The sequence below is a fragment of the Humulus lupulus genome, chromosome X (assembly GCF_963169125.1).
Source record: "Humulus lupulus chromosome X, drHumLupu1.1, whole genome shotgun sequence".
NCBI lineage: Eukaryota > Viridiplantae > Streptophyta > Magnoliopsida > Rosales > Cannabaceae > Humulus > Humulus lupulus.
Window position 1 is genome coordinate 82,228,254 of NC_084802.1, and position 144,179 is coordinate 82,372,432.

A 144,179-nucleotide genomic window follows, 5' to 3' on the forward strand; every position below is an offset into this window, starting at 1 on the left:
GATGTTGTGAACTAAAATAAAATGATTAAACTGGAATCAAGATTAAAATATTGCTACAAATGCTAGAAAATTAACTGCAAGAAAAAGTATCTATGGAATGATACACTTGAATAGCTAAATCCCCCTATGTTTTATCTGCCCAGTTGTTACAGCATTACTTCAGCAAAACGCACAGAGTTAACTAGAATTCCTTACAAGCCCATGAGATTTTTCCAAAACTCATGAAATAAGTTCTATCATCTAACCCAATATATTCCTATATTAAATCAGATTCAAGAACATAATTTAAGCATCAATTCTCAAAGTTATGCAAGGTAGTAAAATATTCCTATTCTACTTACTAAGAACAACCTAGAAAATGGGTGTTCTCTTGCATCATTCAAGTACCAACTACTAGATTTAACCTTTCCAGTATTAAATCTAGCTTAATAACCTGCCATTAATTTCCAAACAACAACAGTAAATAAACATGAAGCTCACCTGAATGAACAATGACAATTTAGCTTAAGTAATGCATTCAAATTTAAAATACATGACAAAAGGGGTTTTTAACCATTCAAGTCTCAAAAGTTTAGCTCATAACTAAAGTAGCAAACATAAACCAAAACAGAAAATTAATATCCATGAGTGCTAGAATAGCTATGCAAAATAAGAAAATACAAAATAGAGAAGAAAGGAAGAAATGAGAACAAAGCCTAGATTGATGGTGTTGTAGGTTGGATCTTCTTGTCCTTATCTTCCTCATTCAATTCCTTGTGTTTCCTTCTTTTTCTTCTTCTTCTTCATGCTCTTTTTTTCTGCAACTTTTCTCCCCCGTTAATGGCAGCTCCTCTTTTTTTTTTTAATCAATGTGATGGTGGCTAGTACTTAGTTGCCTCCTCTCTAGGGTACAATTTTCATTTTACCCTAATTAAAAAGCCCACTTTCTTCTCTTTGGTCCACTAGTCCAATCCACATCAGCCAGCTGACCTAACTTTTAAGTGACTGCCACATAAGCGCTGAGTTAGATGAAGAAAAGCCTGCTGGTATTTTGTCCACGTCATTTCCCAGTACCCAGAAATGCTATAGCATTTCTCCAGCAATTCAGCAACATTTCCAGCTTAGTGTTCTCTTTAGCCTCGGATTCCTTTCTTTCCCTTAGCGATTCAAAAATTCCTTTCCTAAACAACAAAACAAACAGAATTAATTAATTAATTACATTTAATACTAACAACTTAAAAGACTCCTAAATTAGTACACTAACTAGAAAAGAAAGATAAAAACTAATCAAACTTACAAACAACATCACATTCATTACTCTTTTCACTAAAAATCAAGTTCAAAGTTAATAAAAATAACTCTATACTATAGATATAGAGTTATCAGATGCCCTTTGTGTGCTCCCTCAACTAGGGATCCTCTTCCTGTGCCTCCTTGCTCCTCTCAAGGAGCGTGGACTGAAGAGTGATGTTTGCTAGTTGACCAACTACCAACTCAATACCTGCTCTAGTCATATTTTCAACTAACCTATTTGATATCTGCCTGGAACTGAATAATTATCCTGGGCCCTTCCAAATCAACGCGTCGGTCACCACATTGGCCTTCCCAAGATGGTATAAAATGTCGCAGTTGTAATCCTTTACCAATTCTAGCCAACGCCTCTGGCGCATATTCAGATCCTTCTGAGTAAAATGTACTTCAAATTCTTATGGTCGGTGTATAATTCGCACTTCTCACCATACAAATAGTGCCTCCAAACCTTTACGGCAAATACCATCGCTGCCAATTCCAGATCATGTGTGGGATATCTCTGCACATACTCCTTCAACTATCTCGATGCATAGGCTATCACATTTCCAGTTTGCATCAATACACACCCCAAACCCTATCTGGAAGCATCGCAGTAGCCTACAAACTTTTCATTGTCTGACGGCAAACTCAATACTTGACTAGTGATTAGTCGCCACTTCAACTCCTTGAAACTGCTCTCACACCTATCTGTCCACACATACTTAGTCTTCTTACACGTCAGTTCTGTCAATGGTGTGGCTATTATGGAGAATCCCTCAATGAACCGCTGGTAGTACCCTACTAATCCTAAGAAGCTCCTAACTTCTAGTACACTGCTCAGTCTGGGCTAATCTCTCACTGCCTTAATCTGGCTTAGGTCAACCACAATCCCCTCCATACTAAAAATATGGCCCAGAATGGTTACTTGGGGTAACCAAAACTCACATTTGCTAAACTTAGCATATAACTTATGCTCCCTTAATCGTTGTAGTGCCAAACGAAGATGCTGCTCGTGCTCTGTCTCTGACTGGGAGTATATCAGTATGTCATCAATGAATACAATCACAAACTTGTTCAGATAATCCCTGAAGACCCTACTCATTAAGTCTATAAAGGTTGCTGGGGCATTGGTTAATCCAAAGGACATGACCAGGAATTCATAATGTCCATACCTCGTGTGGAATGCGGTCTTTGGTATGTCCTCCTCTTTAATCCTTAACTGGTGATAGCATGACCAAAGGTCAATCTTGGAGAACTTTGTCTTCCCCTATAATTGATCAAAGAAGTCATCGATCCTAGGTAGTGGGTACTTATTCTTAATGGTCAACTTGTTCAACTCTCTGTAGTCAATACACATCCTTAAGGATCCATCCTTCTTCTTGACGAACAACACTGGAGCAGCCCTCAGTGAAAAACTCGGTCTGATGAATCCCAAATCTGGTAACTCCTACAACTGAATCTTCAATTCCTTCAACTCTGCTAGAGCCATTCTATAAGGTGTCTTAGATACTGGCTCTACCCCTGCCACCAACTCTATGATGAACTCAATCTCTCGGTGTGGTGGCACCCCTGGCAAGTCTACTGGGAACACATTAGGAAATTCATATACTAATCTAGTCTCATCCGGTCCAACCAAAACAACTCTAAAAGTATCCATAATGTTTGCTAGGAATCCTATGCAACCATCTTGCATTAGGTCTCTAGCCTTCAGTGCTGAAATCATAGGTACTTGTGGTTCACTCACTGTCCCCACAAATACAAAGGGTACCTCCCCTTCTGGTTCAAAGGTCACCATCCTGCGCTTGTAGTCAATCGTTGCCCCGTATTTTAATAACCAATCCATCCTCAGGATCATATCAAAGCCATCCATCGCTAACTCAATCAGGTCCACAGATAACTCTCTACTATCTATCTCTACTGGTAATGGTCTAACCCATCTCTAAGAGACTACCATTTCCCTAATCGGCAACAAAGTCCTTAATCCCCTAGCATACAAATCACTAGGTCTACACAACTGATCTATCACCCTAGTAGATACAAATGAATGAGTAGCCCCTAAATCAATCAATGCAATAAATGAAGAACTGGCACTAGAAATCTGACTTGTCACGACCGAGGGGCTAGCCTCAGCCTCAGTCTACGTAAAGGTAAATTCTCTGGTAGGGGTAAGGTTGTCGCTCTGCTTCGGTTCTTCTTTTCTAGCATGTTGGAAATCCTTCTTCATAGGACTAATGCTCCCACAAGTAAATCAGGCCCTGATCTTGTACTCCCTCTGATGTCGTCGTCTAAATCATGGACACACTGGGAAACTCCTCCAGTTGTCTCCCCCGCCCTGACGGCCACTGAAAGCACCCTCTGCCCTCCTATCTGTGCTAGGAGGAACAAAAGAAACTAGGGCCTTCCTCTTCTGCTCATTGGGGCCACTACCCCAGCTGGATCCAGTAAAATGAGGTATCTTCCTCTGAGCATTGCACCTAGCGTTGCCCTCTCTCCATATCTAATCCTCGCCCCCCTCAGTTGTAAGGGCCTTCTCCACTACCTGTGCATAGGTGGTAGTTCCCAGATCCAGAGGTATCTTGATGTCACAAGCGATCATAACATTTAATCCTCACACAATCTGATCCCTTCGTGCCATATACGTAGGCACCAAGTTCGATGCGAACTTCGCTTACCGGTTAAACTTCAAAGCATACTCTATAACCGTCATCCGGTTCTGAGTCAGATTAACATAGTTGTCCACCTTTGCAGCTTGAACCGTAACACTGTAATATTTTTCGTTGAAGATGTTTCTGAATTCTGCCCACGTCATAATTGTCACATCCTTCCTCTAGGACACAACATCCCACCACATGCGGCCATCTTCTCTCAACATATAATTTCCACAGGCCACTCTCTCATTCCTTTCCACCCTCATGAAATCCAGGATGGAAGAAATCATATTCATCCACTACTCTGCCTGTAGTGGGTCTGGGCCACCCTCAAAGGTGGGAGGATGCTACTTCCTGAACCTCTCATACAAAGGTTCCCACCTATTTTCCATTGCAGGCTGGGCTAGCACTGGTGCCACAGCTTGTGGAATCTGTAACCCAATGCTTTGAGGAGGGGCATGTTGCCTCAACTCCCATAGCTCAGCTTCCATTCGATGAAGTCTAGCTTCCATTTCGGCAAACATATGTTGCCAGTTTGGTGGGGCAGGTGGAGGGTCCTGACCGTGGTGGTCATCCTCAGTCCTATTGTCGTAGAGTTTGATTGATCGCTGAGGCATTACTGCAATATTCCTACAATCAATGATGCTGTAGATCAGGAATGATAACAAAATCCAAAACCACCTCCTAATCTCATCAAGCAGCCACAATCAACAAATTCACATATCACACATAAACATACAATAGTCAAGGGGGCCATGCCCTAGCATCATCCATATATCAAAATATTCATCATGCTCTATCCATATATTCAGGCAAACAGGGTAACTTAAACAAGCAGTTAAGCATATAATTCATTAAATACCAACCAACCCTGAGTCGAGCTTGTCACTGGTAGTGAGCGCACATGTTCAGTCGATCTCAAGGAACTATAAACCTTGGCAAGCTCTGATACCAAGTTGTAACACCCTACTTCCTTAGAGTCATTACTATTTGAGTTATAAATGTGCCATTAGCTCGCTAATCAAGGTTTTAGGTTAAAAGTGTGATTAAATTGAAATAAAACTCATTTAACGAAATTAATGAAAAAGTTTTGGACATTCATTGAAATCATAAAAATTATACAAGTGGGATCCCAAAATACTGTTTAGAAAATGTAGTACAACTCAAAAATATAATTACGGTTGACCTAGGCGACAAAGCAGTTAATACAGTACATTTCTCAAAATAATCCATGTCGTGGCAGCCAGGTAGGTCGAACATGTACCTGTCGCTCCACGCTCTCCGTACTCATGGTTGGTCAACCTTTCCTTTGCCCTTACTTGAACCATAGAGCACCTGTGAGCCGAAGCCCAGGAAGATAACCAATGCAAACAAAGCATAATCAAATCCAAAGATAATAACACAAACAGTCAACAGACTAAACACATAGCGGCCTATGCCGACCCAGACACTTTACCAGGCCCTAGGTTCATGGTCTTCACAGAGCGGGTGGATACAACACCCTTGGAGGGTCTCACCCTAGCAGCCTACACTCAACGTGCTCAACGCCGATCCCGTCCCCTTGCCGTACCCGGCTCTTGCTGTTCTCGGTCCTCGCCGTTCCTAGCCTTCGCCGTTCCCGACCCTCCTCGTTCATTCATAAACATACATAACATTCGTAGATATTTACACATATATTAAACATAAACAATATGGTTTTTCCTTGAAACACAAACAATATGGCCATGCCCTACTCTACGGGTACAATAGTTTTCTTACCTGTGTCCTGAGCTGGTTGATTACCGCGATCCCAAGCACAGTCCCCTAATACAAGCTTTGATGTAAACCTAGTCACAACGCATCCATAATAACAATCCATCAAGCTCTAAACCAAATAATAACTTAAGAATATTAATCTAGCCTCTAGGACCTTGAATTCTACTAAATCAGGTAGTAGAATCCTTCCCGAGCCTTAACATTTGAGTTCCCAAGCTTAAAACCTTCATTTCCCCCTTTTTCCCATTTTGAGTCACAGCCCGCTACAAGTCAGAGGGCAAAGCCCCTTGTGCTGAAGGACACGGGCCGCAGCGCGCTAAGCCCTGCGCCATGACGCCTGGGCAATCTTAGGGGCTCCCAAGGCCCTTTCGCACACACGGGTTGCAGCGCCTGTAGAACAGGGCAACGGTGCGAGCCGCAGAAACCAGCCATTTTTCTTATGTTTTCACCGAGCCTAAATCCATAATTCATACTCCAAACACCAGCCAAACTAAGAGTTAAGCCTAGAATCCTCATCCATACAGCTTAAACATCACAACCATCTCATAAACAATTCCATATGCTCATCAAACACTCAAAATCAAACTGAAGTTCAGCTCACATGCAAACCTCCAATTCAAAGCAGAATTAAACAGAAACAATGACTAAAACTCCTTACATCTATGATATCCTCAATCCTTGAGCTAATCCCCAATCACAGCAAGCCGCTAATATTCAATTCCTTAGCCTAGGATCCTAAAAAATTCTTCAACTTCTAAGTGTCCAAGAGAGAGAGAGAAAACCGACAGAGAGAAAGTGAGATAACTATGAGAACTTTGTTTTTTTCTTCTAAGTGATTCTAGAGTCTCAACTACCTAAGTCTATCATAGCTGCCTAATGACCAAAATTCCCCCAAGTCTATCCTTCCTCCTTTAATGCCACCAAGGGCTATTCTGTCAATTTCCACATTCTGATAAATCCTCAAATGTCCCTATAAATCCCCACTTTAATCCCGACATGCCCAAATAATCACAAAATTACTACTCGTTACATGGTGAATCTCGAACACAAATTGTGTTCCCAAAATAACCCTAGGGTTCTCCGAAGCCGGGTATTCGACCCCTTTGTGACTATTTAGCTAATCCGCTCCCTGGGATCAACTCGGATCGCCATCACAAATATATCACCATGCTCTCGTGGTACCAATCACAATACAAAAATATATTGCATTTATGCCCTCAACGGGCCAAAATTACAAATATGCCCCTAATTACAAAATTGGGCCCACATGCACATTTAATTCACCGAAACATGCATTTCTAATCACATATTCATTTAATTCACATATTAGCATAATTAAATGAATTATTGCCCTCCAGGCACGCTAATCAAGGCCCTAAGCTCTATTAGCAAATTTGGGATGCTACAGCTAGGGTGACTCTGATTAAGATACAATGAGATAGGGAGCGAGAGGTACTCGTTCCGAGTAATGAAATGAGAGACAGGAAGTATTGTGGTTCAAAATTGGTCTGGAGGACCAATGAAGCTATTAGGAGTGTTAGGGCAGGAGTGTCTGCTTATTTGAAAGGACATAAGAGTTCGAAAATTTCAATATGGGAACGTGGAGTTCCAAGACTGGAGACGTCGTATTTCTCCGAGTATTGTGGACTAGAAAGAATAAGATATTTTGGGAAGGAAAGAAGAGTTTTGACTCTTGATTTAATAGACTTTTGAGATCCTAACTAGGCCAGGGGCCTACAGATTATCCTTACCCCAGTATGGGTGGTAGCTCATAAGGTGTTACTGGTGCCAACATCAAGGAAAGAAGTGTTACTGCTGATGGGGTGAGAAGACCCTAGAATTTCAATAAAATGTACTATGCAAGGAAAAGCCAACAGAATTTTTGATAAATGAGATGAATTCTTAATTCTAGATATAGTATATGTTTAAACTGAGTTTTGGTGATTTTAGCTATGGGAAAACACAGGAAAAGTTTTGGAATTTTTGAGTTCGCGGGTGTTATCCAAAAAATTGGCATATCTGACATGGCACCAATCTTGAACACATGGAGTAGACTGGGTAGAACCCCCCCCCCCCCCCAACAGGTTGGTCGGCGTATAATTATAAGATATACGACAAGATACTGCTCGACATACTATCACCAGTGGCCCAGCTGGTCGGAGTACACTTGACAAATGGATAACTATCATTGCTTGGTAGGCTTGCCAGGAGAGCAGCTGGTCAGTATGATGAACAAACATACATGCTCGGATGAAAGTAGTTACAGACTTTGTTAGCACTCCACGAGAATTTCCCAACCACCCGCAAAGAAAGCCTAACAGCCATAAACACTTGGTCAAGGCTCCTGAAGAGGAGGACAGCAACTACCTGCGAGAAGAAAAGGATATTTCTTTATCAGTTATGCTCATGCGCAACCCTGGGGCAAGAGGGACAGTATAAATACAAACTCTCCACCATAGTGGAGGGGGTTTAGAAAAATAGCCTATTGACCAGCACCAGGAAAATACTGAGCAGCTTGGCTTGGTACTCAGTAGCAATTCTGTCATACTGTATGGTCTTTTACACGTAGAAATCCACTTGTAATCCCTTGTGATCTTGTGTAAACCTTCAAGATTAATACAAATCTAAGAGAGCCCCAGTATTTTCTAAGCTTATGTCTAGAGAGCATCTGATCCTTTATTTGGCTGTAACAAAAAATGCAGTCAGTGCTACGTTAGTTTGAGAAGAAGATTGTGCTAAAAAACTAATGTATTATATAAGCAAGAGACTTCTCGGAGCTGAATCACGATATCCACTGATAGAAAAGCTAGCATTCTGTCTGATATTAGCTTTCAGGAAGCTCCGACCATATTTCCAGTCCCATTCAATCAACGTCATGACCGACCAACCTTTAAGGCAGTTATTGCAAAAACCTGAAACGTCGGGACGTCTTTTAAATGGGTGGTTGAACTCAGCCAGTTCTAGATATTGTACGTACCATAGACCTCAATCAAAAGTCAAGCCCTTGCTGATTTTGTGGCTGAATGCACCAGATTTCAAGAGGAGCATTTGAATGAACCAGTGCAAGAGTTGTGGAATATATTTGTAGATGGATCATCGAACGAGATTCGGATTCGAAGCATCTAACAACGAAGCCGAATATGAGCCCTTACCAGCTGGACTGAGAGTGGCGAAAGAACCCAAAGCAAAGGTCATCCAGTGTTATAGCGATTCTCAGCTCGCGGTTAACTAGGTGTTGGGGGAGTATCAAGCTCGAGGCACCAAGATGGAGGCTTACCTAGCTAAGGTGAAGGGGGAGCTAGCTGAATTTAAGTGCAATATTGTTGAACAGATACCTCGCGAGCAGAACTCTAATGCTGACGCTTTGGCAAGGCTTGCCACCACCAAGGAAGCTGAGACTTTGAATGTAGTGCCAGTGGAGTTCTTGGAGAGTCCGAGCGTGACAGAACAAATGATAAAGGTCGAGATGATCGACACAAGACCGACCTAGATGACCCCCATAATGGAATACCTCACAACGGGAAGGCTACCTGAGGAAAGAAAGGATGCAAAAAAAGTACTATATCAAGCTCCAAGGTATGTGATAGTGGATGGTACATTATACCGACGTGGTCATTCATTGCCTCTCCAACGGTGTGTTCTTCCTAAGGAGGCTAAAACCATTTTGCAAGAAGTGCATGAAGGCTTTTGTGGAGATCATGTTGGGGGGGCAAAACCTAGCATTGAAAATATTGTGGCAAGGCTATTTTTGGCCCACCTTAACGAAAGACTCTATCTCACACGTTCATAAATGCGACAAATGCCAACGCTTTGCCACAGTTTCCCGAGCTGCTCCAGTCGAGCTAACGATGATCTCACCCCCGTGGCCATTTTCAGTGTGGGGAATCGACCTACTAGGGTCCCTACCAATGGGCAAGGGAGGAGTTCATTACGCGATGGTGGTAATCGACTATTTCACGAAGTGGGTAGACGCCGAACCTTTGGCAACCATCACTTCAAAGAGAGTCCTGGACTTTGCGATGAAGAATATTGTATGTCGGTTTGGGCTTCCTGAAAATATCATGTCTGACAATGGGACACAATTCGACAGTGATCTCTTCACTAACTTCTGTGAAAAATACTGTGTTATTAAGAGTTTCTCCTCAGTAACATATCCACAGGCCAATGGGAAGGTCGAGGTTGTGAACAAAACCCTAAAGGCGAGCCTTAAGAAAAGCTTAGATGAGGCCAGAGTATGGCCCGAACAGTTCCCGCAAGTACTTTGGGCATACCAAACTTCTCACAGAACCTCCACGGGACACACTCCTTTCTCCTTAACTTTTGGAAGCGAGGCCACCCTTCCAGTCGAAGCTATGGTAACCACTCACAGGAAAAAGACATTTAGCTAGGAATGGAATGATGAATTATTTAACGCATCTCTCAACCTGATTGGCGAGAAACGAGAGGATTTGCTGTTACAGCTCGCCCGTTATCAACAAAAAATCACTCGTTACTTTAATTCTAAAGTCAAGAGACGTAGTTTTGGATTAGGCGACCTAGTTCTCCGAAGGGTTTTTCTGGCGAACAAGGATCCCAAAGACGGTGTTTTAGGCCCGACCTGGGAAGGACCATATTAGATCGTGGAAGTTTTGCGTGAAGGAACCTTCAAGATAGCTCGGTTGAATGGGGAGATAGTCCCACGAACCCAGAACACCATGCATTTAAAAAAGTATTATCAATAGTACAGTCATCCATGTAAGGCTTAATTATAAAAGCCATTTATTTAAATAACAGATGGATTTTAAAATAATTTTTCTTGTTAAGGTTGTCTTAGCTCGTGTGTTGATGTTTGTAAAAGCAACCAAGAAAGTCTCTACATTCTGGTTACTTGGGGGCATATAGCCTGAGGTGGATCAGAATTAGATCGTTGGATAAGTTTAAAATACTTAAAACCCTGGACACAACTAGGTATAAAACTACCCTGGATACAACCAGGTATAAAACTACTATAACATCCCAAATTTCCTAATGTGGCTTAGCGCCTAGATTGGGGGGCCGGGAGGCAATAATTGAGTTATTATGCAAATTTTATCATAATATAATTATGCTTGCATGTTAGAAATATTGAGTATGTGTGTGTGGGCCTGTTTCTTATAAGAAGGGTGTTATACCCAAAAATTGGAGAATGCATCCTAGGAGGCTAAGGAGAATGCATTCTAGGAGAGCTAAGGGGAGTGGTCCTAGGAGACCCCAAGGAGGATGTGGTCCTAGGAGACCCCAAGGGAGTGATCCTAGGAGAACCCAAGGATGAGGTCCGAGGAGAACTCAAGAAAGTGGTCTTAGGAGACCCCAAGGGGGATGTGGTCCTAAGAGACCCCAAGGGTGTGTAGGAGGCAAGCCTCCCAAGGTTTCCTAAGTGTTGGCTCGAACGTGTCCAAGGTAAGTAGCTAAGGAGGAGGAGTCTCATGCAAGAGGATGGAGACTTAGATTTTGATAAGGAGAGCCTATACAATGTTCGATCGGACATGTTTGGGAGATGCTAAAGGAGAATGCCTTGAACTTATCCAAGGTGAGATGTCATGGAGGAGGTTGCCTCAATGTTGTCCAAGGTGAGATGACATGGAGGAGGTTGCCTCAATATTGTCCAAGGTGAGGTGCCAAGGAGGTTGCCTAAATGTTGTCCAAGGTGAGGTGCCAAGGAGGTTGCCTCGGACCACCTTGGTCCGAGGAGAAGCCAAGGATATCGATTCAAGGAGGAACATGGCATGCTAGAGGAAAGTGCCATGTTAGAGGAGAGAAGTGCATGTCCTACCACCATGCACGTTCAACCCACGAAAACATGTCCTACCACCATGCACGTCCGACCAACACTTGCATGAGTGGTCAGTAGGAGGTGGATCAACTAGCTAGAGGAGACTAAGTCAAGATTCCCAAGAGACAGCTTCAACAACATACGCGGGAATCTCTCATTCTTCCCACAAATGGGGGGTTTGTTACATTTCGAATTTTGAATGTTTAAATGTAATAAATATAATAAAATATCCCTATCATAAGGGGATATCAGTTGAGGATCCCAGGCCTATAAATAGAGAGCTTATGGGATGAGAGAAGGGCTTTTTTCGACTTCTTCTTTCTAGAGAGAGAAAATTGGGACTGTGTATTCTAGAGAGAGAAAGTTGGGTCTGAGTATTCTAGAGAGAGAATTCTTGTATTTTTGCCATCTGTACTGAAGAAACTTAGTTGGCTTAGTCCATCTGATCTTGAGTACAGATATATAAATCACAACTCTAAGTGGATTAGGCTATTACCGACAATCGGGACTGAACCACTATAAAAATGTCCTGTGTTATTTACTTTTCTTGTTTATACCGTCTGTTGTCATTTATATTCTCTTGAAGGCTTGTCGTATTTGACGTTCTCACGTCATTGGCTAAAAAGACAGTCAACAAAGGGTATTTAAGTAATTTGACTCATTCAGGGTATAAATGCAGATATGTGTTTGTGTGATTGATACCACATTATTATGTGGATATATTTGGGTTACTCAACGCGAGGCGATCCCGATGAGCAAGTTAGCGGAAAAGTCACAACGGGATTTTATATCCAGCTCGGGGTGAGCTTGGGGGTATTTTAGTAATTTAGTACATTACCGAGAATTAGTGGGTAACGGGAAATTAATGGTAATCGTGTGAGAGTATTGGAAATAATGAGAATCGAAGGATGTAAATTGTGGATAGCGGGGTTTGAGACAAAGGACAAAATTGCCCTTGAGAGCATTTGATGAATAGGTTAAGGGCAAGGGGCAATTAAGTCATTTCCATTCAATTTAGGATGTGGTTGGCTGGGAACCCCTTAGACAACTTAGGAAACTAAAGGAAAAAGTGTCTCAGCAGCTCTCATTCTCTCCCACGTTCAATATTTCATCTCTTGGAGCTTTAGGTGGATTGGGTCAATTTGAAGGAGATTGGCTTGGAAGGAAGGCTTGAAACCAGGGAATCGGTGGAAGCAATTAACACTTGAGTCATACAGCTGAGGTAAGGGTTCTGAATTAAAGTTCTTATGTTAGTTCAGTTGAATTATTTAGAGCTATGGTGTTTTGCATGCTTGATAGTTGGGAGGTTGATTTTTGAGAATTTTGATGAGTTTTAATTTGCTAATTAGTTAGGTCTTGTTGCTGGGAGGGGTTGTGTTGATTGTGGGAATTGAGTTGGAAGATTGGGAGAGAATTAGGTGGTTTTTGGTTGGGTTCGGCTAAGGGAAAAACCCATAAAATCTGGGTTCGAAGGGCTGGGTCGCGGGCTTGTTCTTGGTATGCTGCGGCCCTATGATGCAAGAGGGAGCCAGGAGGGATCGGAGGCAGAGGCAGGCCGTGGTGCCTCAGGGGTGCGCCGCGGCGCGTGTTGTTTTTCCAAGGAGGCCAAGCCTCTGACTTAGAAGCGGGCCGCGACATGGGTCTCTAGGGCCGCGGCCCTTAAGGGGATTTTTGGCCTTAATGAGGTTTTTAGATCGGGAACTTCATTGTTGAGTGGAATTTGACGTCCCAGAGGTTAGGATTTGGTTTGGAAACTTTTATTCTCCAATTGTTGATAGAATTATTAATTATGGTTGTGACTAGGGCTACGCTAAGGGCTCGAATCAGGGATTGTACTCAAAGGGCGTCGCTGGTAACTTGCATTCGGATCGAAGGTAAGAAAACTGCACCCATTATGTGAATGCATGGTTAGAGCTCAGTCAATGATGATTATAGATATGATTAAGGCTTTGGCTCTGTTGATGAACATGATTATGATTATGTTTGTGAATGTCTGAATAGGTACACTAGAATGCGCATAATTAGGGTTATGCCTACGACTGCTATTTGAATGTATTATAATGCATTACAATTGTTGATATGAATGCTATATGAGATATGTGGTTGTCTGTTGTGACTGGGAAGCTCGGTTTATAAACTAGAGGGTTGTTAGGTTGTCAAATGGGGATTGACTTATTAGTCAAGGGCATATTAGTAGAGAGTCCTAAAGCTTCAACTTACAAGTCGGAGGCATGTGAGGCTTGACTTATAAGTCAAGGACTTAAAGGACTCAGTTTATAAGCTGAGATTGGCATTGTGCACGTGGAGTGCAAGCCACCATGGCTGGGCCACCCTGGGAGTGCAACATGCACTTGACTGGCTTGAATACCAATAAATTGAAAGGAAGTGCGACACACACTTGCGTGACCCCATGGTTGCCAACTTGTATAATGAATATGCATGTTTCAGTTATTACTGTTTGATAGTTATATTACGATGTGAATTGTTCAATGTGTTTTCTTGCTGAGTCTTTTGGCTCACATGTGCTTTGTGGTGCAGGTAAAGGTAAAGAGAAGCTCAACCAGCCATGAGTCGGAGGGAAATAGCAGTGACATGTACATATGCAGTCCGCTTGACCACCACGGGCGAGACGTTCAAGGAAACTAGGGATGAACTCAACTTTTGCCGCTTAGGTTGGCTTATTTTGTAACTTGAGTGTTGTAATCAACTTTTAAACTGTTGTTTTTGGGATCCCGTGTAAGGAACATGCTTTTAATTTAATGAAAATACTTATGAGTTGACCAAAAGTTTTCATACCTAAACCTTTAGTGGCTTAGTCACACATTTAGTCCAAATGACTTGTTAGGCAAGTCCAGCACTGTTTAAAACACACTTGGTAACGGACCCTAATTAGCAGGGCGTTACAACTACCCTGGATACAACTAGGTCAACAACTTAGAAGCTTGGAAAATTGAATATTCGACGGCCTTTTAAAAGCTCGAGATGTCAATAAATCTAGCACGAACTAAGTTTAAATCACTTAAAGCCATACAACCAGGTCCAAAACTTAGAAGCTTGGAAAATTGAATATTTGATGGCCTTTTAAGGGCTCGAGATGTCGATAAACCTATCATAAACTCAGTTTTATTCATTAAAAACCCTGGATACAACTAGGTACAAAACTTGGAAAGTTGGGAAAATTGTTTAAAATCAAGGGCTTTTTAAGGCTCGAGTTGTCAATAAACCTAACACGAACTAAGTTTAAAAATATTTTAAATCCTGGATATAACCGGGTCCAAGGCCTGATTTTTAACAGGTATGATATAAATCAACACATAAAGTTTGGATATAACCGAGCTCAAAATATCTATCCCGATCTAAAATCTATTCCTAAAATCTTGAATGTACAAGTCTAAGGTGTCATAAACATGAGAGATAATAAAAGAAGGATAAATAGATAAAAATTTAGATATATAAATTAAAAATAAAATTATCCTGAGGAGAAAAACATCGAACTGAGAGCCCAAAGGTAGTTGTTTACAAACCAATATAAAAAAAATAAAAACAAAAAAGATTGTCACTGAGCTCCTCCAGGTTGCTCTGAGGATGTAACCTCCTCGCCTTCCTGCTCACCCGCCGCAGAAGCATCCCCTGTTTTTGACGGTTCTAGCAAGATCCGAGCCTTGAATTTTTCAAGGTACGGATCCCACAGCGTGGGAGCCATGAAAGAAAAGTTCCCATCCTGGTTAAAGGCCTAGCAATGGTACACCATATCTTCCATGAACGACAATGAGGCTGCCTTCTCTTATTTGACTGTAGCCTCGGCCTCAAGCAGTTTTGCTTTGGCTTCATCAACCTTGTCCTGGAGTTGTACAGTTTGAGCCTGGAGGGCAGCCAATGCAATCTTTGCAGCCTGCTCGCTTTCCTGGGACGAGGCGAGGGCAAACTTGGCATCATATTCGCTCTTTTGAGCAGCTGCAAAGGCAGCTTTGGCGACCTACTCGCCTTATTGAGCAGTTGTTAGGGCAGTCTTGGCAGCATTTATTTCGGCCTAGAGCTCATCATTTCTAGCCCTAGCCCCTGCTATACTGCGATATTGAGCCAGGGCAGACTGCAAAATAACAAAGCAAGTCAGATATATCCTTAGACGCGATAAAAGGAAAGATTTCATTAAGGAAGGATAACTTACTGTAAGGTTCATCCCCAGGGCTGACTCCAGCACGTTCTCCGGGCTCCGCTCCTCGATAGTCCTCAAGTCCCTTAAGCTGGCCTTGTAGGCATGCCCCACCATGTGGCTCGCCGTCTCGTAAAGGATTCCCCGAATGGCTTCAGGGATTTTCTCTAGATCCTGGGGATCTACTAGGATTCGGACGGTCGCAGTTGGGGCAGGGGGAGCTGGAGGATCAGCTTGTATTACTTGATCCTGAGAGGGCATGAACCGAGGTGGAGGAGGAGGAGGAAGAGGAGGAGGAATCCTCCTCTCAGTAACGGAGGACACCGGAGCTGTCGAGCTCGTGCCTTTCCCCTTAGCATGGGATTTTGAGACATTTCCCGCTGCCGGAGGGGCCTTCTTCGTAAGTCTGGGCCTCTTCACAACAGGGCCCGAGCTGGTTTTCCCAGCCTGGAAAGTGGTATGGAGGTCAGGAGCTCCGGTTTGTTCACCTGAAAAGAACAAGAGGGGATTAGTTCTCAAATAAAGTAAAAAACATACAGAAAGAAAATAAATAAAGATCCTACCCTCTGGGCTGGGGGAGGAGTCTATTGTCACGACCTTCGACCTTGGAGCTACTGGAGGAGGAGAGTCTACGGCTAGTATTTCTTAGATCCTAGGAGGTTCAGGTTTCGGTTCTATCTCGGGGCTGGACTCATCTACCTACTGCCTAAATCCAGGGGCAAAGGTGCCCTGGAGCAGAGAAGGTCAGGCCCTATGGTTGGTCTCGTACTCCTCAAAGATAACAGACCTAAAATTTAAGGTATTATCGACAACAATGGTGCCCTTAGGGTAACTACTGTCATGATGCACCACCAAGTGGTCTACATGCTAGAGCAGGGTCATATTACGGTCTGGGTTGTTTGGATGACGATGGACGAAATGATTTGGGTTAAATCTAACTAACCTAAAATCGGCAATAGCCCTATCTAGTTCCCTATAAGGATATGGGTTACCTTGGCCGGAGGGGCCGGCTGCTGCCCCTGATCCAGCTCGCACTAAATCGGGTTCCCGAATAGCCTCGGGAACCTGCCTCTTTCACACAAGAGGCACCTCATCCTCTTCCTCGTCCTCGCCGTCGATGGCCGGCAAGGCCTTTTCTTGAGAGGGTGGAAGCTCGTGGATTATCGGGAGGGTAGTCCGGGTCCTTAAGGCCAACGTTTGGCCTTCGCCAATCAACTGGCACGCCAGCATCATGACGTCATTCATGATATGGTGGTAGTCCTTCTCACTGGGGGGCAGCCCAGACAATTTCTCGTACTGACCCCCATGGGTCACGGACTTCGTCGTCCTCGCAAATATGGATGGACGAATAATAAACTTAGTTAATACATGTATAATGGAAATATCTTGGAAAGAATAAAATTTCACGAGCTGAGGTCAAAGAATAAAGAACTTATGAGGACGGTTGAAGTATCTGTGTTCACAGTTTCAGAACCCGTTCGACATAAAAAACAAGTCTTTATAGTCGTTGGGGTGGCTTGGGAGCTCAATGACCGGAGCAGAATTGGGGAACCTGGTGAGGTAGTAGAACCCGTCACCTTGACCTCTTTGTTCCAAGCTATCTTTGAGGTAGAAGAAATATAATATATCTGCCGAAGTGGGGACCTCCCAGTCATGCTTCAAAAACAGGTATTTCAGCCCCACTAAAAGCCTATAAGAATTTGGGGGGAGCTGAAATGGAGCCAACTTCACGAAATTTAGAAAATCCGCGAAGTATTGGTTCAAGGGAAGGAAGGAACCTGCCTTCAAGTGTTCGTCACTCCAGGTCACAAAATCGTCCTAGAGAGGGGAGTAGCTCCTTTCCCATTCGAAAGCAGACGGGGCGATGAGAACTTCAGTCCTGACCTCGATATTGTGGCTCAACATAATCTTGTTCACCCTCCCTTGAGTAGTGATCTTGGATATGATTCTTTCGGTCTCGAAGAAAGCGTTGGGGTCTACCACCACCTCTTTCTCCACCACTAGACCGAAGTGGGGAATAGAAGACTTAGGGGCGACCTCCTTCCCTTTGTTCTTCTGCTGAGCAGACGAGCTAGGTGCGTTCTTCTTGGGAGCCATCAGATCGCCTAATGAACAGAACGACCTAATTAGTGGGCAACCTAAGAGGTTTTAAAGGTTATAGCGCGGAAGTATGGAGGGGAGTGTTTTACTTTTGATGTACGAGTTAAGTTAGCCTCGACCCCATCACGTGATCTCACGCGCTACCCTAAGTTATGCGCCTCGGTTTCCTAACAGACCCTTGATATTTAGGGATCTGTGTGTTAGAATGCCAGGCCACTACTTTCCTTGGGAGGCAGGTTAGTGCAAAACCATCCAAGAAGCGTGACCCCTAAGCAACCTGGTTTGGACCCTAAAAACTTTTCATCTTCTATATATCGAATGGGTATTTTCTAAATTCGCCAAGGATTACCCACCTTTACCCATAAATTACCCAGTTTTATGAATGTTGTAGTTCCAAAGATATTTTAGGACATACTCATTAAATCTAAGTTGAAGCCTTTTTGCTAAAAACATTTGGGGAATAACCTAATATTGACTACGGTGAAGTGTGGGTGAGCATGGTGAAGGGAAAAAAAAGAACAGTAAAAGAAAAGTTTCTTAAAAACCAAAAGATGAGGCACTTACAGTATGTTCTTCGATAAAAAGAAGTAGACTTTGTTGGGGAAAGATCCTGGAAAATCCTGAATAACTGGGTGCAACGAACAATTTTTGGGTTTTTCTGAGAAAGAAGAAGGATTCGGAAATACAGAAGAGAGGGAATATAGAAATATTTCAAATGAAAGGTGGTGAAACCTGAAAATTGCCTACCCTATTTATACGTAAACGACATAAGTTAATTTGAGTCATCCGATTTGGTTAGTACAAGATCCAAAGGCCATGGTTAAAAAGACAAAACGGTGGCAAAAAGGTAACAAGACAATTATTGTAGGTCTCAAAACCCGAACAGACACCAATTGTGGTATACCACGTGTCCAGTACTCGAGTAATGGGTAGGCATAGTTTAATGCAACAGAAGTCTAAAAGTCCCTACTGTGTAGGTTAAAAGGTGACGACATGAACCACAAGCAGGGACTTAGGGGGCAAATGTTGTACCATAATTTCAGCACGAGTCCTTCACTCAGCTTAGGTACAACTGGCAAATAAATATACTGAGAAATAACCAAGGAAATGATCTATGTTTTTTATCCACGTAAGCAACTCCGGTGTTAGGCGTCCTGTGATTAACCCGAGCTACATACATGAAGGTTATGAAGCACGAGCTCATGATATTCAAATGGCTGCCGAAGTACGAGCTCGGAGAGATATCCAGCTCATGGTAATTCAAATATATTGCGTACCTGCAGATCTCCAAATACTCGGGTACTTTTATACACTTATTTATGACCAGCCTATCATATTTAATATCCCAGATATTAGGATACCATTTATTTTATGATCAAATCATATCCCAGTATAAATGAGAATTGTTTGTATTAAATGTAATAAATATGTAAATTTGTGATTGATTCATGCGGTTACCAAAATCTGTCCATGTAATTTCTCTATAAATACTGAGAATATTGGATAGGGAAATGGACGATTATTCTGTAATACTGAAACTCTGCCAAAATAAAGAGAAAAACATCAATAATATAGACTCGTGAACTAGGTGGATTTTAACCACTGGACCACGTAAAAAGATTTGTATTCTTGTGAATTTATTTCATATTTCAGTTTATTCTTAAGCACTAATCAACCTTATTATTTCTTAAATACACTGTTGGCGAAAAATCGCGTCAACAATATTGAAATGTATTGTATCTGTTTAGTTTGGGAAAAGAATTTAAATTTTTTTAGTAAAACAAAGAATCTATCCCATCTTAGAAATTTTGAAATGTATTTAATCACAATATTTGTTCTATATAAAAAAAAATGTGTAGATAGAAATTTTTTGTTTTAATAGTTTGTTGGGTTTATACTTTTTTCGATCCTGTGTTTTTTCTCATTACCTGTTTGGACTTTGTGTTTTGACAAATTATTTTTTGGACCCTATGTTTTGTAAAATAGTTAAAATAGAACCCTAAACTCAATTTTGATGAAGAAAAAATTGAATATAACAACACCGTTTTTAAACAGAATGATTTTATTTTTCTTCTGAATTGTTAGTTTAGTAAATTATTTGTGATTTTAATTGTATTTTAACAATTTTACAAAACATAAAGTCTAAAAAATAATTTGTCAAAAATACAGGGTCCAAACAGATAATCGGAAAAAAAACATAGTTAAGTTTAACAAAATATTCTAAATATTTAAAGAGGAGAGAGAGAGAGAGGGGGAAAAGAAATATAGAGTATCTGTTGACCGAAATTGAGTTTTGGTTGGTATTTTTTTTTGTTGCTGAATCTGTTTTGGTTTGGTTTGAGGTTGTGTCCGTTTAGTTAGTTTATGCGGCGTTAAATGATGTATTTGAATATTCCTGCTCCTGAGAGAGAGAGCAGAGTTACGACGAGATGAATGAGCTCAGCCCAAAATCATATAAAACCAGAAGCCCCAACGAAACTTCTTCTGCCTTCACTAACCCCAAACTTCGAAACTTCGTCCTTCACTAACCACACCACACCACATTCCTTCTCCCTTGGTCAAGTCCTCTGCCCGACACCCACTCACCATCTCCATTCGCCTCCCATGGGTCGACCCTCTTTCATCCTCCTCATCTATTGCTTAATCGAGTCCGGTCTCCTCTACCCATCCTTTGCCTCACCATCCTCCGAGACCTTCCATGGCTCCGATTCTCGTCGCCACCCCATGGTCCTTCCGCTCTATCTCTCGCCTCCTAAATCGTCCTCTCACCGCCGAGAGTTCGAGGGCCGCCGACTTCATAAATCGGACCAGCCTAGGCCTAATGCTCACATGAGGCTCTACGACGACCTTCTCTCCAATGGGTTTCCTTCGATTTCTTTGATTTTATCCTTGATAATGTCGAAATTGGGATTTTCTTTTTTGTTTTATTAGCCTTGCTTATATTTTTCTTATCTCTCTCTTCTTCTTCTTCTTTTTCTATAATTTTGCAGCTATTATACGACGCGGCTACAAATTGGGACTCCTCCTCAGGAATTCGCTCTAATTGTTGATACGGGAAGCACCGTCACTTATGTGCCCTGTTCAGATTGTGAACACTGCGGGGAGCATCAGGTTTGTTTTTGTCTTCGTCTTCGTTTTTAAGTATGTCTGCCTATTTGGTTTTCTGGTTAATTTTGTATTAAGCGATTCTAATTCTTGATATTGGAACTAGGAAAGCTTTTAGGTGAGGCTTCATTTTTCCTTTTATCATTAGCTTTTATAAGACGTCGACTACTTTTTTCTATATCGTGTTAGAACACTTTGTTTGAAATTTTTTTTTTTTTGTGGAAGCGGGACAATCATATTGATGCACATCGTCTTAATATATATATATATATTTTGTATTAAGTCTTTTCTATACTCAAATTTGCTTGTCATTCAGGATCCTAGGTTCCAACCGAATTCATCTAAAACGTACGAACCTGTAAAGTGCAATATGAATTGTAATTGTGACAAGGACGGGGTTCAGTGCACTTATGAGCGTCGGTATGCCGAGATGAGCTCAAGCAGTGGTGTCCTTGGTGAGGATGTCATTTCCTTTGGTAATGAAAGTACACTTGTACCACAGCGTGCAGTTTTTGGCTGTGAAAATGTGGAAACTGGTGATCTATATAGCCAGAGGGCTGATGGAATAATCGGTTTGGGTCGTGGTCGGCTTAGTGTGATGGATCAACTTGTTGACAAGGGTGTTATTGGTGACTCGTTCTCATTATGTTATGGTGGGATGGGTGTAGGTGGGGGTGCCATGATTCTTGGGGGAATCTCTTCTCCCCCTGATATGGTATTTACCCACTCAGATCCTTACCGCAGGTACAATTTCAGACAACCTCAATAATTGTAGATTTATTTAGGTAATATATTTTGTGCATCTCACACATATACTTTAGTTTTTGGATGACTGCAGTCCATACTACAATATTGATTTGAAGGAAATACATGTGGCCGGGAAACCATTGAAATTAAGCCCAAAGGTCTTTGACAGAAAGCATGGAACTGTCTTGGATAGTGGAACTACATATGCTTATCTTCCAGAGGAAGCTTTTTATGCATTTAAGGGGGCTGTAAGACTTTGCGCTCAGTTTCTTTCTCTTGTAGTTTTTGTTTTATTTAAGTCAAAACTTTATGAACATTAAAATAAAAAGGACAATAAAGAAATTCTGTAAAAAGAAATGATTTGTATTAACTTAACAAAGTTTTACCAAAATAAAGGGATTACATATCAAGGCTCTGAGAAGGAAGTATATTTTCACATTTATCAGAGCTAATTAGGCTAATGATGACACGTATAAAGCTTTGTGTTGTGTTAGTCATTTTAAATTTATACATGCATACAGAAAAAATATGCAAATTTTAGGATTTGACTGGTTTTTTGTAAAATTCATCAAGAATACACCCTTTTTAAACTGTATTATTGCCTGTGTCTCTGAGTGACTGAGATCTTTGGCTAACTCGAAAGTTGTCAATACCAGTTTCATCTTGAAATGATAGAATAGTTGGAGCTTAATCCAAAGGCACCTTTTTGCGACTGCAATGATATTTAATGAAATGTTCTGTATAACCTCATATATTGGATGAAAGCATGATACCGAGTTTTTAACTGCAGGAGCTACATCGCTCTCTTTTAAATTCTTAACTAACTATTATAAAGCATTTATCATTTAGTGTTCATTAGTAATGCTTGTGACACTAAAAACTTGATTTAGCTTTTGATCCACTAATATTGTTGAACTATCATATTGAACAATCAAGACATGTTAATTCTATTCAGTAATTGTGCAGATTATGAGGGAACTGGGTTCCCTTAAACAAATTCATGGTCCCGACCCTCATTATAATGATATTTGTTTTTCAGGCGCCGGAAGGTATGTTCTTGTAAATCTGAATAACTGAGTTTTACCATGTTTTGTTATTAATTTCATTTTCAATTCTAAAAGTCATTGTAATTCTGTTACAGGAATGTTACTCAACTATCAACAAAATTTCCACAAGTTGATATGGTATTTAGCAATGGGCAAAAATTGTCTCTTTCTCCAGAAAACTACTTGTTCCGGGTAACTATCCATTACAAACTGTCTTTGTGAATAATATATGGAATTTTTGGTGACAAATTTGACTTGTAATGGTTTTGAATATTTTCCCACCATTATGGAAGTTTTATTCTTGTTACTTGTACGTATTGATGTATTTTATTCTACTTTCTATTGTTTTTTTTTTTTTTGCTTTACTCTTCCTCATTAAAGCATACGAAGGTTAGTGGTGCATATTGCTTGGGAATTTTTAAAAATGCCGATCAAACTACTCTTTTGGGAGGTATGTGACCTTTCCTTTTCTTTCTAGTTGATGAATGGAAACACTAAGTTCTAGGTTGTCTGTCTTGTATACTCGTAACAAGCAGTAGGGCATTTTCACTTTTCTAGCAGCTTGTCTTAAGAGTTTTGCTATTATAGAGAAGGTATGTCACACTTTCGTTGTTGAATTGTTACAGGAATTCTTGTCCGCAATACCCTTGTGACTTATGACCGAGAAAATGATAAGATTGGTTTTTGGAAAACTAATTGTTCTGAACTTTGGAAGAGTTTGAACTATCTCAGTTCTCCTCCTCCTAACACACCCTTGGACTCTGATAACTTGAATGGAAGCACAGAAATTCCTCCTAGTGTAGCTTCTGATGGATTGCCTAAAACTGATTTCCCAGGTAGAGTGAGTCAGGGATGTATTTTTCTGTAGAAGTTTGAGAGGTTTAGCTGCTTCTGTATGGTTCTGCCAACTGTGATTCTGTCAAAGTACAACTGTTAATTTCGAAGTTGTTAAAGCTGGGTGTCATAAGATATTCGATACTGATTCTGTAAAACGTATTTAATGCTTACTGCTGTTTGGCTGTAAAATTATCATTTTCACTATTCACCCATTATCTTATAGACAAATAATCCCCATATGAACTTTTCCCCCCCTTCTGTTGTTACATCCTTACTAGCTTTTAGTTTGAAAATTTTATCATTTAACTCTCTGTTTCTTCCATTAGAAATTTCTTTTCTATTTACCTAGGCAGTTGTTCTTAGTAATTGCTGATGAAATTTTTTCATTTCATATAAATAGGACATATATATCTTGAGATGAAGCTTGGCGTCAACAAATCAGTGAAGCTCAATTTTACAGAGCTTACAGGGTTAATTGCCAAAGGATTGGAGGTTAAAGTTTCACAGGTATAGTTGAGGTTATGGTTTGATTGATAATTCAAGTCGTGCAAGGAAGAGTAAGCCAGTCTTAAACCAGTTTCAAAATTTTTGTTTTGAAAATTACAGAAAATTAATCTGTGTATAACCTCTTTTTTCATTTTTCGTTTGTGCCACTATAATATCTGGTTACCTTACTAGGAAAGTGTTCTTCCACGTCTATGTCCAGATTGCCTAAACGACTGACATGTTTCCATACATTACTTGACTTGAGGTCTTTTCTCTTATGCTGTAAAAAAGTTTCAGAATCAAAGCATAAGTATAGACTTTACTCTTAATGGTGCCAAATTATGTTGAAATGAGAATAACTGAATTTGTTCTTTAAATCATGATGTAGTGAATTTGAATGAAATTAACAGTATTTAGCTATGAAGTTATTTAGCTATGAAGGTAATTCTATTCTAAAGTAGACTGGAGTTGCTAATAGGTCATTACTGTTGCACATTACATTAGCATATACAACCAACCTATTATCTAATACCAAGTTTTGTTCAGGTTCACTTAACGAACTTAAAAGTTGAAGGAAATTCTTCCTTCATTACATGGGCCGTTTTTCCTGTTTCCAATACGACTGCAATGGTAATATCACTTTTAGTGTGGGAGTATATAAACTTGAAAAGCGAATACTGTTTTCATTTTTTGGCTCAATGTTAGATCTAATAATGTTGAGTTTTTCAGAGTATAATTTTGCGCTTGAAGGAACCTCTGCAGCTCCCAGAGAAATTTGGAAGTTGCCAGGTTAAGCTAAAAGTTGAGCCTCAAAAGAAGCAGTATGTTGTCTCTTTAGTCTTTACCTTTTTTTTTCCATCTCTATGGATCTTATACTTGCTAACTATAACATTTGGATTAGCTTATTATCCTAATGAATGAACAGCAAGTTTAAATATACTAACCACAACATTCTTGATAGACTTCTTCTCTTCATGTATTCTCTCTCTCTCTCTCTCCCTCTCTCTCTGCAGCAACAGCTGTTCATGTACTGGGTATTAACAATTTTCGACCTACCACATTGGCCTTCTAGTTGTTTACCATGTTCCTTTTCTCGCCAAGAACTATCAAGCTTCAAACTTGGCGATATGTTGCACTATTTGTTTACTTTCATCTTATTTATTTATTTTCTTATTTTGTGAGCATTGCAGATCATGGTGGAAGCAGCATCATATATGGACGGTGACTATTGGAGTGACAGTTACCTTAGCTTTTGGATTATTAACATTAGGGGTGTGGTTGTTTTGGAGACACACAAGACAAAAGGTTGGTTCATATGAACCTGTTGACGCCATTATTGCTGAACAAGAGCTTCAGCCACTTGAAAAGGCAAAAATGTTAATTGGGTATTGATGATTTTGTATAGTGGCTTCATATATATATATACACTTAGTGAGGAAAGTCTTTCTCTAGGCATCTCGAGAACGTTCTATCCATATTTGAATGATTTGGAGAAGAAATATGTAATCCCTGTCTGTATGACGAATATGACAATAGAAAAAATTACATACAAAGAAGATTTATGAAATGCTCACGATTTTATCAAAAAGTCCCTTTTTTTCTTTTCTTTTTCTTTTGTTTACGCTAAGTTAATGTCTCTAAGACAATAGTAACATAATATTGATTATTATAAATATTACATCTTACAGTACAGACCTAGTTCAGTTGACCTCTGGAGAATTTTACTAATAGCATTATTTTCCTTTATGTTATTGTCTTTTATTTATTTTAATAGTGAAAACATTTTTTTTTCAATAATATGATTGTGCGTAGAGTGGATACCACTCTAGAAAAATCTAATTCACATGAACCATTTAAACCTTCTAGGCTTCTACCAACCCCACTTCTTCTCACACACATAAGCATCCTTTTGCAATTCTAACGAACGAGGAGAGCTGGTAATGTGTTTTTTTCTTTCACAATAATTTATATGTGCACTTCACTAAATTTATGAGTATCATTATTATAAAATTCACATAAATAGAGTGAATTATTTTGGTGAACTATATTCATTAATAAAACGTGATCTGAGAGAGTCGCTATAAAAGTAGAGTTAGTATAACATACAATTCTAAGAGCATTTATGAAAAGGTGCCAAGAAGTTAATGAAATGCTAGCACATCTTATAAAAAGTTTGTATAACTCTTTCAAGAAGTGTGTCAAATTTAACACATTATATTTAGTGTCAAATTTGACACATCAATGAATGTTACTTTTTTTTATTTAACATATTGATATTAATTATTATAATTTAGTAGTTGATAATTAATGATCAACTATATATCATTTTTTATTAATTATTTTAATGACAAATTTTTTGGAATACATAATTTGGATAATAAAAAAATTAATTTTTGTATGTTCTCAATAAATATTATTTGAATTATTGATTTTTTTGTATTAATTTACATCTTGTGTATTGGATCACAATTACAAATTAATGTTAAATTTGATACAAAATTTACCTCTTGGATTGCATTGGAAATGAGCTAATGCACTACAAAACATTCATTTTCAGAAAATAATAATAATAATAATAATAATAATAAGGAACAATATGAAGAGATATAGATACAACTACCCATACAATATGACAAGTAATAATAATAATAATAAAGTTGGATGTGGAGGGAATAGATGATTAGAAGAAGTGAAGAATCATAGATTTACATTAAGGGCACTTGGGATGGCCCTACGAGTTCTTGAGATCCCGGTAGCAAGGGCACTCGTCCTTGTTTCCGTACGTCCCAGAAGGAACGCAGTGACATTTGGCGCAACAGATGTCGTAGTACTTCAAGCACCGATCCTCCACTCTTGCCTTCGAACACCTCACCTTGCACTTCGAGATGTAATTATTAGGACTAGTTCTCACTCGTACGTACTATCACTTTTTTCCATGGCTGGCTCTAGTTTCCCATCCAGCCAACGGACTGTAAAACTTAACTTGGTTTTGGTAACTTTACAAGTTGATACTGCCTCTTCATCCTTTCTTCCAAGGAGTGGCCAATTATTTTGGGGTCGCTCCTTTTCAAATAATCCCAAATGGATATAGAATGCTCTCTGCACTCTATATTCTTTATAGTCATAAGAAGTGACCGGTCCCCACGCCACACGAGGTCAACTACCTGTTCGACCTAAAATCCAACCCCTACCAAGAAAACACGGGGTTCTTCCATTTCTGCCACCAGGAAACGATGCACACTTTCCTGAGTGATACTACTTTCATATCCAACGTGGGGAAGTACCATTTGGAGTACTTTCTGACTACCGATATGGTTGCGAACAACTTAGCCTTCACACAAGGAGGTAATACCTTTTCACCCCTGGTCGTTTATTATTTTCCTTTGATTCTTCCTGCATTTCCCTTAGAGATTTAGTGTATTTCAGGCCTATGGCTACGACTAGCCCCTACCCCAGACATGGAAGTCCGATCAGCCCTCTTGGCCAGCATGACCGACATAGAGAAAAGTGTCAAACAGCTGGTCACAGAGGCCAATCTGAGGCTGGTCGGCCTTCTGGCACCTCACCAGGATGTGAGGGAATCTACCGCGGGGAGTGCCATCGGCACTGAAGACCCCGAGCAACAACAAGATGTGTCACAACCTCCACCGAGGAGGGCAACAGGGGTGACCATTAACGAACCAACCAGCGCCCCGCGACCTGCTGTTGCACCGGCCCCTCCAGTGAAGGGCAAGAAGAAGGCCTCAGAGCCTATTCTTGAGTCGTCGGACGAGAACGGTACTGATTTTTCGCTTTTAGATAGTCTGCCTATTCCCTGTCACCTTTTCGACGGGGATGGAAACTTTAAATACCCTTAAATTCTGACTTCTTCAGGGCAGAGAATGAGTGTAGCACTAGTAAAGTAAATAGTGTAGCGACCAGTAAATATAGCTCAAGTATTATACTTTTAATTTCTCTGCCCTTGTTTCCTAAACTTAGCAAGTTCCTTTTATTATATTGCCTGACTGTTCGCTTGTTTATTCTTTGCATACATGCCTGCCGAATGCGCTTTTGACTTGTACGCCAAATCGACGAGCAAGAAAAAGTCCCACAAGCGCCAGTCTGGGGAGGGCTGTAGCAATCCCCCCTTGAAGAAATCTCGAACAGTCGACTCTCCTGCGTCTACTCCAACAAAGGAGACAACTCCTCCACCAGCTCCTGCTAGAGAGGCAACTCCTCCACCTCCAGTAAACCTAGATCCCCCATCCCCGGTCGGACAGACTCCTCCTCCAGCTCCAGCCAACTTGACGCCTCCAACATCTGCCGTCTAGCAGTCGGCTGGTCGCCGAGAAGAAGCCTCGGGAGACGACCTCACGGGTGTGGTGCTCAACTCAACCAAAGATAGGCTGTCTAGAATAACAAAGCATCGTCGCAGCCGGGAGGCGATTCAGGAGACTAGCTCTATGGCAGTTGACCAAGTCTTCAACTGCGCATTGAACGAAGTGCTTGCTGTAAGTTGCTTTCTTTATTGTACTTTCTGAATTTTCTTTTCAATTTGCTCCTACTAACAACTTTATCTCTTTTTGATCGCATGGGGTTCTTACCATGACTTCTGGCTGGTGATGCTCAAGGACGTTGACTGCCCAATTCGAAAAGAGACTTAGCGATCAGCTTAGTGCTGCTGAGGCTCGATACACTGAGCAACTCAAGGCGTCTGAGGCTACTCATGCCGAACAGCTGGAAGTAGTCAAGGTGAAGCATTCTGAGGTGCTTAAGGAGGCCGAGGTGAAGCACACTGAGGCCCTTAAGGAAGCTGAGGCGAAGCACCTCGAGGCGCTGCAGGTGACCAGGCCAAAATCGTTTCTCTTGAAGAAAAGCTGAAAAAGAAGGAGGCGAGTATTGCCAAGATCACTGCATCTAAGGAGCAGTACAAGGAGACCGTGCTCATAAATTACCGGGAAGCCCACAAGCTTCAGGCTGAGCTGGAGATAAGCCGCAAAGAAGTCACTGCACTGGAGGAAGAGAATGTCCGCAATCTTGAAGACTACAAAGGGGCGGCGTTCAAGTGTTTTTACCTGTTTTGGAAAAACAACCCCAATGCTAACTTCTCCTATCTTCTAGACCATATCAGGGAGGCAGAGCTAGCTAGGTGTGTTTCTTGTCTGGAAGAGGAAACAATTTCACGGTCTCCAGAGATTTCTTTAGCGACCGGTATCGAGGGCGCTCGAGAAGAGGCTGGAGATGCAGTCGATCAGCAGCAACAAAAATCGCCACAGGACTCCCCGGCTACTTCATAATTTTATCTTTTTATTTTTGAATTACATGACCTACGGGTCATGATGTAAAAACAATTTTATGTTTTAACTATTATTGCTGCACGGGCAACTTTTTTCGTTTTATTAAACAATTACATCTGAGCAGTCACTGCTCGCGGTGTAAAAGACTTCATTTTGATATTATAATATTTGCATTTTATTATAATATCTGTTCGCATGACCGAACTTAGCATAGTACTTTGGTTTGATTTAACAAAATACAAAATTTTGAAAAATACTCTAAGTAGCCTAGCATGCTTTCACTTATTTTTCTCATGTGTTCACATACCTTTTGATATGCCTTGCTTACTAGATGCCTTATATGCCCCCCAAGTGTTTGAGGAGCTTTAGGTCCTTAGTCACTTGCCTTGACCAAAACCTGTTCGAACATTATTGCTCGGAGCAAAGGAATTAAAACGATAATACAACAAAACAACACACGTAATGAGCAAATACTTGTAAAAAATGCAATAATTGCCAAGAATGACTGGCTGTGCACAATCCCTTATATTTCTCGTATTAAAAGGACAAAATGTGTCTGTATGAGTGATCAATAAGATCTTACACTTATAAGCGATTAGTCAGATAAAATGACCAACCCTTTTTCATAACTTGTAAAAAGTAAAATTAATACAAGCCAATTCTTTAAGAAGAATTGTTAACTGATAGTACTTGCATAGGTGTTCTCCATTCCTGTAATGCCCTAGATAGCCAAGACCGCTACATTGTGTACTTATAAAGTGCAAGACTTGCTAATCAAGTCATTAATTTAAAAACGTGTCATTAGCGTCAGTGTTCTAGGGTAAAAAGACATTTTGGCCTCAAAAGATACATTTTATAGATTATAAACAGTTTACAGAAGGGATCCCCAAAAGATCAGTGTTTAAAAGTTGGTTTGCAGAACTCAATAGTTAAAAGTAAACATTAGCCATACTAAGGCAAAATACAAGGTTCTGGTCCTCTTGTCCCTGTAATCTCCTCAACCGTGGTGGCTGAGCGGCCTGCCATGTACATTCACCTTGCAGAGCTCTCCAATCAGGTCTGATCGAGCTTACCCTTGCCTTTACCTGCACCACGTAGCGCCCGTGAGCTAAGGCCCAGCAAGAAAACATTATATACAACACAATCAATGATACCAGACAGTTAATTCAACAAGCATGAACTTTCATTAAATAACTCACAATAGACATTCATCACATATACTCAGATTCAGGATGTATTCAATCATCTATATCACTCATTTCACATAATATTCAGGGCCGACGACTTAGGCCGCACCCTCTGTTTAACCCATTGACTCCGGCCCGCTTAAACCGAGCTCAGTGCATAATAAGCTGTCCTCGGCTATCGGTGGCCGAGCCGCGCCCTGTGCGCTAGTGTAACCCTTGGCACCCTTAGGCCGCTGGTTCACTAATTAGCTTTCATGGCATAATACCATCATTTCAAGCAATTACAATAGGGAGCCCTTAGTCCCGTCACATATAATCAACCAGGTGGAGTTTTCTTACCTTTAGTCTGTACAATTATTGATTATGAGCAACGCCCCTCAAGCACGATCCGATCTCGAGCCTAAGCCTTTATCACCTAGTCACAACCAAAGTATAGGGTTCCATTAATACTCGAATATAGGTTTCCGGTTACAAAACTAACTCCCGGGAATCCGAATTCCACCAAACATGGTGGTGAAATCAATCCCGAGCACACTAGACCACATCCCCATGCCTAAAACCCTCAAAAGTTCATGTGTACAACCAAGGGCTGCGGCCCTTGAAGCTTAGCCACAGCCCTAGCCTCAAAACAGAACCAAGACTATCCTGAGCAAAGACACGCGCCGCGACCCTTGCTTTGGGCGCCGCGGCGCCTTCCCTTGGCCGAGCCTCCTTGGTCCTTTTTCATCCTAGGGTCGTAGCGCTCTAGAACAGAGCCGCGACCCTTCCCTTCGTGCCCAGAAAACCCATCACTTTAAAGCTCAAAATCTCACCTTAAACCATCCCAAAGCTCCCCAACTCATAACCAATTGATCCCAACTCCTTTGGCATGTAAACCACATAATTCCACAGAAAACTCAGCCTAACATACACTAATCTCCTCTTTCAAATTTCTGAAACTCAAAAGCTATAAACACCCAAACCAGCCATTCAAATCCCAAATTAAAACCTTTAAATCATGGGTTGAAACTTACCTCTTCTGCTGAACCACTTCACCAAACCAAAACCTAGCAAAATCCCCAAGTTTCCTCCTCAATTCTGCCTTCAAATATGAAACCACAGCTTCCTCAGTAACCCAACAAGAAAACCCAGAAGTTCTAATTACAGAAAAGGAAATTAAGTACTTACCTTAGCCCTGATTTAGTTCTTGAGTATGTCCCGAGCTAAGCCTCCAAAATCTAGTTTAATCTCCCAATAACTTCCTCAGATTTCTCTGTTTTTCTTTGAATCTTACTTAGCTTCCTTTCCTTTGTTTTTCCTGCCTTGAGAGTGAGAGTGAGAGTAACCAGCTGAGTATGGAAAATGGTAATGTCAATCTAATTTTTTCTAAAAGCTTCCTAAGTTTGTCTTATTCGTTAAGTTAATCCCACGGCTCGGGGTGCCGGTACCGTCCCCGAGGCCAAAACGGTAAAATTCCCCAATATTCCCGATTAGACATTCTAACCTCAAATATATCTCCATATATTTAATTTCATGACCCGATAGTCCAAACCACTACTCGATACCTAAAATACCCCTGACTTGCCCAAAGTCATATCTTAAGCCCCGTTGTGACATTACCCGATATCTGACCCTAGGATCGTCTCAAGTTACGCTCTGTGAACATGCCCACATAATAATGTGGTTCTCACATATATCACATGTTTATTTCATATTATCACATAACATCATTAATTATCATATAATCATCATTAATCACATATTCACACATTTAAGTCAATAATATTCACTCTAATCCTATTTATGCCCTCCCGGCACAGTAATAAAGGCCCTTAAGCCTTATTAGCGAATTTGGGTCGTTACAATTCCAATAGAGAGGAACAAGATCTCCATTTAAGCGAGCAAGTTTATAGGTGCCTGGATGGAGGACTTCTTCAATCTGGTATGGTCCTTCCCAGTTAGGTCCGAGTACTCCAGCAGCCTGGTTGCGGGTGTTTAAGAAAACTCTTCGCAGTACAAGATCTCCAACATTGAACTTCCTCTCACGCACTTTAGAATTGAAATACTAAGCGACTTTTTGCTGGTAAGCAGCTACTCGGAGTTGGGCTTGCTCACGCTTCTCATCGATCAAGTCTAGGGATTCCATCAATAGTTGGCTGTTAGAGCTTGATCGTACGTTATTGTTCGATGTGACGACGGATTTAACTCAACAGAAAACATAGCTTCATACCCATAAGCCAGTGAAAATTGAGTATGGCCTGTTGCTATTCAGTGGGAAGTTCTGTACGACCAAAGGACTTCAGGAAATTGCTCCGGCCATGCCCCCTTAGCTTCTTCTAGTCTTTTCTTCAGAGTATCATTTAGCGTTTTGTTGACTGCTTCGACTTGTCCATTTTCTTGGGTATGAGCGACTGAAGAAAAGCTCTTGATAATCCCATGTTGTTCGCAAAAATTCGTGAATAAATCACTATCAAACTGTGCGCTGTTATCCCAGATGATTTTCCTCGGCAACACATAGCGACATACGATGTTTTTGACTACAAAATCCAACACCTTCTTGGTCGTTATGGTTGCGAGTGGCTCGGCTTCGACCCATTTAGTGAAGTAATCGAGGACAACAACAACGTACTTGACACCGCCCTTCCCTGTGGGCAAAGATCTGATTAAATCTACACCTCAAATTGCAAACGGCCACGGACTTTGCATTTGTTTCAACTCATTAGGGGCTGCTCGTGGGATTTTGGAGAACCTCTAGCACTTGTCGCACCTCCGTACAAATTCCATCGAGTCTTCATTCATTGTTGGCCAGAAATATCCTTGCCTCAGGATCTTTTTTGATAAGCTTTGCCCCCCAGTGTGGTCCCCACAAAAGCCTTCGTGTACCTTTTTCATCAATTCCTTGGCCTTCTCTTTCAAAACACATCTGAGGAGTGGCATTGAGTATCCCCTTCGGTACAAGATTCCATCGACCAGGATATACCTAGCAGCCTACCACTGAAGGGTCCTAGCTTTATTTCTGTCTGTTGGTAACAAGCCTTGCGTCAGATACTTTATGTATGGTGCCATCCATGTATCCGCCACCTGGATCACCAGAGTGGTCTCCTCTACTTGGATGCTTGACGCAGATATCCGTTCAACTGGCACTATGTTCAGAGTATCAGCATCCTTCGCACTTGCTAACTTGGCCAAAGCATCGGCGTTTGAATTCTGGTCGCGAGGTACTTGCTACAGGGTGTACTTGTCAAACTGCGCCAATAGATCCTTTGTTTTGTTTAAGTAAGCAACCATCTTTAAACCTCGGGCCTGGTATTCTCCCATGACTTAATTTACCACCAGCTGAGAGTCACTGTAGATGTCAAGTACCTTTATATTCATGTCTTTGGCCAATCATAACCCAGCGAGCAACGCTTCATACTTAGCCTCGTTGTTAGAAGTAGTGAAATAAAACCTAATTGCGTAGTGAAATCGATGCTCCTCAAGCGTAATCAGAATCACCCCTGCCCTTGCGTGATGCTCATTAGAGGAGCCGTCTGTAAATAACTTCCACGAGGGAGCTCAGTTTCGAGACTCAGGCTTTTCAAGCTCTTTGACTTGTTCGCTATCTGGAATTCCAAGAACTCTGCAATGAAATCAGCCAGGCTTGCCCTTTTATCACTGCTCGTGACAAGTAAGAGGTATCGAACTGCCCAAGTTCGACCACCCATTTCAATAATCTGCCCGCTGCCTTTGGCTTTTGCAAAACTTGCCGTAGAGGCTGGTCGGTCAAAACTATGATTGGGTAAGCTTGAAAGTAAGGCCGCAGCTTCCTAGAGGCCAAAATTAAGCAATAGGATAACTTTTCAATAGGTGGGTACCGCAGCTCTGCTCCAATTAGCCTTTTGCTTACATAATAAACAACCTTCTATACGCCTTCTTCTTCTCTTACTAAGACAACACTAGCAGTGTATTCTGTGATCGCCAAGTAGATGAACAAAGTTTCCTCATCGACGCTTCGATAGAATGGGTGGTTACGCCATGTGAGTCTTTAATGCTTGGAAGTCCTGCTCGCACTCCTCCGTCCATTCGAATTTCTTGTTGCCACTAAGTAGATTAAAAAATGGGACGCACTTGTCCGTTGATTTGGAAATAATCTACTCAGAGCAGCAATTCTTTCGGTCAAACTTTGAACACCCTTGATCATTGCTGGCGATTTCATATCGACCAGGGCTTTGATCTTCTCTGGACTGGCCTCAATTCCTCTCGAGTTAACTATAAATCCCAAGAATTTTCCTGATCCTACCCCGAAGGAGAATTTGAGGGGATTCAGCTTCATCTGATATTTGTTCAAGACATTGAAGCACTCTTGCAAATCCTCTATATGCCCTTCTGCCTTCTTCGACTTAACCAGCATGTCGTCGACATAGACCTCCATGTTTGTGCTGATCAGCTCCCTAAACATGTGGTTGACCAGTCGCTGGTAAGTCGCACCAGCATTTTTTAAACCGAAGGGCATTACTTTGTAACAGTAAAGCCCGGTGTCAGTCCGAAAGCTAGTGTGATCCTCATCAGGAGGATGCATACTAATATGATTATACCCGGAGTATGCATCCATGAAAGAGAGAATCTCATGCCCTGCAGTGGCATCGACCATTTGGTCGATCCTAGGGAGTGGGAAACAATCCTTAGGCCAGACTTTATTAAGGTCTGTGAAATCCACACATGTTCGCCATTTTCCATTCGTCTTGGGAACTAACACGGGATTAGAGACCCACGATGGATAAAACACTACCCTGATGAATCCATTCTCCTTGAGCTTCTTGATTTCTTCTTTTAAGGCCTTTGATCTATCTTTGTCGAGCAGCCTCCTTTTTTGTTGTACTGGTGGAATTTTTTGTCTATAGTAAGGACATGGCTAATGACTGCAGGGTCTATTCCAACCATGTCTTTATGCGACCAGGCAAAGACCTCCTGGTTTTTCTTCAAAAATTCCACCAGTGCTTGTTTTGTTGTTGTCTTTAAGTTTTTACCGACTTTCACAACCCTGGTCGGATTTTCTTCATCGAGTTGGACTTCTTCAAGGTCCTCGATGGGTCCTATTTCTTCCTCAAAATCCCCAAAGCGAGGATCTAAGTCTCTATCCTCACTTTGGGCAACACCTTATTTTGTGACATTATCACCTAATTGGGCCTGTACATCAACTGCCATTTGCAACTCTTTTCTGGGAACTTCCCTCGACACACCTTTCTTCACTTTAGTTATCGAGGCATTGTAGCATTCCCTTGCTTCCCGTTGATTTCCCAACACGCATCCTACCCCTGTGTCTGTTGGGAATTTAATGGCAATGTGCCATATTGAAGTGACGGGTCGTAGGTCGACCAGAATTGGCCTCCCAATTAAAGCATTATATGCCGAAGGACAATCAACTACTATGAAAGTAGTGAGTAATGTCTTGTTAGCAGGTGCAGTACCTGCTGTAACTGGAAGCCTAATCGACCCAGTTGGGGCGAGCCCTTCACCGGAAAAATCATAGATGGTTTGGTTGCATGGCTTTAGGTCCTTGATGGACAACTTCATTCTCTCTAGTGAAGACTTGTATAGGATGTTGGCCAAACTTCATGTGTCAACCAACACCCTCTTCACCATCATGTTGGCAATTTTCATGTCCACGGCCAGTGGATCGGAGTGTGGGAATCGTACGTGCTGGGCATCGTCTTCAGAGAAGGTTATCAATTCCTCCTCTATTCGAGCCTTCTTTGGTGCTCGATCCTCCACACTCATCATCTCGATGTCCTGGTCGCGGCATAGGGTTTGAGCGTATCGTTCCCTTGCCTTCTGACTATCCCTTGCAAGGTGTGGGCCGCCACAGATGGTGAGTAAAGTACCTGCCACAAGAGCTAGCTGTAAAGGTGGCGAGCATTGGTGTGCAGGCGCCTGCTCGTTGCCACCTTGAGCCTCTCGCTGAGACCCTCCTGCAGCTCACATATACCTTCTTAGATGTCCCTGCCTAATCAGGAACTCAATTTCGTCTTTCAACTAGTTGCATTTGTTAGTGTCGTGCCCATAGTCGTTCTGAAAACGACAGAATTTCGTCGTATCTCTCTTAGAGATATCCTTCCTTATAGGTGCGGGTCGTTTATAAGGCACGTTTGAGCTGGTCGCCTGGTAGACTTTCGCTCGAATTTCGACAAGTTCCGTGTAGTTGGTGAATCTTGGCTCGTATCAATTGCCTTTGGGGCATTTATTCTCAAAAGCTAAGGGTTCATTGCTTGCCCGTTTTCCACCATTCCTACCATTTCCATTCCCGTTGCCTTTGCCGTTGCCATTGGGTTTCTCCGACCCGTTGACAACCTTGGTGGGCTCTTCCTTTGGCCCCTTGTCCTTTGTTGGCGATTTCCCCTCATTGGCAATCGCGTCCTCGAGCTTGATATATTGATCAGCCTGATCCAAAAACTCCTGGGTACTTCTTACCCCATTCTTTCTTAGGCTACTCTAGAGGGGCGAATGGCGCATAACCCCAGCAGTTAGGGCCATCATCTTGCCTTCATCACCCACTGTCTTGGCTCCAGTTGCTGCTCGCATGAACCACTGGACATACTCCTTTAAGGGCTCTCCCTCCTTCTGGCATATCTCAACCAGCTGGTTGGCCTCTGTGGGGTGTATGCGACCCGCATAGAATTGTCCGTGAAATTCCTTCACGAACATCTCCCAAGATACTATATTAGCAGGAGGGAATTGAAAGAACTACTCCTGGCGGTGTCAGATAGTGTCGCGAGGAATATCCTGCATCGGGCATCTTCTGACACTTTCTGGATATCCATTTATATCTCAAATTTGTTAACGTGAGATACTGGGTCTCTGTACCCATCAAAGTTTGGCAGTGTCGACATCTTGAATTTACTGGGGGTTTCAGCCGCAACAATCCTTTGTACAAAGGGAATGTTCCTCCTCCTATCGTACTCTATGTGGGGCGTTCGTCCCCCGACCAGCTATTGTATTGCTTGGTTCAGGGCATCGATCTGAGCCTGAACTGCTTCTGGGACCGCAAGGGCGATCAATACCAGGGGAGCGCACTCATTGTGCCTCTCATGATGGTCGTTGAGTATGTCCCTTAAATCATCATCCCCGCGTCTCTGCTCGCTAACTCCTAGCCGATCAAAGACATTTTGCTGCTTGGGTTGCCCCCCAACATTATGGCTAGCTGGCCTATTTTCTCTAGGTGGGGGGCTTCTGCCTCCACCTCTTTCCTCATTCCCCTGACCAACATTCCCTTTGCCAGAGTCAGCTTCATTATAATCGTAGCCGTCTCTAAACTGGGGCCGACTACAGCGTGACCGAATGTTCACGCTATTTCCTCCTCGGGTTGGAATTTCCCGAGTGTCAGGGGGAGGCCTGCGCTAGTCGTTGGGTCCCCATGCATTGTTATGCCGTGGGGGGCCCTTGACCGTAAAGCCTGACTTGTTGTTCCTTCTGTTGAAAGAAGGACGCTGTCCCCTGCTCGGTGAATTTGGCTCTTCGTCCCCTGGGTGTCTAGTGCTGCGGGGCGGTTTCCCGACCCTATTCTGCCTCTTACGCTGGGGATTGCCTCGACCAACCTGAGATGAAGGCTGCAGCTTAGGATCCCTAGATGGGACATCATCCTGAGCCACAAGTGGCTGCTCCGGCCTTTGAGGGCTTGCTGGCTGGAGCGGAGGACTAGGATTGGGGGCTCTCTGAGGCGGCGCACTTGGTGGCTGATCTGGCTGAGAGGCCGGCGCAGCCTGACTTCGAGCCAATTGGATGGCTGCTTTGAGAGCGGCCATGGCATCCCTCTGCCGACGGTCCATGTTCACCTTCCGCTCACTCAGCTCCTGGCACTGACGTTCAATTTCTCTCTGCTGCAGCGCCATTGTCTCCGCAGCATTCTCCTGATTGGCCCTCAGATTAGCCAACTCGTCCTGCAATACCTCTAGTGTTGCCCTTAGCGTTTCCGAATCTAACTCCTCCCCTTCAAACTCTAAATGTTGTTCATTCAAACTCTAATGGGGGAGGAGGTTGGGATGATGCAGCGCTAGCGGTCTGTCCAGCTCTCTTGGATGTCTTGGCCATTAGATTTTCTTATAGTTTTTTGATCAATCTCTCAATGAAAGCACCAGAATGTTGACCCTTGATTTGGCCAACGACATGGAGTCAAAAATACGACAGGAGATAAGATGACAATTAAGAGTTTAATCTAATGGTTAAGAATAAACACAAATGATTTATAGTGGTTCGGCCCCGATGAACGGTAATGACCTACGTCCACTTAGTGCTATTATTAATATTGAATCCCAATGTCGTGATCAAAGAACTAGGGTTCTTGAGTTTCACAAACCTTGGGAGAATTACAACAAGACGATAGATAATTGCACTATATGCTCTCTCTTTCAATATTAAAAAAAAAGCTTCAAAGATCAAAAGTCCCCTCCTTGAGCTATTTCATGCATATTTATAGGCTCAAGGGGGGTTACATGGGCTAATGGGCCTTAACTATCCTTAATATTCGTGTATCAAGGCAATAAAGATGAAATAATCAACGTAATTATTACAAGATTACAATCTTAGAAGGTGTACGCCCTGATTTTCCCACGGGCTGATTAGCGAGCTGAGCTGCGGCCTAATCATGGTTATCTCGTGGACATCCCCGAAACCGGAGCTTCCGTCATAAGGTCGTACCTCCTTAGATCGAGATAACCCAAAGGTTCGCCAAGATTGCTTAAGACTTGAGTCCGGACTCTGGAGGCCGAAGGTCGAGTTAGGCATCCAGCTCGTGGTACGAGCTGAATTTGGAGGCTATGACCCTTTGTAAAGTCAACACACACAAGGTAAATGTGCACATATCAGAAATCACGTGTCAGATATGCCCCTGACTTCTCGGACACCCAGCAAGAATGTGCATATTCAGACACCCACGACTGGGTTGGGCCGTGCGGCCCATTATCTCCTTACCTATTGATTTGACCACACTTACGTGTCAGGTTTAGGAATTAATCATGAATGTCACAGAGTTGATACGATAGGTAAGAAGGTCACGGGATGACCTTCTTACCAACTCCCAGGTGCCTTCTCCTATAAATATGGAGACCCTGGGAGTTGATAAAGGTTGGATTATCTCTTGTAAGAAATATCCTGTAATCATATACCCAGAATAGAGCAATAATATTGACTAGTGGAGTAGAAGGATTTTAACCTTTGAACCACTTAAAAACCGTGTCTTGAGTCACCATTTCATTTTCCAAGATCACATATCTGTTTCGGTTCATTATTAGCACTAATCCCTTTCTCTTCTTTTCTAAAATTACCTGTTGGCGAAGAACCGCGTCAACAGTTTGGTGCTTTCATTGAGAGCCAAGTTCGATTAGTGCAGTTGCAAACATCCAACTATGGTGACTACTCGATCCAGGCACGGTAATGAGACAGAACAGCATGATGGGCAGGAGGCTCATCATACTGCCAACCCTGGTGAACAAGTTCCTGAGGCCTAGCGGCGGCCAGGAAAGCAGCCGGTGGGCCAAGATGACACCGGAAGTTCGGCCCCCCGGCCACCTAATCCAAACCCGTGTTATTGCACAGCGGTGGAGATGGAGAACGCTCAGTTGAGGAGCCAGCTAGCAATAGCTAACCAGCAGATCAAGGATGTGCTGGCCCGACTACCCCCTCTCACAACCGACGTTAACGTCGGAGAGAGGCAAGGCGAGGCTCCTAAGTCTCGCCGGGGTAACCGGTCCAGGCATAGCCGGTCGGATAGACTTCCGACAGCCAATTCCACTCCTTCATCACATCACCGAGAGGCAAGCTTCGAAGAAATGCCTGAAGCCAGGCAACAGCAATATAGCCGTTCGATCAGAACGTCAACTCCTAGCTCCCAGCCATCCTCGAGAGCGCCCAGGGGAGCTCGAGGAAATTCCCGAAGGAGATCCGGGGAGGGCTCGCAGCATCAGCCCGTCCCCAACAACCGACCTGCGCCTCATCCAGATCGTCAAACGCGGGACCAGCGAGTTGGCAGGGCCGAAAGGCCGCCACCAAACTTGATCCGTCCTAACGGAACTAGGATCGCCTCTCTAGTCAGGCATCCTCCTTCCCCAATCAGGTATCCGTCTCCTCCTCGGCCTGTCCGAGATATCCCAGCCTATGGGAGTAGTAGGAAAAGCTCAGATCCCGCCGTAGCAGGGCGCCAAGGGAAAGCTCAGATCCTCACCACCAGAGATGGACTCCAAGCCTATCCAGCAGGAGCCACTGGACCGGCAGTCACCGGAGTAATCTCTCTGGGGGAGACCTGCGTCAGCGTTTGAGTTTGGCACAAAGTCATCAAACCACGCAGGGAAGCAACCTGCGAGATCGCCTCAACTCTCATAGAGGGGAACAAGCAGGAGGAGATGGCCATGCTCGCTCAGGGGAGGCTTTGTCCGAAGTACGTAACGGAGGGAATGTCCCAAATAACCTATCTCAAGATAGGAGGGGCAATAACCCACCAAATATGTACAATGGATCCGGAGCTGTTGAACAGCCCCAAAATAACCAAGGACATCAGGACCAAACCCTCGAGCGCCTGACTCAGATGGAGGAGCTGATGAGGAAGCTCCTGTTAGAAAAAGAAAAAGACGAATATGATTTAGGGGACGAGATGGAACTCTTCGCCCCCAGTATAGCAACAACGGCGTACCCATCTGGTTTCCGTATGCCGCACTTGTCAAAGTTCAATGGGGACGGAGACCCATCGAACCATCTAGGGATGTTCAGCACCCTAATGATGGCCCACAACATTGGCCCCGAGCTGAGATGTTTAATGTTCCCTTCCACACTGACTGGACCTGCCAGGCAGTGGTTCAAGCAAAGTAAAAGACAGTCAATCAGCTCCTGGAAGACTTTCTCAGCAGACTTCAAAAGGGCATTCTGAGCCTCCCAAGCCGCCCGTGTTCAGGCCGACTCCCTGGCTAACATGAGGCAGCAGCCCGGTGAGACTCTGAAGGCCTACTTGAGCAGATTTGCGAATGTCGCTGCTCGAGCCAGAGACGCGGATGATAGCTCCAAGCTCATGGCCATGAGAACTGGAATCCTCGTTGGAGGAGATCTCTGGAAGGATATACAAAGGAAGGGAGTCAGCTCGGTTAACGAATTCCTTAACAGGGCCCAAGAATGGATTAACTTGGAGGAGGCCGAAGCCTCAGCTGCGGGAACCAGCCAGGTCCCCGAACAGCTTGCTGGAGTAGGGACGGAGGTCGTGGTAGCGACCCAAAACGTCACCCAGAACAACCAGCCTGGTGGAGGCAAAAGAAAGGGAAATGGCGAAAACAGTCAGCACGGCCAAAAGAAGAATAAGTCCGTAGACAAAGTCAAGCCCGTCTTCGCGACTTATACAGAGCTCACCTAGTCTAGGGAGAACATCTTCCTAGCCAACTCTACTCGAGTCCCCTGGAAGAGGCCGGAGCCACTAAAGCATCATAAGGGGAAGAGAGACACCTCCAAGTTTTGCCGTTTTCATAACGATGTTGGCCACAATACCGACGATTGTAGGCATCTAAAAGATGAGATCGAGACTCTCATCCGAGCCGGCCCCTTGGCTCAATATGCGCGGAACAGGGTTCCAGCAAGTCGACCTGCTCTAGAAGTCCCGGCTAGTCAGCCTGGGCCTTGGGTAGATCAGGACGTCCCTCCTCCCGTGGTTGGAGGAGAGATATCCACCATATCTGGGGGTCCGCACATGGCCGGCACGAGCAGGGGTGCCCAGAAGAGATACGTGAACGAACTAAATGCTCATAATGGAGTAGAGTTCGTCCTGGAGCAGCGCCAGTCAAAACAGCAGCGGTTGGAGAGACAACCGATCATTTTTACGGAGGAAGATGCAGGCCATGTCCAATTCCCTCACAATGACCCTTTGGTCATGGCAGTTCAACTCGCCAACCAGAGAGTAAGGAGGGTGCTGATCGACAACGGGAGCTCAGTTAACCTCCTGTTCCGATCCACGTTAGAAAAGATGGGATAAACCGTCGCTGAGTTGAAGGCGACCTCCATGATGCTGTATGGTTTTTCGGGAGAGGGATCAGTAGCAATAGGGACGATCGAGCTGGTGATCACCCTAGGAGAAGGATCACGGACAGTCTCCAAGCTCCTCGAATTCGTGGTCATCGACTGCTCCGCTGCATACAACGCGATCTTAGGGCGACCTACGCTCATGACGTTTGAGGCCGTCACTTCCATTCACCACCTCGCGATGAAATTCCCTACTTCCACGGGAATATGCACTGTTCATAGCGATCAGCTCGCTGCCAGGGAATGCTACAACATTTCTATGAAGGGAAAATCTAAACCTGGGTAGCTGGGAATGGCCATTCAAGGTAGTGGAAAGGAATATCAGGAACCCTTAGCTAATCCTGAGATTGAAAAACCTCAAAGCGCCGAAGGGGAAAATGTCGTCTTAAGTGAGGATATTGACCCCCGAATAGGCGAGGATAGATCCGAGCTCCAGGCGATTGAGGAGCTCGAGGAAGTGAACATTGATCCACAGAATCCATCACGGATGGTCAAACTCGGAAAAAACCTCTGTAGCAAGAGGAAGGCGGAGCTGACTAAGTTTCTGCGGGATAACCTAGACGTGTTTGCATGGTCCCATGAGGACATGGTGGGAATCAGCCCGAGTATCATCATGCATACACTTCATCTGGATAAAAGCATTCCCGCCAAGTCCCAGAAGTAAAGACGCCTAGGAACAGCTCGAGCTGAAGCCTTGAAGGAAGAGGTGACCCGGCTCAAGAAATGCGGCTTTATCCGTGAAGCCAAGTTTCCAATATGGGTCGCCAACCCCGTGCTAGTTCCAAAGCCTAACGGGAAATGGCGGACCTGCATCGACTTCTCCGACCTGAATAAAGCCTGCCCCAAGGATTGCTTTCCATTGCCCAGGATTGATCAGTTAGTGGATGCCACGATAGGGCACGAGCTCATGTCCTTTATGGATGCGTACTCAGGCTACAATCAGATCGCGATGAATCCGGCGCACCAGGAACACACCAGCTTCATGACCCAGACTAACGTTTATTGTTACAAGGTTATGTCGTTCGGCCTGAAGAACACCGGAGCTACCTACCAAAGGTTAGTAAACAGAATGTTCGCAGAACAGATCGGGAAAAACATGGAAGTTTACATTGATGACATGCTAGTCAAGTCAAAGACTGCCGATAACCATGTTTCTGACCTGGAAGAATGTTTTAAGATACTGCGGGAATATGGCATGAGGCTCAATCCACAGAAGTGCACTTTTGGAGTCGCGTCGGGGAAATTCCTGAGGTTCATAGTCAATACACGAGGAATCGAGGCAAACCCCGACAAGATCAGATCACTGCTCGAGCTTCCTTCGCCCAGGTCGTGAAAAGATATCCAAGGCCTGACAGGAAGAGTGGCAGCCCTCAACCGGTTTATTTCCAAGTCCACCGATAAGTGTTTGCCATTCTACAACCTGCTCCGAGGAAACAAGAAGTTTGAATGGACAGTAGAGTGCGAAAGCGCATTCCTCGACCTGAAGGCACATCTGGCCGAGCCGCCCGTACTATCCAAACCCAAGGCAGGAGAGCCTCTTTTTCTCTACCTGGCTATCACTGAGGACGCAGCTAGTGCCGTATTGGTACGAGAAGAGGAACGAGTTCAGAAGCCAGTCTACTACATCAGCAAGAGACTTCTCGGGGCTGAATCCTGATACCCGCTGATGGAGAAATTGGCATTCTGCCTTATCACGGCTTCGCAAAAGCTCAGGCTGTACTTCCAGTCCCACTCGATACACGTCAAGACCGATCAACCTGTAAGGCAGGTTTTGCAAAAACCTGAGGCATTGGGACGTTTGTTGAAATGGGCAATCGAACTCAGTCAGTTCGAGATTTTTTACACTCCCCGAACTGCTATAAAAAGTCAGGCCCTGGCCGATTTTATGGCAGAGTGCACGAGATTCCAGGAGGATCCCGCAGAAGACTCACCCCAAATCAGCTCGCCCCAGGCTTCGTGGAGGATCTTTGTAGATGGTTCGTCCAATGAGAACGGCTTCGGAGTTGGAATCATTTTGATATCCCCCGAGGGACATAGATTCCACTAGGTACTGAGATTCGGATTCAAAGCCTCCAACAACGAGGCCGAATACGAAGCTTTGCTGGCTGGGCTGAGGGTAGCCCAGAAGTTGAAGGCGAGCTCCGTCCAGTGCTTCAGTGACTCCCAGCTCGTTGTAAATTAGGTTCTTGGGCGAATATCAAGCGCGGGGACCCAAGATGGCCGCCTATCTGGCAGGTAAAAGCTGAGCTGTCCGCGTTTGAGCGAGGCTCGATCGAACAGATACCTCGGGAGCAGAACGCTAACGCAGATGCCCTTGCCAAGATCGCCACGTCTGGGGAGACGGAGACCTTGGGGTTAGTTCCAATAGAATTCTTGGAAAAACCAAGCATAGAAGATGTCAGGACGGAGGTCGAGATGATCGATGCCAGGCCGACCTAGATGACCCCCATCCTTGAGTATCTCGTCGAGGGAAAACTGCCTGAAGGGCGTAATGATGCACGGCGAGTCCTGTATCAAGCACCGAGGTATACAATGGTGGACGGGATGCTATACCGACGTGAGAACTCCCTACCTCTCCTCCGATGTGTTCTTCCAGACGAAGCAAAGGCCATCTTACAGAAGGTGCACGAGGGATTTTGTGGAGACCACACCGGGGGGTAGAGCTTGGCCTCAAAAGTCCTAAGGCAAGGGTACTACTGGCCAACTCTGTCCAAGGACTCGATCTCATACGTGAAGAAGTGTGACAAGTGCCAGCGATTCGCCGCAATTGCCCGAGCTCCTCCAGTTGAGCTAAAGATGATCTCGTCCCCATGGCCGTTTGCCGTTTGGGGGATAGACTTGGTTGGCGCCCTCCCCACTGGAAAAGGCGGGGTCCGTTACGCCGTGGTAGCCATCGACTACTTTACGAAGTGGGCTGAGGCAGAACCCTTGGCAGCGATAACGTCCAAAAAAGTACTTGACTTCGTGGTTAAAAGCATTATCTGTCGATTCGGCCTGCCCAAGAAGATCGTTTCCGATAACGGAACTCAGTTCGACAGCGACCTGTTCACCAAATTTTGTGAAAGGTACAGAATTGTGAAAAGTTTCTCTTCCGTGGCCTATCCTCAGGCTAATGGCCAGGTCGAAGCTGTCAACAAAACTCTAAAGGTGAGCCACAAGAAGAGGTTAGATAAAGCGAAGGGGGTCTGGCCGGAACAGCTCCCCCAGGTCCTATGGGCATACCGGACCTCGCATCGGACTCCTACAGGTCATACTCCTTTTTCCCTGACCTTTGGGAGTGAGGCAGTCCTCCCCATGGAAATTAAGGTGCTTTCGCATAGGGTCCAATCTTACGACCAGGACCGCAACCACGAGCTACTGTGCAATTCCCTTGACCTAGTTGATGAAAGGCGAGAAGATTCGCAACTCCAGCTCCCCCATTATCAGCAAAAGATCACTCGCTATTTCAACTCCAAAGTCAAAAAGCGCGCCTTCAGCGTTGGCGACCTGGTCCTAAGAAGAGTCTTCTTAGCCAGTACGGACCCTAAAGATGGAGTTTTGGGACCAAACTGGGAAGGACCATATCAAGTCATTGAGGTCATTAAGGAGGGAACTTATAAGTTAGCTCGGCTTGATGGAGGGGCAGTCCCGCGGGCTTGCAACGCCATCCATTTAAAGAAATATTATCAATGATTCGCTTGTAAGGCCTAGAAGGCCATTTTTTATGTATTAAGGAGAATCAACTTTTTATGCATGTTTGCAAGTGTAATCTAAAGTAACCACAAAGGACTCTTTCCCAGTTACTTTGGGGGGGGGGGGGGGGGGGGGGGCATATGGTACCTGGATATAACCAGGTCTCCTTAACGACTTAGAAGTTGATTCATATCGATTGACCGTTGTTTTTCTTAAAAAACGCGAGATGTTGATAAGGGTTAACGCTAACTAAGTCCTATCCTGGATATAACCGGGTCATAAAACTTAGAAGTTAATTTAAATCTATTGATCGTTGTTCTTGCTAAAGAGCTCGAGATATGGATAAAAGTTAACGCGAACTAAGTTTTCAAATTAAGTTCCTGGTCCTAACCGGGTCATAAAACTTAGAAGTTAATTTAAATCTATTGATCGTTGTTCTTCCTAAAGAGCTCGAGATATGGATAAAAGTTAACGCGGACTAAGTTTTCAAATTAAGTTCCTGGTCCTAACCGGGTCATAAAACTTAGAAGTTAATTTAAATCTATTGATCGTTGTTCTTCCTAGATATGGATAAAAGTTAACGCAAACTAAGTTTTCAAATTAAGTTCTTGGTCCTAACCGGGTCATAAAACTTAGAAGTTAATTTAAATCTATTGATTGTTGTTCTTCCTAAAGAGCTCGAGATATGGATAAAAGTTAACGCGGACTAAGTTTTCAAATTAAGTTCCTGGTCCACACCGGGTCATAAAACTTAGAAGTTGATTTAAATCTATTGATCGTCGTTCTTCCTAAAGAGCTCAAGATATGGATAAAGATTAGCGCGAACTAAGTTTTTCAAGAAATTGTAACCAAAATGCGTAAGGGCGAGAAAGAGGATCAATTAAAAAAGTTAAATCAAATTGTCTCGAGGTGGAAGCACCTCATGCAAAGGTTACACAAAAAATATTAAAAAATAGTGAAGGGCACAAGAGAAGAAACGCCCTAGGCTCCGCCAGGTGGCCCCTTGGAGGTCGCCGTCTCTCCTTGCTCAGCTGCGCCAGAGCCTTCCCCGGCCTCGGAGGGCGCTTCCTTATCAAGGCAAGCTTGGAACTACACCAGCAAGAGCTCCCAAAGGCTCGCTGACAGGAAGGAGAAGTCAGCGTCTGGATTGTAGGCCCAACAATGGTAGAAAAGGTCTTCCGGGGACTTTTCCGAAGTTGTCTGCTCGGCCTTTAGGGTGGCCTGGGTGGCCTGAGCCTCAGCCTTCGCGGCATCTAGGTCTGTCCGCGAGGTGGCGAGGGAGGTCTCGAGCTCTTGGACCTTCGAGCGGGTTTTTTCCAACTCGGCCTGCGAGGCCGCCAGGGCATCCTTAGCCGCCTGCAGGGTAGTCTGGTGCTCGCTCCTCATGTCCTCGAGCTGAGTTTTGGTCCTGGCGATGCTCCGGTGAAGGGCAACGACGCTCTGCGAAGGTGAAAAGACAATTGCCTTAGAAGAAAGAGAGAAAAAACAGGGCAAAGTGCAGTAATAAAAAGCCATAAAGGGGTAAAGTCAGCTTACCGTTAGGGTCATGCCCAGTGAACACTCCAGCACGCCCACCGGGCTCATTGTCTCGATGGCCCGGAGCTCCTTCTCATTGAACTTGTATATGTGGCTGACGGCGTAGTTTGCCGACTCATACACCGTTCCCCGGAAGGCCTCTGGGATCTTCTCCAGGTCCTGGGGATTGACTGGGATGCGTACCTTGGAGGGCACAATCGCCGAGGTCCCGAGCTCCGCTCCTGCGTCTCGGGCGGTGGCAGGAGCTCGCGGAGGAGGTGGAGGCATGTTGCTTCCCCCTGCAGCAGGAGGGACCGCTCCCACGACCTGAGCAGCTGGGGCTTGCTCCTTCTCCTTTGCAGGAGACTTGGTGGGGGTCCCGGCGGCGTGCTTGGACGTCCGAAGCCTCTTCATTTTTGGCCCAGCGGCCCCTGCTGGGGGGTTCCCCCCGAAGAACGCACCTCGCAGGCTCTCATCGGGTTGAGACATCTCTTCTGTCAAAGCGAAGACATGATTAGTACAAGTTAGCAATCACACAAACAAAAACAAGAGGGGAAAAAGAAAAATTCAAGTATGTGTATACTAAAGGGAATCCTACCCCCCGGGCTAGAAGAAGAATCTAAGTTGATTACTTCCCGAGCTGGTGCAAGTTCTGGGTCCGAGGCTGACTCAGGGCTAGATTCCTCTACATATTGCCTAAGCCCTGGAGCTACGACACCCCTCTGGAGTCATGGCCATGACCGAAGGTTGGTCCCATACTCCTCGAAAAGGATCGAACTAAAGGCTAGGGTGTTATCTACTACTACGGTACCCCTAGGCCAGCTATCTTGGTAGTCCAGCACGAGCTGGTTGACACAGTGGATCAGGGTTGTGTTCAGGTCCGGATCACTTCGATGACAGTGGACGAGCTGCCTAGGATTGAACCTAGCCAGCTGGGGGTCTGCTGTGGCCCTATCTAAACTCCTAAACATGTAAGGGTTACCTTGGCCAGAAGGACCCGCGGCTGCTACGGATTGGATCCTCTCCTCTCCCGCCCTCGGGGCGACCTCCAAAGCCCGCTTCCTATTCCTCACGAGGGGAACTTCGTCGCCCTCATCCTCCTCATCTTCATCTCCCGCGACCTCCTCCACTGTAACGACCCAAAATAGCTAATAAGGCTTAAGGGCCTTGATTAGCGTGCCAGGAGGGCATGATGGAATTTATGTGTGATTATTTTATGAATTTAATTGCATGGTTATGAGTTAAAGCATGTTATAAGACTATTTGTTATCTGAGATGCATGACTATGTATATTAGTATGCATGTAGGCCCGGATCGTGTTAGAAGGGCATAATTGTAATTTTGGCCATGTTGGGCATAACTGTATTGATATGTGTTGATTGTTGAGACCCCAGTGGTATGTGGGTGTATCTGTGCTTTGTGACTCGAGGCGATCCCAGTGAGCAGGCTAGCGGAAAGTGATGACGGGAATTTATACCCGGCTCGGGGCGAGCCTGGGGGTATGAACAGGAATTCAGAGAATAGATTGAGATTTATTTTGATGATGGGGGATATTTATTTGGTGGTTTATCGGGTGTTGGAGAGCAACGGGAAAATACTAGAGACACTTGAGGATTAGCGGGAATTGGGTGAATGACTAAAATGGCCCTACTTGAACAAAAGGATTTAGAATTTATAGGGAGGGCGTTTTGGTCATTTGGCTTTTGGAGATAGGTTTTTATAAGGCTTTATAGAGAGTGGGAATGCTGAAAGAAAAGAAAAGAAAGAATAAGGAAAGAAAGAAAAGAGAGAAAAACTGATGGGTTTTGCAAGGGTCGGTTTGTGCATTCTTGCACCATTTCCGCTCCATTTTTCTTGGAGCAAAGCTTAGTGGAGAGCAAGGATAGGCTGAGCATCAAGGATCTTGGGTTAGACTTGAAGATTTGGCAAGAACACATCAACTTTTGAGGTATGTTTTAAGAGATTTCAGTTTCAAGGGTTTTGATGGTTTGAGCTGTGTTTTGAGCTGAGTTGATGGGAATTTTAGGGAATTTTTGAGCAAGCTTTGATGATGAACAAGCTAAGGAGGTCTAGGGTTGAATCAAGGTCGAAATTTGCATCAATGGTAAGAATTCTAAGCCTTTAACTTGTTGTTGACTGAATTTCTGAGTTTAGGGTTGTTCATGGTAGATTTTGAGATTTGGGATAAATGTTCTTGGGATTTGAGGACTTGGGATGCTTGGGATGGATGGAGAGTGTTCATAAGCTTGATTTTGAGTTTGGTAAAGATTTGGGGAAGTTTGGTTTGAGATTGGGTGAAAGAAATCGCAGAAATGCGATTTTGGGATTTCTGGGCTGCAACTAGCGCTACAGCGCTAGTCAGTGGGCGCTGTAGCGCTAGTCCCTGTTTCTGGGGGGTGCATTCTGCTTGTAGCGCTACAGCGCCCTCTTTAGAGCGCTGTAGCGCTGCACTGTTCACAGAAGGGAATTTTTGGGTTTTGATGAGGGATTTTGACCTAGGGTTCGGGGCTCGGTTCCGCCACTTTGTTTTGGGGATTTAGGACTTCCCGGGGGCTCGGGATTGGTCCCGAGGCTAGGTATTCGGACTTGGGGTTCGGTGTTGACTTTGACCTATGTTTGTGCCTAGGTGTGCGCTAAGGCTGGACTGGTATCGTGCTCAAGGAGTCAGGTGATCTAAGCTATTGAAGGGAAAGGTAAGAAAACTATAACACCCGTAGGATAGGGCGTGGGCCCATAGTGTGATTGCGGGGCACGACCCTATATTGCATAATGAGATGATTGCCGGGCATGGCCCTATATTGCATTACATGTTAGGGTGTAGACTTACATGTATTGATAATTGTATGATTGTTGTTTGATTAATGCTTTGTATGATTATAATGAAATGAAAAGCAAGGGCCGAGTGCGGCGTAGGCCGGGTACGGCAGCTGAGCCGGAAGTAACACCTAGCACATGGGATGCTATGGTCAGGGCAGGGCTCGGGACCCACAGGATATGTGTAAGATCCTGCGGTGAAGACCGAGACCCCAGGCTTCGGTAAGGCTTCGGGGACGGCATGGCCGTGTTTGCTTAGTCTAATGGTTGACTTGTTTATGTGTGGATTATCTGTTATGATAAATTGTATAAATTGCATATGTTATGTTTTGCATGAGTTTTCTTGCTGGGCTTCGGCTCACGGGTGCTCTGTGTTGCAGGTAAGGGCAATGACTGAGTCAACCAACCATGAGTACGGAGAGCGTGAAGCGGCGCGTACATGTTTGGCCTGCTCGACTGCTTTGGTTGGGGGTTTATTTGAAAATGGCTGTAATAATCTATGATTTTAGAATTTATCAACTGTAAACTTATTTCAAGATGTAATTAGTTTTCAAACCTTATTTTGGGATCCCAATTGTTTAATACTAGAAGTTTTATTCAGTCAACGCATTTTCAAAGATTACAGCCTTAACTTTCTTTATTAGTCACACTTTTGTTTCAAAACCTCGGTTAGCGAGCTCATTGCACTGTTTTGCCTTAAAACTCACTTAGTAACGGCTCTAAGGAAGTAGGGCGTTACATCCACGGTGATGGGTCGGGTGTCGCGAGCTGGGGGAAGCCCCCGGGGCCTCCTGAGGTTCAGAGTCTGATTTGGGAAAATCAGCTTGCAGGCTACCATCGTCTCGTCTGTTATGAGCACGCGGTAATCTTTCTCACTGGGGGGTAGGCCCGCCAGCTTCTCGTATTGGGCCCCGAGGGTCACGGATTTCTCTATCCTCGCGAAGATGGCTGCAGAATTGGTCTAAGTCAGAAAGGGATACAGGAGGAGCTAAAACGACACTTAACTTACGAGCTAAGGATAAAAAAAACACTTACGAGGATGATTGAAGTAGTGGAGCTCGCAGTTTCTGAACCCCGTCGACATGAAGAACTGATCCTTAAAATCGTTGGGGTGGTTGGGCAGATCGATGACCGCAGCCGTATTGGGAAATCAGGTCAAGTAATAAAACCCGTCGCCTCGCCCCCGCTGATCCGGGCTGGCCTTGAGGCAGAAGAAGTACAAAATGTCCGCTGGAGTGGGGACCTCCCACTCGTTCTTCAAAAATAAATATCTCAGCCCCACCGACAACCGGTAAGAATTGGGGGGGAGCTAGAATGGGGCCAACTTCACATAATTTAGGAAGTCAGCGAAGTACTGGTCCATCGGGAGGAATGCCCCCGCCTTGAAATGCTCGCCACTCCAGGCCGCGAATGCCTCGTCGAGCAGCGCGCAGCTCCGCTCGCCTTCCGCGGGAGGTCGGGCAATCACTGACGTCCTCCCCCGTGCGATGTTGTGGGAGAGGAATATCTTATTGATCTTCATCTGGTTGGTGATCTTTGAGACGATCCTCTCCACCTCAAAGAAGGCATCAGGAGCGACCTCGACCTCCTGCTCCATGGCCGGCCCAAAGTTGGGGATCGGGGAATCTGGCATCACCGCCTTTCCCTTGTCTTGCTGAGAGGCCGAGCTGCCGACGGTCTTCTTTGGAACGCTCCTCTTCGGTGCCATCTGGTCGCCTAACGAACAAAAGAAAAGATTTCAGAAAAGGCGACCCTAGCGTGAGGAAAAATCAAATGTTATTTGCACGAGCTGAGGTAAGCCCAGCCCGTGGAGAGTGGGACCACGCGGTTCAATGAACACGCGCCTGTGCTCCCAACAGATCCCCGATTACTCGGAATTCGTGTGTCAGGAGGGTCAGGATAGAATTTTCCTTGGGGGGAAAGTTTCAGTAGGCAAAGATTGCAAAACTGCATGTGAAGCGTGTCCCCTAAGCTACCCGGTTTTGCACCCAAAATTCCAAAACTCCTACCCAGAAATTTTCCCCAAAAAATGCATCCTATAAACCATACTCCTAAACGATTCCCTACAGCAAAAAATACCCTAACCTAAAAGGCTTTCACCCTTCATATCCACAAAAAACAGTAAACCCTTGCATGTGGCTACAGTGAAAAATATTTTCAAAACACGTATGGTCAGGAGACTTACAGTGTTTGGTTGGGAGGTGAATGAAGGTGTCGCCTAGGTTGGAGCTTCGTAGGAGTTGCTGTCTCCAAAGATTCGAAGGAATCCTCACGCCTGAGCTTCTTGAACACTGAGAATGGCAGTCGCAGAAAGGAGGGTTTCTTTTTCTTCTGAAATGAAGAGGGAAGAAGGAGAGAAGTTCTGAGAAATTTCAAATGAAAGGGTGGCCCATGCGTAGGGTGGCCACCCCTTTTATATATAAAAAGGATCCCGTGTAGAGGGCCGTTGGATGGCCCTGATGTGGGATCCAAGGCCCTCCACTCGGAATACGAAACGACGGCTGGGCATAGGCTAGGCCATTAAATGCGGTTCTCGTAAGACGTACCGTCACCAACCACGATGTTCCACGTATCAGGTGCCTGCGCAAGATGTGGAATGTACAGAGTTCATGGGGAAGCCTAAAAGCCCCTACTGTGGCCTTATCCGACGTCGTTTACCACGAGCAGGGGCTTGGGGGGCAGATGTACGCCCTGATTTTCGCACGGGCTGATTAGTGAGCTGAGCTGCGGCCTAATCATGATTATCTCATGGACATCCCCAAAATCGGAGCTTCCGTCATAAGGTCGTACCTCCTTAGATCGAGATAACCCAAAGGTTCGCTAAGATTGCTTAAGACTTGAGTTCGGGCTCTGGAGGCCGAAGGTCGAGTTAGGCATCCAGCTCGTGGTACGAGCTGGATTTGGAGGCTATGACCCTTTGTAAAGTCAACACACGCAAGGTAAACATGCACATATCAGACATCACATGTCTGATATGCCCCTGACTTCTCGGACACGCAGCAGGAACGTGCATATTCAGACACCCACGACTGGGTTGGGCTATGCGGTCCATTATCTCCTTACTTATTGATCTGACCACACTTACGTGTCAGGTTTATGAATTAATCATGAATGTCACAGAGTTGATACGATAGGTAAGAAGGTCACGGGATGACCTTCTTACCAACTCCCAGGTGCCTTCTCCTATAAATATGGAGACCCTGGGAGTTGATAAAGGTTGGATTATCTATTGTAAGAAATATCCTGTAATCATATACCCAGAATAGAGCAATAATATTGACTAGTGGAGTAGAAGGATTTTAACCTTTGAACCACTTAAAAACCGTGTCTTGAGTCACCATTTCATTTTCCAAGATCACATATCTGTTTCGGTTCATTATTAGCACTAATCCCTTTCTCTTCTTTTCTAAAATTACCTGTTGGCGAAGAACCACGTCAACAGAAGGAAATAAACCGAATCATACGACCAGCCTGGTCGTACCTAATAGCCAGGCTTGACGAAGCAATGTATAGCTGATCGATAATCGAACAGCACCACTTTATTTCGACTCTGCCACGTGTCAACCACATGTGAGAAATCCTTGCCACGTCATCAACAACCATTTTTGGGTAAACAGTTATAATCTTAACTTTGTTATATGACGATGTACATTATAATTATTTAGGACATCGTGCAAATTTTCGTGAAGTTCTAAATAATTTATAGTGCCAAAAATATAGTTTAGACAACCTGCTTCTTACCCACGTACAAGAAAATTTTTGAACCATATTTTTCGCACAGTAAATTATTCAGAACTTCTAATAACTTGCAGGATATCTTAAATAACTACAATATACACAGTCATATATTAAAAAAATAGGATTATAATTATCCACGTGTCAGAAACATGAGAGGGTGCATTGGTGCACCCCTTTTTTGGGAGTGCACTGAAGAATTTCCCTATTGTTGATGGTAAGAACTCGTCAATGATGTTAGGTCAGAAAAATCAAAGTATAGAGCTTATAAATGAAGAACTTCAAGAACTTAGCAAAAAACTTTGAAATAGTTGAAGAAGAAAATGGAGAAAAGAACTTGTACTTCTCTTGGTACAAAGTTACAATGATTTTCCAACACCTTTGCTGGGGATGGAGATCTATTTATAGTGGAGCTCTAATGACTCTTGATACACTGTGGTCCGAAGGGGGCAAGAACACACGTAGTATTTGGAATAGTGCCCTTAAAGCAGTTATAGTTGACAAAGGTTTTAAATGAAATAAATAATTGAATTGAATTATTATATATATACACTACGTCTAATATTATGTTGATAATATTAAGTAAATATCATAAAATTCCAAAGTTTATTTATGTGGTCTTAATCTCATATTGATATGAGATGATCGAGATTAAAATAATAAACTTAAAATAGTTCGCAGTAAAATAAAGTTATGGAATATTTAGATTAATTACTACTAGTATGGTTTGCTAGTATTATAAATACAAGTGACCTAGTTACTAGTCACTAGTGTAGTAAGACACTTTAGTGATGGTACTTTATATATAGTGATATATAGAAATGGACCAGATGTGATTTGTTAATACTTGTTTAAACACCATGTCATAGTATTAATCAAACACATCAAACGATGATCATATACACGATGATCTTATTCTTGAGGTTACTATTATGTCATCTGATCCTTTGATTCATGCGTTAAAGTTTGTCAAAATGATCAGACTAAGAACATTTATTTTGGGAACTCGGTGATATATATGGCTGGGGATGTAGTTTAACAGATATGAAATCTATACCTTCTTATAGATTGAATAATGGTTCCCTATTGGGTTGACTTTTGGAACTGAAAATGTTATGAGCGCTCACGTCACAAACTTGTTGTGAAACAACCTTCACTAGTAAAGTCAATGGTACTCTAGGAACAAGATATAACTAAAGGGTAAAACATTAATTTTATTCCCTTTTAATTATGGACCATTAATAGAGGATTATCGTTGTATGTAATGATTATATCAATGGACACTTTATTCTTTAATAAAGTACTCAGTAAATATATGTCTATAATTATCAAGTGCTCAATCTCATATTTATAGTGGAGTAATCATGAGATTAATAAATATGATTATTTAATCAAAGAGCTTTGATTAATAATCTAATATTTATTAGAACTTGATATTATAGGTACATTGGTTCCCAGGGTGGCTCTATCAACATCATATCAAGGTAAGAGTTGATACAAGGGTAAAACTGTAATTTGAGAATTTGAGAAGAATTTTATTCTTTAGGTTACCTGTACAATTATATGATCATTGAGGTTAAATAATTAATTTAGAATTAATTCTTACTTTTCGAATATATATTTATTAATTTAAATATATAATTTTTGAAATTCATATATATAAATAAATAAATAAATTATTTTATTTGAGTGGGAGAAAATAAAATTGATAAGTCAAAAATAGGTTTATTGAATTTTAAAAGATGATGATAATGATGATCATCAATTTGAATTTTGAATTTTATATTTAAAATTTAAAATATGGTTGTCATCTTTTTCTTAAAAATATAAATACATTATTTTATGGAAGATTGATTTTAATTAAATAAATAAAAGAAAAATGCAATATCCCTAAAAAGGGAAATAACAGTTCATGCATGTATCAATGTTATTTTTATTTTATTTATTTAATTAATTAATAATTAATTTTTTTTTCAAATTTGGTAAGTTAGATACTTACCTAAATCAATTCCTATCATCATTATGATATTATTATTATATTACTATTATTATTAGGAATAATAAGGTAATAGAATAATATATATATATGATATAGAATAATAAGAATAAAACACACAACAGATATACAACATAAGTCAGAGAAACAATTCAGAATAGTTCTCTAAATTTTTTGTCAGACAAAAAGTTTATCATCATCTTCTTTATTCTAACCATTCTCAGACCATAATCAAAGTTCTCATGTGTTAAGAAATACTTGTGATTCCTAAATTGCAAACTCATGCTCTCTATGTGGCCACACACATCTTGAGGTGTAAAGAACACTCCGGAAGATTGTGGTTTGAGTGCTCAAAGCATTGGATAGGAATATCGATAAATATAAAAAAAAGTATAAGGACACTTAATAGGCTTCAAGAGGTAAATGCTTATGTTCTTAGATACTCATATGTTTATGTGTTTATATGTTATATATAAATTTATTGTATATTTATATATATGTTATGTAACGCCCTATATAGCCAAGACCGTTACACTGTGTATTTATAAAAGTGCAAGACTTGCTAATCAAATCATTTAGTTAGAAACGTGTTACTGAAACTATAATTGAGCTAGGGTTAAAAGATTTTGGTCACAAAAGTTGCATTTCATATAATTAAACATTTTAGTACATGGGATCCCAAAAGAAATAGCATTTAAAAGATAGTTTACAAAATTTCAGGTTATAGGTACAACAACTAGCCACTCTAAGGGCAAAACAGACATTTAGGCTTTCCCGTCCTGTACCACTCCTTGGCCGTGGCGGCCGATCAGCCGACTATGTACATTCAGCCTCAATGTTCTCCCACTCAGGACTGGTCCATCTTACCCTTGCCTTTACCTGCACCACGTAGCACCCGTGAGCCAAGGCCCAGCAAGAAAACAGAATAACAGAGCATAATCATCAATTAAACAATCAAATAACTCAAACAGTATAATCATATACTTGACAATCCAAAACATTCATATAATTAGGCATTCAACATACCAAGCTACTCAATTAACATTAATAACCAATCCACATGTAATAGACAGTGTCGACGCCCTTAGGTCGCAACCCCAAATCATCCCACTGACTCCGACCCGCTTAAATCGAGCTCAGTGAATAATAAGCTGTCCTCAGCTACCAGCGGCCGAGCCGCGCCATGTGCGCAAATATTTATTCCGGCACTCTTAGGCCTTTTATCACATGTCCCATGGCATAATACCATCTACGACATCATACAGATATATGGAGCTCTTAGTCCCATTACAATCACATAATCGGGTGCAATTTTCTTACCTTTGGATTCTGGTAGCTTTGATCAATGCTGACAACCCTCAACCACGATCCTTTCTGAGCCCTAGCGTACACCTAGTCACAATCACAAGTTAGAACCATTACCAAACTTCAATCCTAAAACCTAACCTCGGGACCCATCCCGAGCCCTCGGGAAGCCCTAGTTCCACCAAACGGGGTGGTGGAATCAAACCCCGAGCCCCCGGGCAAAAACCCTAAGAAATAACCCAAAAAACCCCTTCTGGAAACAGGGTAGCGCTACAAACAGAGCCAAAAATCTCTAAGACCACAAGGCCTAATGCTATAGCCCAATGGCTAGCGCTACAGCGCTAGTCACAGCACAGCCAAACCTCAAAATTCTTCCTTCGATTTTCCTTGAACCAAACCTCTCCAAAACTCATCCAAACCTCAACCGTACCCCAAAACAAGCCTACCAACATCTATAAGTCACCCCATATGACCCAACCATACAAAACTCAACCACATGCACCCCAAAACAGAGAAACCACCATGATTGATCTTGAAACTCAAAAACTCAACAGAACACCAAAAACTTCAGAATTCAAGTGACCAAGTCCAGAGTTTCTTACCTTCAATGGAGACATTCGACCTTAGGCTATCCTCCTCACTTTCTTAGCTTTCCCTCCTCAAAGTCTCAGCCTTATTTCCCTAGAATTCCCATCCAAAACTAAATTCAGAAATCTATTTCAACAAAGAACCAGAAACTCAAAAACAGCCTTGAAGCTTACCTCAAGTAGACTTACTTCATGTAGAACCTCCTTGCTTTACCAAGGATCCAGGTGCTATGCTTTGGCCTAACCCTCCTATGAACCACAGCTCCAAAAGCCCCCCAAGAAATGGTGCAAAAAGACAGAACCGAATGAGAGAGAAAGGGTTAACTTAGGTGTTCTGCTTTTCCTTCCTTCTTTTCTTTTGTCTCTTTTGTTTTCCTTTAGGCTTCTCAAATAATCTACACATTCCACTAAGCCAATAAAGCTGAGTAATACTCATCCCTGATTTTAAACCAAATGACCAATTTACCCTCCCATAAATCCTAAGCTTTTAAATCATTCTAAGTACATTTTGGTCATTACTCTCAATTCCCGCTAATTCCTCGAATATCTCTAATATTTACCGCTTGCATCCCGACACCTAACTAATCACCAATTATATTCCTTAATATCAAATAATCTCAAATATACTTCTCAAATTTCCAAAAATACCCTCAGACACCCACAAGCTGGTTATAAATCCCCGCCGTGACTTTTCTGCTAAACCGCTCACTAGGATCACCTCGAGTCACAAGCTACAAATATATCCACATAAGAATGTGGTCTCAACAATTTATCACAAATATTTACATTTCTGCCCTCAACGGCCAAAATTACGAATATACCCTTATAACCTAATCAGGGCCTACATGCATACTAATACACGTAGTCATGCATCACATATATTCAAATAATCATATAAACATGCTTTTAATCATTTAAATCACATATAATCTAGTTATGCCCTCCCGACACACTAATCAAGGCCCTTAAGCCTTATTAGTAAATTTGGGTCGTTACATGTTGCATGATTAATAATATTGTATGTTAATCTTTCTGTTTGGATGTTTTGTTATTCATTTAAATGGTTTATATGAATGATTAAAAAATTTTATTGTTGTTGTAAACAATGGGCCCACCACGCCTATTCCCCTGCGCACTCTGTATGTTTTTCCAACAATTGGTACTAGGGCAGAGCAGATCATTAATCTATAACTATTATTAATTGCTGTATGGGATTATGTGCATTTTTATAAAATATGTGATGTATGTTTGAATGGATGATGGATGTTTATTTTCATGATGATAGATTCTTAAATGTTGTTTATAATGGTGCTTTTGGGTTTAGGAATTATTCTTAAAATTTCTAGATGAAATATGTAAGTCATTTTGGGGCATAGGAATTTGTAATTTTTTTTTTAAAATTCTGGATAAAAAAATTTATTGTGGCACTAGCTCTGAGCCCCAAGCCCGAGCCTGAGCCTAGCCCCAAGCTGTGCACCTGCCTGTGAGCCTGCCCACACCCCTGCGCCATTGCACCCCTGTGCCAGCCATGCACTCCCAGGCACTGCACCTGCCTGCGCCAGCCCACGCACCAACCTGAGCCAGCCAACGCCCTTGCACCAGCCTCGCACGCCAAGCCATGCACCCAGCACGCCCCTGTCGCGCCCAACCGAGCCTCAACTGCCGAACCACCCTCCAGCCGCCGCCTCTCATACAAACCCTAGTGTCTTGTTACCACAATTATTTTAATTATTCATTTAATCAAAAATCAGAAATTGAATTAAAATGGTTTTAATTTTTATCTTCCATAATTAAAATATCCAAAATTAAAATTATATTAAAATTAATTTATTTTATTTTATTTTTAAATTAAACTACCCAAATTTAAATTGGGCCTTAGAAACTTTTGGGTGTTAAAACCCAAAGTTTAATTATTTTAAATGTTTGTTTAAAATAATTAAAAAGTTGTATAATTCAAAATGGATATGGAAAAGGGTGGCATTGGCTCAACAAGACTACATCTCAAGGTTCAAGATCAAAATTCTCTTAATCAAGATTTAGTTAGTCTAGGTTACATTTTCATGTATTTTTTGCAAGTGTTGTAATTTTTCTAGAAATACCCCAAAAGTTACCATACCCGATTTTATTTACTCATTATAAATGTTTGAATGTGATTAAAATGTTTAATATTTTTTCATGCATTATAACATGTCATTTATATACACACACAGTATACAATTAGCATGCATTACATTCGTGTAGAAACATGCTATTAGGAACGTCCTATAAATTTTGTTATATGTTTACATGTGATAATTCATATAATAATAAATTTAGTCTTAATTAGTTAAGATGGTAAATCAAAATAATTTTTTTAATTTATTGTTTTAATGAAAAATGTTTTATTAAAATAAAATGATATTCTCTTAATTAAATCAAAATTAGAATTAAAATTAATGGCCCAATTTTGTATTCGTTTTGCTTAATTAGATTAGTAATTATTAGAATATCATTTGGTAAAAATAATTAAATTTATTTTTACAAACTAAATTAAAAAATATTGATTTTGTGAAAAACACATTTTTCCAAAATAGTGAGTGGGAGAGAGAGTTATGACAATAAGTCTCATGGTCTCCATTATTGGTTGAACACCGAGAGGCATAGGAAGGGCCTCGTGCCGCCTCTGTTTGCAGCCTCCATAAAGAAAGGCTTCCGGATATGTTTATTATATCTCAAGGTTGACTTCTCTTATGAGAATATAATTAGTGCTGTATTTCAAGTTTGACTGGCCCCTAAGGCGCACTCTTGAGTTAAGTTATTGATTGAAAATAATGGGTTACACTCCAAAGGTGTATCTAGGCTTTCGAGCATGACTAGTGCATCGTGACCAAACTAGTGGTAGTTCATAAGTCAAAAAAGAAAAATACCTTTTTAACTTTTCACTTATATAATTGAGATTTGTCTCAAAATTAATTTGGAGTTAGTCTGACCTACCCCAAGACGGTCCATTAATTTTTAAATTAATTTATCGTGGATTAGTATATATTTTTATGTATTTTTATATGTTGCATTCATGCATCATGTTTACTTTTCCAAGTAAAATATGATATTTATTATATGTTTTAATTCATTATATTTTATTTATTTATTTCCAGCAACAATGGTTAATTCTCTTAATCCTGATCATGTACTTGAAAACTTGGGAAATCAAACATACATCATTGAAAAGCTCTTGGAAAGGATTCCATTTAGTGTTAACCACATAAGAAGATGGTATGAAGGGATTTACATTGTCTTCGGAACACAAAACTTGTATGGAGAGATCTATGATCTACCACCAGAGGTTCCAAGCTTTTCATCCAGCTTTGATGAACATGAAGAATATGGTGAATGGATGAGATCGAATCACTTGATACGTCAATGCATGTTATCGACCATGCATGGCAACATTAAAGAAAGTTTTATGGTTATTGAAACTGCATACGAGATGTGGGCCATGGTAAAGGATGATGCTATAGCACATGCTCAATTTTTGAAATACAGGGTAAATTCGATTTACTAAAAAACTCTTCTTTATTATTTTTAATAGTTGATTCAAATTATGTCACTAATATTATTTTTCATATGTTCTTGTTTTCAGGAATGCATAAATCTTTTGAGAAAAAGAGTAGTTGCATTGAAACCAAAGCAAAGAAGAAATGATGAAGACAATTGAATAAAGAAAACATTAGTTTAGAAATTTATTTTGTTTAGTTTAAAACAATTTAAATTTTTAGTCATTTTGAAATAGTTGATATTCATTATGAAAGAAATTAATAAGTTCTTTCTTTAAAGTAGTTCTAGAATTCTGTCTAGAAACTATGTTTTTAGATTCCTTTAATTGATGAATGAACATGTTTAATATTTTCTTTTGAATAATAAATTTAGTTGTTATTTTTGAAATATACTTTTCCACCTATTTCATCAATGAGTATAAATGATAATTATGAATTATTTATTATTGTGCAAATCATAGATTTAATAAGATATCTTATTCCAACCACAATTAAGTGAAACATATATATGAATTGTATTTGAGATTAACTTGTAATTAATTAGACACATAAAACAAATAAAAGACAGTCTTTTATTGGAACCTTCATTGGTTCTCTTCCTTTTTGTATAGTCTATTAATTAAAGTTAACCAAAAGACATTTCTCTAATAAAGGCTCAAAAATCACATAATCGTTTAGCTAATACATAGAGATGTATGTTGAACATTTTAATGTTCAAAGCTAAAAGAAATAATAAATAATAAGTCAATAATTGATTGACATTTATTTTAGATATGTTTAACTTTGATTGAATGCAAAGAAAATTTCTAGAAATTTTCGTGCAACATTCAAAGAAAAGTCACTTAGAGACTTATTTGATCTGATCAAAAGGAAGTCTAAACATGAATTTGGAATTCAAGTAATTTGCATGTGAACATGGAATTCAAAACCAACTCACATACAACTAGAATACTAAACGAAATTACTATTTTGGAAATTGAATATAATCATATCAGATAAGATTAAATAAATAATGAGTAATCATTATAATCTTTATTATTTCTATAATTTTAACGCTTGTTATACTATGTACTTCTTTAATTGTACAACTTCAAAGACTTAAAAAGTTGGGATTCACAAGTGGTTATGTGAATAAATTGAAAATTTTCCATGGAGTCATTTAGTGAAACAGTTTAATGATCATAAAAGATTACAAAAGAGTTTGTATCTCTTTAATGTTGCTTTAATGAAGCATGATTATTACAATCACTATATTTTCTAGTTAAATTGTACTAGAAATATTGATTGCAAGTCAAGTAAGCAAGTTACTGATAATTGACAATGATAAAACCAAATAATATCACAAATTTTATAAAACATTGTTGTAGTGTGAGCGTTAGTTAGTAACTACTCCATTACAAATATAAATATAGTTAAATTATGTCTAACACAATCTAACTATACTTTATTCACATACTACTATATGAAATGAAAAAAGGTTTTTACGGAAAACAATGGTTGAAACACCATGAATCTAAAAATAGAATTTGGAATTCTATGACATCTGGATTCTTGAACATCCAACTAAAGTTCACTGAACTTTAGTTTGAAACAGGATATTCAAGATGAAAAGGAGAACCGAGGAAAGTACAAACTTTTCAAAGTTAGGTTAATAGGCTAAGGCTATGAACAGAAAGAAGAATTTATTACTTGAATAAATATCTTCTACAGTAACCAAACCTAAATCTGTTTACGTACTCTTATCCACTCCTTTATGCGTGGATTGTGAGATAAATTTAAATGGATGTCTAAGTAGTCTTTACTTAATGGCTGACATAACAAAATCATTTGAAAATCTCGACCAGAAAGATTCTATTGTGATTCTTATTCTTAATATTGACAACGTTCTAATCATTGGGAATGCTGTAGAGAAATCATCAATAGAAAAGAATTGGTTAGCTGAATATTTCTAAATATTAGATTTAGAAAAGCCAAGAATGTTCTATACATTCAAGTCTATAGAGATTGAAAGAACAATCTTTAGGCACTATCTTAAGTGACTTATATTGATAAGAAGCTTAAATGCTTTAGTTTAGAAAAATCCAAGAAAGACTTTTTTCCATCCCGGTCAGGAGGATGTATTATCTAAATAATAATGTCTAAGTAGTCTTTAATGTATCGAATGTTATGTTTTGACATTTGTTAAACCGCGGGAATAGTTAGCAGTTGTCAATCCAATGATTGATTGAGTCATTGAATAATTATAAGGACTTAATTTTGAGTATCTTGAATATAATAGAGATTATATGTATGTGCATTTAGGCAGAGACCTAAAATCCCAAAGGATGAACTGATTTTAAATCTTCAAAGATTGATATCAAAATCAGCCTCCATAACTGTGGAGGAGACACATTAATCTAGAAATGTATTAGACATTTCAGATTTGTATGTTTCACCACAAAAGTCGAAATGTAATAGCTACGACTAGTTAAATAGGCTATTTAACTTAGTTGAGTTCTTTGTCATTCTAGAAAGGGTTTCAGACTAGAATAAACAATTAGTATCTCATTGCGAAAGGAATGGAGATACAACTATTCTAGAAGAACTAGAAATGATGAGAGGGTAAAGCACATGAAATGAAGTATCATTTAATTCAAAACAATTTTACATAATTGATGTAATGATCTTGAAGATAACTTCAAAATAGTTTCTTACAAAACTGTTACAAAGACTTTGTTAGACAAATTTGGTCAGGAGAATATGATTGACATATTAAAAGAGATGCCTCAATTTTCTTTAGGGAAAGTAGGAGAATTTTGGGAATAGTGCCCTTAAAGCAATTGTAGTTTACAAATGTTTTAAAGAAAATAAATATTTGAATTGAATTATTATATATATAGACTTTGTCCGATATTATGTTGATAATAATAAGTAAATATCAGAAAATTCCAAAGTTTATCTATATGGTCTTAATCTCATATTGGTATGAGAGGATCGAGATTAAGATAATAAACTTAAAAAAATTTGCAGTAAAATAACATTATGGAATCTTTAGATTAATTACTGCTAGTATGGTTCACTGGTATTATGAATACAAGTGACCTAGATACGGGTCACTAGTGTAGTAGGTCACTTTAGTGAAGGTACTTTATATATAGTGATATATAGAACTGGACCAGATGTGATTTGTTAATACTTGTTTAAACATTGTTTCATAGTATTAATCAAACATATCAAATGACGATCATATACACGGTGATCTTAATCCTAAGGTTGCTATGAACTCCTATATATGTCATCTCATCCTTTAGGCTAAGAACAATTGTTTTGGGGACTCGATGATATATATGGCTGGGGACGTAGTTTAACAGATATGGAATCTATACCTTCATATAGATTGAATAATGGTTCCTTATTGGGTTGACTTTTGGAACTGAAAATGTTATGAGTGTTCACATCACAAACTTGTTGTGACATAACCTTCACTAGTAAAGTAACTGGTACTCTAGTAACAAGATATAGCTAAAAGGGTAAAACAGTAATTTTATTCCCTTTTATTTATGGACCATTAATAGAGGATTAACGTTGTGTGTAATGATTATATCAATGGAAATTTTATTCTTTAATAAAGTACTCAGTAAATATACGTTTACAATTATAAAGAGTTCAATCTCATATTTATAGTTGAATAATCATGAGATTAATAAATATGATTATTTAATCAAAGAGCTTTGATTAATAATCTAATATTTATTAGAACTTGATATTATAGGTACATTGGTTCCCAGGGTGGCTCTATCAACATCATATCAAGGTAAGAGTTGATACAAGGGTAAAACTGTAATTTGAGAATTTGAGAAGAATTTTATTCTTTAGGTTACCTGTACAATTATATGATCATTGAGGTTAAATAATTAATTTAGAATTAATTCTTACTTTTCGAATATATATTTATTAATCTAAATATATAATTTTTGAAATTCATATATATAAATAAATAAATAAAATTTTGAAATTAATTATCTTATTTTAGTGGGAGAAAATAAAATTGGCATGTCAAAAATAGTTTTTGGTTTATTGAATTTTAAAAGATGATGATAATGATGATCATCAATTTGAATTTTGAATTTAAAATTTAAAATTTGAAATATGGTTGTCATCTTTTCCTTAAAAAGATAAATACATTATTTTATGGAAGATTGATTTTAATTAAATAATTAAATAAAAAAATGCAATTTCCCTGAAAAAGGAAATAGCAGTTCACGCATGACACAGTCCAAGGACTGTGCCATGCCTGTATCAGTGTTATTTTATTTTATTTATTTAATTAATAATGTTGGCACAGTTTTTCGCCAACGAGAAATTAAGAAGTAAAAATGGAAGATTAATGCTTAGTAGTAAACCGTAATGAAATAACAATAACTCACTCAAAAACATTGAACTTTTACGTGGTTCAGTGGTTAAAATTCACCTAGTCTACTAGTCAATATTATTATTGTTTCTCTCTCTATTTTTGCAGAGTTTCGGTAATATAGAATAATGGTCCCCTTTCCTATCCAATATTCCCAGTATTTATAGGGGAATTCCATGGACAGGTTTGGGTAACCATGTAAACAAACCACGTAATTACATAAATGGTATATAATTAGTACAGATTATTCCCATTTATATTTGGATATGATCAGATAACATAATAAACATGTTCCTGCTATCTTGGGTAATAAATGACATAAATATGATGCAGCTTGGTCATTAATGAACGTATAAAGAATCCCCGAGTCTCTTGGGATCCTTTACTATGCGTTATATCTGGGTCCTCATGAGCTAAATATCTCATACGAGCTCAAGCTTGTCAACTATCTGACTCCTAGCTCGTAATGATCCAGGACGCCCAATATTGGGTCTGACCACCATGAACCTCGAGCTGCTCAAGTGGTTAATGATTAGATATTCTACTTGATTATCTTTTCTACATATTCACCTGCCAGCTGTACCTGATCTGAGTGAGTGAACTCGTGCTAAAATTAGGGCACAACATTTGCCCCCTAAGCCCCTGCTCGTGTTTGACGTCGTCATCTTTTGACATACATAGTAGGGGCTTTTAGACTTCTGTCATATAAAATCGTGCCTGCCTACTACTCGAGTAATGGACACGTGTCCTTCTATGATTGGCGTCCATTCGAGTTTCGAGGACTAAAATAATTGTCTTGTCAACTTTCTACCACCATCTAGTCTATTTAATCTTTGCCCGTGGATCACAAGCTAACCCAATTGGATGGCCCAGATTAATTTCTGTAGTTGCCGTATAAATTAGGTGATCAGTCTTCAAAAACGTCCTTTGTATTAAAAAATTTCCCCTTTTTAAACTCTCAATCTCCCTTTCTTCTTCTCCAGAATTCCCAGAACTTTTATCGTGTTCGAAACCTTCAAAAGCTTTCCAGGAGCTTCCCGTGGCCGTAGTTACATCTTCTCTGAAACGAACATATTTCCTGTAAGTACCTTATCCCCTGGTTTGAAAAGTTTTCTTTTTTTTTTTGTTCATCATTATCCAATGAGATTTCTGTTCTTAGCAATGTTCATTAACAACGTTCATTGTTTGTTATTGTTAGGCTATTTCTAAATGCTCATAGGAAATAGGTTTCGGTTTAGGCTCAATGAGTGAACCCAGACATGTTTTAGAAATAAGACATCCTAAAACTGGGGAAGTTTCTGGGTTAATCTTGGGTAACCCTAATGGCAAATTGGTTTAAAGAATACCCATTCGGGGTATAGAAACTGAAGGGTTTTATGTTTAATACCAGGTAGCTTAGGGGTTACGCTTTCTTAGGCGGTTTTGCGCTAAACCGCTTTCCCAAGGAAAGTAGTGGATCTGACATTTCTGACAAGCAGATCCTGAAGTATCTGGAGATTGTTAAGAAACCAAGGCGCGTAGCCTATGATACCACGTGGCATCACGCGATGAGGCTAAGGCTAATTCTAGCTCGTATAACGAAAATAATCCATTTCATCCCTCGTACCTTTATGACATAGTTATAGACCATCTTAGGTCGCATACTAACTAGGTTTTTTTATCGTTAGGCGATATAAATTATGGCGCTTCCACAGAAGACCGCCACGAGCTCATCTACCCAGCGCAAGCGCAAAGGCAAACAGGTTGCCTTCGAATCTCCTATCCCACATTTTGGTCCCGTGGTGGAGAGGGAGGTCGTCGTCAATCCCAACGCTTTCTTCAAGGCTGAACATATAGTCTCTAAGATAACAAATCAGGGGAGAGTAAACAAAATTCTACTGAGTCATAACATCGAGCTAGGAACTGGCGGCCTCCTTGCACGACCTGCCTTTGAAGGAGAGCAGAGCTGTGCCCTTTTTCAAGACAATTATGGGGCTTGGAGTGACATGCACCTAAAGGCTGGTGCTTTTCTTCCCCTGGTCAAATATTTTGTATATTTTTTAAACTACATAAAATTGGCTCCCTTCCAGCTCCCCCCAAACTCCTATAGACTTCTAGCGGGACTAAAGTACTTGTTTCTGAGGCATGAGTGGGAGGTCCCCACTCCAGCAAATATTTTGTACTTTTTTTGCCTCAAAGCAAGCCCCGACCAGAAAGGGCGAGGTGATGGGTTCTACTACCTTACGAGGTTTCCAAATTCCACCTTTGTTGTCGAGCTCCCCAGCCATCCAAACGACTATAAGGATTTATTCTTTATGTCGAATGGATTCAAGAACTACGAACATCAGTACTTCAACCGTCCTCGTAAGTCCTCTATCTTTATACTTTCAGCACGTGAATTTTGTCCCTTTCAAAAATATTCTTTTTTTTAAGGCTCTGACTGAGTTTGTTCCTCATCTAGCTATATTTGCAAGGATGGGCAAATCTGTGACCCTCGGGGATCAGTACGAGAAAATGTCTAGTCTTTCCCCTGGGGAAAAAGATTATCGCTAGGTCATGAATGATGTCACGATGCTGGCATGTAATTTGATCAGCGAGGGTCTAACACTAGCCCTGAGGACCCAAGCTCCGCTCCCAGTTATCCTCAAACTAACCTCTTCTCAAGAGGCCTTGCCAGCTGCTGAGGACACTGAAAAGGAAGAGGATGAGGTGCCTCTCATGCAAAAAAGGCGGGCCCCCAAAGCTGATCAGCATCCCGATCCTGACCGAGCTGAGACAGGGGCAACAGCCGGCCCCTCCGGCCAAGGTAACCCATACCTATTTAGAGAGTTGGATCGGGCTACTGCTAGCTTTAGGTTCATACGTTTTAACCCCAACCAGCTAGTTCGCCACCATCTCACCGATCCAGACCTAAATGTAACTCTCCTCCAATGGGTGGATCGCTTGGTGATACGCTACAACCACAACTATCCCAAAGGCACCATTGTAGTTGACAACATGCTGAACTGTAGATCTTAAATCTTTGAAGAATATGGAACCAACCTTAGGACTTGGCCTTCTCTGCTCCAGGGAGCATTTTCTCCTGGGTTTAGGCAGTAAGTAGATTAATCCCGCCCCGAGGAGGTACCTGAAACCCTAGGATCTTAGAGATCATAGCCTTAGATTCCCCCTCTCCTCCATTAATCCCAGAGCCAGAGGTTGTGCTTAGCCCGGTTCATACACCTGAGCTGGTCGTAATAGATTCCTCCTCCAGCCCGGAGGGTAGGATCTTTATTTCCCCCCCTTTTTTTTATATCTTTGAAACATTACTTCTGTGAATTAACCCCCTTTTGTTCTTTTTAGGTGAAGAGATGGAATCAATAGGAGCTCTCGACCTAAGGACTGCCTTTCAAGCTAAAAGGTCTAGAACGGGCCTCGTCGTGAAGAGGCCAGGGTGATGAAGAAGGCCACCCTTAAAATGGGGGATACTACAAAATCCCACTCTAAGGGTAAAGACATGAGCTCCGCTCGGGAGCTAGCTCCGGTGACTACTGTCATCATTGGGCAAGTTCTTACTCCTCCCCTTCGACACATGCCTCCACCTCCCCAAGTAATTCAAGTGGGGGCCCCCATCGTTTGAATACCGGTTGAGCCACATGACCTGGAAAAGATCCCTGAGGCCTTTCGGGGTGTAGTGTATGAGACAGCGAGTCACATGGTGGGCCACACATATATAGCCAGTGCGAGGGATCTGACGACCATAGAGGAGCGTAGCCCAGAGGATGTCCTCGAATCTTCCATGGGGATGAACCTCATCGTGAGTCCTTCTCTCACATCTGATTCTTTTTTGTTTACTATGTGTTCTTCCTTTTTTTTTTTTGAACTTTTTTTGTTATTCTGTAGTCCGTCCTGGCCCAATACCGAAGCATAGCTCATGCTAAGGCCAGAAACAAAGAGATCTGAGCCAAGCTGGCCACTGCCAAGGTCTCCCTAAATGTTGCTAAAGAAAGTGAGCATGCCTCCAAAGTTGCCTTGAAAGTTGCTCAGAAGAATGAGCATGCTGCTAAGGCTACTCTTATCTCTTCCTAATAAGGCGAGCAGGCCGCAAAGACCGCAATATTTGCCTCCTAAGCTCAGGTCGTAGAGGCGAACCACCGTGCTAAACAACTTCAGGCCAAGAATGGTGAGCTCAAACCAAAGCTACTCGAGGCCAAAGTTAAAGCCAAGGAGGAAACGGCATTGTCATCAACTATGGAGGAGATACTTTACCATTGCTGGGCTTTCAACCAGGATGGGAACTTCTCCTTCATGGTGCCCGGGTTGTGGGATCCATACCTTGCTAAATTCAAGGCTCGACTTTTGCAAGAACCCTCGGAAACTGGTGAGGCTTCCGGAGCATCGGAGGGAGATGGTGAGGAGGTTACTTTGGCAGGGCGAGCTGACGGAGCCCAATGATCTCATTTATGATTTTCTTTTGTAATCATTTTCTAACAATCCCTTGGTATAAAAACAATTGCCTCCAAGCTTAGCTCGAGGATTTCTTTTGAATATACATGTGACTTGTAATATATTTGTGTTCTTTACTATTCTCATGTTTATGAATTCTTAGACTTTTGCACATTCAAAATCTTAAGAATCGTCTTTAGATCAAGGTAGATTATTTCAATCTTGGGTGTATCCAAGGTTCTACTCGCTTATTTGCATCGTACCTATTAAGGATCAGGCCTTGGACCTGGTTATGTCCAGGGTTTTTAATAAGCTTAATAGCATTATACCTGTTGAGAATTAGGCCCCGGACCTGGTTATATCCAGGGTTTTAGATGACTTAAATTTAGTTTGCGCTAGGTTAATTGAAAACTCGGGCTTTAAAAAGCCTTTGAAAAATCAAATTTTCCCAGTTTCTAAGTTTCGGACCTGGTTATATCCAGGGTTTTAGATGAATTAAAGCTTAGTTTGTGCTAGGTTTATTGAAAACTTGAGCTTTAAAAATCCTTTGAATAATCAATTTTTCCAAGTTTTTAAGTTTTTAATCTTATCCGAGTAGGCTTATTTTATTTTATTTTTAAAAAAACTCACCGATCTCGGTTATGTGCCCCCAAGCAACCAGAATGTATAAACTTTCCTAGTTACTTTTACAATTATCAGAACACGAGCTTGTAATAATAAAACTAAGAAGTGGTTATTTAATAATCCATATGTTATTTAATTGAAACGACTTTTATAAATAAGCCTTACATTGAGAGTAGTACTATTGATAATACTTTTTCAAGTCAAGAGCATTCCAAGTCCGTGGGACTACTTCCCCATTCAACCAAGCTAGCTTAAAAGTTCCCTCGCGTAAGACCTCTACAATCTGGTATGGTCCTTCCCAGTTTGGGCCCAACACACCATCCTTAGGGTCTTTACTCGCCAAAAAGACCCTTCAGAAAACCAGGTCGCCTAATCCCAGTCTACGCCCCTTGACTTTTGAATTGAAATAGCGAGTGATCTTTTGTTGATAATGGGCGAGATGTAATTGTGATTCCTCTCATTTTTCTTTGATCAGATCAAGAGATGTGTTAAGTAGCCTATTATTTTGTTCTTGATCAAACGTCCTTTGCCTGTGAGTAGTTACCATTGCTTCAACTGGAAGCATGGCCCCGCTTCCAAAAGTTAGGGAAAAAGGAGTGTGCCCCGTGGTGGTCCTGTGAGAAGTTCAGTAAGCCCAAAGTACTTGTGGGAGCTATTCGAGCCATAATCCCTTGGCTTCGTCTAACCTCTTCTTGAAGCTCGCCTTAAGGGTCTTATTTACAACCTCGATCTGCCCGTTGGCTTGTGGGTATGCTGCCGACGAGAAACTCTTCGTTATGTCGTATTTTCCACAAAATTTTGTGATGAGACCACTATCAATATGTGTCCTATTGTCTGACACAATCTTCTTAGGGAGTCCAAATCGACAGATGATATTTTTCACCACGAAATCCAGGACCCTCTTTGAGGTGATGGTTGCCAGAGGTTCTGCTTCCACCCACTTCGTTAAGTAATCGATCACTACCACCGCATATCAAACTCCTCGCTTTCCCATGGGTAGGGAACCTATCAGGTCAATTCCCCTTGCTACAAATGACTACGGGCAGGTAATCATTGTTAGCTCGACTAGAGCAGCTCGGGCAACTATGGAGAAATGCTGGCATTTGTCACACTTCTGGACATACGAGATCGAATCTTTCGTTAAAGTTGGCCAAAAATAGCCCTGCCTCAGTACCTTTAGCGCTAGGTTTTTCCCCCAACATGATCTCCACAAAAACCTTCATGTATTTCTTGCAAAATGGTTTTCGCTTCCTCGGGCAGAACACATCCCAGGAGAGGCAACGAATGGCCACACCGATATAAGGTCCCGTCGACTATTACGTACCTTGGAGCTTGATAGAGTATTTTTCTCGCGTCTTTTCTGTCATCAGGTAACTTTCCAGTTGCGAGATACTCCATTATAGGAGTCATCTAAGTCGGTCTTACATCAACCATTCCAACCTCCGTTGCTTCTCCTGTTACACTTGGGCTCTCCAAGAACTCCAATGGCACTACATTTAATGTTTCAGCCTCTTTCGTGGTAGCAAGTCATGCCAAAGCGTCAGCGTTAGAATTCTGCTCGCTGGGAATCTGTTCAGTAGAGATGTACTCAAATTCATAAAGTTCGCCTTTGACCTTAGCTAGGTAGGCTGCCATCTTGATGCCTCGAGCTTGGTATTCTCCCAATACCTAATTCACCACGAGCTAGGAATCACTATAGCACTGGACGATGAATTTCGCCTTCAGCTCTCTTGCCACCCTCAGTCCTGCTAACAAGGCTTCATATTTTGCTTCGTTATTGGATGCCTCAAATCTGAATCTCAGAGTTGTATGGAACCTATGCCCTTCTGGCAAGATTAAGATGATCCCCGCTCCTGATCCGTTCTCGTTTGATGATCTGTGAATGAAGATTTTCCATAATTCCTGCACCGAATCTCCCATGAGCTTGTCCTGAAAGCTGGTGCATTCAGCCATAAAATCAGCAAGGGCCTGACTCAATATTAAAGTCCATGGCCTGTACGATATCTCGAACTGGCTGAGTTCGATGGCCCATTTTAAAAGACGTCTTGACGTTTCATGCTTTTGCAAAACTTACCTTAAAGGTTGGTTGGTTAAGACGTTGATAGAATGGGACTAGAAGTATGGCCGAAGCTTTCTGGAAGCCAATATTAGACAGAATGCCAGCTTCTCTATCAGTGGATATCGTGACTCATCTCAGAGAAGCCTTTTGCTCACATAATACACTAGTTTCTGAGCACAGCCTTCTTCTCGAACTAGTACGGTGTTGACTGCATCCTCTGTCACGACCAGATAAAGGAACAGAGACTCTCTAGATATTGGTTTAGACAATACCAGGGGCTCGGCCAGATGCAATTTTAGGTCGTCGAATTCCTGTTCGCACTCCTCGGTCCACTCAAATTTCTTGTTTCCTCTGAGCAAGTTATAGAATGGGAAACACTTGTCAGTGGATTTTGAAATAAAGTGATTCAAAGCTGCCACCCTTCCAGTTAGGCTTTGAACATCTTTACGCGATCTGGGTGAAGGCATTTCTAACAATGATCTTATTTTTTCAGGATTTGCCTCTATTCCCCTCGTGTTGACTATGAATCCCAGAAACTTTCTAGATGCCACCCCAAAAGTGCATTTCTTGGGATTTAGGTTCATGTCATACCTTCTTAATATTCCATTAAACTCTTCTAGATTTGATACATGGTTTTTGACAATCTTTGAATTGACAAGCATGTCATCGACATACACCTCCATATTTCTCCCAATCTTGTTAGCGAACATCTTGTTAACCAAGCGTTGGTATGTGGCCCCGACATTCTTCAATCCGAATGGCATAACTTTGTAGCAATATACGTTATGTTCGGTCATGAAACTATTTTGCTTCTAGCCCGCAGGGTTCATCATGATCTGGTTATATCTAGAGTACGTGCCCATGAAAGACATGAGCTCGTGACCTGTCATGGCATCTACCAACTGGTCAATCCTTGCTAGCGAGAAACAATCCTTGGGACAAGCTTTGTTTAGGACGGAGAAGTCGATACAGGTTCTCCACTTCCCATTCCGCTTCGAGACTAGCACGAGATTGGCTACCCAGATCAGGTATTTTTCCTCCTGGATAAACCCGCATTTCAATAACCGAGCTACTTCTTCCTCAAGGGCTTCAACTCGAGCCATTCCCAAAAGTCTCCATTTTTGGGATTTTGTAGGCACATTCTTGTCCAACTTTAAAGTGTGCATTATTATGTTCGGATTCATTCCCACCATATCCTCATGCGACCAAGTGAAGACGTCCAATTTTTTTTGTAAAAAATCGACCAGCTCCACCTTTCATTTGTCATAAAGATTCTTTCCAATCTTGACGACTCTTGAAGATTCCTTGGGATCGATGTTTACTTCCTCGAGCTCTTCTATGGCTTTGAGCTCTAATCTGTCTTCGCTGACCTGCGGGTCAATGTCGTCGCATTGGGCGCCCTCACTATCCTTTTCCTACCGAGGTTCTTCCGTCCCATGAGTGACTTCCACTTCCACTTCCTGGGATTCCTCACCTTCATCATTTATGACCATCGCTTGCTGCCTGGGTTGTGATTTTCCCTTCATAGAAATGCTATAGCATTCCCTGGCAGCGAGTTGATCACCTCTGACTGTACATACCCCATAGATGAGGAGAATTTCACTGCAAGGTGGCGGATAGAGGTTATGGCTTCAAATGCCTTCAGCGCAGGTCGGCCCAAAATCGCATTGTATGCGGCTGGATAATCAATTACCACAAACTCGAGTACTTTGGAAACAGTTCATGATTCTTCTCCCAATGTCACCACCAGTCCGATTGTCCCAATTGCTGCCGACCCTTCATCTGAAAACTCGTACAAAGTCATTGAAGTCACCTTCAAATCAATTACGGATAACCCCATTTTTCTAGGGTGGACATGAAAAGTAGATTCACAGAGCTTCCATTATCCACTAGTGTCCTTCGAACCCCTCTGTTGGCGAGCTGAACGGTTATCACCAGCAGATCATTATGTGAGAATTGGACATGGCTAGCATCATCTTCCATGAAAATGATTGGTTGCTTTTCCAATCGCTGTTGTTTCAATTATCATTGCTTTGGGATGAACTCCACCCCATTATGAGCTTTCAGCTCGTTAATGTACCTCTTTTGGGCCTCGCTGCTCGTGCCCGCCAAATGTGGTCCTCCCGCAATAGTGGTTATGTCTCCCCTACTACCGGAGGAGGTTCAACCTGATTTTCCTGAGCTCCGGTTTGCCTATCGTAGCTTCAGGGACTGATTGAGGGTTCTTCCGAGTCGTAATTATCATTTTCTTTTCTGGATAAAAGTCTTTTCATTTGTTCTTCCATCAGAGATAATCTCTCGAGGCTTTGGTCCCTAGTCCCTAGTTTAGCTGGGGGCTGTTCAACAGCTCCCATCCTATCATACACGTTTGGCAGGTTATTGTCCCTCCAAGTTTGAGCTTGGTTCGGCAGGGCATTCCCGTTGTTGCATACTATGGACGGACCCCCCTCGTGTCGAGTATAGCTAACACCTTCTTCCCGAGCTGGATACCTTCTCTGCGAGTTCAGATGATCGTGTAAGTCGGGTTGCGGGTCATACCAAGGGCTTTGTCCTGAACTTAAGTGATATCTTAGGTCACTCTTGGACCTACCCATACGATGACTTTCAGTCCAATAACTTCTTTTTGTGCAGCTTACAACTCACGGTTGAGATCAAGGGCCTGGATTCTCAACACGCATTCGTAGAGTGGAAGTATTTGCGGATGGGGTAGGATTTCTCCCGCTGTCCCCATAAGCTGGAATATCTCCTTGAGGACGAGGTGGTGTCGGATGTCTTATAGGTGATGGAGGATTCCTTATTGGTGAGGCTATCCTTGTTCTTTCAGGACGGACAAGATTAGCACGTCTCTGTTCTATTCCATTGTCCCTAGATCTCGGTGCTCGGTGATCCGATCATGGTACGAAAGGATTTGTTGGAGCATTATGCCTTCGCGAGCCTGTCCCAGTCCCTCCTCATGGATTGTCATGGAAATTCCTAGGGGCTTGTGAAGAAGGCACCGAACTTAGGGTTGTAGTCCTGACTGACTGGCTGACATGTTGGCAGCCCCTGTGATGGTCACTGGGCCGAGCATTCTAGCAATCTCGCCCCGCAGGCATAGAACTTGTGGTTGCAGTTCTGACAGATCAACTTGGTTTAGACTGGTTATTCTTGTGGGACTTATGAGACCCACTCTGCCTCTTTCCGACATTAATGTCAGTTGCAAGAAGGGGTAACCTAGCCAAAACCTCCTCAATCTGCTTGTTTTCCCTAGCAAGATGGCTCCTCAGCTGCATGTTTTCCATCTCAACGGCAGTCAGATAGCCTGGATTAGGATTTGGCGGTAATGACGCTGAACTCCCGGTATCGCCTTGACCCGCTAGTTGTTTCCCCGAACGTTGATGAACATCCGTATCCCTTTCATTGGGAATAGTGGTATGATAGACCTCCTGCCCACCAGGTTGTTCTGCCTCATTATCATGCATTGAGCAAGTGACCACCATGATGAAAATGGACTGGAATTTGTATAGAACTAATTTGCTCTCAATGAAAGCACCAAACTGTTGACGTAGTTTTTCGCCAACGAAAAATTAATAAGTAAAAAGGGCAGATTAGTGCTTAGTAGTAAATCATAATGAAATAACAAGAACTCACTCAAAATCACCGAACTTTTACGTGGTTTAGTGGTTAAAATCCACCTAGTCCACGGGTCAATATTATTACTATTTCTCTCTCTATTTTGTCAGTGGTCCCCTTTCCTGTCCAATATTCCCAGTATTTATAGGGGAATTCCATGGACATGTTTGCGTAACTGTGTAAACAAACCACATAATTACATATATGGTATGTAATTAATACATATTATTCCCATCTACATTGGGATATGATTAGATAACATAATAAACACATTCCATCTATCTTGGGTAATAAATGACATAAATATGATGCAGCCTGGTCATTAATGAACATATAAAGAATCCTTGAGTCTCTTTGGATCCTTTAGTATGTGTTATATCTTGGTCCTCACGAGCTGAATATCTCATACGAGCTCAAGCTTGACAACTATCTGATTCCTAGCTCGTAATGATCTAGGACGCCCAATATCGGGTCTGACCACCATGAACCTCGAGCTACTCAAGTGGTTAATGATTAGATATTCTACTTGGTTATCTTTTCTATATATTCACCTGCCAGCTGTACCCGATTTGAGTGAGTGAACTCGTGCTAAAATTAGGGTACAACAAATGAATAATTTGAAAATAATTTTTTCAAATTTTGTAAGTTAGATATTTACCTAAATCAATTCCTATCATCATTATGATTTTATTATTAGGAATAATAAGGTAATAGAATAATCTCTCTCTCTATATATATGATATAGAATAATAAGAAGAAAACACACAACAAATATTCAACACAAGTCAGAGGAACAATTTAGAATAGTTAGTGATTGTCTTCATCGATGACATTCTGTTTTTCTCTCGTTCAGAGGCAGAGCTTGAGCAACATCTCTGATTAGTATTGCAAAGGTTGAGGGAGCATCAGTTGTATGCTAAATTTAAGAAATGTGAGTTCCGTGTACTGGAGGTGACGTTCCTTGAACATATTGTCAGCAGAGACGGGATTAAAGTAGATCCAGCCATGGTAGAAGCAGTTAGGGATTGGCTGAGGCCAAAGAATGCCTCGGAGGTTAGGAGTTTCCTTAGGGTAGCAGGATATTACAGACGACTCGCGAAAGGGATTTAAAAAATTTCTACACCATTGACTGAGTTGACGTGGAAGAATCAGAGGTTCACATGCTCAGAAAAATGTGAGGGTAGTTTCCAGGAACTGAAGCGACGATTGATTATTGCTCCAATGCTGAGTCGTCCTTCAAGTGGGGACAAATTCGTAGTGTACTGTGACGCATTGAGACTGAGTTTAGGATGTGTGTTGATGCAGAGTGGGAAGGTTATTTCCTATGCATCGCGGTAGCTAAAGGAATATGAGCAATGATACCCTACCCATGATTTGGAGCTAGCAATGGAGATATTCGCATTGAAATTATGGTGACACTATTTGTATGGAGAGAAGTGCAAGATATACACCAATCATAAAATTTTCCAGTACTTCTTCACCCAGAAGGGCCTAAATATGAGATAGAGGCATTGGCTAGAGTTGGTGAGGGATTATGACTGTGACATCCTTTATCACCCAGGAAAATCCAATGTAGTAGCAGATGCTTTGAGCCGGAGGGGCCCAAGTTAGTTTTTTAGCTCAAACCAAATATCAAAGGAATTGGCAGAAGAGATGACCAGAGCGAGGATAGAATTGGTAGTGGCCCAGTTGGCCAATATTACTTTATAGTCTACCCTCTTTGAAAGGATAAATAGGGCAAGATGGGTGATCATGGTTGCAGGAGATTAGAGGGGATGTCCTAGATGGAGTAGCTAAGGATTATTCCATTTTGGAGACGGTTTTGCTGAGAAATAAGGATTAGATATGTGTTCTGATTGATACAAGTATAAAATGAGAGATTCTTGATGAATCCCATACTGCACCATACTCACTACATCAGGGCAGCACAAAGATGTATCAGGTCTGGTGGCTTGGAATGAAGAAGGACGTGGTTGATTATGTAGCAAAGTGTTTAACCTGTCAGCAGGTGAAGGCTAAACACCAGTGACCAGTAGGGTTGTTACAACCTTTAGATATTCCTGAGTGGAAGTGGGAATATATTACCATGGATTTTTTAGGATGTTTTCCCAAGATGGTGGGGCAACATGACTCGGTGTGGGTGATAGTAGACAGATACACCAAGTCAGCTCACTTTCTGCTAGTGAGGACAACCTATACAGTGGACCAGTATGTGGAGCTGTATGTAAGGGAGATTGTACGTCTACATGGGGTTCTGAAGTCTATAGTATCGGATCGAGATCCCATATTAACTTCCAAGTTTTGGGGTGGTTTTCAGAAGGCTATGGGGACTTAGTTAAAGTTCAGTACAACCTTTCATCCTCAGATAGATGGGCAGTATGAGAGGACAATTCAGATATTGAACATGCTTACAGCATATTTGCTAGACTTCGAGGGGTCTTGGAGTCAGTACCTCCCGTTGATTGATTTCTCTTACAACAATAGTTATCAGTCAACGATTGGAGTAGCTCCAAACGAGATGTTGCATGGAAGGAAGTGTAGATCGCCCATTCATTGGGATGAGATAAGGGAAATGATGTATTTGGGACCGAAGATGGTTCAGAAGACTAATGAAGCTATTGAGAAGATCCAAGCTCGAATGCTTGCTTCGCATAGCAGACAGAAAAGCTCCGCTGACCCTGAGCGTAGGGATGTGGAGTTCCAGGTAGGGGACCACATATTTCTACGAGTTTCGCAATTGTGACGGGTAAGGAGATTCGGGAAAAAGGCAAGCTGAGCCCTAGATTCATTGGACCTTTCGAGAATCTGGAGAGGATTGGGCAAGCATCCTACAGATTGGCTCTGCCCCATTCGTTATCAGAATTTCATGATGTGTTTCACATCTCAATGCTTCAGAGATATGTGTCAGATACAACCCATGTATTGGGATATGAGGACCTGGAGCTATAGACAGATTTGTCGTATGAGGAGCGACCAGTTCAGATCCTAGACAGAAAGGACAAGGTTCTAAGGAACAAGACGATTCCTCTAGTCAAAGTCTTATGGAGAAATAGCAAGTTCGAGGAAAAGACATGGGAGCTAGATTCGGTTATGAGGGATCAACATCCCGAGTTATTTAGGTAAATTTCGGGGACGATATTTTCAGTAGGAGGAGATCGTTGTAACGTCCCAAAAATTCTAATAAGGTATTATGCCTAGATTAGCGTGCTGGGAGGGCATAATTGGATATATGTGTCAAATTAATTGAGTAAGTGTGTGACTACGTGGCATACATGATTTATATGATAATATGAATATATATGCATGTTTATGAGTATTAAATATTTATGTGGGACCGTTTTTGTTAAAATGGGCATATTTGTGATTATATGTGTTAAATGATTGCGACCACATTATTATGTGGATATATTTGCAGTATTTGGCTCGAGGTGATCCAAGTGAGCGGATTAGCGAAATAGTCACAATGGGGGTCTAATACCCGGCTCTAGGGAGCCTAGGGGTAATTTAGGAAATTTAATGTATATTTGGGATTTATCGAGTAATAGATAATTATTTGGTGATTAGTTGGGTATGTCGGGACTAATTGGTAATTTGTAGGACGATTCGAGGAATTAGCAGGAATCGGGACTAACGACCGATTTGCCCTTAAGGGCAATAAAGGGTTGAGATAACACTATGGGTATTTTGGTCTTTGTACTAGGGGATATACTTAGGAAACCTTAGGATTTAGCCAGAAACAACTAGACAATCCCTCAGCTCTCCCACTCTTACTCTCATCTCTTTCTCTCTAAGGCTTTGGGGGTTTTCTAGAGAAAGCTTAGAATTGAGGCTGTAAGTTTTGGATTCATGCTGAGAATTGGAGCTAAGACTACTTGGGGATGAGTTCAAGGTCGAATTCACTCTTGAGGTAAGCTTCATGACCTGATTTCTTTGTGAATTTTGCTATTAGGATAGGTTTTGGCTTGGTTTTAAGGTTAGCTTCAATTGCTGAATTGGGGTGAGATTTGTGGTTGGTTTTTGGGTAGTTAAAATGCCTAGGTTGTGTTGTTAAAAGTCCTAGACTAAATTTTGTTTTTAGTTCAAGGTTACAAGGAATTTTGCTGAATTTGGTTTGGAGAAACGTAGTGAAAATATGCAGGTTTTTCTGGGTTTTGGGCTTGAGTCATGGCCCTGTTCTTCAAGCGTCGCGGCGCGTGTGCGTGAAGAGGTTGGGAGCCTCTGAATTTTTCCTAGACAATGCAGCGCAGGTTGAGGTGCGCCGCGGCCCATGTCCCCCAGAAGAGAGCCTCGGGGCTCTTTGACTTGTAGCGCACCGTAGCCCTAGGGGCATGGGCCACAACTCAAATAGGGGATATTGGCCAATTAAGGGTTTTTAGGCTTGGGAACTCAAACCTAAGTGGTCGGGAAGAATTCTACTACCCGGTTTTGTATAATTCGATGTTCCAGAGGCTAGTATGTTATTATGGGGTTTTTAATTGGTTTAAGTTTTAATGGTTGTTCATTACCGATTTGTTACTAGGGTTACCGTTAAGGCTCATGATTGAGGATCGTGCTCAAGACCGCTCTACGCCTTCAGCTCGAGATTCAAGGTAAGAAAACTACACCTAGATTGTGAATGGGGCTGAGACCCCCCTATAAATGAATACATGTGAGATTGTGAATATATCTGCGTCTGAGGATATCAAGATAAGCATGTTTGTTCGTACTGCTTTCGATTGAGTGTTTTGCAATCTGTCTATCTGTTATATTTGATCTGAAAGTCCAGCCTAAGGGAGCCCTAAGGGAGCTGGGGCTGATGTTAAGCGTGCAGAATGCAGCCCGACCTCAGTGAGTTCGAGTCAGCTAAATAACTAAAGGGCTCGGCCTAAGGGAGCCGACACTTAACTAATTATATTGAATGCTAAGATTGAATTACATGTTGGATTAAATTGTTTATTATTTCCTAGCTTGTTGCTTATGTTCTATTATTATTGATTTGTTTGATCTGAATTTACTATATGTATAATATTGTGCATTTGTGAATGTGAATTAAGTTTTCTTGTCAAGCCTTTGCTCACGGGTGCTTTGTGTTGCAGGTAAGGGAAAGGGAAAGCTAGACTAGCCGTGAGTTGGAGAGCTTTGGGGCGGTGTGTACATCACCAGCTGCTCGACTGCCACGACCAAGGGATCAACAGGGACTAAAGTCAAAATTTTATTTTGCCACTTAGGCTGGCTTTAGTTGTATTTGTTTTTTAAGGGTTATAATTGCCTTGTAAACACCATTTTTGGGATCTCATGTATAAACTCTTACTTTTAATGAAAAACAACTATTTTATGATCAAAGTCTTTTGCCCTAATCTGTTAGTTGACTTTAGTAACACGTTTATGTCCAAAAGACTTGATTAGAAAGTCTTGCACTATTTTAAATACACAATGTAATAGTCTTGGCTTTCTAGGGCGTTACAGAGACCCTTTTTGGGTTAGGTGACCTTGGTCGACCTAAGATTATTATGAGGACCCTTTTTTGTCCTTAATGTGATATCCCCTTGGGTTGGGACCCTAAAAATTAGAATGAGTCTATGTTATATTATTTCATATAATATAATGTTAGATTAAATAATGTGACAAAATGTGATTTGTCACACCTTGTAACATATTATTGAGAGTCACAAAACTAGACACATGTGTGTGCCCAAATGTGACATATTTTGGAGTTACAAAATTAGTTACAAATTTGTAACTCCAAAATATTACCCAATAATGTGTATATTATATGTTATACACTTGAGATTGGATTTCACAAAGCCATAATGAAATATGGCTGTTGGAGACATGTTTTTAACTCCCAATAGGTGTTTGGAGGTTACAAAATCATGTGGGAAAGGATTTGAGACGTTTTGGAAAATGACATTTTTTGTGCTGAAAACAGGCTGTGGCCGCGACCACTGTCATTTTATGGGGACAGAGGCCAGTGGCCACGACCACTGATAATCCTGGTCGCGGCCAGTGAGGCTGACAACCAACTTGGTTTTTCAGTTTTTTCCAAATTGAACGGCTCTAACATCCCAAATAACTGCCGAATCTCCATTTTAATTCCATAAACATCCAACTAAAACATTGGTAACATCCATGGTGGTTGGTGGAATTTGAAATTCAAAGGGTATCTCAAACTCTATAAATAGGAGTCTAATGCTCACTTGTAAGACACAATTTTCCATCCACAAAGAACTTGGCTGGAAAATACACCATAGAGGCTTGATAATTCTAGAGAGCTATTTCCCAGAGAGATACCTTAGTGCTTAGAGAATAGGGGGAAATAAGCTTTTGGACAAAGGTTTTGAACCTTGTTCAAGTTGGTGATCCCCACTAGTCTATACTTTGGTTGTGTGAGAGTTTGTGTCTTTCATTGATATTTTCATTTTTTTGTTCTTCTTGTTCTTATTTATTAGTAACCAAAATAGTATTAGGTTCAATAGGTAATAACAAGTCAACCAAGTGAATAGTAGTAGTACTCAAATTTTGTCCCATACGATATATGAGTACTAGTGTGTTACCAAAATGAGGGTTAAAACTGAAAGGTTTTTTTAATAGAACTTAGTCTTGAAAAGACATGTATTTTAGGGTAACAAAATACTGTAAGAGTTCCACCTATATAGACCTAGGGGTGGTGCCGCCCCTCATGAGAATTGGGAGTCATTCTCAAGAAAAGTCTATGAATGGAATGTGCACATGGCCATTAACGCTGCAAAAGCGAGACATGGAGGTCTCAAGTGAACATAGCAAAGGTGTGTGTGTTATCACCGGTTTGTTATCAAGGGATGGTGGTTCAATGCTTCGGCAACCAAAATTCCAACAATCTTTGTGATAATTACACTAAGGTGAAATTCAAGTTGAAAGACATTTTACTTTATGTACCAATGCAAAAGTTTCTAAAGAGAGTGATTATTTAATCAAGTGGGGGAATATTAATTTTTAATATAATGTTTGATTGATTAAATAAGTGTTACAAAAGTGATTATTTAATTCAGTGGGGGAATGTTATATTATTTCATATAATATAATGTTAGATTAAATAATGTGACAAAATGTGATTTGTCACACCTTGTAACATATTATTGAGAGTCACAAAATTAGACACATGTGTGTGCCCAAATGTGACATATTTTGGAATTACAAAATCAGTTACAAATTTGTAACTCCCAAATATTATCCAATAATGTGTATATTATATGTTACTCATTTGAGATTGGATTTCACAAAGCCATAATGAAATATGGTTGCTGGAGACATGTTTTTAACTCCCAATAGGTGTTTGGAGGTTACAAAATCATGTGGGAAATGATTTGGGACGTTTTGGAACGTTTTTGAAAATGACCTTTTTTGTGCTGAAAACAGGTTGTGGCCGCAGCCACTGTCATTCCCTAGCCGCGGCCAGTGAGGTTGATAGCCAACTTGGTTTTTCATTTTTTTTCCAAATTGAACGGCTTTAACATCCCAAATAACTCCCAAATCTCCATTTTAATTCCATAAGCATCCAATTAAAACATTGGTAACAGCCATGGGGGTTGGTGGAATTTGAAATTCAAAGGGTATCTCAAACTCTATAAATAGGAGCCTAATGCTCACTTGTAAGACACACCATTTTCCATCCACAAAGCACTTGGCTGGAAAATACACCATAGAGGCTTGATAATTCCAGAGAGTTTTTTCCTAGAGAGATCCCTTAGTGCTTAGAGAATAGAGGGAAATAAGCTTTTGGACAAAGGTTTTGAACCTTGTTCAAGTTGGTGATCCCCACTACTCTACACTTTGGTTGTGTGAGAGTTTGTGTCTTTCATTGATATTTTCATTCTTTTGTTCTTCTTGTTCTTATTTACTTGTATTAATATTGTTTTGAGTTTGTAATCTTCTTCTTCTACATCTTTCTATTTACTTGTATTTTGAGCAATTGAGTTGTAATATTTCTTTAATCAATATTATCTTGTCTATTGTATTTTTGCATAGAGTTGTATTTTGGTTTTTCCATATTTCCATTGAGCAATAACATATATTCTCTAACAGTCTAATCACTCAGTTCTGGTACAACTAGTAGGTGAATAGATGGAAAAGCAGCTGAGTGGAACCTCTGGTTAACAATGATGTGAGCAGCTCGAGTTGGGACTTGACAACATGATGTACATGTTGTTATTAGACCGCTTCTTAGGATAACAATCCACTTCGAGGCCTAAAATGGCCAGATCCACATTTGGGCGCTCTGAGCTTAATACGAACGAAGGTTCAGATAGTCTTTGAAGACTAGTTCGAGTGAGATATCTAGCTCGTGGAAACATGGTCAGAACGTATACTGAAGGATCCCAAGAGATTCCTAGGCTTCTTATACGCTCATTAATACGCGGGTTGTATTGCATATCTATCATTTATTATCCGAGATAGCAAGAGTATATTCTATTCTGTTATCAAATCATATCTCAATGTAAATGGGAATAATCCCTATTAAATGTTTACCTTATTTATTCACACGGTTACCCAAACCTATCCAGGAAATTCCCCTATAAATATCAGGGATAATGGACAAGGAAGGGGACTGCCTTTTTGTATTACAAAACTCTGCAGAAATTGTGAAAGAAAAGCAATAATACTGTCTCATGGACTAGGAGGATTTTAACCACTGAACCGCCTAAAAGTTGTGTTTGTACAAAATGGTTCTTATAATTTCATTACAGTTTACAATTTAGCACTAATATCCCTATTAGATTTTTTAATCTACTATTGGTGAAAAATCGCATCAATAGTGTGATGCTTTCGTTGCGAGGAAATTAGTGCTTCACAAGTTTCGGTCGACATTCATCATGGTGCTCACTCATTCGATGCATGACAATGAGATGGAGTGGCTTGGTGAGCAGGAGGTCCATCATACTGCTGTTCCCATTCGAAGGGGCCCAGATATTCAACAACGTCCTAGGAAGCAACCAGTGGGTCAAGAAGACGCTGGGAGTTCAGCGTCACTCCCACCAAATCCTAATACAAGATATTTGACTGCCGTCGAGATTGAAAACTCACAATTAAGGAGCCATCTTGCTAGGGCAAACAAACAGATCGAGGAGCTCTTGGATTGATTGTCCCCTCTTGCAACTGACGTTAATGTCATAAAGAGGCAAAGTGGATCTCATAAGTCCCATAGGAATAAACAATCTAAACTAGTTGTTCTGTCAGGACCGCCACTCCGAGCTCTGTACCTTCAGAGCAAAACCACCAAAGTGCTCAGCCCATTGGTCATCATAGGATTCGTCATCAGCATGTCAGTCGGTCGGTCAGAACTGGGACCCCAGCACTGTGCCTTCTTCACAGATTCCCAGGAGTGCCCATAACAACCAACCAGAGCAGACTGGGACAAGTTCACGGATGAAAAGTGCTCCAGCGAATCCTTCTATGCAACGATCAAAACCCCAGGCACAGAGTACTTGGGACATTGGGTTAGAACCGAGGCAGGCTAATTTAGTTCATCCTCATGGAACGAGGATAGTCTCACAAATAAGGCATCTACAATCATCGGTTAGACATCCTACACCACCTCGCGCACAACGAGATCCTCCATCTCGTGGGAAGAGTATGAGAAATTCTCCCCCATCAGTAGATACTTATGCCCCACGGGCAGGTGCTGAGATCCAGTTCCTTGACTTCAATCGTAGGCCAGTGCAGATGGAAGTTTTGCAAATGGAAGTTAGTAGATGGGGAGCCAGTGTAGAGGCAAGTCTGAAAGCGACCTGAGAAATTAGCTGAGCTCAACGCAAAGTCCTCGATACGATCCACAACCAGACCTATACGATCATTTGAGCTCACAAAGAAGGTATCCAGCTCGTAGTGAGGATGTGAATTTTACTCGACATGAGGGAGGTCCATCTATCGTACGCGACAATGGGAATGTCCCACCTAACCAAGCTTGAACTTGGAGGGACAACAACCCATCAAACGTGTACAATAGGATGGGAATTGTTGAACAACCCCCAGCTAACCTAGAGACCAAGGAACTAACCCTTGAAAGACTAGCAACTCCATATCTTCCCCTGGAAAAGAACGAGAAGAAGGTTCAGATTTAAAAAAAAAAATTATTCAAAGTAATATAAAGACAAGAAAAGAGCAAGAACCATACCCTCCGAGCTAGGGGAGGAATCTACAACGATCAGCTCAAGGTTATAGACTGGGCTAGGCACAACCTCTAATTCTCGGATTAACGGAGGTGGGGGAGAATCTAAAATTATGACTTCCTGGGTCCTAGGAGGTTTAGGTCCTTCTTTGGGGCTGGACTCATCTACGTACTGCCTAAAACTAAGGGCATATGCACCTTGACACCAGGAAGGCCAGGTCCTATGGTTTGTCCCATACTCTTCAAAGATGGTGGACCTATAGTTGAGAGTGTTTTCAACCACAATGGTACCTCTGGGGTAGCTGTGGTCATAGCGTACCACAAAATGTTCAACACACTGAAGGAGGGTTGTGTTTAGATCCGGGTCATTAGGATGAAGACTAACAATATGGTTATGGTTGAAGCAAATTAGCCTAAAACTGGCAACAACATGATCTAACTCTCTGTATTAGTATGGGTTACCTTGGATGGAGGGGACGGCTGCTACCCCAAATGCAGCTCGCTCAACATCAGGCCCCTGATTATCTTTGGGAGCTCACCTTCTGCGCACCAGTGGTGCCACGTCTTCTTCCTCCTCGATGTCTTCATTGGCTGGCAAGGCTTCTTGAGGAGGGGGTAGCTCGGGGATGACAGGGAGAGGAACCCGAGTCCTGAGAGCCAGCGTCTAGACCTTGTTGATCAAGTTGTAGGCCACCATGGTGGCATCATTCACAACCTGACGACGGTCTTTCTCCTTTAGAGGAAGACTAAACAAAGTCTCATAATGACCCCCAAGGGTCACAGACTGCTCTGTCCTCTCGAATATAGCTGCAAAAAGAATGAACTCAGTTAGAATACTTAAACAAAAAAAAAGTGTGAAAGAGATCAAAAAGTTTGCGTGCTGAATTCATAAAGATAGAGGACATATGAGGGCGGTTGGAGTATCGGTGATCATAGTTCTTGAACCCATTTTACATAAAGAACAAGTCTTTATAGTCACTTGGGTTGTTGGGGAGTTCGATGGCCAAGGCTGAGTTGGGAAAATGAGTGAGGTAGTAGAAACCGTCACCTCACCCCTCTGGTCGGGACTGGCCTTGAAGCAAAAGAAGTACATAATGTATGTCGGAGTGGGGACCTCCCACTCGTGCCTCAGGAACAGATACTTCAACCCCGCCAAAAGTCTGTATGAGTTTGGCGGGGGCTGGAATGGAGCTAGTCTGACATAGTTTAGGAAGTCTACTTAATACTGGAACAATGGGAAGAAGGCACCTGCCTTCAAGTGCTCATCAATCCAAGCCCTGCAGTTGTTGATGCGGTTTTTCGCCAACAGTGAATTAAGAGAATAACTAGGATGAATTAGTGCTTAATGATAAACCGTAATAAGAAAAGGACTCTCAAGAATTCTCTAACTGAGATTCCCAAGAACACTCGTCTATTTTACGTGGTTCAGTGATTAAATCCACCTAGTCCACGAGTCTATGTTATTACTATCTTTCTCTCTGAATTTTGACAGAGTTTTAGTATTACAGAAAAATTCTCTCCTCCTTCTATCGAAGATCTCAGTATTTATAGAGAAAATCCTTCGACAGGTCTTCGGGCCATCATGTGACTTAACACCTATTTTTATCTATATTACACTTATTATAAATATTCCAATTTATCCTAAGGTATGGTCTGATCAGGAAATAAAACTGATCATGGATCCTTAGGGTCATGCGGACATGCCCTGCCTGACCATGCACGATTATATTACGTGTCCGAGTTTTCAGGGATCCGCGGACACGCCATGTCTGGCCATGCATGATTATATAATGTGTCCGGGTTTTCAGGGATCCAAGGACACATCAGATCATTAGCATGCCCCGAGCTGAATATACCATGAGCTCGTGCCATTGATGCTATGCCTTATACATATTATAAGTTTGTGCCTATCGCCTTATACCCCCTAGCTCGTGCCATCACCTTGGGGACTGTGCTGTGTTCGTGAAGAATACATGGATTCCTTGGCCATTTTTTCTGTGCCTTTACTTGCCAGTTGTACTCGAGCTGAATAAAGGACTCGTGCTAAAATTAGGATGCACATTTGCCCCCAAGTCCTTGCTCGTGTTTTATGATGTCATCTTCTGACCTACATAGTAGGGACTTTTAGACTTCCATTGAAATTACCCATGTTTGCCCACTACTTGAGTACTGGACATGTGGACCATTACAATTGGCATCTGTTCGGGTTTTGAGGACTGCATTAATTTTCTTGTTAACTTTTTGCTATCGTTTCGTCTTTTGAACCGCAACCCTTGGATTTTGTATTGGCCAAATCGGGTGGCTCACGTTGATATATGCCATTTACGTATAAAAGGGATAGACAATTCCTACAATTCATCACCTTTTATTCAAAAAAATTCTCTGTCTTCCATCTTCTGCATCTTCAAACCTCCTTCTTTCTCAGAGAAACAAAAATCCCTAAAACTCTTTGTTGCGATATCTTCTCAACATCGAGTCATACAACTACTCAGGAGTGAGCACTCCCATCCTTGCAGAATACACTTCTCTCATCGACGTCCACACTGTAAGTTTTATTATTTCACCTAAACTCTTTTTTTTTATCGACTTCTGAGTTCTATTTACCATGTCCACTTATGCTTCTCCGTAGTCACTAGTAGGGTGTTTCCTTGATCTTTTTGGCATATAGGCTCCAACCTTAGGCTTATAGAGAAGGTTTAGAACCCCTCCTAAAATAATGATATTACAAAACTGGGCATTTTCTAGGTAGAGTTGGGTAGTTCATAGTAAGTTTTTTTTTAGGAAATACCCATTTGAGATGTAGAAGATGAAAGGTTAGGGTTCAAAAATTAGATTGCTTAGGGAACACGCTCCTTGGGTGGTCTTTTCTCAAAACTGCCTCCCAAGGTCAGTAGCGGCCGGTTTCTATGACACACAAATCCCAAAATATCAGGGGTCTGCTGGGAAACTGAGGCGCGTGGTGTAGGGTAGCGTGTGTGATCACGCAACAGGCTGAGACCAACTCAGCTCGTATATCACAGATACCTTTCTTCCCCACTCATTCGAGTCAAAAAATTTATAAAATATTAGGTCGCCTACTAAGTGATTCATCCTTCTTGTTCGTTAGGCGATCTAAAAGAAGTTCCTGGTTCGTCTGTCCAGCAAATCAGCAAGGGGAAGGAGATCACCTCTGAGTCTCCCCTTCCCCACTTCGGCCTCGTGGTGGAGAGGGAGATCGTTGTGGACCCCAATGCTTTCTACGAGGCAGAGATGATCGTCTCCAAGATCACGACCCAAGAAAGGGTCAATAAGATAATGTTGTCCCACAACATTGGGGTCGAGTATGAGGGCCTCATCACCCGAACTCTGTATGAAGGGGAAAGGAGCTGCGCACCTCTCCAGTATGACTTTGTGGCCTGGATAGACGAGCACCTAAAGGCGGAGGCCTTCCTTCCTTTGGACCAGTACTTCGCCGACTTCCTCAATGACGTGAAGTTGGCGCCGTTCTAGCTCCCCCCGAACTCTACCCAGTGTTGGCGGGGTTGAAGTATCTTTTTCTAAAGCACAAGTGGGAGGTCCCTACTCTGGCAAACATCCTATATTTTTTTTGCCTGAAGGCCAACCTAGAGCAACGAGGGCGAGGTGACAGGTTCTATTACTTGACCCGATTCCCAAACTTGCCCTTTGTCATCGAGTTCCCCAGCCACCCCAACGACTATAAAGATCAATTCTTTATGTCGAATGGGTTCCGCAACTGCAAACATAGATACTTCAACAGTCCTCGTAAGTCTCATTTCCTTTCTTAGCTCATGAAATCATTATCTTTGTGTCTGGACCTACTCCTCGTGTATATACTAATTGAGTATTATTTTTGTGCAGCCATATTCGCGAGGATGGATAAATCTGTGACCCTCAGGGGTCAATATGATATGCTGTCTAGGCTTCGACCTAGTGAGAAGGATTATCGCCAGCTTGTGACCAATGACACAATGCTGGCGTGTAAGTTAATCGCTAAACGCCAGACTTTGGCCTTGAGAAGAACACTAGCTATTCTTCCGGTGGCCCGCGAGCTCCCGCCTACCCATGAAGGGGACACCGAGGCCATTGAAGGCGAGGAGCAAGAAGAAGACAAAGTGCCTCTCGTGCGGAAGAGGCGGGCTCTTGAGGCTGCTCGGGACCCTGAGTTAGAGTGAGTTTCATTGGGGGCAGCAGTCGGGCCCTCCGTCTAAGGTAACCCATGCCCCTATAGGGAATTATATAGGGTTGTCACTGACCTTAGGTTAGCTAGGTTTAATCCAAACCAACTCGTCCATCGCCACCCTAACGATCCAGACCATAATATAACCTTTCTCCAGTGCGTGGACCACTTAGTGTTACGCCATGACATGGGCTATCCTAAGGGCATCGTTGTCGTAGAAAATACCCTATCCTTTAGGTCGGTCATTTTTGAAGAGTATGGGACCAATCTCAGGTCGTGGCCCTCTCTACTTTAGGGTACCCTTGCCCCTGGACTTAGGTAGTACATAGAGGAGTCCAGCCCTGAAATAAAACCTGAACCTGAACCTCCCCCGATTCAGGAAATTGTAGACTTAGGTTCCCCATCTCCCCAAGTAGTCCTGAGGCTAGAGGTCGTGACAATAGACTCCTCCCCCAACCTAGAGGATAGGATCTTTTATAATACTTTATATATATATATTTGTAAATTTCTTACTTTATCCATGTTCTAACTCCCTTCTTATTCGTTTCAGACGAATAAATGGAGCGACCCGGGGCTCTCGATCTCCGCACCGCTTTCCAGGGCGGGAAGTCCAACTCAGGTCCTGTCGTAAAGAGGCCTCGATATACGAAGAAAATGCCTCCTGTGGCAGGAACCACATCCAAGTCCCCTGCTAAGGGGAAAGGTACGAGCTCAGCAGCTCCGGCCTCCACCGTGACAGAGAAAAGGATTCCCCCTCCTCCTCTTCCTCCTCCTCCTCCTCCTCCTCGGTTTGCACCTGCTCAGGATCAAGTCATACAAGCTGATCCCTCAGCTCCTGCTGCCCCTGCTGCCACCGTTCGTATTCCTGTGGATCCCCACGACCTGGAGAAAATCCCGGAACCTTCAGGGGGACCCTTTATGAGACTATGAACCACATGGTGGAGCATGTCTACAAATCTAACCAAACGGACCTTGGGATGATAGAGGAGCGGAGCCCGGAGAACATCCTGGAGTCAGCTCTGGGGATGACCCTCACTGTAAGATCTTTTCCTTTAAGTTAGCAAAATTTTCCCTTTTCAATTTTTCCCCCAGTATGTGCCTAACTATCCCCTTTGTGCTTTGCAGGCGACCCTGGCTCAGCACCGCAGCATAGCCCGAGCTCGAGCTAGGAACGACTCTAGACCGTAAAGATCGTCCTGACTGCAGCTCAAGAGGGCGAGCAGGCTGTTAAAGCTGCCCTTGCAGTCGCGCAAAAAGGCAAGCACGATGCCAAGGCCGCCCTTGCAACGTCTCAAGAAAGTGAACAGGCCGCAAAGGCCGCCTTAACCACTCTTCAGGTCGAGGTAGCTGAGGCCAAGGCAAAGCTGTAAGAGGCCGAGTCTGCAGTGTAGGAGGAGAGGGCGACCTCCCTGTCCTCCATGGAAGATATGTTGTACCATTGTTGGGCATTCAACCTGGATGGCAACTTTTCTTTCATGGCCCCCGAGCTGTGGGATCCCTATCTTGAGAAATTCAAGGCTCGAATCCTACAAGAGACATCAGAGACAGGGGAAGCCTCTGTTGTGGGCATCCTAGAGGAGTCTGATGCGGAGCTCCAATTTGTTGTGGTTTTATTTATTTCTTTTCTCAAGACAATTTTGTTTTTAATTCGTATATCTAATTTTAATATTTTCCTTAATTCTCTCATGTTTATGCTTTTTTATATTTGCACATTCGAGATTTTAGGACTCGACTATTAGATTGGGATAGATATTTTGAATTTGGCTACATTCGACCCTGATGTGTTGATTTCAAACTTAGTTCATGTTAGGTTTACTGATATCTCGAACTTCTAGGAAAGCCATCGAATTTTCAATTTTGCTAACTTCTAAGTTTTGGACCTGGTCGTATCCAGGGTTTTAAATGATTTAAACTTAGTTCGTGCTAGGTTTATTGACACCTCGTATTTTCTTAAAAGAGAAACATTGGTTAATCAATTTTACTAACTTCTAAGTTTTGGACCTAGTTATATCCAGGATAGTTTTGTACCTGGTTATATCCAAGATTTTAAATGTTTCAAACTCATCTTTAATTCGCATATTCTAATTTTAATCTATCTCAGGTTATATGCCCCCCAAGTAACCAGAATGTGAACTTTCTCGGTTACTTAGACAAACGTTATCACACAAACTAATATATAAATAATCTTATGAAGGGAAAAGCTTAAAACTATATGAAAAATAAGAAACACATGATGAACCCTTCATTTCTTAGTTAAATGGCTTTTATAACTAAGCCTTACATAGATGGATGGTATCACTATTGATAATACTTCTTTAGGTGCATGGCATTCCAGGTCTGTGGGACTATTTCTCCACTAAGTCAAGCTAATTTGAAAGTTCCTTCATGCTTGACTTCCACAATTTGATAGGGCCCTTCCCAGTTCGGACCTAAAGCGTCGTCTTTAGAGTCCTTGTTTGCCAAAAAGACCCTTCAGAGAACCAGGTCAACCAAACCAAATCTACGTCTTCTGACCTTGGAATTAAAATAATGAGTGATTTTCCATTGGTAATGTGTGAGTTGTAGTTTTGAATCCTCTCATTTCTCATCAATCAGGTCGAGAGATGCATTAAGCAACTCCTCATTCCATTCCTGGATGAATGTCTGTAGCCTATGCATGGCTACTTTTGCTTCGATGGGAAGGACAGCCTCACTCTCGAAATTCAGGGAGAAAGGGGTGTGTCCCATGGAGGTCCGGTACGCCCGTAGTTCCTGTGGGAGCTGCTCAGGCCAGACTCCCTTGGCCTCATCTAACCTTTTCTTAAGACTTGCTTTGAGGGTCTTATTTACAACCTCTACCTGCCCATTGGCCTGTGGGTATGCAACTGAAGAGAAACTTTTAATTATGTCGTGCTTTTCACAGAAATCAGTGAAGGGATCACTATCGAACTGAGTTCCATTATCTGACATGATCTTCTTGGGAAGCCCAAACCGGCACACAATACTCTTAACCAAAAAATCGAGGATTCTTTTTGAGGTGATGATTGCCAGAGGCTCGGTCTCTACCCACTTCGTGAAATAATCAGTGAGCACCACCGCATAACGAACTCCTCCCTTTACCGTAGGTAATGCTCCTATTAAATCAATTCCCCATACTGCAAATGGCCATGGGGATGAGATCATCTTTAGCTCGACTGGCGAAGCTCGTGCAATTGTGGCAAAGCGTTGGCATTTGTGACACTTCTGAACATGGGAGATGGAATCTTTTGTTAAAGTGGGCCCAAAATAACCATGCCTTAATATTTTTAAGGCTAGGTTTTGCCCTCTAGCATGATCCCCACAGAAGCCTTCATGCACCTCTTGCAGAATGGTTTTAGCCTCTTCTAGTAAAACACACCGCAGAAAAGGCAAGGAATCGCCACGTCAGTACAACATTCCATCCACTATTACATATCTTGGAGCTTGATAGAGTATCCTTCTTGCGTCTTTCCTCTCTTCAGGTAGCTTCCCTGTTGTAAGATACTCCATCATGGGGGTCATCTAGGTCGGCCTAGTGTCAATCATCTCGACCTCCATCGCGTTTCCTACCACGCTTGGACTTTCCAGGAATTCCATCGGGACTACGTTCAAAGTCTCAGCTTCCTTGGAGGTGGCGAGCCTCGCTAAAGCGTCTGCGTTAGCGTTCTGCTTGCAAGGGATCTGTTCGACGGTGCCACACTCAAATTTTGATAGCTCTTTCTTCACCTTGGCTAGGTAAGCTGCCATCTTGGTACCCCACGCTTGGTATTCCCCTAACACTTGATTGACCATGAGTTGGAAATCACTATAACATTGGACGACCCTTGCTTTCAATTCCTTTGCCACTCTAAGCCCGGCTAACAAAGCCTCGTATTCGGCTTCGTTGTTTGATGCTTTGAATCTGAATCGTAGCGCGGTATGGAATCAATGCCCCTATAGAGAGATCAATATGATTCCAGCTCCAGACCCGTTCTCGTTAGAGGAGCCGTCCACGAATATTCTCCACAACTCCTGCACCAGTTCTTTCAAGAGCTCATCTTGAAATCCGGTGCATTCAGGCATGAAATCAACAAGGGTATGGCTTTTGATCGAGGTATGTGGTACATACATTATCTCAAACTGGTTGAGTTCGACTGCCCATTTTAAGAGACGTCCCGACGCTTCAGGTTTTTGCAATACCTGCCTTAGAGGTTGGTCAGACATGACGTGAACTTAATGGGACTGGAAGTATGGCCTAAGCTTCTTTGAGGCTAATATCAGGCAGAACGCCATCTTTTCCATCAAGGGATACCGTGATTTAGCTCTGAGAAGTCTTTTGCTTATATAATACACCAGTTTTTGAACTCGATCTTCTTCCTGAACCAACACGGCGCTAGCTGCATTTTCTGTCACAGCGAAATAAAGGAATAGGGGCTCCCTTGCCACTGGCTTACACAATACTTGGGGCTCGGCCAAATGTGTTTTCAGATTGAGAAATGCCTGTTCATACTCCTCAGTCCATTTGAATTTCTTATTTCCTCGGAGTAAGTTATAGAATGGTAAGCACTTGTCAGTGGATTTTGAAATGAATCGATTTAGGGCTGCCACCCTTCCAGTCAGGCTTTGGACTTCTTCACGCGATCTGGGCGAAGGCATTTCCAATAGCGACCTGATTTTATCTAGATTGGCCTCTATCCCCCTTGTATTGATTATGAATCCCAGAAACTTTCCCGATGCCACTCCGAAAGTACACTTCTGGAGATTCAGCCTCATATTGTATTTCCTCAGGATCTTAAAACATTCATTTAGGTCGGACACATGGCCATCGACAGTCTTAGACTTTACTAGCATGTCGTCGACATACACTTCCATATTTTGTTTGATTTGGCCAGCAACATTCTGTTAACTAATCGCTGGTAGGTAGCCCCAACGTTCTTTAGTCTGAAGGGCATAACTTTATAACAGTATACATTTGTTGGAGTCATAAAGCTAGTATGCTCCTGGTCCGCAGGATTCATTGCGATCTGGCTATATCCAGAATACACATCCATGAAGGACATAAGCTCCTGCCCCGCAGTGGCATCTACCAATTGATCAATTATCGGCAATGGAAAGCAATCCTTAAGACAAGCTTTGTTCAGGTCGGAGACATCGATGCAGGTCTGCCACTTTCCATTTGGATTCGGAACCAGGATAGGATTCGCGACCCAGATAAGATATTTTGCTTCACGAATGAACTCGCACTTTAATAACCGAGCTACTTCTTCCTCCAATGCCTCAACTCGGACTGTTCCCAGACGCCTCTATTTTTTGGATGTGGCGGGCATGCTTTTATCCAAATTCAGGGTGTGCATGATCACGCTCGGGCTGATCCCCACCATGTTCTCATGAGACCAGGCGAATACATCTAGATTCTCCTACAAGAATTTTAAAAGGTCTTTTTTTCTACCATCATCAAGATTTTTCCCAATTTTAATGATTCTTGAGGCATCCTTGGGATCTATATTTTCCTCCTCAATAGCTTGGAGCTCTGACTTGTCCTCGCCTATTTGGGGGTCGATATCATCAGTTGAGGTGATGTCTCTATCCTTGGATTTTTGAGGTTCTTTCGTCCCGGGAGCAGCTTCTGTCTCCTAGGACTTCTTGCCTCCGTCGCTTACTGTCATTGTATATTTTCCGGGTTGTGACTTTCCCTTAGTCGAAATGCTATAGCATTCCCTGGCGGTGAGCTGATCTCCCCTGACAGTGCATGTTCCTACAGAGGAGAGGAATTTAATTGCTAGGTGACGGATAGAGGTTATGGCTTCAAATGCCATCAACGCAGGTCTGCCTAAGATCGCATTATAGGCCACTAGACAATCGATGACCACGAATTCCAGGAGCTTGGAGACAGTTCATGGACCTTCACCCAGCGTTACCACTAGCTCGATTGTCCCAATGGTCGTTGACCCCTCACCAAAGAATCTGTACAGAATCAAGGAATTTGCCTTCAGGTCTGTTACAGACAGCCAAATTTTTTCTAAGGTAGACCTAAAGAGTAGATTCATAGAACTCCTGTTATCTACTAGTGTCCTCCTAACTCTCCGGTTGGCGAGCTGGAACATTACGACCAGAGGGTCGTTATGTGGGAACAAGACATGATTGGCATCTTCCTCTGTAAAAGTGATTGGTTGCTTCTCCAATCGTTGATGCTTTGATGATCACGGCCTTGGAACAAATTCCACTCCGTTGTGGGATTTTAGCTCATTGATATACCCCTTCTGGGCACCTCTGCTCGTGCCTGCCAGATGAGGACCTCTAGAAATGGTTGTTATATCTCCTGCCGTTATCGGAGGAGGGTTATCTTGATTCACCTAATCTCCATTTTGATTCATTGGAGCCTTTGGAGTTGATGGAATGTTTTGTCCAGCGGGCTATCTGGAAATCACTCGATTCCGTGCATACTGAGCCAAGGGTCCTGCCGTGATGAGAGTCTCGATATCATCCTTTAGTTGTCTGTAGTCATCAGTATTATGACTGATATCATTGTGGAATCGACAGAAATTTGAGGGATCTCTTTTCTCCCTTTGATTCTTTAACGGCTCTAGTTTCTTCCACGGAAGGCGACTAGAATTTGCCAGCATCCGTGACGTCGGTATAAGTTGCATAGACCGGTTTAAACTTTTCCACGGATTTGTTTTTCTTTAACCCGCTCTGGTCGCCCTCACCATTTCCCTTTCTTTTATTACCCTCTTGGTTATTCTGGGCAATGGTTTGAGCTGCAGCACCAGCCACATTTGTTGCCGCTCCAATGGCTTGAGCAGGGTCTTGGCTGGTTCCTGCAATAGAAGCTTGCGCCTCTTCTAGGTTAATCCACCTTTTAGCTCGGTTCAGGAATTCATCTGTAGTGTTAGCTCCCTTTCTCTGTAGTTCCTGCCATAGGTCGCCTCCCAAATGGATTCCCGTCCTCATTGCCATGAGCTTAGAACCCTTGTCGGCGTCTCTAGCTCTTGTGGCAACATTGGCAAACCTACTCAGGTATGCTTTCAAAGGTTCTTCGGGCTACTGCTTTACATTTTTAAGGGAGTTGGCCTTAATCCGAGCTGCCTAAGAAGCCCTGAAAGCTCTCTTGGAATCAGCAGAGAAATTCTTCCACGAGTTGATAGAGTGTTTGAACCATTGCCTAGCCGCCCCAATCAGAGTCATGACAATAGTTATCCTAGGGGCACAATCGGATCTAAAAATAACCCTGCTTCTGTGCGTAGAACACCTAGTGGTACATCATGACAATAGTTATCCTAGGGGCACAATCGTAGTTGACAACACCCTAAATTTTAGATCTGCCATTTTTGAAGAATACGGGACAAACCGTAGGACCTGGCCTTCTCTGCTCCAGGATGCATTTACCCCTAGGTACAGACAATACGTAGATGAGTCTAGCCCCGATGAAGAACCTGAACCACTTAGGATCCAAGAAGTATTAACCATAGATTCCCCTTCTCCTCCATTAGTTTTGAGGCCGGAGGTGGTTCCTATCCCGGTCAAAACACCTGAGCTGGTGATAATAGACTCCTCCCCCAGCCCGGAGGGTAGGATCTTTGCTTTCTTTCTTTCTTTATAAATGCTTTTTGAAATAGTATTTTTCTCAACTAACTCCTGTTTTTCTTTCTAGGCGAAGAGATGGAACAACCAGGAGCTCCCAACCTATGAACTATCTTTCAGGGTAAGAAGGCTGGTACGGGCCCTGATGTGAAGAGGCCCACGATGGCAAATAAGACCACCCCTACAGTGGGGAATACCTCAAAGTCCCCGGCTAAGAGCAAGGACACAAGCTCAACTCATGAGCCAACTTCGGTGAATGTTGCTACCAAGCCATTTCCCCCTCCCCCCTCTCGAGAGATGCTGCCACCTCCTCAAGTCATTCAGGACAAGGCTCCCACTATCCGAATACCAGTGTATCCTAAGGACTTGGAGAGGATCCCTGAGGCCTTTCGGGAATAATATATGAGACGCTGTCTCATATGGTGGGCCATGCGTACAAAGCCAGCATGAGGGACTTGAGGACTATTGAGGAGCGCAGCCCAGAGAATGTCTTCGAGTCTGCTATGGGGATGAATCTCACTGTAAGTTCTCAAGTCTGGTGATAAAAATAAATTATATTTTTTTCGTGTTATGACTTGTTTTATTACTTTACAGTCCGTCCTGGCCCAATACTGCAGCATAACTCGTGCTCGGACCAGGAACGATGAGCTCCGGGCCGAGCTGGACGTTGCCAGAGCCGCCTTGAATGCTGCCAAGGAAAGTGAGGAGGCCGCCAAAGCTGCCCTGACAGTTTCTCAGAAGAATGAGCAAGCTACCAAGGCTGCTCTAACCACCTCCCAAGAAAGTGAGCAGGCTGCAAAAACTGCATTATCTGCCTCACAATCTCAGGCAGCAGAAGCTCAGGTTGAGATTGGTGAGCATAAAGCAAAACTACTCAAGGCCGAGATCAAAGCCAAGGAGGAAAGGGTAGCATCATCATCATCCATGGAGGAGATGCTATACCAGTGCTGGGCTTTCAACCAGGACGGGAACTTCTCTTTTAAGGAGCCCGGGTTGTGGGACCCGTTCCTTGCTAAATTCAAGGTTCGGCTTCTGCAAGAGCCCTCAGAGATGGGTGATGCCTCTGGGGCAGCGGAGGGAGATGGCGAGGAGGTCACCTCTTTGGGGCGAGCAGATGGAGCCCACTAATCTCTCCTCTTTTTTTTTTTCCTTTGTAATTATTTAACAGTTTTTAGATATTAAACAATTGCCTTCAGGCTCAGTTTGAGGTTTTTCCTTCTTGATATGACAATTTTTTTGTTTATCTTATTTTGGTGTATATATATATATCTAATTTTTGATCCATTCATCTTTCCTTATCAATTTCTCATGCTTATCAATCCTTTAGACTCTTGTACATTCGAGATTTTAGGAATCGACTTCTTAGATCGAGATAGATCTTATCAAACTTGGTTATCTCTAAGTTTTTGTTTGGTTATTTATACCATACCTGTCAAGAATCAGGCCTAGAACCTAGTTATATATAGGTTTTTGATGTTTTAAATTTAGTTCGCGTTAGGTTTATTGAAACTCGAGCATTAAGAAGCCATTGAATAATCAATTTTTCCAAACTTCTAAGTTTCGGAACTGGTTACATCCAGGATTTTAAATGATTTTAAATTTAGTTCACGCTAGGTCTATTGAAAATTCGAACTTTAAAAAGCCATTGAATAATCAATATTTCCAAGCTTCTAAATTTCAGACCTAGTTATGTCCAGGATATTAAATGATTTTAAACTTAATTCGCGCTAGGTTTATTGAACACTCGAGCTATAAAAAGCCGTTGAATATTCAATTTTTCCAAGCTTCTAAGTTTCCTAATCTTATCAAGCAGGCTTAATTTTGTCAGCCACGGGTTATGTGCCCCCCAAGTAACCAGAAAGTAGAAACTTTCTTGGTTGCTTTTACAAATATTAGAACACGAACTAATACAACCTTAAAAAAATTATTTAATAATCCATCTATTATTTCATCAAATGACTTTTATAAATAAGCCTTACATTGATGGTGGTACTACTGATAATACTTTTTCAAATGTAGAGCATTCTAGGTTCGAGAGACTACTTCTCCATCCAGCCGAGCTATGTTGAAAGTTCCTTCACGCAAAACCTCAACGACCTGATATGGTCCTTCCCAGTTTGGGCCTAATACACCATCCTTGGGATCCTTATTTGCTGAAAAGACCCTTCAGAGAACCAGGTCTCCCAGTCCGAGTCTGTGCCTCTTAACTTTAGAATAAAAATAGCAAGTGATTTTATGTTGATAATGGGCGAGTTGTAACTACGATTCATCTCGTTTCTCTTCAATTAGATCGAGAGATGTGTTAAGTATTCCTTTATTCTGTTCTTGACTAAATTACCTTTGTCTGCGAGTGGCTACCATGGCTTCAACTAGAAGCATGACCTCGCTACCAAAAGTTAAGGAAAAAGGAGTATGCCCCATGGAGGTTCTATGAGAAGTTTGGTAGGCCCAAAGTACTTGTGGGAGCTGTTCGGGCCATAGTCCTTTGGCATCGTCTAACCTCTTTTTTAGGCTTTCCTTTAGGGTTTCGTTCATAGCCTCGACCTTCCCATTGGCCTGTGGATATGGTACGGAGGAGAAACTCTTCGTAATGCCATATTTTTCATTGAAATCAGTAAAGACCGCTGTCGAATTGTGTCTCATTGTCTGACACGATCTTTTTAGGAAGCCCAAATTGACATATAATACTCTTCACCACAAATTCCAGGACTCTTTTTGAAGTGATGGTTGATAGAGGCTCGGCTTCTACCCACTTCGTGAAATAGTCGATCGCCACCACCGCATAACGAACTCCCCCCTTTCCCATAGGTAGGGAACCTATTAGGTCGATTCCGCATATCGGAAATGGCCATGGGGATGAAATCATCGTTAGCTCAGCCGAAGCAGCTCGAGAAACTATGTTGAAACACTAGCATTTGTCGCACTACTGAACATACGAGATTAAATCTTTCGTCAAAGTGGGCCGAAAATTTCCCAGCCTTAGTATTTTCAGTGCTAGGTTTTGCCCTCCAGCATGATCTCCACAAAAGCCTTCGTGTATTTCTTGTAAAATGGTTTTGGCTTCCTCGGGCAGAACGCATCGTAGGAGAGGCAACGAATGACCACATCGATACAAGGTTCCATCCATTATTACGTACCGCGGAGCTTGATAAAGTATTTTTCTTGCACTTTTTATGTCGTCAGGTAGCTTTCCTGTTGTGAGGTATTCCATTATGGGAGTCATCCAAGTCAGTCTTGTGTCAATCATTTCGACTTCTATCATTTCTTCTATTACACTCGGACTCTCTAAGAGCTCCACTAGCACTACATTCAATGTCTCAACTTCTTTTGTGGTGGCAAGCCATGCCAAGGCGTCAGCATTAGAATTTTGCTCGCGGGGTATCTATTCAATGGAACTGTACTCAAATTCAGACAGTTCTCCCTTCACCTTAGCTAGGTAGGCCGCCATCTTGGCACCTCGAGTTGATATTCTCCCAATACTTGATTGATCACGAGTAGAGAATCACTATAGCATTGGACGGCTTTTGCCTTGAGCTCCCTTGCCACTCTCAGCCCAGCTAGTAAGTCCTCATATTCGGCTTCGTTGTTGGATGCTTCGAATCTGAATATCAGAGCTGTATGAAATCGATGCCCTTCTGGTGAGATCAAGATGATCCCAGCTCTCGATCCATTCTCGTTTGACGATCCATCCACGAATATTTTCCATAACTCCTGCATCGGCTCCTTCAAGAGCTCCTCTTGAAATCTGGTGCATTTAGCCATAAAATTAGCAATGGCTTGATTTTTTATTGAGGTTCGTGGTACGTACAATATCTCAAACTGGCTAAGTTCAATAGCCCATTTTAACAGACGTCCCGACATTTCAAGTTTTCGCAAAACCTGCCTTAAAGGTTGGTTGGTCATGACGTTGATTGAATGGGACTGGAAATATGGCCGAAGCTTCCTAGAAGCCAATATCAGACACAATGCCAGTTTCTCAATTAGTGGGTATCGTGACTCAGCTCTGAGAATTCTCTTGCTTATATAATATACAGGTTTTTTAGCACGGTCTTCTTCTCGAACTAACACGACACTGACTGCATTTTCTGTCACTGCCAGATAAAGGAATAGAGGTTCTCCAGATATAGGCTTAGATAACACTAGGGGCTCGACTAGGTGCATTTTTAGGTCGAGGAAAGCCTGTTCGCACTCCTCAGTCCACTCAAATATTTTGTTTACTGTGAGCAAGTTGTAGAATGGCAAACACTTGTCTGTAGATTTCGAAATGAAACAATTCAAAGCTGCTACCCTTTTAGTCATGCTTTGAACTTCTTTACGCGACCTAGGTGAGGGCATTTCTAACAACGATATGATTTTCTCAAGATTTTCCTCTATCCCCCTCGTGTTGACTATGAAACCCAGAAATTTTCCAGATGCCACTCCGAAAGTGCACTTCTGAGGATTCAACTTCATGTCATACCTCCTTATGATTCCAAAACATTCATCTAGATCAGATACATGGTTATCGACAGTCTTTGATTTGACAAGCATATCGTCGACATACACTTCCATATTTCTCCCGATCTGATTAGCGAACATCTTGTTGACTAAGCGATGATATGTTGCTCTGGCATTCTTTAGCCTGAAGGGCATAACTTTATAACAATATACGTTATTTAGGGTCATGAGGCTAGTATGTTCCTGGTCCGCAGAATTCATCGCGATCTGGTTATATCCAGAATACGCACCCATGAAGGACATGAGCTCATGACGTGCCGTGGCATCTACCAACTGATCAATCTTTGGCAGTGGGAAACAATTCTTGGGACAAGCTTTATTCAAATCGGAGAAGTCGATATAGGTCCTCCATTTCCCATTTGGCTTTGGGACCAGCATGGGATTGGCGACCCATATCGGGTATTTTGCCTCGCGGATAAACCCGCACTTTCTTAGTTGAGCTACTTCTTCCTTAAGATCTTCAGCTCGGACCATTCCCAAGCGTCTCCGTTATTGGGATTTTGCAAGCACGTTCTTGTCCAAATTTAAGGTGTGCATGATTACCCTCGGACTTATTCCCACCATATCTTCATGTGACCAAGCGAAAACGTCTAGATTCTCCAGTAAGAAATTGACCAGCTCCTTCTTCCTTTTATCATCAAGATTCTTCCCAACCTTTACGTCTCTTAAATCTTCTTTAGGGTCAATGTTTACTTCCTCGAGCTCCTCTATGGCTTGGAGTATTGACCTGTCTTCACCCATACGTGGATCAATGTCATCGTGTTGGGCGATGTTACTATCCTCTTTTTGTTGAGGTTTTTTCATCCCACAAGTAATTTCTACTTCATGGGACTCCTTACCTCCGTCATTTATGACCATAGCTTGCTGCCCGGGTTGTGATTTTTCGTTCAAAGAAATGCTATAGCATTCTATGGCGGCGAGCTGATCACCTCTGATGGTGCATATTCCCACAGCTGAGGGCAATTTTATTGCTAGGTGGCGGATAGAGGTTATGGCTTCAAACGTCATCAGCGCAGGTTGACCCAAAACCGCATTGTATGCAGCTGGACAATTGATTACCGCGAACTCAAGTAACTCGAAAACAGTTCGCGAATCTTTTCTCAATGTCACTACCAACCTGATCGTCCCGATCGTTGCTGACCCTTCACCAGAAAACCCGTAAAGAGTCATTTAGGTCGCCTTCAAATCTATTACATACAACCCCATTTTCTCAAAGGTGGACCTGAAAAGTAGATTCATAGATCTTTCGTTATCTACTAGTGTCCTCCGGACCCTCCGGTTGGCTAGTTAGACGGTTATGACCAAGGGATCGTTATGTGGGAATTGGACGTGGCTAGCATCCTCTTCTGTGAAAATGATTGGTTGCTTTTCCAATCGTTGTTGTTTCGATAGCCACTGCTCCGGGATGAACTCCACTCCGTTATGGGATTTCAATTCGTTAATGTACCTCTTCTGGGCCCCGCTGCTCGTGCCTGCCAAATGAGGTCCTCCCGAAATGGTAGTTATATCTCCCCATACTATCAAATGAGGGTCGACCAGATTTACTTGAGCTCCGGTTTGACTTTCTGGAGCTTTGGGGACTAATGGAGGTTTTGGTCCAATACGATGATTAGGGACCACTCGATTTTGGGCGTACTGGGCCAAAGGTCCTGCTCTAATGAGAGTTTCAATCTCATCCGTCAGTTGTCAATAGTCATCAATGTTATGCCCAATGTCATTATGGAATCGATAGAACTTTGAAGAATCTCTCTTTGCCCTCCGGTTCTTCAATGGATCTGGCTTCTTCCATGGAAGGTGAGTAGAATTTGCCAGGAAGATGCGCTCCCTAGTGTCTGTTAGGTCGGTATAAGTAATGTAAACAAGTTTGAATTTCTCCCAGACTTCTTTTTCATCGTCCCACTTTGGTCGCCCTTGGCATTTCCCTTCCTTTTGCTATTTCCCCCTTGGTTATTCTTTGTAATAGTTTGAGCATTGGATGCACCGTCCGTTACCACTCCAACGGGCTGGACAGGGGTCTGGCTAGTTCCCACGACAGAAGCTTGTGCCTCCTCTAGGTTAATCCACTCTTGAGCTCGGGCCAATATTTTTCCACACTCTTAACTCCTTTTCTCTGTAATTCTTGCCACAGGTCGCCCCGGATGAGGATTCTTGTCCTCAGTGCCATGAGCTTGGAGCTATCATCAACATCCCTAGCTCGTGCAGTGACATTGGAAAACCTACTTAGATATGCCTTCAACATCTCACCAGGTTGCTGCTTTACATTGGCCAGTGAATCGGTATCAACCAGAGCTGCCTATGAAGCTCGGAATGCTTTTTTGGTTAAACCACTGCCTGGCTGGCCCGACCAGAGTTGCAGGGAATAAAATACACCTTAGATCGAGCCCGAAATTGTGGGCCATAATCATGGTGTTAAACATTATGAGGTGGTCTGACGGATCTCCATCTCCATCAAATTTTGACAAGTGTGGCATTTTGAAGCCTACCGGATATGTGGCTTCCGCAATATTCGGAGTGAAAGGCTCGAGCTCATCCTCTGAGTCTCAATCGTCTTTGTCTTTTCCAGATAAAAGCCTCTTCATTTGCTCTTCAATCAGAGCTAGTCTCTCGAGTGTTTGGTCTTTGATTCCTAGGTTACCTGGGGGCTGTTCAACAGCTCCCATCCTATCATATGCGTTTGATGGGTTATCGTCCCTCCAAGCTCAAGCTTGGTTTTGTGGGGAATTATTCCCATTATCGCATACTATGGATGGACCTCCCTTTTGTCGAGTATAACTAACATCTTCATCCTGAGCTGGATTCCTCCTCTGCGAATTCCGACGATCGCGCAAATCGAGCTGTGGATCATACTGAGGGCTCTATGCTGAACTCAGCTGATTTCTTAGGTCACCCTCGAACCTACCACTACAAAAATTTCGGTCCAATAACTCCCATTTGCGAAGCTTACTGCTCGCGGATGGGGCCAAAGTTTTGGATTTTCAACACGTGTCAGTGGGATGTAAGTATTGGCAGTTGGGGGAGGATTTCTCCTACTGTTTCCATAAGCTGGAATATTCCGTGTAGGGCGAGGTGGCATCAGATGTCTTATAGGTGACGGGGGATGCCTTATTGGTGAGGCAATCCTTGTTCCATCAAGGCGGATTAAATTAGCCCACCTATGTTCTACTCCACTGTCACTAGCTCTCTGCACCTGACCATCTGATCACGACGTAGGAAGGTTTTTTGGAACATTTTGTCTTTGTGAACCCGTCCCATTCCCTCCTCGTGGAATTCCATGGGCATTTCTAGGGACCTATGAAGGAGGCACCAAACTTGGGGTTGCGGTTCTAACCGACCGACTTGCATGCTGATGACCATTATGAGGGCCACTGGGTTGAGCATTCTGGCGATCTCGCCCTGTAGGTACAGAATTTGGGGTTGCGGTTCTCACTGATCGACTTGGTTTAGATCGACTATTCCTATGGGACTTGTGAGACCCACTTTGCCTCTTTCTGACATTAACATCAGTTGCAAGAGGGGGTAACCGAGCCAAATCCTCCTCAATCTGCCTATTTTCCTTAGCGAGATGGCTTCTCGATTGCATGTTTTCCAATTTGACGACAGTTAGGTAGTTTGGATTTGGATTTGGTGGCAATGACACCGAACTCCTAGTGTCGCCATGACCCGCCGGTTGTTTTCCCGGATGCTGCTGAATCTCAGGGCCATGTTCATTCGGAACAGCGGTATGATGGGCCTCCTGCCCACCAGGCTGTTCTATCTCATTATCGTGCGTTGAACGAGTGAGCACCATGATGAGAATCAACTGGGATTTTGATGAAGCACTAATTTTCTCTCAATGAAAGCAACAAACTGTTGACGCGGTTTTTCGGCAACATTGTATTAAGAAATAATAAGGCAAATTAGTGCTTAATAGTAAACCGTAATGAATAATAATTTGAATTCACTCAAGAATACAGAACTTTTACATGGTTCAGTGGTTAAAATCCACCTAGTCCACGAGTCAATATTATTGTTGTTTCTCTCTCTATTTTGGTAGAGTTTTGGTATTACAGAATAATGGTCCCATTTCCTATCCAATATTCCCAATATTTATAAGGGACTTCCATGGACAGGTTTGGGTAACTGCGTGAGTCAATCATGCATTTACATAATAATTACATTTAATACAAATAATTCTCATTTATATTGGGATATGATTTGATAATAGAATATCAGGTTCCTGCTATCTTGGATAATAAATATGACAGCCTGGTCATAAATAAACGTATAAAGGGATCCCGAGTCTTTGGGGATCCGTGGGTATGTAGTATACTAGAATTACCACAGCTGGATATCTCCTCCAAGCTCGTGCTTTGATAGCTATTTAAAATTATGAGCTTGCGCTTCACAGCCATTGCATCCTTAGTTCGGGATAAACTGAGGACGCCTTACACCACGTATGACCACTATGAATCTTGAATTGTCCTCGCAGAAAATAAGTAGATATCATTCTCCTTGACAATTTCTCCATGTATTTATCTGTCAACTGTACCCAAGCTGAGTGCATGGACTCGTGCTAAAATCAGGGTACAACATAGGTATTCTAATCAATTTACTAGTAGAATTTTCTTTGTAAAACCCAGAAAACTTACCCAGTTTTATGAAAACCTTATTTCTAAGAAAGCCTAGTATCGTTCATTCAGCCTAAACCGAACCCTATTTCCTAATTACACTCAGACGTAGCCTAAACGACATTGAGCAAGGGACAATTTTCACAGTAAAAAAAAAACTCACTGGAAAGCAAAGAATTGAAAGTTTCAAACCAGGTGAGGAAATACTTACAGTTTATATGATTGGTTCAAAGAAAGTGTCGATACGTCCATAGGGAACTCCTTGAAAGCTTCTAAAACTCTGAAATGCAATGAATGTTTTTGGGAGAGTTTGAGAGAAAAAGGGAAATTTTTTTTTAAGGAAACTTTTTGAATGCAAAGGTGGTGAGGGTTCAGGTCTAATCACCCTATTTATACGTAAAATATGGGAATTAATTCAGGCCATCCGATTGGGTTAGCTCGAGATCCAAAGGCCAAGATTCAATGAACCATATGGCGGCAAAAATTTTACAGGACAGTTGTCACAGTACTTGAAACCCGAACGGACGCCAATTACAGACAGCCACGTGTCTGGTATTCGAGTAGTGGGAAGGCACAATTTTACATGGAAAAAGCCTTAAAGCCCTTACTGTGCATGTCAGAAAGTGATGACATCAAACACGCGCAGGAGCTTGGGGGGCAAATGTTGTACCCTAAAAATTAGCATAAGTTTAGTCACTCAGTTCGGGTACAGCTGGCAGATGTGAGTGGAACCTTTGGTTAACAATGATGTGAGTAGCTGGAGTTGGGACCTGACAACACGACGTACAGGTTGTTATTAGACCGCTTCTTAGGATAGCAATCCAATTCAAGGCCTGAAATGGTTAGATCCACATTTGGGAGCTTTGAGCTTAATACGAACTAAGGTTCATATAGTCTTTGAACACTAGCTCAGGTGAGATATCCAGCTCGTGGAAACCTGGTCAAAACACATACTGAAGGATCCCAAGAGATTCAGAGGCTCCTTATACATTCATTAATGCCCAGGGTGTATTGCATATCTATCATTTATTATCTGAGATAGCAAGAGTATATTCTATTTTGTTATCAAATCATATCCCAATGTAAATGGGAATAATCCATATTAAATGTATACCTTATTTATTCACATGGTTACCCAAACCTGTCCAGGAAATTCCCCTATAAATATCAGGGATAATGGACAGGAAAGGGGACTGCCTTTTCGTATTACAAAAACTCTGCAGAAATTGTGAGAGAAAAGCAATAATATTGTCTCGTGGACTAGGTAGATTTTAACCACTGAACCGCGTAAAAGTTGTGTTTGAAGAAAAGGGTTCTTATTATTTCATTACGGTTTACAATTTAGCACTAATATCCCTATTAGATTTGTTAATCCACTAATATGTATATATATATTATAAGTATTTTATATATATATCTCATGAGGCTAGACACCTATTTTGCACATGGTTAGGCTCCTATTGAGGCTCCTAGGCTAGGCATCTATTTCGTACATGGCTGGGTTCCTGTTGAGGCTCATGAGTCTAGGCACCGATTTTGCACAGGGTCAGGAACCTAGTGAGGATCACGAGGCTAGGCACCTATTTTGTACAAGGCCAAGTGCCTAGTGAGGTTGGATATAATACCTCCCAAGTGGTTGATGGGATCTATCTTTCCAAGCACTTTGTTTTTCATTCTTTCCGATTCACTTTGACAATGGCAGTATGTGAGTCACCTAAGTGTCAATGGAGATGAGAGATGTAATATATAAGATAGGTGCTTGAAATTAGTGATAGTATGCAATGTGCAAGGGTAGGCACAATGTCATTGCCATGTTACATCTTGGGGTCAGCTAGGTGACCTCTTTGGACCATACTAAGATAGATTACATCTGCAGTAGGCCAACTATAGTGAGACTTTTGATTCCTTACGAGGCATAACTCAAATAAAGAAAAACTACTACTTTGTGGAGGCCAATTGAGGTGACTACTTTGGTTCGTAAGCGACACAAATAAAGGGAGTCTTATCGGAGGTTATACTTGATGAATTCCACTAGCTTCTTCTTGAAGTCTTCCTGTAGACAACTTCCAATCTTCAACTTGATCAGTGACTTCTCTATCACAATGATCTCTTCTATGTGAAGTCTCCAGACGTATTGGCAGAAGGGGGATTGGATGAAGGTTTGCTTCCCCTAGCTTGCAAGTTCTCATGGTCCTCTTCCACACGTATATACTTCTGTGCTCTTTTCGAAGAAGTCATCTAAGTCTGTAACCTCTTTCTTGAGGATGTTATCCCATAACTTGCTTCCTGGATGAACTCCGACTGTGATAACCATCTTGAGCTCTGCTTTAGTTTAACTCCCCACCTTAGTTGTTTCCATATTGAATGTAACGCCCTACTACCTTAGAGCCGTTACTAAGTGAGTTTAAAACAGAATTTGTGCATTTAATTGACTCTAAGTGATTTCTAAAACCGAAAGTGTGAATAAACCAGAGTTTAAGGCTGTACTCTTAGAAAAATGTTTAGTTTCATTAAAAACGTTAATTATAAAACATCTGGGATCCCAAAATAAGGTTTACAAAATATTTACAACTCAAAAATAGCTTTACACTTGATCAGCTATCAAAAGAATGGTTAAATACAGCCATATACAAAATGCCCCCAACCAAAGCAGTCGGGCAGGCCGAACATGTACGCGCCGCCCCCACGCTCTCCATACTCATGGCCGGTTGACTGACTCCTTGCTTTTACCTGCCACACGGAGCACCCGTGAGCCGAAGCCCAGCAAGAAAACCCAAATAACACATAACATGTGCAAATAATATAGCTGGCATGATTCACTGATAAATAGGAAAAACCATCATATTAAACAAGTACGGCCATGCCGCCCCAGAGGCCTTACCAAAGCCTGGGGTTTCGGTTCTCACCGCGAGGATAACTCATGTATCCCTTGGGTCCCACCCTGACTATAAGCATCCCATGTGCTTGAGTGTTACTTCCGGCCCCACGGCCGTACCCGGCCTATGCCGCTCTCGGCCCATGCCGTTCATTACATTATAATCACACATATAGCACATTCGAAATAATCATTCACACACATCATGATTCATTTAAGATTAATCATTTGCACATAATACAATCTCGGGCCATGCCCTGCAATCACACAGTGGGGGCCATGCCCTATTCTCGGGTGTCACGGTTTTCTTACCTGTATTCCGTGCTCTCTGATGCACCACGGTCACGAGCACAATCCTCTAGCACGAGCCCCTCCGAAATCCTAGTCACAACACACATAAAACACTTTTAATACTAACCAAACCCAAAACCACTTCCCGAGACCAATCCCGCACTCTCGGGACTCCCAAAATCCTAAAATAAGTCATTGGAAACATCCCCCGAACCCCTGGAGCAAAAGCTCAAAAATGGAAATTTTGGTGTCCTGAAAATGGCCTAGCGCCGCAGCGCTGCCCTATAGCGCCGCGGCGCCCAGCGAGTCAGAGAACCACCCTCGCCTGGACACAGCCTCGCGCCGCGGCGCCCAAGAACAGGGCCGCGGCGCCCCATCGCGAACCCAGAATTTCTGGGTTTTTCACCTTCAATTCCTTCATCCAAAATACCTCCAAACCAACCCAAACACATATCTCAACCCCAAAACTCAATTCCAAACCTCATATGAACAATCTAACAACCTATAGACACTAGAAACAAGATCAAAACATCAACACACCCAAGATCCACGCCTTTGATCTTAAATTTCAGCAACTAACCCAAAACTCAACAATGCTTATCTTCGGCATTTAAATTCCTCAAATCAAAACAAAACCCAAACTTAAATATGTATAAAACCCTTACCTCAAATGGAGAATCCACACAAAGCTTCTTTGATTTCCTCCTAGGCTCCCACTTCTCCTTCTCTTCTTCTTCTTTTCTTTTTGCTTGCCCTAGCCTTTCTCTCCTCTTCTTTTCCTTCTCTTCTAATTTTATCAAAACACTAAATGATCCAATGCCCAAACCGTATACCCCATATACCCAGCTGAAAATTGCCTATTTGCCTTGCCAAAAGACCAATTTACCCCTTCCTAATAATCCTTCTTAGCTAAACCTTCAAGGGCACTTAAGTCTTTACACTTCCATTTCAATTCTATCACTTTCTATCTTAAAACTTGTTACCCATCGCAGTTACAAACGGTTACCCAGGTTACCCAATTACCAATAACTAACCACTCATTCCCAACTCAACTTATAAGATTCCCGAAGTACCCCTAGGCTCCTCCCGAGCCGGGTACAACATCCCGTTGACTTTTAGACTAATTGGCTCACTAGGACCGTCTCGATGCGTGCATCCTGATAAAAACACCACACTCACATGACATGATTCACATGGTACAATTATCAAAGTTATGCCATAACATGGCTAGATTACAATCATGCTCATTCTAAGACAATCAGGTCTACATGCATACTAATTCACATAGTCATGCATCTCAAATAATCAAATAGTCATATACGTGCAATAAATCGTAATCATGCATTAAGCTCATTAAAGTCACACACAAAATCCCATTATGCCCTCCAGGCACACTACTCAAGGCCCTTAAGCCTTAATACTGAATTTGGGGTCGTTACATTGAATCTATGGATATAGCTCTTCAGGCTTTCACTATCGCCTAGTTTTATGTTAGCGAGGCTAACATAATCACGGACCGTGTGGTGTTGCTGAAGAAATTCACCAGAGAAATGCTGTCATGACCTGATGGTTCCTAGCCTTAACCTCTTGAACCACTTGTATGCAACTCCTTTGAGTGTAACGGAGAAACAATTGCACCTTGCACTACTGTTGACCCCCTTAACTTCATCAAGACGTTGAAGGCATCTAAGTGATACTTAGGGTCTGTAGTGCCCTCGTACAGAGTCATGTGAGGCTCCTTGAAGTTGGTGGGGAGATGCTCAACCTGGATTTCCCTTGTGAAGGGCGACTCGTATTCAAATTCATCATCACCTCCGTGCCCCCCAGATGCAGTGACCATCATGCTTCGAAGGCTTTGGATTTTAGTGTCTAGTTTCCTTCTCATTTTGTTCAAGGAGTCCTGTAGGTTCTCAGGGAGAACCCTTAATTTGGCTGTAACCTCCAGGGGAGCTGCAAGGGGTACGATTCTTACCTCAGACCCTCTCTAGTTAAGCTTTTCCCTTAAGTCGGATGGAGCTCTTTTGGAGGCGGTCTTGGGTTCGCACCTCCCATAGGTTGGGTTCGCGCCAGGTTGCAACGTTGGCATAGAATCTTCCTTGCGTATCGGGTGAGGGGTATCACAAGTGGAGAGTCACATTTTTCCATTGTCCACAAGTATGGTGGTTTCTCCTCGTACATGTTCCCTCTCTTTATGCTTAGTGAGGGAAGCATAAGAGTTTCCGTGTAACAGGTCATTGAGTACCTCTTGCATTTTCTCCATAGTGGCCTGCAACCTTTGGTTTTCAAGTGCATGTCATGTATTTCATTTTTGTAGCGATGAGTTCGGGAACTTGAACTCACTGAGTGGGCTCTTACCATGTCTTTCTTTGGAGGAACCTGGGTCATGATGGTTCAAACTTGGGGCCACCGAAGGCCGTAGCGGAGGGTGAGTTGCACGACCCTTCGTTGGAGCGATGGCATGTGTTGTAGGGTCCGATGTAGGATGAATGGCACGGGATGATACTTCTTCCTCTTTGCCATTGTCTCTGGGCAACTCCAGTGCACCTCCTTTCGTCAGTGGGGGAGGATCCTTCATGGACACCCTTAGTTGGGTTCCGTCTCGGTGAACCTCCACTTCTTGGTGGTCTTGTAGGTGTTTTTAACACCTTGGCATGTTTCCTTACTGAAATTAATGGAAGAACTATTGTTTATTAGCTGTTCTTCCCTCTTCCCACAAACGACACCAAATTGTTGACGATGAGAACTCGTCAATGATGTTAGGTTGGAAAAATTAAAGTGTAGAGCTTATAAATTAACAACATCAAGAACATAACAAGAAACTTAGAAAATAGTTGCAGAAGAAAATGGAGAAAAGAACTTGTATTTCTCTCGGTACAAAGTTACAATGATTTTCAAACCCCTTTGCTGGAGGGATGAAGATCTATTTATAGTGGAGCTTTAATGGCTCCTGATACACTGTGGTTCCAGGGGGCAAGAACATACGTAGGTACATTATCAGGGTAGTGGTGCATGACATAGTGGTGTAGGAGGCCATGGTGTCGACCCTAGTACATGGTCAGGGGTGCTCAGGTAGTGTCTCCACTCTTCGTACCGATTCGTACCACCACTACTTGTCGGATACGGATGTCAGAGTCACACCTTTGGCTCCCTCAGGGTTGTACATCCCGTACATGTACGTGCCTCGTATCTGATGGTCCTCCACACATTTCTAAGATACATCTTTTCTCCAAGCTTCTTTATATTTTGCTAAGTGTTGGACACCTTGCAAGTTATCATGAATAACATACCCAGTTGCCTTCACCAAGTCTAGCTTGATTCCAAATGATGATTGGCTCTTTAGTGGCACTCCTTGTACGCATATTCTTGAAGCTTCAGACTTTACATGTAGTGCGAATCCACGACGAGGGTATGCCCCACTAGTGGCACCTACTTCATGACGAGAAGCAAGGCCTCTTTAACGAGACACAGGGAGCTTGTGTGTGTGAGAGGCTTGCCTCTTGGAGATGCACGTTAGGCGGCCACGAGGACCCATCCACGCCTACGGCTAGTTGGGCCTCACATAGTGAGGCCCTTGCTTCCTCGAAGATGCACGTCGGACAACCGCGGGGACTCATGTGCACCTACGGCTAATTGGGCCTCGCATAGCGAGGCCATTGCTTCCTCAAAGATGCGTGTCGAGCGGACGCGAGGACCCATGCGCGCCTAAGGCTTATTTGCGAGGCCCTTGCTTCCTTGTATATTCTTGCCCATACTGGTCTTGCGCATTCATCGAGGGAAGCTTTAAGAGATAATTTCTCATATTCACACGTGATTATCTAAGAGCTTTAGACACGAGTTGTGGTCTTTACTTGGAGTGGAATTTTGGCATCCACACCTATATTTATATAGGACGAAGATGCAGCCCTTTTTATAGTTAAACGATAGTAACATCTCTCAAAACCTTGACCATTTTTTTTATTGTGTGGTGATAAAATTGTTTAAGTTTTTTAACTAATTGATATTAAACCATGAATTATATTAAAAAATTATTTAAAAAATAAATAATGTGTGTTTGAAGTAAGAAAATATACTGCATAAACTAAGAACTGGTACAACGGAGGCTTGATGGAATTTATGACTTTGTATACATATTATATATATATATCTGGACAGAATTTTGTACTGTTAGGAGGAGATTATTCTATTTACCTTACAACCATCGAATCAATGATTGGATTGGTTTTACGTTTATTACTCATTTATAGCTTAAATACATCAAACTAAATTTAAAGTACATTGAGTAAAACATAAAATAAAACATGCAGTACATAACAGGATGTGAAGATTTTTATAAAAAAGGAAAAAAAAAATCTATGCCTATATTTATATATTGAGCACGAGGATATTGTGTAGTTAACTACACCACATAATAATTATATCAAATGCATAAAAAAATTTAATTTGATACATAATAATGTCCATATTAAATATCCCTTCATACATAATTTTGTAGGTTTAATACAATAACCATAAAATTAACTATACAATATCATCAGCCAATATATTTTTATAATTGGCCTTTGTCACGTCTTTCATACAAGGATCGCTCCTGTCTCAATGTGATACCTCGACCAGGCGCTGTACACGCCTTCAGGCAGATTCGCCCTTTGGTCTCTGGTGGGATGGACTAGGGTTACCCCACGAAGTCCGTACTTCTTGATATAGTTGGCAATCATCCTAATCGTTACTCGACTAGGAGGGGCGACGTACCATTCGATATCTGGTCGAATGACGTTTCTGAGTTTGGCTTGAACTTGGCTTCTTGGCTCGGGAGTACTCTCATCTCTACCGCTGGTCGAGGGAATTTCCGCATGAGGGGCAGGATAATTTTCAGAAGGTTTTGATGGTTTCTTTTTCTGGGCAGTGGATTTTACTCTACCCATGGCTGAAGGGTTCAACTGAGGTCTGTTAGGTGGAATTCGAGAAAAAGGGATGCCCAGAATGAGTAATGATGGCTGTTCTTCATTCACGAGCAGGTCGTCGTCAATTGGTCTCTCACCTCCCCACGGATCTTGCATGAAAATTTGCGAACAGAAAATGGGAGATGAGAATTTGGAGCCTAAAAACTTGTGTTGAAAGTGGGAATAACGTTGCTCGGTTATAAAAGTTAAGCTTTTATACGACTAGCAGCATTCTAGCAAAAACACTAAGTTTCTTACGAGCAATTTGAAAAACCGATTAAAAGACGGAAGTAAAAAGTTTTCAGAGAAAACTTTTTCGACTCCGAGAGAGCGGGAAAAACCCTGTTTTTCAACTAGTTTAAACATCGAATTTTTACTTCAATTTTACGCCCTAAATCTACAATCTTGACTACCAAACTGACTCCTAACTCCTAACTCCTATGGAACGTTATTTCACTACCCTATCAATCATCGATCAACATGCCCATTTACCCCAAGCCAGTTTCGATCAAGAACAGCCAAGAACTCACATACGAAACGAATAAAAAACGATTTTGCATGGAAACTCAAATGACTAAAAGGTTTGTAAAACTTACTTGGATGAAAGGTGGAGTATGAACACGAAAGCTTTGAGCGTCTGAACGGAAGTTCCTTAGGTTAGCAGTAGGAGCTTCTGGGATTTTCTTGGCTCTAATGGTAGAAGTTCTTCAGAGTTCTTGAAGAAGAGAAGGCGAGTGAAAAGTAAAAAGTGAAAATGTGAATTTGGGGTATTATTTATAGTGATTGCGACACCATAAAAGAAGTAATCATGAGATTACTTTTTTCCAAGTATGGGGAAGTGTAATAGCCGACAAGTTTTTGGAAAACCGAAAAGACTTGATTGGACATGATTGGTTACTTTTTTCGAGAAGGCATGGGCGGCTCTGACATATTTGGTGGGGTAAGCGAAAAGTCAGTTTCCTAAGTTTACTTTATGCTGGTCGCAGTAAAGTAAACTTGGGGGGCAAATGTTTACCCAAAAATGGCTGCTAATGATGTGGCAAGGATTTATCACACGTGGTTGACATGTGGCAGAGTCGGAATAAGGCGGTGCTGTTCGATTATCGACCAGCTATACATTGCTTCGTCAAGCCTGGCTATTAGGTACAACCAGGCTAGTCGTATGATCCAGTTTATTTCCTTCTAAGATTGTAATCTTGTAATACTTACGCTGATTATTTCATCTTTATTGCCTTGATACACATATATTAAGGATAGTTAAGGCCCATTGGCCCATGTAACCCCCATTGAGCCTATAAATATACACGAAATAGCTCAAGGAGGGGACTTTTGATGTTTGAAGCTTTTTTCTGAATATTGAAAGAGAGAGCATAGAGTGCAATTATCTATCGTCTTGTTCTAATTCTCCCAAGGTTTGTGAAACCCAAGAACCCTAGTTCTTTGATCACGATATTGAGATTCAATATTAATAATAACACTAAGTGGACGTAGGTCATTACCATTCATCAGGGCCGAACCACTATAAATCGTTTGTGTTTATTCTTTACCATTAGATTAAACTCTTAATTGTCATCTCATCTCCTGTCGTATTTTTGACTTCGTGTCGTTGGCTAAATCAAGGGTCAACAATAACAATTCACGTGCCAAAAATACGAGGGGTGTATCGATACACTTTTTTTTTGGGTTCACCATAGAAGTACCGATAAATATATTATTGGTTGCTTCTCCAGTGCATCCCCCACTTTTGGATGCACCAGTGCACCCCCTTCTATTTTCAGCACTTGAATGATTTTTAGCGCAATTTTTTAATGATCGTGTACATTGTTGTTACTTAGAGCTTCTACAATTTTTTTTTAAGAAATTATGAATAATTTACAGTACTTAAAACAGATTTCAAACATACTATTTAAACTATATTTTTGGCACCAAAAACAATAATGAGTGTATAGTATATCCAAAAATAAGAGATGCAACGTAGAATTTCCTAATATTATTTATTTCTTATTTAATTGTTTGACTTCTTAACTGGGGTGGCATGAGATGAATTGACATTATTTGTTAATTTGTCATGTAATTTTACTTGACCAGGGAAATAAAAAAAAACAAAAATCATAAAAACAAAAGACGACTTGCGTTACTGGGGGTTAATTGAAAGAAACCCTTACATGAATCTTATATTTTTGTCTTATTGCAAGATTGCTTGGAAGTTTACATTGCCCTTTATTCAAAATTAATTCAACAATCCAGTTTTAGTCAAAGAAACGGTCAACTTAGTTAGTCGGAGTTAATTTATAAACATAATTCTTACAAGTTTTTATATAATTCGCTTCACATTCTATAACACATTTAATTTGCATTGAAATTTATATGTAGCCTTAATTTGTTGAGGAAAGAATCTACTCTTGTGGATTAAATAATTAATATAACATTGAATAAAAATTAAGTAATATTCAGTAATATTCTATTCTTTCAGTATTGAAATGGTAAAAAGTATGATAATAATACAATTATCTTTTGTTAATAATTAATTAAGCTTTAAATTTTCATTTAAATATATAAATTGCACTATGTTATATTATTACATACAATCCAAAAATATATTTTTAATGATCACCATAACTCAAATGGATTATAATTATTGGAAAATTTTATGGTAGGGCATGTCTTTTGCCCCCACCAGTAGGGTCGTTTATGTTTTTAGTCTGTGAATAAATTATAACTCAATTTTTTTTATATGACGGTGTACGCTGTAGTTACAATAGTCATCCCTCCAATTTTCAAGAAATTCCGAATAATTTACAGTGCCGAAAAAGACTTCAAAATAATTTATTTCACGCGCTTAAAAACAAGCTTAAAAATAATTTACAATGCCAAAAATAAGAAATATGTTGTTTTGAAGCTTGTTTTATACACACATGAAACAAATTATTTTGATGTTTGCTTTCACAACTGTAAATTATTCAAAATTTTGGTGGAATGTCCTAAATAAGTATAATGTACAACGTCGTATGTGATGTATAGAGTCTGCATGCTTTCCAAGCTCCTCAGAAGAGTTGGAAGAATTCATCATCTTCTATTGGAATTTAAATATGCAAACAACAAAGATATAACTTGCCAAAAAATGCTTTCTTATTAAGTTTCATAAACATCCTCCTAAGTCATACAATTTTCTCTCTGCACAAATGTATTTTGTATTACAATGTTACAAAAATTAAGCTATACATAGTACACTGCAAGAAAAACTTTCATTTTATGATTCAAACAAATGAGCCATATATAAAACATGAGAATTTTTTAAAGCTCAAGAAAAACTCCTGTTGAGAAGAACATAATAACAGAGTAAAGCATATTATAAATTGCACAGTGAGAGATCAGAAATTTCTTGAACTAACTCAACATTTATCAAGCTAATATAATATGCTTCCCGATCAAGTTAATAAAATACTTGTTAGATAGAGATCACATCTCTCTCAACATATGTGTAAAATGGTTAGAATATTAAATATATATCTGTACTCATACGCGGAGAACAAATCAATCTAATACATCTGCTATTGGAAAAGACTTCAACCAAAGTGACCCCATTAATATCTAATACATAAAACTTTATAAAAGAAAACCTACTGGCACCACACCAAAGAAGCTATGATAAGAAATATATCCTCAAAAATTACCAAAAAGATCTAAGAAATTATATGGGGTTATGAAAAGACATCTCATCAGAACAATAAACACCCATTTCGTATATATATTCGACTGATATTAACGAAAAATAAAAAGGAGATTTACCATTAGACTGACCAGGGATTGAAGACTTGTGAGTGATGGTGAACAATCTTGATTATACAACTGGGTCTGTGTGATGATGAACAAGAATGAAGAAGAAAAAACAAACGATGAAGAAGATGTGAAGGGGTAGCTAAATGAGATAAGGGGAAACAAGTGAGGAAGGGTTGAATTTTTTTTTTTTTTTTGGTTTTGGATAAATGAATTGAATACTAAGAAAAATAGAAATAATTGATTTTATTTTTTCAGGCTAAAATTCAATTTTGTATTTGAACAAAAATTTTTAAAATAGCTAACCAATCAGTTATTCTTGTGGTCCTTGTGTATTTTTTGTTTTCAAAATGATAAAATCATTTCCAAATTAGATTCCAATCAGGCCCGTAACCCCTAGAAACTACGTACATATCTAGAAGAGTCCTCTTCCTTGTTTATTTAATCAATATTGCAAATGTGAAAACTATAACCCTTTTCGTTTCCTCTATGTACATTGTACGATACCAAATGGAATCCGAAAGATAAAGGAAAAATAACCATCGGTACTACAAGTGTATATCACACAAAAACAAAAATGTCGAGTGGGATTCGCGCGGCGAAAACAAATAAAGAGGCCTATGATCTGTAAAGGAAACTTGAAAATAGAAATATGCACGATAAAATACTAGTGCATGCCTATATCATGATTGATTAATTAAAGAATTTTTTTTCGTGGGGCTTCAATTATGGTTATTTAGATTTGATATGAAAATAATATAAACGTTAAATTTGTTACTTAAGTAAATAGAATATGATACTCCAATTGACAAATAATATATAATATTTTTTTAAATGACAATTCATTAATGGTTAATACCAAATATGTTTGTTGTAGGTCGAAAAAACTTAAAAGAGTCTAATGCTAATTTCAACAAAAAAAAGACCTAAGTTAAAGCTAAACAAGCCATTGATGAGTATTACAATCCAAATTGAAAGTCAAATTAATATCCTATACAGAACAATGAGTTCTCCATTTTTAGATTGGACACTTTGTAGGGTCAGCGAACACACTTCAAGGATAAAGCCTATCAGTTTTATAAACCAGGATAAAGATAGGATACATGTTGTACATATTTTTCACCAAGAACATGTGGCATTATCAAGTGGGCCTCATAGATTCTCAAGAGAGGTCAGGGCCCAGCGAACACTAAGCAACCAAAGGCCTAAAGGCCCCGACCCGTTATAGGTCCAATGACTGGTGAATAATCCATGTGTGGTGAGAACCTTGAGCTGAGATGAAGATTCAGACCAACTTTATGAGTACTCGCAAACTCCATCATCCGGGAAGTAGATTGTTGCGGGGGATGTCCCACTCCAAGAGCCAGATCTCGCCATGTGGGATCCGGATAAAGCTTCCGAATCCATCCTTGCTTTCCAACCCACTATCAGGATACATCCTATGATCCATCATCGCTAACTGATGTCCGTCTTGGTAAGTGAACCCGGACCATACGTCCTAGTGGAACAAGACAAACTCTTCACCCGGCTGACGTGTCCCCAAGAAATCCGGTTGTTGGTCTCCTCAACTAACCTGCAAAAGGAATACATATGGAACATACAATGTTCCTAGGGATCGATATTGCCACTAGTCTGACATATCCTATCCCACGAATCCCCCTGATAGCCCACGCACATCAGTCCGTATAAACGTACCAAGGGCAGCTGTAAGGCTCTACCACGCTAAAGTCGGCCCAGTAGGCCTAGAATGAACAACCTATAATCATGTTATACACTTGTACTATAGCTATATTAGAGAGCAATTATGCTTATATCCTTATTGGGCCCAGATTAGTCCAGCCCAAGCTACATGACCACCTATAAATAGGATCATTAGTGCACTGTAGCAGGGATCCGACTTTTCATGCTTGCAAAAATACTATTGAACTTGCTAAAAATCTTCATTGATAGACTCTCAAAAGATCAATACAAGTGACTCATGGACTAAGGCTCATTAAAGTCCCATCCACGTAAAAAACCTTGATCTTGTTTATTTCCTTCCTTTCTTATTAGCTCTTATTTCTCGATATATTAATAGTTTCTGAAAAACTCGGTAAACATTTTGGTGCTTTCATTGAGAGCTAGAAGAAAGCTTAAACCATTCTTTGATATCAACGAAGATGGTGAATACCAGACATACCGTGCTTGATCCCGCTCAACAACAACAATAAGATAATGGAGATCCATTGTAAGACCAGCAACTTCCCCAAGACCAACCAAAGGATGTACCTTATAACGGGTCCTTGCCTGATGACTCCCAGTACTTCGAAGAAGGGGATGAATACGACGAAAAATATTATGAAGAAGACAGAGAAGGGTATGAAGAACAGGAGGCCGAAAATCCCATCAACCTTAACAAGGATGATGTGAAACCAAAACCAAAGGACCCTAAGGTGGTTCGCTTAAGACGATAGGTCCTCAATCAAGAGGAAAACATGGCAGAACAACAGGAGACCACGTGCCAGATGCAAGAATCCTTCCTGGCTATTCAAGCATATCTTGTTCCTCAGGGCTTTGCAGCCGATTTCGTAGCAGTTCCCCCCCCCCCCCCCCCCCCCCAGGAACTCAGCCAGTTGTCCTACCTACGGGGGCTGGCACTCCCAACCATGCAACACCCATTTTTCCTGCACGACGATCCAATCACCCTGGAGTCGGTCCTTCTAACCCCATTAAAGACAAAGGGAAGGCCAAAGTTACCTATCCCGTAGAAAAAAACAAACCCAATAAAGAAGACTCCTCCACTTCCCCCTTCTCCAAAAGGATGAGGTGGACCATAGGAACGAACGAGTGAATCCTGTCCCAGGATGGAATCACCCAAACAATCCGCAGGGGAAAAGACCGCAGGGTACTAGGCCCCGGACTCTCGAGGACATGACTCCCAGGGAAGACATTTTTATCCCAATGCTTCCGTGAAAAAGAATCATGGAGGGCATAAGCACAGGGAGGAGCCGGAAGCAGTTAGTTTGGGAGAAGACACATCCCATGTCCATCTACGAGACAACCTCAATGCTTGAAAGGAGCAAACATGTAAATAGAAGATTTACCCTCGGGGAGGCGACTTGAGGAATAACCTTAACGACAGGAGAAACGAGAAAGTTCCTGTCGATGATAGAATGGCCAGGAAATTCATGGAGTAGCTAGCCGATCTCAAAACGGTCACGGACCACTTGGTCCGAAAACAAGAAGGCAAAGGTTTTGATTCCGAAGATGAAGAAAAGGTACCATGTGCAAAACACATCCTAGACATCATATTACCCAAGGGGTTCAAGATGCCAGACATACCCGCCTACATTGGAAACACCGACCCTAAAGACCATCTATCCGGCTACAATCGCCTGATGATTGTAGCCCATGTCTTCGACAAAGACAAAGGCTTGTGTTTTTCAATCATCTTGCCCGAATCTGTTGAAGAATTGTGAAAAGGCTCAAGATGGGATCAATCTAGTCTTGGTCTAGATTGTAGTCAGCCTTCCGTAAGCAATTTGTGGCTGCCCAGAAACTGGACAAGGAGGTTAGTGCACTGGCCAACATTAAGCAACATCCTACTGAGACCCTTAGGGCTTACAAAAAATGCTTCACAGAGGAAGCTTCAAAAAATAAATTAGATGATGGGAAACGTTTAGTAGCCCTCAAATCCAGAATCAAAACTGGATTCCCTCTCTGGGATGACATGCAACATAGTAAGGCGGCCACACTAGAGGAGTTCACAAGAAAGGCTCAAGGCTTCATCAACTGGGAAGAAGCCCGAATCCAAGATTTTGGATGGCCTCCGGCAACACAACCAACAACATAGGCCATTCTTGGGTATGAGACACGTACCCGGGAAGTCCTTATCCTGTACCTCTGTCAATGTGTGGACCCGCTGGAACTCCCAGGATGTAGTTCATGACCCCAACCGTTTATGCACCTGTTTCATGTTGATAGCCTCCAACGTCTGCAGCCTCTTTTCTGGATACGGGCTGGCACCAATCGGATATAGTGTTGCTCTCGGAGCAATTCAACAATCCCAGACGGAAGCAGCAGAAGAGAGCATAAGCCATTCTTGGGGGAAACTTTCCAACAAGAGTCAGAGTCAGACTGAGCCCGCAAAGAAGGCTAAGAGGGGGTACGAGCCCCAATACATAGAATACACAAACTTGGTAGAAACACTGGAGAATATCTACCTCGCAACAGGCATCGTAGTACACTACTGGAAACCAAGATCCATGTTTAAAGGGGGAAAGAACCCAAGGGATGCAAGCAAAAGATGTTCCTATCACAAGGACATAGGCCATACAATTGAAGAATGTCGTCAGCTAAAGGATGAGATCGAGAACCTAATTAAGCTGGGACACCTCCACTAGTGGACCAGGATATTCGCTCTAGGACAACCTATAGCACCCAGACAACCCCTTGTCTAGGGAGCACTTGGACAGTTTAGACCTCCTCAAGGAGGGTATGTGTAACGCCCTACTTCCTTAGAGCCGTTACTAAGTGTGTTTAAAAACGTGCTTTCAACTCGCTAATTGAGGTTTTATATCAAACAGTGTGATTAAGCTATAAACAAAAGAAAAAAACTTTAGAAAAATAATAATTTCCATAGAAAATCATAAAAGCTTTACACTTGGGATCCCAAAATACAGTTTAGAAATATTTACAACATATAAACTGAACCAAGTCGACTAAACGACAAAATCTAGGTTTATTTACAAGCATCTCCCAAAACTCTCTGGCCGTGGCAGCCAGGCTAGCCAAACATGTACACACCGCCTCACGCCTGCTGTACTCATGGTTGGTTGACCTTCTCTTTACCCTTACCTGCACCACAGAGCATCTGTGACCTGAAGCCCAGCAAGAAAACCCAGAAACAGACAACATGTGCAACACATATAACATGCATATAAACAGGCCACCAATGGGCTAAACACATACGGCCTAGCCGTCCCAGGCGTTTACCAAGCCCTGAATTCGCGGACCATGTCGTGAGGATATCCCAGGTATCCTTTTAGGGACTCGCCCTGGCAACTGGCACTCCACGTGCTCAACGCTGCTCCCGGCCCTTTCCCGTTCTCGGCCTTGCACTCAACGTGCGTAACGCCGTTCCCGGCCCTTCACCGTTATCGGTCTACACCGTTCCCGGCTCTTGCCGATCACTCACATCATAGCATACACAGCATAGCAGACAATTACAGAATTCTAGCATACTCAGCTAAAGGGCTACGCCCCGCAGTTCTAACATATTGGGTTCAGCCCTGCATACCAATTCTACTCAAACACATTGGGCTCAGCCCTGCACACAAGCTCTATGGGAACAAGGGTTTTCTTACCTGAGTTCCGAGCTTTCTGAGTACCGATGCCCCGAGCACAGTCCTCTAACTTAAGCCTCTCTGAATCCCTAGTCACAACATATTAACAATATCCATTTATCAAATTCTAATCCAATAAATATCCCCGAGCCATAACCCTAACCTCTGGGACTTTGAATTCTATCAATCTGGGTGATAAAATCCATCCCGAGCCTTAACCATTGAGTTCCCAAGCCTAAACACCCCTAAAAGCACAATTTGGCACTAAGAGTCGCGACCCCTCCCACAAGCGCTGCGACTAGCCTCGAAACAGAGGCTAGCACCATACTGACCCCCACACGGGCCGCGGCGCGCATGAGCTTCTCGGCCTCCCATGGCCACGCGCGCACACGGGCCCGGTGCGCCCCTCCTAGGGCCGCGGCCCTCCCCACCGAACCCAGATTTTCACACCATTTTTCTAAACCTTTCCTCAAGCCAATTCATCCTAAAACTTGGATAACATTCCTAGATAACCAACACAGTTATTCCAGCTCAATAACAACACCAAGACCCCATTAAAATATGCTCCAAAACTCAGCTAGAATACCCAAAGAAAAATCAAGCTTAGCTAACATGCAATCCCCTATAACCAGCAGAAATTTATGACTAAACCTTAGTAATAAGAGCTTACCTTACAGAGCTTAGTCCCTGAGTTTGATCCTCAACCCCCAAGCTTCAAGCTCCTAGAATATCTCAGCTGAAATCCTCCTAGTTCCTAGCCAATTCCTTTGAGTTTCTCTTTGAGTTTGCCTTGAAGAGTAAAGAAGAGAAGAAGATAAAAGCTATCTCAGTTATGAAAGAATGTGTGTGTGTCGGTTTCCCCAAGGTTCTAAGTAATTCCTCCTTTTTGTTTTATTAAGCTTAAGTCTATATGGTTACCTCAAGGCTCGGGGTACCAAAACGTCCCCGAGGGCAAAATGGTAAATTTCCCTAATATTCCCGCCTAGACATTCTATCCACAATATATCTCCAAATATTTATTTTCATGTCCCGATAACCCCATAACACACCTAGTACCCAAATTACCCCTTGACTCGCCCCGAGTCCGAATCTCAACCCTGTTATGACTTTCAGGCTAACCGCTCCCCAGGACTGTCTCGGATCGTGCTGCACAGACATATCACATATATATAACATCTATCACATTTATACCCCTAATATCCAGATGGGGTCCACATGCATATTTAACTTAACTAAACATGCATCATAATCATATATACACATAAATCCACATATTAGCATATTAAATCATTTATTGCCCTCCAGGAAAACTAATCAAGGTCCTAAGCTCGATTAGCAAATTCGGGTCGTTACAACTATCCCCTCCTTACAGAAATTTCATCCTCGAAATTACCTGAACAACTCGGGGTACCGCTCCCTCATTTCTGACTCAAGTTCCCACATCGCCTCCTCAACCTTGCTGTTTCTCCACAACACTTTCACCAAGGTAATGGTCTTGTTCCTCAAGACTTTATCTTTTCGGTCAAGAATCTGAACCAGCTTCTCCTCATAGGAAAAATCTGGATCAAGCTCCAGATTCTCAAAACTTAGAACATGCGTTGAATCTGACATATACTTCCGGAGCATGGATACATGGAATACATCATGAACCCCTGATAAAGCTGGAGGCATCGCTAATCTGTATGCTACCTCTCTAACCTGTTCCAGAATCTCGAAGGGGCCAACAAACCTGGGGCTCAACTTACCCCGAACACCAAACCGTTTCACACCCCTCATGGGTGAAACCCTAAGGAACACATGATCACCAACCTGAAACTCCATGCTCCTGTGTTTCAGGTCTGAATAACTTTTCTGTCGACTCTGGGAGGCGAGCATACGCGCTCCAATCTTCTCAATTGCCTCATTGGTCCTCTGAACCATCTCTGGACCCAAATACCTCCTCTCACCTATCTCATCCCAATGGATAGGTGATCTACACTTCCTTCCATAAAGCATTTCATACGGAGCCACACCAATGGTCGCCTGATAACTGTTGTTGTACGAGAACTCGATTAAAGGGACATACTTACTCCACGATCCCCCAAAATTAAGCACACAGGCTCGCAACAGATCCTCCAATATCTGAATCGTCCTCTCAGACTGCCCATCTATTCGAGGATGATAAGCGGTACTAAACCGTAACTGCGTGCCCATAGCTTTCTGCAGGCTCTCCCAAAACTTGGAAGTGAAGGTGGGGTCTCTATCGGATACTATCGACCTCGGAGCCCCATGAAGTTGAATAATCTCCTTCACATACAACTCATCATACTGCTCAACAGTATAAGTTGTCTTTACAGGCAAGAAGTGGGCGGACTTGGTATACCTATCTACAATCACCCACACTGAGTCATGCTGTCCCACAGTTCTCGGTAAACCAACTACGAAATCCATAGTAATATCTTTCCACTTCCATTCTGGGATCCCCAAAGGCTGCAACAACCCCGCTGGCCTCTGGTGCTCAGTCTTAACCTGCTGACAAGTTAAGCACTTAGACACATAATCCACCACATCCCTCTTCATGCCCGACCACCAATACAGAGCTCTCAAGTCCTGGTACATCTTCATCGTACCCGGGTGCAAAGAATAGGGAGTGGTATGCGATTCATCTAAGATCTCCCACCGAATATCAGAATCCATCAGAACACAGATCCGACCCTTGTACTTCAGTAACCCCATCTCTGAAATGGAAAAGTCCTTAGTCGCTCCGACTAAGGTACCCTCCCTATGACCTCGTAACTGAGAATCCTCCCCTTGCGCTTCCTTGATCCTCTCAAGGAGTGTAGACTGAAGAGTGATGTTGGCCAACTCACCAACCACCAACTCTATACCTGATCTGGTCATCTCCTTCGCTAACTTATCAGATATCTGTCTCGAGCTAAACAACTGCCATGGGCCCTTCCGACTTAATGCATCAGTCACTACATTAGCCTTCCTAGGATGATATAAGATATCACAATCGTAATCCTTAACCAACTCTAGCCACCGCCTCTGGCGCATATTCAGGTCCTTCTGTGTAAAGAAATACTTTAGGCTCTTATGGTCGGTGTATATCTCGCACTTCTCACCATAAAGATAATGCCTCCAAATCTTAAGTGTAAACACCACCGCTGCCAATTCCAGGTCATGCGTAGGATATCTCTGCTCATATTCCTTCAACTGTCTCGATGCATAGGCTATCACCTTACCAGCTTGCATCAACACGCACCCCAAACCCTGCCTAGATGCATCACAGTAGACCACAAACTTTTCATTCTCTGTCGGCAAGCTTAACACTGGCGCGGTAATCAGTCGCCGCTTCAGTTCCTTAAAATTGTTCTCACATCTATCCGTCCAGATATACTTTGTCTTCTTCTTTGTCAGTTCTGTCAGGGGTGTAGCTATTCTGGAGAACCCCTCAACAAACCGCCGATAATACCCTGCTAATCCCAGAAAGCTTCTCACTTCAGGAACATTGCTCGGTCTAGGCCAATCTCTGAACGCCTCAATCTTACTTGGGTCAACTAGAATCCCTTCCTTACTTACGATATGGCCCAGAAATGTAACTTGTGGCAACCAGAACTCACACTTACTGAACTTAGCATATAACTTATGCTCTCTCAACCATTGTAGAACCAACCACAAATGTTGCTCGTGTTCTACCTCTGACTGGGAGTACACTAGGATGTCATCGATGAATACTATCACAAACTTGTCCAAATAATCCCTGAAAACCCTATTCATCATGTCCATGAAGGCTGCTGGGGCATTGGTTAATCCAAAGGACATAACCTGAATTCATAGTGCCATACCTTGTTTGAAAAGCGGTCTTTGGTATGTCCTCCTCTTTAATCCTTAGCTGATGGTAACCTGATCGGAGATCTGTCTTGGAAAACACTGTTCTTCCCTGTAGCTGATCAAACAAATCGTCGATCCTAGGCAGTGGATATTTGTTCTTAGTGGTTAACTTGTTCAGCTCCCTATAATCGATACACATCCTAAGGGACCCATTCTTCTTCTTAACGAACAATACTGGAGCACCCCATGGCGAGAAACTCGGTCTGATGAACCCCAAATCAAGTAACTCCTGCAACTGAATCTTCAACTCCTTTAGCTCCACCGGAGCCATTCTATAAGGTGTCCTAGTTACTGGCTCCGCTCCTGGTACCAATTCTATAACAAAGTCAATCTCCCGCTGCGGCGGCAACCCCGGCAGATCCGCTGGAAACAAATCCGGGAACTCACACACCAATTTAGTCTCACCCGGTCCAACCGACAGCACCCTAGAAGTATCCACAATGCTTGCCAGGAATCCTATGGAACCTTCCTGCATCAGGTCCCTAGCCCTTAAGGCTGAAATCATTGGTACACGCGGTCCATTAACTAACCCCACAAACACAAAGGGTACCTCCCCTTCTGGTTCAAAAGTCACCATTCTGCGCTTGCAGTCAATCGTTGCCCCATACTTGGATAGCCAATCTATTCCCAAAATCATGTCAAAATCATCCATCTCTAGCTCAATCAAATCAGCAGACAACTCCCTACCATCTGTTAGAGAATATATTTTGTAATTGCTCAATGGAAAAGTGGAAAAACCAATATACAACTCTATGCAAAAATTACAATAGACAAAGTAATTGATTAAATAAATATTACAACTCAATTGCTCAAAATACAAGTAACTAGAAAGATGTAGAAGAAGAAAATTACAAAATCAATACTATAATAATACAAGTAAATAAGAAGAACAAGAAGAACAAAAGAATGAAAACACAAACAAACTCTCACACAACCAAAGTGTAGAGTAGTGGGGATCACAAACTTGAACAAGGTTCAAGACTTTTGTCCAAAAGCTTATTTCCCCCTATTCTCTAAGCACTAAGGGATCTCTCTAGGAAATAGCTCACTGGAATTATCAAGCCTTTTGGTGAATTTTTCAGCCAAGTGCTTTGTGGATGAAAAATGGTGTGTCTTACAAGTGAGCATTAGGCTCCTATTTATAGAGTTTGAGATACCCCTTTGAATTTCAAATTCCACCAACCCTCATGGGTGTTACCAATGTTTAATTGGATGTTTATGGAATAAAAATGGAGATTTGGGAGTTATTTGGGATGTTAGAACCGTTCAATTTGGAAAAAACTGAAAATTCACATAGGCTGTCAGCCTCACTGGCCACGCCCAGGACTTTTCAGTGGCCGCGGCCACTGGCTTCTGTCCCCCAGGCCACGGCCACAGGCCATTTTCAGCACAAAAAATTCATTTTTCCAAAACGTTCCAAAACATCCCAAATCCTTTCCCACATGATTTTGTAACCTCCAAACACCTATTGGGAGTTAAAAACATGTCTCCAACAGTCATATATCATCATGACTCTATGAAATCCAATCTCAAATGTGTAACATATAATATACACATTATTGAGTAATATTTGGGAGTTACAAATTTGTAACTGATTTTGTAACTCCAAAATATGTCACATTTGGGCACACACATGTGTCCAATTTCGTGACTCTCAATAATATGTTACAAGGTGTGACAAATCACATTTGTGTGACAAATCACATTTTTGTCACATTATTTAATCTAATATTATATTATATGAAATAATATAACATTCCCCCACTAGATTAAATAATCACTTTTTGTAACACTTATTTAATCAATCAAATATTATATTAGTATATAATATTCCCACACTTGATTAAATAATCACTCTCTATAGAAACCTTTGCATTGGTGCATAAAGTAAAATGTCTTTCGACTTGAATTTTACCTTAGTGTAATTATCACAAAGTTTGTTGAAATTTTGGTTGCCAAAGCATTGAACCACTATCCCTTGATAACAAATCGGTGATAACACACACACCTTTGCAATGTTCACTTGAGACCTCAATGTCTCGCTTTTGCACCGTTAATGGCCATGTGCACATTCCATTCATAGACTTTTCTTGAGAATGACTCCCAATTCTCATGAGGGGCGGCACCACCCCTAGGTCTATATAGGTAGAACTTTTACAGTATTTGTTACCCTAAAATACTTGTCTTTTCAAGACTGAGTTCTATTAAAAATCCTTTCAGTTTTAACCCTCATTTTGGTAACACACTAGTACTCATATCTCATATGGGACAAAATTTTGAGTACTACTATCTATTCACTTGATTGACTTGTTATTACCTATTGAACCTAATACTAGTTTGATTACTAGTATTAAGATAGGTTACCATCAACCGTGAATCTCTTTAGGGAGTTTAAGTCCCACCCCTTGAAATGTAGAAATGATTCCATTTGAATCATTTCTTTTCTCATTTATGCATACTTAGACACTCATTATTTTATTCAAACTTTGTTGCTAGTCATAGTTTGATTAAAATAGTTACCCCTTTAAAATAGTGATTTTGACCATAGTCAACAGCCCCATAATTTTATAGTTTAATATCCAAGATAAACATTTGAATATTAATTCTAGAAACCTCTTTGTTTCTAAAATTCTCCTTTATGTTTTAAATTGATTCCTTCTTGAATCAAAATATTACAAACAGTAACTTTAGACACCAAGCATGTCTAGATTTATCCATTCTATACACATATAGCGAATGTGATTTAGAGTGTGGAATTCCAAATCATCTATTTGATAGGATGACCAAATAAATCAATTGATTAACAACAAAATAAATTGATTAACTTTGGAGCATCACCCCCACATTTATCACATAGTGATAATAAAATATCACTTTAAAATAGAAATCTCTTTATTTCTAATAAGTCATTTATCCTCCAAGATAAATCTAGACCTATGATTCTCAAAGTTCATCATGAGTCCTTAAGCTTCATGATAAACACTCAATAGATCAAGATAAAAAACCTCAATGTTTATCTTGATTCATTTACTTGCTAAAGCAAGGCACACTTATTTGAAAGTAACTTTTACTTGGTTGCTTTCTTTTATATATTTCACAAAATAAAATGTGAACACAAATGTAATGTGAAAATTTCTCAAACAAATAATCACAAATTTCATTTTTAGTTGTCTAAATAGTCTGAAAATTACTTAAACAACTTTTGTGTATTTCTTAAGAGTCTCTTTGAGATTCTTTTGAAAACATCAATTTGACATCCATTGATTTTCTTATCAAAATCAAAATGAAAATGTCATATTTTTTTTTTATAAACACTTTAAATCAAAGAAAATAAACCCTCATTGATTTATTTAAACACTTTGATTTCTTATGTTTTTGTTTAAAATTATTTCCTCATTGAGATTAATTTAAACATATCACCATCTTTAACCAAAATGAATAAAGTTTTTATTCACCATTGGTGTAAAGATTCAAAATTGCTTCTCCAATTTTGAAATGTCTCCTCATTGAATATTTAAGAATTATTGTCACTAAATAATTCTCAAATATATTTCATTTGATCACACTCTAAACTATAAGTCTATTGAGTCAACATGTCATCCCACAATTTTTGAATCCACTTTGATCCATTTTTCTTGCAATGGCAAGATACTTATCAAAAGATGTAACCCCCTTAGGTTCATCTTTTCTTATCTCATAATTGAGATGCTCAACACTTTAAATGAGAATTTTAATTTCCAAATAATTCTCTTTATTTACCAAATGAATGGTAACTCATCACATTGCAAATAATAGAGGATAAAACATATTAATATTATTATCACCTTAATAATCATATTATATGGCACACCATAATAATCATGATAATTCTCATCAATATAGGATAAAACATATTAACATCTCACAAATGTTTACAAGATTATATTTCAATATAATTTCACATTGTTGTCAACTAATATGGCTCTTTATTATCATCCACATATGATTTCACATTTCTATTGATTCACAAATCAATATATAGGCATGTCATATAAAACTCATATAGTTGTCATTCTAATAATTTCTCATTAACACAAAATAAGACAATTCTACGACATGCTAGCATATTACCCAATAATCTACTAGATTATTTACATATTGATCAAATATCATAAAACTCAAGATATTATATTATCTTCTAATCTAACCACTAAAAAACAAAGGAGATTAGAAAACAATGAATCTCATTTATATACTTTTTTTCTTCTCATTTCTATCATTATATGAAAACCATTAGATCTTCTAAGAAAATCAAAGATGAGCATTACCTTATCTTACCATCTTTTCAAAGTTGGATCCTCATATGATCTCCATGGTTTCTCCTTCCATTGAAAAGGAAACTAAGCTTTTGATTGTTAGAGAATATATTTTGTAATTGCTCAATGGAAAAGTGGAAAAACCAATATACAACTCTATGCAAAAATTACAATAGACAAAGTAATTGATTAAATAAATATTACAACTCAATTGCTCAAAATACAAGTAACTAGAAAGATGTAGAAGAAGAAGATTACAAAATCAATACTATAATAATACAAGTAAATAAGAAGAACAAAAGAATGAAAACACAAACAAACTCTCACACAACCAAAGTGTAGAGTAGTGGGGATCACAAACTTGAACAAGGTACAAGACTTTTGTCCAAAAGCTTATTTCCCCCTATTCTCTAAGCACTAAGGGATCTCTCTAGGAAATAGCTCACTGGAATTATCAAGCCTTTTGGTGAATTTTTCAGCCAAGTGCTTTGTGGATGAAAAATGGTGTGTCTTACAAGTGAGCATTAGGCTCCTATTTATAGAGTTTGAGATACCCCTTTGAATTTCAAATCCCACCAACCCTCATGGGTGTTACCAATGTTTAATTGGATGTTTATGGAATAAAAATGGAGATTTGGGAGTTATTTGGGATGTTAGAACCGTTCAATTTGGAAAAAACTGAAAATTCACATAGGCTGTCAGCCTCACTGGCCGCGCCCAGGACTTTTCAGTGGCCGCGGCCACTGGCTTCTGTCCCCCAGGCCGCGGCCACAGGCCATTTTCAGCACAAAAAATTCATTTTTCCAAAACGTTCCAAAACGTCCCAAATCCTTTCCCACATGATTTTGTAACCTCCAAACACCTATTGGGAGTTAAAAACATGTCTCCAACAGTCATATATCATCATGACTTTATGAAATCCAATCTCAATTGTGTAACATATAATATACACATTATTGAGTAATATTTGGGAGTTACAAATTTGTAACTGATTTTGTAACTCCAAAATATGTCACATTTGGGCACACACATGTGTCCAATTTTGTGACTCTCAATAATATGTTACAAGGTGTGACAAATCACATTTTTGTCACATTATTTAATCTAATATTATATTATATGAAATAATATAACACCATCTACCTCTACTGGCAATGCCCTAATCCACTTCCTAGAGACTACCAGTTCTCCTGTTGGCAACAATGTCTGAAATCCCCTAGCATACACACCACTAGATCTACAGAGCTGATCTATCACCCTAGCAGATACAAATGAATGGGTAGCCCCTTAATCAAACAATGCAGTATACAAAGAACCAGCACTAGAGATCTGACCTGTCACAACTGAGGGGCTAGCCTCCGCCTCAGTCCGTGTCAAAGTGAATACCCTGGCAGGAGCAAGACTGTCACTCTGCTTCTGCTCCTCCTTTTTAACTTGAGGGCAGTCCCTCTTCAGATGGCTGGCACTCCCACAAACAAAACAGGCCCTGATCCTGCACTCACCCTGGTGTCGACGCCTGCACCATGGACACATAGGAAAACTCCTCCAGTTATCATTGCCACCCTGACGGCCAATAGAAGCACCCCGTGCCCTCCTATCTAAGCTGGGAGGAACAAAGGAATCTGGGGCCTTCCTCTTCTGCTCACTGGAACCACCACCACGACTGAACCCAACAAAAGGAGGCACTGTCCTCTTGGCATCACGCCTAACAGCGTTATCCTTCCGAATCTGATCCTCAGCCCTCTCAGCAGTAAGGGCCTTGTCCACAACTTGACCATAAGTAGTAGTCTCTGGATCCAAGGTAATGTTCACTTCGCGGGCAATCATCACATTCAACCCCCGCACAAACCTATCCCTCCTTGCCGCATTAGTCGGCACTAAATCTGGGGCAAACTTTGCCAATCTATCAAACTTAATAGCATACTCTGTCACTGTCGATCGGTTCTGAGTCAGGTTGATAAACTCATCAACCTTCGTAGCTCGTACTGCCACACTGTAGTACTTCTTATTAAACAAGTTTTTGAATTATTCCCAAGTCATAACTAATACACCCCTTCTCTGAAATACCACGTCCCACCAGATGCAGGCATCCTCTCTAAACATGTAGCTAGCACAGGCTACCCTCTCGTTCCCCTAAACCCTCATAAAATCCAAAATTGAGGCAATCATATTCATCCACTGCTCTGCCCGCAGTGGGTCTGATCCACCCTCGAAGGTGGGAGGATGTTGGTTCCTGAACCTTTCATACAAAGGTTCCCACTTATTCTCCATGGCAAGCTGTACTGGCACTGGCGCTGCAACCTGCTGCACTGGTAGCCCAGTAACCTGAGGTGGAGCCTGTTGCCTCATCTGTCGCAACTCTTCCTCTGTTCGCTGCAGTCTCGCTTCCATCTCAGCAAACATTTCTTGCCAGTTTTGTGGGGTAGGTGGAGGGTCCTGACCCTGGTTGTCATCCTCGGCCTTACTGCCGCGGAGTCTAGCTGATTGTCGAGGCATCTCAACAAATATGCCTGTAACCATCGCACATCAGGCATGATAACAACATCCAAAACCACCTCCCAAACACCCCAGTCATCCACAATAATATCTCACATAACATATAATACACAACGGGCCATGCCCTAGCATCATGCATATATTAACTCATTCAGCATGCTCTAAACAAAATAAGCAGGCAAACAGGGCATTCAAACACATATTCAGACATATCAGCCAATCTTACCAACCAACCCTGAGTTAAGCCTGTCACTGACTGCGCGTGTACATGTTCGGTCAATCTCCAGAACCAATAACCTTGGCTCGCTCTAATACCAAGTTATAACGCCCTACTTCCTTAGAGCTATTACTAAGTGCGTTTAAAAACGTGCTTTCAATTCGCTAATCGAGGTTTTAGATAAAACAGTGTGATTAAGCTATAAACAAAAGAAAAAAACTTTAGAAAAATAATAATTTCCATAGAAAATCATAAAAGCTTTACACTTGGGATCCCAAAATACAGTTTAGAAATATTTACAACATATAAACTGAACCAAGTCGACTAAACGACAAAATCTAGGTTTATTTACAAGCATCTCCCAAAACTCTCTGGCCGTGGCAGCCAGGCTGGCCAAACATGTACACGCCGCCTCACGCCTGCTGTACTCATGGTTGGTTGACCTTCTCTTTACCCTTACCTGCACCACAGAGCATCTGTGAGCCAAAGCTCAGCAAGAAAACCCACAAACAGACAACTTATGCAACACATATAACATGCATATAAACAGGCCACCAATGGGCTAAACACATACGGCCTAGCCGTTCCAGGTGTTTACCAAGCCCTGAATTCGCGGACCATGCCGTGAGGATATCCCAGGTATCCTTTTAGGGACTCGCCCTGGCAACTGGCACTCCACGTGCTCAACGCTGCTCCTGGCCCTTTGCCGTTCTTGGCCTTGCACTCAACGTGCCTAACGCCATTCCTGGCCCTTCGCCGTTATCGGTCTACACCGTTCCCAGCTCTTGCCGATCACTCACATCATAGCATACACAGCATAGCAGACAATTACAGAATTCTAGCATACTTAGCTAAAGGGATACGCCCCGCAGGTCTAACATATTGGGCTCAGCCCTGCATACTAATTCTACTCAAACACATTGGGCTCAGCCCTGCACACAAGCTCTATGGGAACAAGGGTTTTCTTACCTGAGTTCCGAGCTTTCTGAGCACCGATGCCCCGAGCACAGTCCTCTAACTTGAGCCTCTCCGAATCCCTAATCACAACATATTAACAATATCCATTTATCAAATTCTAATCCAATAAATATCCCCGAGCCGTAACCCTAACCTTCGGGACCTTGAATTCTATCAATTCGGGTGATAAAATCCATCCCTAGCCTTACCCATTGAGTTCCCAAGCCTAAACACCCCTAAAAGCACAATTTGGCACTCAGAGCTACGACCCTTCCCACAAGCGCCACGGCTAACCTCGAAACAGAGGCTAGCACCACACTGACCCCCACACGGGCCGCGGCGCGTGGACCAAGCACCGTTGCGCGCATGAGCTTCTCGACCTCCCATGGCCGCGCGCGCACACGGGCTGCGGCGCGCCCCTCCTAGGCCGCGACCCTCCCCACCGAACCCAGATTTCACACCATTTTTCTAAACCTTTCCTCAAGCCAATTCATCCTAAAACTTGGCTAACATTCCTAGATAACCAACATAGTAATTCCAACTCAATAACAACACCAAGACCCCATTAAAATATGCTCCAAAACCCAGCTAGAACACCCAATGATAAATCAAGCTTAGCTAACATGCAATCCCCTATAACCAGCATAAATTTATGACTAAACCTTAGTAATAAGAGCTTACCTTGCAGAGCTTAGTCCCTGAGTTTGATCCTCAACCCCCAAGCTTCAAGCTCCTAGAATATCTCAGCTGAAATCCTCCTAGTTCCTAGCCAATTCCTTTAAGTTTCTCTTTGAGTTTGCCTTGAAGAGTAAAGAAGAGAAGAAGATAAAAGCTATCTCAGTTAGGAAAGAATGTGTGTGTGTCGGTTTCCCCAAGGTTCTAAGTAAATCCTCCTTTTTGTTTTATTCAACTTAAGTCTATATGGTTACCTCAAGGCTGGGGGTACCAAAACGTCCCCGAGGGCAAAATTGTAAATTTCCCCAATATTCCCGCCTAGACATTCTATCCACAAATATATCTCCAAATATTTATTTTCATGTCCCGATAACCCCATAACACACCTAGTACCCAAATCACCCCTAGACTCGCCCCGAGTCCGAATCTCAACCCTGTTGTGACTTTCAGGCTAACCGCTCTCCAGGACTGTCTCGGATCGTGCTGCACAGACATATCACATATATATAACATCTATCACATTTTTACCCCTAATATCCAGATGGGGTCCACATGCATATTTAACTTAACTAAACATGCATCATAATCATATATACACATAAATCCCCATATTAGCATATTAAATCATTTATTGCCCTCCAGGCACACTAATCAAGGCCCTAAGCCCGATTAGCAAATTCGGGTCGTTACAGTATGTCCAAGGACCGGGAGCACAGGCCCCTCAGGGGGCCACAATAGTGCAACCTCCGGGAGGCCCTATGGCTCTTGGACCCGGAATGTCATATCCACTCGGAACTGTGCCACCTCGAGTGGATGGCCACGTAGCAACCATATTTGGGGGCTCGCATCTGGGAGGACCGTCTTGGAACGACCAAAAGAGGTATCTCAGTGAGCTCGACCACAACGACGAGATGTGTGCGTTGGTCCAGACTCTGGCCTAGCGCTTGAAGTTGATGAATCTGCTAATAACGTTCACGGAAGAAGATGCCCAGAATGTCCACTTCCCGCATCATGATCCCATGGTCATTGATGCCCAATTAGTCAAAGAAAGAGTCTCCTGAGTGTTGGTAGACATTGGAAGTTCTGTCAATGTCTTGTTCAAGTCGATCTTCCCATCAATCGACTTAACGGAGGCAGACCTAGTCTCATGTTCTACGCAGATCTACGACTTCAATGGAGACTCATTGCTCCAGATGGGAAAAATACAGCTCCCAGTTACATTGGGAAATGATGCCCAAAGCACATTCAGGTACTGCACATTCGTGGTGGTGGACTGTCCCTATGTCATGCCCTAACCATCGATGAAAATGCAACTCCAACCTGGTAGAAGCGAGAGCCATTAGGCACGGAATGGGCAGAGGCTCTCAAACTAGAAATCGAAAAGCCGTCCTCGATCAACTTCATCTGGGAAGCACTGTATTCCGTATGGCTCGCAAATCCAGTGTTGCTGCCGAAGCCAAACGGGACATGGAGAACTTGCATAGATTTCACGAACCTCAACAAGGCGTGTCCAAAGGATTGCTTCCCACTACCTTGGATAGATCAGATGGTGGACACCACTTCTGGATACGAGTTGCTAAGCTTCATGGATGCCTACTCCGGCTACAACCAAATTTCCATGTATGTAGCAGACCAGGAACACACTAGCTTGCAAATGGACAAGGGTGTATACTGCTACATTGTCATGCCTTTTGGGCTAAAGAATGCTGGAGCCACGTATCAAAGGCTTGTTAACAGAATGTTCTAGGATCTACTCCGAAAAAACATGGAAGTCTACATAGAAGACATGTTGGTCAAGTCCAAAACATCAGCCCAACATGCAAATGATCTAGTAGAGGCATTCACCATTATCTGGAAGTACGAAATGAAGCTAAATCCCAAGAAGTGCACTTTTGGCGTGGCATCTAGGAAGTTTCTAGGCTTTATAGTAAGCTCAAGGGGGATAGAAGCCAACCCATATAAGATCAAAGCTTTGATCGACATGCCATCGCCATGGAAACACAAAGATGTTCAGAGCCTGATGAGAAGAATAGCGGCTTTGAGTCGCTTTGTGTCAAATTCCATAGACAAGTGCATCCCATTTTTCAACATACTTCGCAGAAACCAGAGGTTTGAGTGGACAACCGAATGTGAAGAGACTTTCAAAAAATTGAAAGAGCATTTGGCTCAAGCACCAATCTTGTCAAAATCAGTGGATGGGGGAACCACTGTACCTATATTTGGTCGTGTTAGAGCATGCCATAAGCGCCACCTTAGTGTGAGAAGAGGGAAATGTCCAACTCCCAGTCCATTATGTAAGCAAAAGGATGCTAGGCACGGAGTCTAGATACCCTTTGATCGAGAAACTAAATTTTGCTTACTGACCGCTTCTAGGAAGTTAAGACCTTACTTTCAAGCCCATGCTATCAAGGTACTAATGAAGCATCCTCTACGACAAGTATTACAAAAACCAGAATCATCAGGAAGACTTTCGAAGTGAGCCATGGAGTTGAGCCAGTTTGATATTGCCTAGTTCCCAAAATCACCATCAATAGACATGCCTTGGTCAACTGCATCGTAGAATGTACCGTGATCACTCAATTCAAAGAGCCAATTGATTTTATAGTGCCCATGTGGAAAATCTTTGTTGATAGGGCCTCCAATGAGAATGAGGTCGGAGCTGGGATTATCCTAATATCCCCCAAGGTCATCAACTGCAAAGCGCCCTCCACTTCTAGTTTGAAGCATCAAACAATGAGGTTGAGCACGAGGCTGTGCTAGCCGAATTATGCTTGGCTCGAGAAATGGGGACATAAAACATTGAAATCCACAACGATTCCCAGTTGGTGGTCGGACAAATATCGGGGGAATACCAAACGAAGACGGAGAAGATGGCCGCCTCCGGGACACGAACTTGGAATTACTTCAGCCGTTCAAGAGATACATCATTCGCCAGATCCCAAGGAACATAATGTGTTTGCGGATACACTGGAAAAGTTGGCCACAGATGTTGAAGTAGAACTCTCCAGAGTTGTCCCGATCGACCATCTATCCGCACCTAGTATTCGAGCCCCCGCAACCATGAATGCCATTGATTACACCACGTCCTGGATGGGGCCCCTCATCCGGTATCTAACCACTGGAGAATTGCCCGCGGACAGGGCCGTCACAAGGAAGCTCCAGTACCAAGCCCCCAGATACGCTATGATGGATGGTAGATGTTGGGAATTGTGTCCTGAAAGCATATGTAGTAGACATTGTAATAAGAAATAAATAAATAAATTGAATTTGTTATGCATATATTTTATGGACTATATTATTCTGTGATAATATTATGTAAATATCAGAAAAATTCCTAAGTTCATATATGTGATCTCAAACACATATTAGTACAAGAGGATTGTGTTTGAGATAAATGAACTTGAATAGTTCGCAGTAAAATAAAGTTATGGAATCTTTAGATTAATTACTGCAAGTACGGTCCACTAGTATTATGAATACATGTGATCAAGATCCAGATCACTAGAAAATATATAGAACTGGACCAGATATGTTTATTAATACTTAGTTAAATACCGTTTCGAAGTATTAATTAAATATATCAACTGATGATCATATACAAATAGATCTTAATCCTGAAGTTACTATGAACTCATGTTTATGTTATATGAGTTCTTTGATTCACTCATTAGGGTCTGTTAGAATGATCAGGCTAGAAACTTTTATTTCGGGAACTCATTAATGTAAATGTCTAGGGACATAGTATAAAGATATGGAATCTAAACCTTCTCGTAAAAGATTGAATAATGGTTCTCTTAAGGGTTGATTTTTGGGACTGAAAAGGTTATTGAGCTCAAATTCATAATTTAGTTATAAATTACCTTCACTAGTAAAGTCAATGGTACTTAAGGAAACAAGATATAATTAAAAGGGTAAAACGGTAATTTTATTCCAGATTAATTGTGAACTATTATTAGAGGGTTAATTTGTATGCAATGATTATATCAATGGACGCTTTATCATTATAAAGAACTCAGTAAATGAAATGTCTATAATTACAAGAGTGCAGTCTCATATTTATAGTGGAGTAATCATGAGATTAATAAATTAAGTTATTTAATTAAAGAGTTTAATTAATAATCTCAAATTTATTGGAGCTTGGATTTATAGGTCCCCACAGCAGCTCTATCAATACTATTCAAGGCAAGAGTTGATATAAAAGGAAAAATGGTTGAAAGACATATTTAAGAAGAAATTTGTTCTTCGGGCCAAATATGCAATTATGTGATAATAGTGATTAATTAATTAATCAAAAATTAGTTGTAATTAACAAAATCAATTAATATGTAATTTTCGAAATTATTTTAAATAATTAATTAATTATAATTTTCAAAATTATAATAAATTAAATATTTAATTTCGAAATTTATATTGGTTTTAATTAATTAGTAGAATTAATTAAATATCTTTATTTGCGTGGGAGATAATAATTTGATAAGTCCAAATTGGATTTGAATTTAAAAGATTGATGTTTATTCAAATAATTAATTATATTTGATAATTAGTTAAAAATATATTTAATTTAAATTTGAATTCAAATTTGAATTAATTATCAGGTTGTTAGATTTTTATTTGACAAGGTAGTTTGAATAAATAATTAAATAAAAATAGAAAAATCAAATATCACTAAAATATAGGGTGGTACATGACCACACACAGTCCATGAACTATGTGTGGCGTGTACTGCATGATTTTCAGGGATAGATTTTCAATTTTATTTAATTAATTAATTAATTAATGGATAATTCAAAAATTAGTTTTTGGATATTTTCATTAATAAGATAATTAATTAATTAAAAGATGAATTGTATATTAGTTACAATTTTTTTTTTAAATTTGAATATTTTCTTTTTAGAAAAGACTTATCAGAAAATATATAGATAATTGAAGACACTCAAGTCATTCCCTCTGTGAAAAAGAACGATACTTTTCTATCTCTCCTTGAAAAGATACAGAACCAATTTCAGGCCTTATTCTCTTGATCTCATGTGTTGAGTACATCAAGTAGAATCAGAAATTGACCATCCTTTATTCTCTAAGTGCCCACACACTTCTTGAGGTGTAGAGAACGTTGTGGAAGATCTTGGTGTGAGTACCTAAGAGCAGCTTGGATAGGAAGTTCGTTCAAATTACGGAAAGATAGCAAGGACACTTGATAGGCATCAGGATGTATGTTTTCTATTTACTTGCTTATGATTAATGTATGTATATTAATGGATCCGCATATTTAAAGGTAGTTTAAATATGTTACAAAATTTTTGTTGTACATTGGGCAAACCCACTACCATTCCATTGCGTATTAGGAAACTCGTTCCTAACATCAGACTCTATCGCAGGGGGTTATCCATGCATTATCTTCGATGCGTATCTGGAACCGAAATGAGCACGATCATACATTAAGTGCATGAAGATTTTTGTGGAGACCACACAGTCGGACTTAGCTTGTCCAAGAAGTTCCTAAGGCAAGGATACTTCTGGCCAATAATGAAGGACTGTGTAAATTACATTCGCATGTGTGAGCAATGCCAAAGGTACGCGAAGATCCCAAGAGCTACTTCCACGAAGATAACCTTGATGACCAGTCCCTAGCCTTTCACTGTTTGGGGAATTGATTTGGTAGGATCCCTCCCAACTGGGAAGGGTGGACTGAAATATGCCATTGTAGCCGTCGACTATTACACCAAGTCGGTCGAGGCGTAACCAATGAACACCATCACCTCCAAAAAAGCCCTGGACTTCATCATCAACAATATTGTGTGCTGATACGACCTCCCTCATAAAATTGTCTCTGACAACGGGAAGCAGTTTGATAGCATCCACTTCACCGACTTATATGAAAGACATGGAATCATCAAAAGCTTCTCCATAGTTGCAAGGCCTCAAGAAAACAGAGGCCGTGAACAAGATTTTAAAGGGGACACTCAAGAAAAAGTTACAAGCCTGCAAGAACAAGTGGCTAGAAGACTTTCCCCGCGTCCTATAGGCATACCGAACCACAAAAAGAACCTCAACCAGACGTACTCCCTACTCAATGGTTTATGGATGCGAGGAGATTCGGGAAGAATCACAAGTGCAACTGAAGATGTATCAGGGAAAGATTACAAGGAACTTCAATTCTAAAGTTAAAAGCCGAAGGTTCAGGATTGGTGATCTTGTCCTAAGAAGAGTTTTCCCTGCATCTCAAGATCCGAGAGTGGGGGTTATAGGACCTAACTGGGAAGGAGCATATGAGATCCAAAACGAAGTATGTCCAGGAACATATCGCCTAAAGTGGCTAGATGGAACAAAGTTCCCAAGGGCCTAGAACGCTGAACACCTCTGCCAGTAGTACCAGTAGTCGGGAGGATTCAACTGTATCTTCTTTTTTAACATTTTAATTTCCAAGTAATGTACGCCCTTGGGAAATTTCCTAGTTAATGAAAATGGTGTGAACAAAACACTATAAGGAATGTTTTAAGAAAATAAAAAAGTCCACGTCTGTCGTTAATTTTTTCACGAACAAGTGACATAAGACTACACTCTTTAATAACTTATGACCATCTACACATTTTAGAATAAAAAATGATGCAAGGCTAAAAGCTTAGTCCTAATATGGATTCGTGTGGACTGGGGCTTTCAAAATCCAAATTGTCCAGGCCTAACATGGTCCGAAATAGGCCAATCCTTATTCATTGTTTCAATATAACAGTCCAGGCCGTTGGAACCTGAACCATAGATTAGGGGTAAACCAATTAAATTGTATCTAGTAAGTCCAAGATAAATTAACTAACTTCCACAATTTTCCCCCTAATGGTCCTAGCCATTGGAACC

The 144,179-nt window shown here is 41.7% G+C and overlaps 3 protein-coding genes across 3 annotated transcripts; 2 read left to right on the forward strand and 1 right to left on the reverse strand.

Moving 5' to 3' along the window:
- The first annotated feature begins 20,047 nt into the window (after nucleotides 1-20,047).
- Nucleotides 20,048-25,525, forward strand: LOC133805434 (aspartic proteinase CDR1-like). Its single transcript, XM_062243617.1, has 12 exons — nucleotides 20,048-20,577; nucleotides 20,707-20,827; nucleotides 21,138-21,565; nucleotides 21,660-21,816; nucleotides 22,535-22,617; nucleotides 22,710-22,806; nucleotides 22,996-23,065; nucleotides 23,241-23,450; nucleotides 23,852-23,958; nucleotides 24,484-24,567; nucleotides 24,667-24,758; nucleotides 25,128-25,525. The coding sequence occupies exons 1-12, from the start codon at nucleotides 20,150-20,152 to the stop codon at nucleotides 25,327-25,329; spliced, it is 2,079 nt and encodes a 692-aa protein (XP_062099601.1). The 5' UTR covers nucleotides 20,048-20,149; the 3' UTR covers nucleotides 25,330-25,525.
- Nucleotides 25,526-26,668: 1,143 nt separating this feature from the next.
- On the reverse strand, nucleotides 26,669-88,921 carry LOC133805993 (peamaclein-like). The gene is made up of 3 exons (XM_062244132.1): nucleotides 88,918-88,921; nucleotides 87,443-87,579; nucleotides 26,669-26,815 (listed from the first exon to the last, which is right to left on the reverse strand). The coding sequence occupies exons 1-3, from the start codon at nucleotides 88,919-88,921 to the stop codon at nucleotides 26,669-26,671; spliced, it is 288 nt and encodes a 95-aa protein (XP_062100116.1).
- A 2,586-nt stretch (nucleotides 88,922-91,507) lies between these two features.
- LOC133805994 (uncharacterized) lies at nucleotides 91,508-91,879 on the forward strand. Its single transcript, XM_062244133.1, has one exon. The coding sequence runs from the start codon at nucleotides 91,508-91,510 to the stop codon at nucleotides 91,877-91,879; it is 372 nt and encodes a 123-aa protein (XP_062100117.1).
- The last annotated feature ends 52,300 nt before the right edge of the window (nucleotides 91,880-144,179 follow it).

Bases quoted from the DNA above. Each gene is read 5' to 3' on its own strand.
- LOC133805434 (XM_062243617.1), top strand. From the start codon at position 20,150: ATGAGCTCAGCCCAAAATCATATAAAACCAGAAGCCCCAACGAAACTT. The intron at 21,817-22,534 runs GTAAGACTTTGC...GTAATTGTGCAG, and splicing joins TTTATGCATTTAAGGGGGCT to ATTATGAGGGAACTGGGTTC. The intron at 24,568-24,666 runs GTAATATCACTT...TGAGTTTTTCAG, and splicing joins TTTCCAATACGACTGCAATG to AGTATAATTTTGCGCTTGAA.
- LOC133805993 (XM_062244132.1), bottom strand. The intron at 26,816-87,442 runs GTCTAGACGCTG...TACATCTCGAAG, and splicing joins CCTACAACTTGATCAACAAG to TGCAAGGTGAGGTGTTCGAA.
- LOC133805994 (XM_062244133.1), top strand. From the start codon at position 91,508: ATGGAGCGACCCGGGGCTCTCGATCTCCGCACCGCTTTCCAGGGCGGG.